General features: G+C 41.5%; 6 protein-coding genes, 1 long non-coding RNA gene and 1 other non-coding gene across 34 annotated transcripts; 5 read left to right on the top strand and 3 right to left on the bottom strand.

Moving 5' to 3' along the window:
• The first annotated feature begins 6048 nt into the window (after positions 1-6048).
• LOC117899722 (glutamate-gated chloride channel) lies at positions 6049-45096 on the top strand. 23 transcript variants are annotated; one of them, XM_034809946.1, is made up of 13 exons: positions 6049-6651; positions 27885-28073; positions 28977-29089; positions 32738-32808; positions 34723-34792; positions 34920-35156; positions 35232-35366; positions 38156-38308; positions 38525-38689; positions 39963-40068; positions 40918-41076; positions 42030-42146; positions 42380-45096. In XM_034809946.1, exons 2-13 carry the CDS (start codon positions 28012-28014, stop codon positions 42387-42389), a joined length of 1398 nt encoding a protein of 465 aa, XP_034665837.1. In that variant the 5' UTR covers positions 6049-6651; positions 27885-28011; the 3' UTR covers positions 42390-45096. The 23 variants fall into 23 exon arrangements, with proteins under 23 accessions (XP_034665837.1, XP_034665850.1, XP_034665845.1 ...); XM_034809959.1 differs by having other exon boundaries at positions 39963-40069; positions 40952-41076; positions 42042-42146; XM_034809954.1 differs by having other exon boundaries at positions 39963-40069; positions 40952-41076.
• A 545-nt stretch (positions 45097-45641) lies between these two features.
• On the bottom strand, positions 45642-47429 carry LOC117896377 (luciferin 4-monooxygenase-like). Its single transcript, XM_034804655.1, has 3 exons — positions 47271-47429; positions 46699-47216; positions 45642-46631 (listed from the first exon to the last, which is right to left on the bottom strand). The coding sequence occupies exons 1-3, from the start codon at positions 47412-47414 to the stop codon at positions 45674-45676; spliced, it is 1620 nt and encodes a 539-aa protein (XP_034660546.1). The 5' UTR covers positions 47415-47429; the 3' UTR covers positions 45642-45673.
• Positions 47430-54625: 7196 nt separating this feature from the next.
• On the top strand, positions 54626-56448 carry LOC117898287 (probable 4-coumarate--CoA ligase 3). The gene is made up of 2 exons (XM_034807543.1): positions 54626-55320; positions 55383-56448. Exons 1-2 carry the CDS (start codon positions 54647-54649, stop codon positions 56341-56343), a joined length of 1635 nt encoding a protein of 544 aa, XP_034663434.1. The 5' UTR covers positions 54626-54646; the 3' UTR covers positions 56344-56448.
• Positions 56449-57256: 808 nt separating this feature from the next.
• LOC117896627 (luciferin 4-monooxygenase-like) lies at positions 57257-71655 on the top strand. The gene is made up of 4 exons (XM_034805069.1): positions 57257-57439; positions 57494-58011; positions 58072-59054; positions 71641-71655. The coding sequence occupies exons 1-3, from the start codon at positions 57296-57298 to the stop codon at positions 59027-59029; spliced, it is 1620 nt and encodes a 539-aa protein (XP_034660960.1). The 5' UTR covers positions 57257-57295; the 3' UTR covers positions 59030-59054; positions 71641-71655.
• On the top strand, positions 59231-61373 carry LOC117896628 (4-coumarate--CoA ligase-like 7). Its single transcript, XM_034805070.1, has 4 exons — positions 59231-59596; positions 59652-60046; positions 60103-60219; positions 60280-61373. Exons 1-4 carry the CDS (start codon positions 59456-59458, stop codon positions 61244-61246), a joined length of 1620 nt encoding a protein of 539 aa, XP_034660961.1. The 5' UTR covers positions 59231-59455; the 3' UTR covers positions 61247-61373.
• Positions 69925-115435, bottom strand: LOC117896626 (rho GTPase-activating protein gacF). Of its 5 annotated transcripts, none has more exons than XM_034805063.1 (5): positions 114912-115435; positions 106263-107629; positions 76085-76188; positions 71806-73121; positions 69928-70136 (listed from the first exon to the last, which is right to left on the bottom strand). In XM_034805063.1, the coding sequence occupies exons 2-5, from the start codon at positions 107140-107142 to the stop codon at positions 70085-70087; spliced, it is 2352 nt and encodes a 783-aa protein (XP_034660954.1). In that variant the 5' UTR covers positions 107143-107629; positions 114912-115435; the 3' UTR covers positions 69928-70084. The 5 variants fall into 5 exon arrangements, with proteins under 5 accessions (XP_034660959.1, XP_034660954.1, XP_034660956.1 ...); XM_034805065.1 differs by having other exon boundaries at positions 69932-70136; positions 71806-73103; XM_034805066.1 differs by lacking the exon at positions 69928-70136 and adding an exon at positions 70399-71189.
• Positions 78508-78581, top strand: Trnat-agu. The gene has a single exon. It is a non-coding gene; the product is annotated as a tRNA-Thr (tRNA).
• On the bottom strand, positions 87528-93178 carry LOC117896629. Its single transcript, XR_004649037.1, has 3 exons — positions 93049-93178; positions 87745-87747; positions 87528-87539 (listed from the first exon to the last, which is right to left on the bottom strand). It is a non-coding gene; the product is annotated as an uncharacterized LOC117896629 (long non-coding RNA).
• Positions 115436-116662: the final 1227 nt, after the last annotated feature.

Raw genomic sequence — 116662 nt, 5'->3', positions numbered from 1 at the left:
GAGTCCTGTGGCTGTCAAAGACAGCGTAGCCGGAGCCTGGTCCGAAAAATTGACAACAATGGCGACAAGCAGCGTTTCGTAATAAGTAGTTTGCCTGTCGCCCCTGTCTATGTCTCCCTGTCCCCCTTTTGCCTCTTGTATTCTGTTTGGTTCGGTTCGGCAGCCATTAAATCAGCGGCAGGACATCGCCTGGCGGCAGGACATCGCCCAGCGCGCCTATTGCGGCACACAATATATCAAAGTTTATGTTGATTTGAGTGCCGCAGCAGCAGCAGCAGCAAAACTTCGAGCAGCATCCCAGCCTCTGCTCCTGCTCTAGCTCTGTGCGAAAAAAATAATAAAAAGGGACCACCGCATTGTCTCTTTTTATTGATTTATTTGGCCCGACTGGTCGTCCGCCCGGTCTCCGCTTTTTCCCCTGCTTTGCTTTTCGTTTCTTTTCTTTATTTGTGTGCTTATTTTTGATTAGATTTATTTATTTTTATTTGTGCTGAGCCTTCATCGCCGTCGTCGTCGATGAAATTTAATAATTCCACTTAATGCAATAATAATTTCGTCGCCTTTTGTCCTGAAGCACACACACAGGACACTCTCCCTCTCTCCCTGTCTCTCTTCTCTATCTGTATCTGTGGCCAGGGCATAATTTGTGCGAAATTTGTCAGATTGCTGCCACATCAGGCAGCGGCAGTGGCAGTGGCAGCGACGCCCTGCTTCTGTGTAGTAGGCTGAGTAATGCCAGAAGATGGTGTGGCAGAGGGAGTGGAGTGTGGGAGTCATTTGTAATATGTTTTATTTGACTTGTGGCAGCTGCTTCTTTCGGCTCTGCTAAGTAATTGAGGGACGCCCAGGCATCCCCAAAGGAGGCAAAGAGGCGGATAGCATGGGGGGTGGAGCGTGGGGCGTAGGCTTCAGTATAGGCGACTGCTGATTACAATTAGCTGAGAGGCTGGTTAATTGGCAGAAAATGAAAGGTAAACAGATGGATTCTAGCCATGGGGTTTTCCATAACAGCCACAGTTTGTAAGTACTCCCGAGAGAGTATCGATTGATGGATAGCTGAGAGAAGATAAAACATATTTTAGTGGCATTTTTTTGACTTTAAAGGCTGTCATTTTGTATGTACATCAATTTAATTTTGCCTGGGAGAGTTGCATACAACAGAGGAATATAATTTATTTTCCTACGTTATAATTTTTTTATTGTACTTTTTGTGGAGTTTTTAAGGTTAGCGGAGGCATTATATTTAATTTTTTTATGTATTTTAATTTTATTTTAATTTTGGTTTTTTTGGTAAATTTTGAAGAAGTTTCTGTGTGTACTCATCGGAAATGTATTTATAATTGAGAAAATCCATACAAATGCTATGTTTATTAATTAATTTTCAGCTAAAATAAGCGATTTCCTTCAATGTTTTAGCTGGTTTTATTCATTAAATATATATATTTTTTTTTCCTATCACCATGTTATATTTTATTATTATACTTATTTAATGTACTTTATTTGTATAGATTTCTATATAATTCCCATGTTTTCCCCCTTTTCCAACCTAATATTAATGCTCCATTCTGTGTCAAGTCAAATATAAATATTAATCAATCTACATTTAAAGTTAATTAAGAGAAAGCTCCACCTCTTTTCCCCGCCTTCCTGTCCATGCCTTCCCAGACTGCCTTCGGCTAAGAAACAATATTATCTACGTTTCAGCATTTCCCACACCTGTGGCAACTCTCTTTTAATTCATGTCAAACCTTAGTAGCAACAAGCAACGTACGCAACGCAACACAGCAGAAATAAAAGCAACAAAAAATGGACCAAAGAAAAACAAGGCAACAGAAATTCCAGCGGCCTCTTTTTGACATTTTGAGTGACATTATTTGTGTCAACAATAAAACACTCAACCAAAGCAGCAGCAAATCGAGACAGAGCAAGGCAGCCAGAGGGGCAAAGAGAGCGAGCCAGAGAGAGTGCGTAAATAGAGAGAGCGTCAAGCAAAAGTACTACAAAATGGATGGCAGCGAAAGAAAGTGAAAAGACGGGAAGGGAAAGGAAAGGACACGGGGTGGCTGGCAGGGCAAGACAATTTAAAATTCAATAAAACTTCAATCAGCGTTTAAAAAATGTATCTATGTGTCTCTGCCCCCAATCAGTGTGTGTGAGGGTGTGTATGTGTGGCAAGTGGCAAGTGTGGCAAGACAGCAGCCCAGCAATTTAAACAAATTGAAAGCAAGCGCAAATAAAAAACAGTTTGTTGCCACTTTTCACATCAATTACGCACTTGAGCCAAAATAGACGAAGGCAAAGAAACGACGCAGACCCAGAGACGAAGACATAGACGTAGACGAAGGCGAAAGGCGCGCGAGGGACAAAACCCAAGAAAGTCCCAAGGAAAAACCGAAGTCCTTGCCACGCCACCCCGCCGCCCGCACGTCAATTTCGCTCTTCGGCTGCTAGCTGGTGGCTGGTTGCTGCTTCTAGTACAAAAATAACACTTGAAACTAAACGCGCATTCAGGCAGCGGCTGTCGGCTGCGCTGCCCGCCGCTTGCCACACCCACTTGCCACCGACAGCAACAAATTTTCGCCTGCGTACACGGGGCGGATTTTTCCACGAGCTGAGGCTGCGACGGTTGCTGCTACTTCTACTGTTATTTTCCTATGCGCCAGCTGCTGTTCGTTGTCCTCTTTTCTATGCTTCTGCTGCTGTGGCTGCTGTTGCGGGGGCGACTCCTCCCTTTTACCACCTACCTATAGCCTCCACACCACTTTACACAATCATTTGAATATGTGTGTGTGTGTGTTTGCCTATGTTTTTTTTTACTTTTTGCAAAAAGCGAAAGTAAATGTTTGAAAATCGTAAGGAAGGAAAAATCAAGTAAGCATCGGGAAAGAAATCAACGAAAACATTGCAATGCATTGGACGGGAAATTTAGGGCCATTTATTTCCAAGCCGAATAGCATATGCTCTGAAAAGGGGAGGAAATATTGAAGTATTTTCTTCATTAAAAGCAAGGAGAAAAAAGGCCAACAAATAAAAAAATTTATACGAAAAAATAAAAAATCCTCCGAAAATAAATACCATGAAATAACAGAAACAAATATTTTGTATGCCAAAAAATACTAGAAACCCCAAATTTTATTTCTTTTGCCCGTTTCCCACCCATAAATATCTGCCTGAAATCTGCCTAAAATCTTCCTGAAATCTCACACTCACAGCCCTATCCAATCCATTGCCAATCTGCTCCCCAGAGTCCTCTTCAATGACATATTCCCCATACCCTGCCCGCTTTAGTATCCAAATGGAGAGCATTCTAAGAATAAGGCAAACAGTAGAGGAAAAAAATTAAACGGGAGCAGGGAATTGCTGGCAAGCTTTTTATTGCTCGTGATAACAAGCTGGGAGGCAGGCTGGTAGCAAGGTGGAATGGGGCAAGACCAGCAGGAGTGCTCTGTGGCTTGCTTAGAGAAAAGCCCAAGAACTGACGGCTCGCTCTGTGTCGTGTCTGGGGCAAGCGACCGAGCGAGCGAGAGAGCGGCTCGGCGGCGTAGCTGTTTGATGTTATTATAGATGACGATGACGATGATGGCAATGGCGATGACGACAGCCTGCCATGGGCGCACACACAAACACACACATATAGATTTCTATATATGTATATATACATTCAATGATGATCCCCGCCTACTCCACCTCATCCTCATCCTCCTCCTCCTTCTACTTTTCCTAGATCTACTGCCTTCGCTCTGCTGCCAATCAAAGTCGCCGCCGCGGCAAATGTCTTGTTCTTTGGCATGTTCTCAGGTTGTCAAGGCTGCCGCTTTTTGTTGCTGCTGCCTGACTGCCTGCCACTTGGCGCCTCAAGTACACGCGTGTGTGCTACAGCTAGCTGTAGCTGTATCTGTGTGTGTGTGTGTGTGTGTGTGTGTGACGGCCATTACTTTGTTGCCTAGGTGTTGCCGTCGCCATTGACAATGATTCCATCCAACTTAAAGCTGAATCAAGTGAATCTGTGAGCTCTGGAATTCAAGAACTTCTTTCTCTGACACGACACGACACGCCCAGACGCGGGAGTACCAGTGGAATTCCTTGAAACATTTCGTATTCATTGTTTCTGTTTTATTCGCTTCGTGAGAGAGACATTTGTCAAAATCCATGGGAATTACAGTTACAGTCGTTCCTGCGTACTATTTCCGCCGGAAGGGGCAAAATATGCTGTTTGTGCTGGACACCCAACCCCTTGCCAAAGGAGATGCTTTGTGGCAAGTGAATCAAGAACGAATCCCCAAAGAATGTTGACTCTTCTGCAGCTCTCTAAGCCATAACTCTAGCTGCAGCCAATAATAATTCTGTGAGTGAAATTTTCGACCCTCTACCTAATATTTGATTATTTTCTTGTTGAATACTGCGCACTTTTTTTGGTGCATATTTTTACGATTTTTTGTCAAGGGTATCTACAGCCTCGAATTATCTTTAGCCCAACAAGCAGGAGCCGCGCCTTCTTTTCTCCTGCATTTCACCTGCTTTTGCGTTTAGCGTAAGACTCTCCTCCTCCTGCCAGTCCTGCCAGTTATCCTGTGTGTTTCGTTGCTGCTGCTGCTCCTGGCGCCTAACAATATGCAATAATAACAATTTACATATTCATGAGACGCCCCGACCGACCGACAAGCAACAACAACAACAGCAGCAGCTCCAAGGGAATGGGAAGGGGGTGGCAGGTTGAGTAAGAGCTGGTCCAAGAGGTGGAGTTGGAGGTGGAGAGAGGAAGGATGAGGATGAATGTGACGGCAGTTTGCATAAAGAGCAGCAGCATCACAGCTTAAACAGAAGAATCAACAACGGAACAGGAGCGTATCCCCCACGCGGTCCACGTGGTCCATGGGTGGAGCAGGGTTACTGTTTGCAAGCCCACTACCATTATGGAAAACCCTTAGAAGTCACGGAGGCAGACCCTTGAACCCCCTTCCAAAAACCCTTTTAAACATCAATTGGAAGGTCTCTTGGAACGCCCTTTGGAACGAACTTTGGAACGCCCTTTGGAACGAGCATTGGAACGCAAACTGGCCCTTTGGAACATATGGAAACACCTTTGGAAAACCCTATGGAAACCCTTTGGCAAACCCTTTGAAAGACCCTTTGGAGTACCCTTTTGAAACCCAATTGGAACCACTTTTGCAGCAAACTCCTCCATTGTAGACCTCCTCCTGGAACTCATCTGTTAAATCTATTCGCGTACACCCCACTCACCATTTATAACCCATACCCATAACCCTCTCTTACTCACCCTCACCCAATTGACCCCCCGTAAACCCGAATCGGACAGCAGGAGCAGACATCAGCCAGCAGCCGTAGCCCTTTTGTTAAGCCGAGACGTAACTGTAGCTGGTTCCCAAATATTTATATTTATATATGGACCCCATTGCACCAACACCCCACACCCACCTACCTCTCTTCCTGCCTCATTTATTTATTTTTCATATTTTTATGATATTTATTTTCTGGGTCTGAGTATTTTTCATGCCCGAGTTTCTCTTATATTTTTGTTGTTGCTTTGTTTGCAGTCAGCGCCAATTTTTGCGCTTCGAATGATTTTGCCGAAGTGGATTTGCATTTGCTTTTGGGAGGGAGAAAGGGCAATGTACAGCGTCCCCCAGTTCGTGCCCCTTGCTGAATCCAACCCAAGGAGTGGAGCAGGGAGACACTAGGCTTAAAACAGTAGGGGCAGCATATTATTTTTAGTTAGTTTTTGGTATAAAATGGACCATGGACCATCCATGTACCAACTCTTGGACGCTGCTGGAATTCTTGTACCCAAAAAAAGGCCTACCACAAAAAAAATAAATCAAAACAAAGGGCCAGCGAACGCCAAACAGCAGCAGAAACAGCAGAAGAGAGCGCAAGAGAGCGACAGCAGCGGAATTTCAACAGCATCCACAACATCCACTCTCTCTTTTCTGCTGCTGATGCTTTTCCTCTCTCTCTCTCTCTGTCAGCGGAAAAACTTTTTAGAGACTTTCCCACAGCCACTGGGGCCACTGGCAGGCAGCGGCAGCATTCAGTCAGTCAGGTGCAGACAGTTGACGTGTTCGGTTGACCAAAGCGGAAGTGTGCATCGACTGTGTCGATATTTGTGACCAAAAAAGAACTGACAAACACACACGCGCACACACACACTTGCTCACAAGAGAGAGAGCGAGAGAGAAGAGCAGTGAGCAAGAGAGATAGAGTGAGACCGAGAGACAAACAAACAGCCGACATGAATGCCACATACAACAAAATCTGAGATACGTCGGTGGAAAATGTGAATTATAATTGCGCGAAATATAAAAAGGGGCAACAACAAAAATAGAGCAACAACAACAACAGCAATAGCAACAAAAAGACAGCGAACGACAATTGTCAATGCGCCGCGCCGCGTGTGTGTGTGAGTGTCCCGACGAGCCAGTGCCTGTGTGTGTGTGCGAGTGTGTGAGAGAGCGAGTGCTGGTGCCCTCCCCACCCCCTGCCAACCAGTGCCCGACAAAAGTGTGAGTGAGTGTCCGTGTCCACATATCAGCAGCAGAAGCAGCGACAGCAGCAGAGAAGCAGCGACAGAATCCCAGCAACGCGCAGCCAAGCAGCAGGAAAATCAGAAGTCAACGACGACGCCAGCAGAAGGTAGGGCCCACAAGACATTTTTCCGACGCTTTTCCAGCAGCAGCAGCAGCACAGCATAACAGCAGCAGCAGCCAGCCAGCAGCATAACTCACCACACCCTGATCCTGCAGGACCAGCAGCTGCGCAAAGAGAGAGAGAGAGAGAGCGTATAAAAGAGAGATTCAAGAGACGGAGATTGAGAGAGAGTCAGAGACTGGGAGGCAGTGGCAGAGGCAGAGATTACTGAGGCTGCTGCTGCTGCACGTGGAGTCTGTGAGAAAAGCCCACAATTTTGTTCCTTTCAGACATTTTAGTTCGCTTGTTATTGCCTTCAACCATTCCCCCACTACCTCCTTTAATCTTTTTGCTTTCATATTTTTACCACTCCTCGCCCTGCACAACAAACAACAAAAAATGAACTTTAGAAGTTTTGTTTTTTCTTGGAGGATGACGGGCGGAGGGGTCTACAATTATCGCTGATAATTTCCCGTAGCATACTTTTGCGAAGCCCTTGCTCCGTTTGGTTTAAATTGCTAGCATGTGTAGCAGTAGCTCACACCTCCATCCTTCCTAATCTCCCCTACCGCCACTGACCTTGGTCTAATTTGGTGGAAATTTCATTTGTGATTACCGGGGGCCATTAATTTTTTTTTTGGCTAGCGTTTCCCAAAGAGCGGAGAGCGGCAAAGAGAGAGAGAGAGCGACAGAGAGCGCAACACTTTTTTTGATGCCAATAAAAAATGTAGCACACTGTGTCACACATAGACTCACGCAGAGATTGACATGTGCATGTGTGTGTGTGTGTGCGTACGTGTAAATGACCGGAAACTGTGCTCAAGTGCTGCCTGCTGCCAGGCTCCTTCGAATGGCTCCCCCTCTCGCAATGGGGAACCCTACGAATCCCATTTTGGTGCTACTCTTGTCCTGCTTCTCCTTGCCTGCTTTTCTTAGCCTTCTTTCTTACTGCTGCTTTTCCCCCACATTTCCCCTTCGCTTGCCTCTTTTTCTAGCCCACTTTCTGGCTTTCTTTTTTGTTGCCATCTTTTCTTGTCCTGCAGGAAGCACTTCAATTGTCAAATTGTTCCTTGTTTATTGTTGCAATAGTTTTGTTGATGGACAGGTTTGCCTTTCAGCCTCCCAGACTCGCAGGAGACTACGACTCCATGTCCATTTTTTTGTTGCTTCCTCGTTTCGTTTCTTTTCTTTGCGTTTCGTGTCCTTTCTCCTTTCACTTGTTTTTAAAGTGATTTTCGCAGACGTAGTCACTTTTTATGGGCGTCGTCCTGTCCTATCTTTTGGCTGGTAGCTGCAAAACATTCTTCCTTCCCCTCCCCCACAGTCATCCCATCTAGCCATTCTTCCTCTCAATTTATACTCCCCTTTCTGCTCATTCCATGCCTCCTGCTCCTCCTCGTCTTCTGTTTCCACGAAGTAAAAGCCAAACAAAGCAAAGCAAAACAAAACAAAACAATCAACACGGAAGTATATTTCTTGTACCCACTGTGTTGTGCTATGCTGTGCTGTGTCCTCCCCTGTAGCTTCTCCTGCTCCTTCTCCAGCGTTGTCCTGTGTACAAATCAGCGTGGCCTAGTGCGCTGCTTGAGGTTGACGCGGGAGCCTTTTGTGAGGGAACGCGGCAAGGAGAAAAGGGTTTCTAGAGGATATACGCTGAAGAAGAGAGCCATAGAGGATGAACAAGTGAGCAGGGGAGCCAAGGAAGGAAAGTCGCATAGAGCAGGGTAGAAGGACCTCCCTGGAAGGATGTTGTACGAGCGAATACGGATGTAGGATGCGCCTGCGAATGTGATTTTTATGATGAGTGGCACAGCCTTTAGCTTCATCAGCGTTGACATTTAAATTTTGCTCTGCTTTCGCTGCTTCCTGTTTCTCCTCTCGGTTGTTGTTCTCTGACAAAAGGTGAATCCTTTTCCTTCAAAAGAAAGCTCAAGAGTCAGCGAGTTGTTGCAGTCGCAACTCAAAATATAATGCCACGTGGCACAAATCAAATTGAATTGCAATTCCAAGCCGGGAAGCCAGAAGGAAGCCCGGGAATTGAAAAATTGCAGTCAAAGGGGGGGTTAAATTGAATGCTGCCAGAACATTTCATAGATACACAGATGCTTTTGAGGCCAAAAAAAAAGAAGGCAATTATAGAGAACATAGACAGGCAGACAGTGGGAGGGAGAGAGAGATGCTTCGCGGTTGCCATAGACAATCCTCTAGTGGGCGAGGCAGAAAGGACTCTCAACTCAAGTCAACTCAACTCTGGGGCCAAAAGATTTTCAAAGGCTTTGGCAACATTTCTGTTGAACGATGACAAGTAGCGGCGGCAGTGGCATCAGTGGAAGAAAAGTTCTAGCAACGTTTTGCGCATATTAAACAAAAGTTGACGACAGCAGCAACAGACGTTGTGGATGGGGCAGCGGCTGTGCCACACAGTCGTCGTCCTCATTATTTATTTGATTGCCCGCACCGCACAGCCAATGCTCGAAATTGCCCCCTGGGAAAATCACACAACTGTGTGGGAGGCAGCAGAGTGGGTCGGTAAAAATCATAGAAACGCGGTAGACAGGGAGAAGTCCGTCCCGAGTCTGAGAAGAGGAGCCAGCAGTAGCAGAGAGATCTACTGCAGAGCAACCAGCGGCAGGGAGGGTCATGGACGAGCATCCACTCTATAGACAATCCACAAAATAAGTAGAGAAAAAAAACTCTGCAGTCCACTCGCATAAACGTAATTAATAAGGCAAATTAATGCCAAACAATAATACAAATTCATTTTCATGCCAAACAAACGAAACTAAATTACACACAAAGTGTGGCAGAGGCAAGGGAAAAGCCCCTGCTCCAGAGCAAGAGAACCCAAGCATCTATCGCTGCTCAACGAACCAACAATGGAGAATGAGATTCCCAGAGACCGGGAGAGACCGGCAGAGAACTCGTAGAATAAACATGAAAATTGAATGCTAATTTTCGGTTGGGTTTTGTAGCAACCGAAAACTTGAATACCCTCATGGGAACCATAGTTAGGGGCAGCATCGGCAAGCAGCCAAGCAATCCACCAAAGAAGCAACGAGATTTTCCAAAACGATTCTACTTTAATTGGGGCACTTGTTCCAAGCGCGGGGCAGAGTTGGGGAGTGTAAAGAATTTATGACAATTGTTCGGGGAGCGTTAAAACTCCTTAGAGTGAAATATATTTGAGCGAACTGCGAGGCCAGATACGAGGAAATTCTACGCATAGGAGGAATAGGTTCTAGCCTGAACATTTTCTGGGCTGAAAAATTGTTGATTTCGGAAGTTTCTTCATGCAGTTTACAATGAAATCTAGAGATTTCATTGGGATTTTTCATGAAATTCTAGACAAATTTCTTAAATTCTGTCTATTTTCTACGTAGTTTTGTATTCTTGGACATTTCCTAACAAGAACCATTCAAATAAATTATATTTTAACTTTATTTGCGATAAAATCACTCCGAATTGGCTGTATTCTTAGATTTTCCATCTCTAAACTATTCAGAACTTCGTTTATTCGTAGTTCCCCATGGTTAAACTATCCAGATTTCATTTCACTCCTTATTTCCCATCAAATCACTTTTATTTATTTTATCTGTTTTTCTTTTCCCATCGAAAACTATCCAAAACGCCATTGGGATTCCATTCCACAAAGTTGTGGCCCGATTAGAACCCTATTTCTGTATCATATGCATCGATATTTCCCGTAAAATCAATCAAATTAAGATACATTTTCGCATTCAAACTCCCACTAAGCCACAACTTTTTTCTTTTGCTCATCCGCAAACTCAATGATAAAGTACTCGTACCCTCCGCGGCCTTTTTGCGGCCACCTTTTCCACATGCCACCTGCCATCCATAGAGAGAGAGAGAGAGAGAGAGAGAGAGAGAGAGAGAGAGAGAGAAAAAGAACAACAATAAATGCCAGTTAATAAGTACAGGTCATACACAGCCACACACACAACAGTGGTTATAATTACACACACAGATACACACCACACACATGGCACACACCCGCATCGACAACAACTAAACAGTTCGTTGAGCAGAAAAACGAGGGAAATCTACTTAATCACGTTTAATTAAGGTGAGTTCATAAGTAGACATCCCACCACGCCCACGCCCATGCCATTCAGCTATTCCCCCTCCTCTGTATGTATGTGTGTTTTATATTTTTGCGAACTGCTTTTATTGCCTGACGAATGATACAAAAGAGGGACAGAGACGAAGAGTGGGAGAAGGGGGAGGAGGGGGATGAAGAAGCTCTATGGCACAGGTAATCACAGAACCAGAGATCCACAGTCTCATCCTCTGCTCAGCTATGCCGCACCCTCCGCCTGGCAATGTGCAACATAAATGCAAATTAGGGTTAAATGTTCATCAGAGTCTCGGGGCGTGTCTCTGTGTGGCAGTGTGTCTGATGCTGCTGCTGCTGCTACGACAGCAGAGGATTATAATAATAAGCAAGTGCTTAGCATAAATGGATTTATTGGCTGCACAACATTCATTCATCAGGAGTCAAACGTTCCTCCTACACAGGCACTCCAAAAGATGGATGATGGCAGGGCATGGCAATAGAGTGGGAGTCCTGTAACAGCAACAGGGAAATATGGATAGATAGTGAGAGACTAGGTGAAACCATAATCTTTGAAAGTAATATATATGTATATAGATGGAGAGCAGGAGCGGCCGCAATCAGCCTCGAGGTAACAGACTGTTAAAGGTGAGACACAGTCATGCAACCAACGACACAATTAACGGCCATTTCTAATGAAATTCAAACGCAAAGGTACATACAGAAAAGTACAAAGAGGCTTTAGAATTTGTTTCCTACTCATTTTCTCCTTTTCTTTCTTGCCGCGCATCTTTAAGATCAAAGATCTTCAAAGCAGCCACTTCTTTTGTGGGGGAAAGTTGGTGAGAGTCTCAGAGAGTGTGTTCTCTGTGTAGAGAAAGGACAAAACAACTGCCTTCAGTTTGATTTATGTACCCGTGGCACACGTAGTTGTCCTTCCAGTCAGTGAATCGCTGAGCTGCTGCGCTTCTTCTCCACTGAATCTCTATCGCATGCTCTCATTCTCCTCTGAATTTTCCATTCCTCCTGCATCACTGCTGTTGCTACCTTCTGCTGCGTCCTGCCCTGCCTGCCAAATCTCTGTGTCACACATTTGGTTAATTGAAAAAGCATCAAGGCCCTCATCATTAGCAAAAGCTTCGTGACTTATGCTCATGGTCCTACATCCTACGGGCCGCCCCTTCTCCTGCTGTCTGCTGCTGCTGTTGCCTGCTGCTGCTGCCTCCCTCCGTTTATGTAATCGATGCATGTCGAACAGCAGTAGCGAACGAGGGGGCCAAATGGCACCGGGTGGGGCGGGGCGGTGGCAGGGCTCCAACAAGTGAATGGCGTGTGTGACACGAGCTGAAAAACGAAACGAAATGGAACACAGCAAAGGGAGAAAAGAGTGAAAGAGTGGTGAAGGGAGGGGGGGAAGAGAAAGGAAAACTGTGTGCTCGTTGATTTAAATTTGTGAATGGTTGTTGCTGCTGCGGGGGGTTCATGCATTTGCATTTGCATATTGCACATACGCCACAACTGCCCCGCCCCCACGCGATTATCCATTCTTCTATGTTTTTTCTAATTAAGCTTTTGCCAAAAAAAAACAACAAAATACAAAAGCTCAGGCCGTGCTCCTGCCACAAGAAAGATAAGGCTGGGCATGAATTTAGTCCATAAATTGCAGGGTATTTGCCTTACCTTTTTTGGGATTTTTGGGATTTTTTTTCGGAGTTAGTGCGACGCTTGGGCTAAAAAGTACATAAATTTCAAATAAGTCACGTTTGCTGTATAGTTCTGGCCCCACGCACACAACACTCACTCACACTCAGTACATAGCGTCTGAAAATGTCTGCTTTGTTGTGGCGTCTGCGGCCAGCGGGTAAATAAAAGATAGACGCCACTGGCACGCCACGCCATGCCTATTACCAACCCCCAAAAAATAAAATGAAAATGAAAACTAAATTGTACAAAAATATTTGTTGCCTTGCCTCTTTTTTTAGCCATGACTATTCCCCTTTCTGCTTGTTTTTCAGCAACTTTTTTTGTATGTACAGGAGTTTTCATAGTTTCAGAATTATTTTCGTGGCTGATATTAGTCTGATGTTTGCTGGGGCGCAGATTTTTAAGCTGATTTTCAGATTATTATCAACACCCAAATATAACAGGCAAAGGCACGCAAAATAGTCGACAAAGCAAAATGGCAGCAGAGAAAATAGAGAAAAGGGGAAAGAAGAAACAAAAAACATCAAAAGGAAAAGCTAAAAAACATTTTTTATCCCAAAAATAAAATTCGTAGAAAAATATTTCTAACCTTTCCACGAAAAATGGCGACGCTCGTGTGGGGATCAATGAAAGGAATTTCCATCCGTTCAATACATGCAAGAAAAACCATTCCCAGTATTCCCTTTTCTAGTATTCCGTGCATGGGGATGTCCTTCCGGTCTCTGCGCTGTAATGTCACGTAAATAAATCCAGCAAATGGCTGACAAGCAGCAGTAGCAGCACCCACATACCCACACCCGCACCCACAAACACCCACCCATGCAACCCACAATCGTTATGGCCAGGGCCAACACCAAGTGACTGCTGATTTATTTGCCACATTTCTGTGTTCCCCCTGTCCCTGTTCCGTGTGCAAGGGGATCTAGTAGTTTTGAATACCCTTCAAGAGGTATGCTGGACATTGGTGTGGTGCTGGTTAAGCAAGAAAAGGAAGCAAAGAGAGAACCACAATCGACTTTACTCCACAGCCGAAATCGGCTATCAATTCTCAGAGAGTTCAGGTACTACACACAACATTTTGTGCTCATAAATGTAGACTTTTTTGTAAGGCAGGGGCAGAAAAAAGCCCCGCCATGAAGTTTGACAGCGTGTTTCTATGAATTAAGTAGTAATTAATTAAGCAGTAATTATTTCAGAATTTGCGAACCAAAGAATACCAGTTCCAGTAACTTTTTACATTCAAGGGTATCTAAATATCGTTGCTTTGTAGCTGCCTATTTTTTGTTGCATTTTTTACAGCTCAACCTCCCTCCCTCCCTCCCTCTCTGTTGTATCCTTCGTAATCCTCTGTATTCCGTATTCCCTCTGCACAAATATTATACACACTTTATGTGCATATTTTTATGCGGCATTCATTTCTCTCCATAGTTGTGTGGCATTTACTGCTGTTGTTTGCTCGTTTGCTATGGTCGCCATTTTTACGACTCGAATTTGTTGCCCCCCATCCCATCCCCTCATGCTGCCTGCTTGCCAGCCTGCTACTCCATGGAACTGAAACTTTAATTGAATAAGTTTTAAGCGGATTTTCCTAAGAGCGAGAGTCCACTCTCTCACTCTCTCTCTCTATCTCCCCCTAACCCTCGCGGTACCGTATGTGTAATTCCTAATTGAAATATGCAAAACTTGGGTGCAAAAGCAGCGATTTTTGCATAACAAATATGCTTCGAGAGCAGAACGCAGAGCAGAGAGAGAAACAGCAGAGGAGCAACAGCTGAAACACACAAAAGGTGTTGCAATTAGATTGCGGGGGCGGATTGGGCCAGAAGCGAGATTTGCATTTATAATGCGAATTAAACCGTAAATAAATTATGAGCTAGAGTGAGAGAGAGGGAGACAGCGATTGTACACCCCGGGCGATAGCTTAGCCTAATTGGGGCGGGCAGCGAAATGGTCCTGAAATCCAAGCGGAAATTCTCCTTAACAGTTTATCGTAAGGATTATAGTTTTGTCTTCTTTCTTTTAAAAGGTTCCTTTATGTTGCTTTGTGTTCAACGGGAGCATTCTTGGGAATTTATGAACACATCAAATATTTATAGGAAATCCCAGGGAATTTTCGTGTCAGAGAGTTTATTTTTGAGATAATTATAGCATATGAAGCAATAGGAATTCTATGAAAACCTCGGAGCATCTGGGGATCTGTTGTTGCTATTTATTGCATTTCTGCATTTATTTCTATATTGGATTAAGTGCAGTGAAAAAAAAAACTCGAAAATTCGATGGAAAATCGGAGCTGGCATGCCATTTCCCTGTTAAATTTCCCTCCCATTTTGTAGATACTTTTTTCCACTCTCTCTTCTCTTTTTGAGTCGCTGTTTCGCTGTCCACTTTAATTGCAATAAAAAATGGTCGAAATTGATAGTCCGAAAAGCCCTCCCGGGTTCGACGCTTATCAAATTGAATTTCCACAGATGGAAAACTGATTTTTGCCTGTCAAATTGGAGTCCAGTGAGCCGTTTGGAGTGTTCAATAATTCAGAAAGGGAAATGAATCGATATGGGTATATAAAATATATTTCCCCGTTTAATTTGCGTAACTTAAGGACTATGCACTGCACTGCCCCCTAAGGGACTCGCCCCAAAGGGTGGTGTGTGGTGCAACAGCCAGCGGCAAGCCACAAACGACTTCCATCAGAGAACGATGCCCCAAAGAGGAAGTCGAGCGACTTATTTTCCTCCTTCTTCTTGTTTTTTTGTTCAATTTTTCCTTTTGAACATTTTTACATAAAAATCAACTTTTCTGTGGGGCGTGGTGTGGTGTGGCACCTGATGTACGTGCCATACACACACACACACACACACACACGCATACACTTGCAGAGGAAACTCACGTTGAAATGTAATTTCATGGCACACAAGTTTTTAATTAAATTTCATGGCAGACGGGGAGGTACCACCAGCAGACCAGGAAGAGGAGCAGCAGCAGCATTCGGAGAAGCAGGAGATGCTGCAGGAGTAGCAACAGCAGCAGTAGGAGGAGTAGGCGAAGGTAGGAGAGGCTTCTGCAGCATGTGGCGTGGTGCATGGTGCCCGAAGGAGTGAGTCTCTCGTAGGCGAAGGCCTTTTAACATGCAATCAACAAACCACTCTGGCATGCATAGAGGCCACGAGAGAGCGAGCGAGCAGCCAACTCGTACTATACGATATATTTCGCATGCAAATACATGTAGAAATATGTATGTATATATATATTTTGTATATACATAATATACGCTTTCGTACAAATGCCACTGCCACAAAAACTGCAGCCTTAATGCGTTTTTCAAGTGGCAGCCATGCTGCAGAAGCGGAGCCAACAGCACCGCCACCACAGGGAAGAGGCAGGGGCAAGACGCAAGAGGCAGTAGCAGTAGCAGCTGCTGCTAGTGCTGCATTTGGGGGCATGTGGAAAGGGTTTCCAGAGGCAATCATCGTCACATAATTTTATTAAGCTCTTAGCCCGCTCTCAGGGCCCATCGGCAGACCATAAACGTAATGTCCGCAACGTTCGAGGTCCAAGGGTTCCTCGGTTCGTTTCGTTTCGGTTCTGGTTCCCCTTTCTGTGTTTCTGTGGTTCCTCTCTTTGCGGTGCCACATGCTGCCTGCCTGGCTGGATATTGGCCATCAAGGGTTTTCAAATAACTTTATAAAGATCCAGCTACCGTTGCCCTGCCATTGCCTGTCGCTGTCTGCTGTCTTCCTGTAAAACTGTTTATCCGGTTTTAATATTTCTCTATACATATATCAACGAAAGGGGGAAGGGGCATGTAGTGTAAGCGTTAAAGTGGCAGAACGATAAGAATCCATTTGGCAAATGGAAATGGTAGGTCGAAATAGTGGGTGGCAGGTTGTGTTATCTGTTTATCTGTGGAAGCAGCTGGTGTGAAAGCTATCTGGCAGATGCAGATCGTTGGCTGCATAGATAAAAGAATTTATGTTGATGGTTTGTGATAAAACTGAAAGCTACTCGTTATTATTTTAGTGGGAAGTTCTCTAATGATCTAAAGGTGGTAAAAACTCAAAGGTAAAAACTATTTTAAGGTAGATTACACGAGAAAGGGATAAAGAGGAAAAAAAAATTTACATAGAAATATATTTACAAAAGATAAAGACTAACCGAAATATATATGTACATATACATACATATGTACATGTGTAGATAAATCAGCAAATCGGTGAATAAATCTATAAATAAATTGATAGAGAAATAAATAAAAAGATTAAAAATTCAACCAGTAAGTAGATAGATAAATAAGAAAACACTTATTGTAATTGATGCACATTTAAATGGACTTTTGTAGAATAAATAAAGATATAGAAATATTTCTTTCCAATCTCTTCAGAATGTGATTCTCAACTCCGTCTCTCATACAAATCTTTCCCCAGAATCAAATTTCAAAACGAAACTCCATCCCCTATTTCCGCATCCTCTATCAAATCCTCACTTCTACCTTTTCTCAAGTTTTCCTCATAGCACTTACCTCCCTGTAAAGTTAATTCTGCTCCTTTCTATAGCTACTATGTACATATACACAACAGATATTTCATTAGCCCTCTGCATATTTGGCTAACAAATCAAACAAATATGAAAAACCAGACAAAAAATAAGAAAAATCCATTGTCACGGGGGGAGGTTTGCAGTAGCAGTGGCAGTGACAGTAGCCAGTAGATAGAAGATACTTTGACTTTGTTTATTGTCAAACAAGAGACAAGCGATGTGACCTCGGGGCCTTCTACTCGCCTCGCCTCTGTACCTCACAGCTACGCACACAGCCACGCACAGGCAAAACACACACACACACACACACACCATGAAGCGATGGCTAATGCAATTCGCTGCTGTCGCTGTTGCCCTTGTTGTTGTTGGCAATAGTTCTTCCGTCTATCCGCTCCGTCTATCTGCGGCATTACATTACACACATGTGGCATGTGTGGCAGCGTGGAGGCGTGACACTAAGGTTGGATGCGGGCGGAGGGGGGCGTGCAACAAGTTATGTGTCGCCGCAATTAGTTGTTTGGCCTTGCACCCCGCCCCCGCCCCGCTTCAGAAATTTCTTGGCACCAAAGCCAAAACCAAAAGCACCCAGACACCAGCCATCAGCCACCGACTGCGAGACGTTGCAAGTAGCGCGTAAGTGTATCTAACATCTGCGTGTATGTGTGTGTGTGTAAGTGTGTGCGTTATGCAATTGATGAGACTCATGGGTAAACACTCGAAACACTCAAACACTCGTCAAATTCAATGATATTTATAATACCAAAACCACAAACAAAAGCTCATTAGCGGATTCACACGGAGGTGCTTGCCAGTTTTCAGTTGCATTTTTCAATCAGTTATCTGGGGATAAAAATTCCACTTTATAATTATTCTAGAATTTATATTTTATGACCCTCAAATAAATGGCATTCAGCCATCGAATGAGACTTCAAAATTATATTTGATTAGTACGGAAATTACCTACTTTTATTGATGGAAAGGCAATATCGATCAACAATCGGTACAGATTTCAACTAATTTAGTTTCTAAAAAGTTAAAATTATAGAATTAAAGAAATAAACAAAGGATGTACCCTTCTTCGAATTTTGCAATGGTTCCTAATGGAGTTTTATAAATTATATATTCCCCATGGAATATTTGAAGTATTCCTCTTCGCATGGCATTTTGTCACTGATTTCAGCCGTCTTTTGACCATCGCATTGCATATTTTATATAATTTAAATGCGAAATTTCTGTGTCTGAATGTCTGGCCGAATAACTCGTTGAATATTTATAATGGCCCGACCTTCAAATGTCCCATATTTTAACCCTCCTCCTGCTCTCCTCTGGGCCTCTGTGCTCTTTTCATGTGAGAGAAATATTTGATTGCATGCATTATGTAAATACATACATAATAAATATTAAGAGCCAAATTGTTGGGTCAACGCTGACATTTTGTTTATACTCGTACCTAATGAAAATCTCTCAAATAGTTTTCACACATTTCTCTCTCTCTCTCTCTCTCTCTCTCTCTCTCTCTGCTGCCAGTGCTGCTGCTGCTGTTTCTACATCTCTCTCATTCTGGCTCTGCTATTGTCTCTCTCTCCCTTTAAGTGTTGCACAAATTTATGTGGCAATTATCAACACTCTCGCAGCAGAGACCGCATCATCCCATGCAAGAAAATATTCATTAAAATTCCTTTTGTTTGCCGAAAGATTTTTCAACTTTTGGTCATTGTTTGGTTGCGTTCTGTGTGTGGCTTATCTTGCCCCCAGGAGCCATGTGTCTTCAGTGTCGCTTTCGTGTGTCTCCTGTGTAAATTTAGAAATTTACGATTATTTAAAAATTCATTCATGCAATGGTAGGGCAGGAGGCAGTAGATAGTGTGTGTGTGGCATAAAATATGAATAAATTATCGTGTCCATTGTTTGGGACTTTGCACACGGAAAAGTAACCAAAAATTGGAGAAGGGCCAACGGAGCACGGAGTAGTAGAGAGCGGGGAGGGTCAGAATTGAGGAAGTTCTGTAAGACTTTTCTGGCCACAAGCAACACGGATAAGGACACACGGACACATGGGGCATTGTCTTAACTGGAACTCGAAACCCTGTAACCCTCTCTCCCGCTCTCTCTTCTCGGACTCTGGAACCCTCTTGAACATGCTGTTGACATGGCTTTTGTCATTTTCTGGTTATGGCCAAGCGGACAAAAGGAACGCAGGAACCCCCCCTCCAACCCCATCCCTATCCCCTTACCGCCTACCCGCTACCCTTTACCATTCCTCGTAAATTTTCTCCTTTTCTGCATAAACTTGTTTGCTACAGTTTTGCTATACTTTTGGCTACACTTTGTGCCATGTTTGTGTTGATTTTATATACAATTTTCACAAGATCAAACGAGAAATGTTTTTTAACATTTTGTATAGATTTTTAAACAAATTTTTCAGAAGATCAATTCAGATCAGAACAGATAATCTTCTAAAGAGAGAGAGAGAGAGAGAGAGAGAAGGAGAAATAGATTTAATTTTCTGTAGAGAAAACTGTTTTTAAAAATCCATAAAAAATGTTAAAAATGGAAATTTAAAAACATAAAATCGACACAAAACATTTTTGATAGCTTTTAAATGATCAACAAATATATTCAAATGGGGTTTTATTTAGTGCTCCACAGATTGAGCGCTATCCCAAGCCTATACACTCAAAGAAATTAATCCAAAAAAGTGACAGCTAAATGGTAAAGCAGCTGGAAAAAGCTGGATGACCAAAAATTATTGCCAAATAATATTGCCATTGAAACATATATTTCTAGTCATATTTACTGTAGTGTTGGCTCACTTGAATTTCAATTAAAATTGCAATAAATGAGGGAAACATAGAATCAGTTTGAGAGGCACGTATCGCGCATTACAATTTATGGATTATTTTCGAGAGATAATTCGAATATTTGTTAAATGAATTTAAATGAGCATTGATAGGACGCTTCTCTGATTTTCCTCTGATTTTGCTCCGCTGTTGAATTTCCTCTGCATTTAATGGCATTTCCTGCCGCCCACACCCTCCTGGGAGATTTTCCTCGCTCTCTGTGTCTCTCTCTCTCTCTCTCTGTGATGTATATTTTGTTCACTGGCTTATTTATTTTTCACTCTTTTAATTGACTTGAATGTTTGCAGAGTGGAGGTTTATGCCATTTCTGTAATTAATAACAGACCGGACGAACGGACGAATGAACGGGCGTACATACGTCCGAGGGATGGGATTGTGACTGCGGTGGGGGAGGGGGTAGGATCCACTTGAATGATTAATGAAGCTAAAAATGTCAACGATTTCCAGCTCTCCTTTTCTGCAGGTGGAAAAGCCACCCAGCCACCCAGCTGCTGCTGCTCATTTCAACTTTTATTTTTTTGTGCAAGTGAAAGTGTTTCCTTTTTGTGCCGAGGTGAAAGAGTCCTGTGGCAGGTCGCGAGTCCGTGCGGACATCAATTATTCATTAATCAAACACTAAATACATTTAAGTTGATATTCATTTCCCATGGCAATTAATTAGCCAAAGTAGCAGCACGGTTTTTTGATCGCCTACATAAATCTCTCCTGCTCTACCGCAAGAGGTTGCAACAAGCGCTTCGCTTCGCTTTCAATTTGCAACACAGTTAATGTTGCAACAAGCACAGAAAATAGCAGAACAAAAAAAATACAGAAAACTTTTCGCAGTAAAACAAGGAAAAAACCCCCGGAAAGCAATAAGCAGTCGAGGGGCTGCAGCAGCCATAAAAACCAAACAGTTTCCAGTTCCCCCACTTTTCAGTCTGTGAAAATGCAATCAAGTTGCAGCACCAACAGCAGCAGCTCAAATCGGTGGCGACACCCAAGAAGGAGCGCCCCAAGAGCGGCAACAAAAAGTGTCAATTGACAATGAAACCGAGAAGGCGAGTGGTGGGAGGCGGCATGACGGGAGCTTGCCATGGCAGGACATAAAATCCTTGGACCCCAAGTAAGTGAGTGAGGAGTCTCGGCTTTCGGTTAACGATTTGGCCATTTGGCCAAGCACTTTCCATCCGTCCACTGGATAGCGCCAGCACCAGCTATCCAGCAGATACTCCTCGTTCCGTATCTGTGCCCTAGCAGCAGCAGCAGCAGCAGTAGGATATACCCATTCGTAGCAGCAGGATACAGCTGGATGGATACAGCAGTATACTCGAGTGTATGCGCAATGCCAACTATTTTCGGGGCCACTTGAAACTTGAAGGAAACTTGAGGGCATCCTCCCCGCCCATTCCTTCGGGGATATTTGATGTAAAAGTTTTTGCGAGGCTCTGCTCCCATTGGAGCCCTCAATCTTCCAGGAGTTCCACTTAATTGAAATGTTTTCATTCCATCGGCCAATTCCTCCCGATTACTCATTCAATATCCACAGAATTAATTGAAAGTCGAGCAAGCAGGATGAGCATGAGAATGAGAGACTCATATGAGCGGTAACCAAAAGTTTGTGCCAACCAAAAAGATGATCAATGATTTAATGCAAGGAGCAGGGAGAGAAGCGAAAAGTTAAGAAGCTTTCATATCTACATGGAAATATACTTTTTGGAGAGCATCAAAAGTGTCAATATGTGGCGAAGTTTTGCGGTGGTGCAAAGTAGCAGAAAGAAAAGACGTCTTCCAAGAGGATAAGAGTCCGATTACCATATTTAGGTTTGCTTGGATTTTTAAAGTATTTTCTAGAGGGAAAACTCAGTCCAGTTTGTGCCTCAAGTTACTTGAAATTTGAAATATATCTCTGAAAAAATACTTTAAAAATTATTGAACTTTGCCGCAAAACATATGGAAAATAAATCCATATTTTCCTATAAATTCTGTAGTAAAAATGGTTCTAATATTAATCGTAATTTTCCTTAAATATTCAAAATGAATTGAATTAGTGGCGGATACTGTTGAAATAGCCAGAAAAGACTCCAAGAAGAGAAACATTTTTGTTTCTGCAAAATCTTAAATATATCTTTTTACAATTTACTGGACTGACATGCAACGTTTTGGGGGTGGGAGGGCGTGGCATGCCACTCTTACTAGCGGAATGGCGATCCGACAGTAAAATGCACTTTGACAGGCGAGCGGCTTAGCGTTTGCGCCATTTTTAGGCAATTATTTACTGTGGCACACAAACACACAGACAGGGACAGAGACACACACAGGCAGACAGCAGATGCAAACACAAACACAGCTACAAAGCAGAAGATGAGAGAAAGAGTGTCTGAGGGGCATGGGGCATGAGGGGCAGGAGCATGAAGGCAATGCGAAAGCCCTGAAAGCTTATCTTGACAGCCATTAAATGGCCGCAAAGCAGCGCATGTGAATATGTGATTTATGTGTATGCGAAAAAGTCTAACTGTTTGTGTCTGTATTTGTGTGTATGAGTTTAGTATCTGTGTGTGTGTGTTTATTTAGCATCTATCTGAGTATCTGTATCCATGTGTGGTGTGGCTTGCGTGCGTGTGCATTTTTAAGAGGGAATCAAACGGTGGACGTAGCATCAGCAGCGGCGCACGACTTCTAATCGCGCGCTTATCGCGTGTTGTCCTGACTACAGCCACGCCCACACATGCCCCAGTCCCACACACAAGCAAACACGTTCCCCTTTACCTCCCTACTCCCTGTGGCATGCCAGTGGTCTATCATTTTTATCGCCTTTAGGGGTCTACTATTTGGTTTATTGACCCATTCTGGCCAGGCACTAGGAGGCGGCCGGGGAGCGACCAGAGGTACAATTTGTTAACGGCCATAAATCCCATACCCTCTCCGCAGCAGCAACCAATTTTCATGCAAGTTAATTTCCAGTTTAAGTTCAGATTTTCCTTCCTATAAATAAATATCACGTATACGCCACCCTTTTGATAGATGATATTCCCTGCCCTCTTCCCCCCACCTAACCCTACTCCTTGGTGGCTAATAATAGAGCACACACTGCCCTTCTGCTAGAGATTCTTCTTTGGTGGCTGGTGGCTGCTGGCTGCTGGTGGCTGGCTGCTGCCTGCCTGCTCCTTCGGCTGCTTTCATTAATATTTTTGCCAGCACAAACAATGTATTGACATTTCAATTAATTATGAGCGCATGCGAGCAACAGAGACAGAACGCTAGACGGTTGGAGCAAAAGGCAGACGAAGAGGGTGGAAGGATAGAGTGTATTGGACGCGAGCCGTGACCTTTTGGTGCCTCTCCTCCTTCTGCTAGCTCTCAGAGAGATGGGAAAAGTTCAAGCTCTGACATTTGCGAGATGTGCAAAGAAAGTTGATGGGAAAATGAAATGAAAAGTTAGCAGGAAAGTACAAAAATGTTAGGGAGAAAGGGTTTTATGGTCTTAGAGGCATTTTAGTTAGTCCAAGTAAGAGCATGGAAACACTTTAGAGGTTGCAAGAGTGGTTTTAGAAACACTTCGGAGGCACTTCGAAAGGTTTTTGAAGAATTTTATTTGGGAGCAACATCTAAGAAATGTCACATCAGCCTACAAACTACTGAAATAACTCCAAAGTTTGATAGAAAATGCACGTAAATATTCAAATAATTTAAAGTGCTATTAAGTTGCTCCAATAAACTCCAAGAGCACCTCTCTCTCTCTCTCGCTGCTATGCAAACGCACTTTGACCTTTTGCAAACACACACCTTTCACGTGTATCTCTCTTTCTGTATCGCTGCCTGTCTGCTCGTTTCGTTCGCTTTTCTTTTTCCAATTTTGGCTTTTTCGCCGAAATGTCATCAAACCAACTCGGCAGCGACAGCGGCAACGGCGGCGGCGGGGCCATTGTGGTTGTCGTTTCCGGCTTGAACTGAATTCAATGTTTATCTGTGGAAACTGTCGCTCTCAGTCTCTCTGCTCTCTGCTCTGGGAAAATGTTAAAGTTTAGTCAAAAGTCTCCGTTGCTGCCACACCAACACGGAGGAGGTGAGAGCTTTATGCAAATCCTAGCACACACAGAAAGAGGTCCTAAACGCAAAATGCTACTAAGCCCACTTACTTACAATTTAGCAAAGAAAATAAAACCAAAGAGAGCGAGGGAGAGCATACACAGAGACAGAGAGAGAGAGAGAAATCATATTGCGAAAAACGAGAGTGTAAAATTCTTTATTTTTTGCATAGTACATGTCATAAGAACGAGAGGAACGGGGGGCCCGGGGGAACGTACCGAAACGAGGAGCAAAACGTAGCGTAGCGGACGAATAAAACAACAACAAGCAGCAACAAAAAAACTGAATCCCAGAGCTTTATGGCACGCACACAGCCATGCATACACAATACACAGACACACACTCGTCGTATAACACTTGACTTTATTCGCAAGTGCCTTAATAGTGTGCGTGTGCATGAATCTGTGTGTGTGTGTGTGAGTGTGGACTACTTTCTGGTTCTGTGCGGGCGTTCGGCACAAAATCCAATCAACATAACGAGCTACAAGCGCCGCTGAGCGCCCCGGCATAAAACGCAAAAAAATACATACATCAGTGTGTGTGTGTGTGTGTGTGAGTGAGTGTGTAGTGGTTGTGCGTGTGTGTGTTGGAAACACTGGAAGAAATTATGTTGCAAGGGGATAAAGGCCCCTTAAGCCCCACAAGCCCCTGAACCCCCACCAGTCCTGCCTGAATGGAATCCAAATCCCCCTTGAATAATCTTTTCAAAATTGTGATTGAAGGAACTTATGTCGGGGATTTTGGTATAACAAAAATATGAATATATGTGAAATAAATCTGATAGATTGGTGGCGCTCAGGATTCACAAATGGAACGGAATCCTTTCTGGAATGTAACTTTGAGCGAAATTTAAAAATATGCAAAATGGCCTGGACCTGTTGGATGCTGTTCGATCACTGTCTGAGCCAACATGTTCGATCATTACTGCTACTCTCACCCAGTGAGACTTTATCATTTATTCATTTCAATTATGGAATCTCTGCCAGAGATTCCTCCAACTCCAGTCATAATCAATCTTTAAATCGTTTTTTGCCACTGTTTCCCACGCCGTTCATTCAACTTTTGTGTCATGTGGCAGCAACAACAACAGCAGGCCAAATACCAAGGCGGCTAAAACGGCGGCTCAAAACCAGCGGCTGACTGACAGCAGTGCTGTTGTTTCTTGTTGTTGTTGCTTCTGTGTGTGGGGGGACACACATTGCCTAGCTGGGAAAAAGTGTGTCGACGAGACCACACCACACGCTCACGCACAAACAAATGAAATAAAAGTAAACCCATTTACACCACACACATATACATACACAAACACACACACATTTAAGCACACACTTTGAGCAAGGGGGAGTGGGGTAGGGGCATTTGGCGCCAACTGCTTTGGCAAGCTGAAAATGTGGGACATTTGGCAGTCGCATTCGCATTGTTAACTTTCTTTGACAGCGGGCCAAAAAAACAAAACACAAACAAACACACACAGAGAGCGCAACAAAAAAAAGGGACCTCCTAGGGTCCATGTCCTCTCTGCCAGTGCAATCGCTGGTTCTCCTTTTATTTTTCTGCTTATTATGACTCCCCCCCGCTGGGTCTTATGATTTTGATTGGGGTAAAAATAACACCATAATGCGTGTTTATTCTGCTTTGGCATCAAGTTGTACTCGAAGGATCGGTGAGAGCAAACTTCCCTTCCATATATCAGCGAACTTAAAGAGACCGATAGAGCATCACAAAAGCAGAAGCTTCGTGCTTCAAAACATCACTTAAATGCGGTTTTACCCAGCAGCAAGATCAGCCCAAGCAGAATTCCCATGTGAAATGCAGCAACAATTTTGCATAGTCTCCTTTCACCGTCACCTTCTCCCCTCGAGGCAGGCACGAATCTTGCATGGCAGAGCAAGGATTGTGCTTAGTTGCAGGTAGCCGTATAAAGTTTGACATTTGTTTGTATAACGCGCAGCGACTGATCTGAAAAATTATAAAAACAATATCTAGGCTTTCGAGACATGAACGAACTTCATGTCGGAACTTGCATGGGAGACGCAGAGAGGAATAGTAACCACAGACAAAAGATATTTGTCAGTATGTTTCTGTGTGTTCAAATCCATCATATTTTTGCCATAATTTTGTTCACACATTTCTTCAATGCCAAAAGCAATTTGCATGTAATCTCTCTGGTGACAAAGAGCATCACTTCACTTGCTTTGCTTTTCCCTCAACGCACCCCACAGATGGTGGGTGCATGGTGTGGCCTTACTTTTCTGGCCTTTTTCCTGCGGTGTATCTGTATCTGCAACTATGGCCACAACTGCAGCCAGTGGGGTGTCCGTGTATTTATGGGTTGCAAATTGAAGACACAGCAGTCGCAGTAGTAGCAGCAGCAACAGCAGCAAATTAACACAGCACGAACGAATCTCAATCGAATGGCTATGTCCAGCCTCCTGTTTGTAGCCTGTTGCCATTCCACCCTATTATGATGCCCATTGTGTATGTGTTGCATGCCCCTTTCAACAAATTGATTATTTGCATTGAGATCCTACAGCCTGCTGCCTACTGCCGCCTGCAACAACTATAAAGGCACTCGACTCGGTCATGGCCACGGCAGATGTTCGTTCGTTCTGCCTGTCTCGTCTGCCCGTCTCTCTGTCCGTCGCTCTCTCTCTCTCTCTCTGTCTTTCTATCTCTCTCTGAATATGCGTCAGAAATGGGCGTGGCAGCCACACGCACTTATCACCCATGCAACAGCAACAGCAGAGGCAGCAGCAGCAGGAGCCCATCGACCACTGGAGTGAAGAGAAAAATGCTTATAAAAGGATTAATTCGATTCCAATATACGCACAGACGCACACGGCACATCCCACATTCCCCATTCAACCACTACGAATATCTACCATTTTGCATTTCCACATTTTCCATTCGGTATTCAGGCTTTCCTCTCTTTTGGGGCAGGCATCTCTGGTCGACAGATATCAGCTGGGGATATTGCCAGTCATTGTGTGTGGCATTGTTTTAAATGCCCCCAAACCATAATGATTGTTGCACAAATGAAACGAACAGAAGAGAATCAGAATGACAGCGTAAGCAAAGAATGTCTGCGGGTGTGTGGGAGTATGCATTGAAAGAGTATTTCAAGAAGGATATAAGGAATGAATAGTGGATTCTATGCATAAGAGATACATCAACAAAATCGATCTACAGTTCTACTGATAAATAGTCTTATTTCTCCCTGTTTTTTCAGGCGAACAACTTTTCAGTCGTTAGCTCAAAACCAAACATCTCTGAAAGATACCTGAAATATCTTCTTAAGAATCGACAATTGTTAGAGCATTTCAACTTCATCTTTTGGGCCCGACACGACTTTAACTCCTTATTCCCCATGGTCTTTTGTGTGGATTGCGTTGGCTGAGTGGCGGATTGCAATTTTCATTTTTCATGCAACTTAATGGATGCACCGCTGCCTCCTGAAACAGATTAAAGCTTCATTTATTGGTGTGGCAAAACCTTTAAATTTTCCATTTTGGGAATCAGGAAGTGTCTGCCATAGCGCAGGATTAATTTAATTTATTGCCAACACGCGGAGACAGAGACGCACACAGCCACAGATAGAGACGCAGAGAGCTGCACATCTACAGATACAGATAGAGACAGGGAAGGAGGCTGCATACGACCGTTGCATAGATTGAATTGCATTTCAGGTGATGCCAGGGCACAGATTGGCCAAAATGGCATGTTAATTGGTCTAAATTTGATTTCCAATTTAATATCACACGCCGCACACACACACACACACACACACAAATGCCACACAACCCCATCCTGGGCCCAGGTCGCAGGATGGCAGTGTGCGAGGGTGCCATGGCCATGCATGGTGGCAAGGTGCAAGACTGAATCTGCGGCATAATCAAGGCGCAATCCGAGCGCTTGTTCGGTGCCGAAAATTATTCAATGAAGTACCGTATCGATAGAATTATCAAAGTAGTTAATATTTCTCCCTCCCTTTCGCATTTCAGAGGCCACACACATCAGCAGCAGGAGCAGGCTAAGGAGAAGGAGAAGGAGCAGAACGCTGCGATCCACACCCATATCCACGCAGCGAAGGACACACACAGCAGGAGAAAGACACACCGAGGCCTAGCCATGGGCAGTGGACACTATTTCTGGGCGATTTTTTACTTTGCCAGCCTCTGCAGTGCTTCACTGTAAGTACACAGTAGATACCTAACCATTCCACCTTCACACACACACACACACTCTCATATTAAGCCACCAGCATAAGCTTTTTCTTGATTTTTCTGCCTATGTATTATTACCGCTTTAATCATTTTTTGTGTTTGCCTAGCTGTGTCCTAGTACTACTTCGGCCTCGCCTTTCCGCAGCTGCACATCAGTCTGAGTCGGCTTACTGTAACTGCTAAAAGTAAACCACCAACCAACCAGCCGCTTCTTCATAATTTGTTGCCTACGCGTGGGTCTGTAGTATCAGCACTTAAGCGCCGGGCAAGTGGCTTTCCAAAATGGCAATTTACATACAATTGTCATTAATTTTTGTGGCGCACAGACACTGCAGAAGCAGAGCCCATGCCTCGCTTTCGAGGGGCAGTAAATACGATACATATATCGGTTAATGCCCCTCCTCCTCCTCCACTTAATGGCTGAAGTAGTCGTGTAGTTTATGCCTCTTTCATCCACTTTACTTTACAAAAACACAGAATACTACTCGTCCCCACGCCTTTTTCTCTCATTAAAATGTAATTAAATTTTCGTGTAATATTTTTGTCGGAGCATAAATTTTGGAATTATTTACGCTCAAGTCGAGGCCAGAGTCAGCAGAAAATACGCATCCTCTATGTGACTTTGGTTTCTTCTTCTGATAAGTGCGACAGTGTATAATAATCTCTCTCTTTCTAATGCAAAATAAAAAACACTCTGATTCCACCTCTAATTTGTACATAACAAAATCAAAAAAAAATATTTAAAAAAAACGATGCTGTATGAAGCTTTTTTTCCAAAAATATTCAACATAAATTTCAAGCTTTTGTCCAAAGAAAAATTTGCTTATAAAATTATACCGTTCGTACGTTATCCCCATATCCTGATTTCAGAGCAAATAATGCCAAAATAAATTTCCGAGAAAAGGAGAAAAAAGTCTTAGATCAAATTTTAGGTGCAGGCAAATACGACGCACGTATCCGACCATCCGGAATCAATGGCACAGGTGAGCATACCCTCTAATATAACACCAACTAATACTATTACTCTATTTGGAATACCCTTAAATTTGAGTTTTGTGTTTTTGTTTTTTTTTAAGCTTTTTTCCGTTTCAAGTGCTCTCAAAAATAAACACATGATATTTAGTGTTAGTTATAACGAAAATAACGAAAAATCGAATAGAAATTATAGCGATAATCTAAGTAACTAACTAACTAGGTTAGTTTATATTAAGCTGAGACTCAGTTCGCTCAGAGTTTAGTTAAGTTATAAATTCACTTTTTTGCAAGATGTTGTCGATAAACTCACAATTTAAACCCCAAACTTTATGCCAGATGGTCCCGCCATAGTCAGAATCAATCTATTCGTACGAAGTATTATGACGATTAGTGATATCAAAATGGTAAGTCCACTCACACATGGAGAACCCAACCCAGCAAGCAAAAAAAACTAGCAAGAAGCCAGTACTATCATTCGAAAACAGAATTCGATCAAAAAACATTGGATAGAGATTCGATAATCCTCCAACTTCCCCAAATCACACTCCTCTTTCACTGTCTTTATCTGTCTCTGTCTTTTACTCTGCCAAATCTCATCTAGAAATGCTCCTGCCTCACACAAACACACACCCACAATCACACCCACTCACACTCTTACATTTGTTTTTGTTATCTCTTTCTCCTCTATGCGTATAAATACATACATACATATATTCCCTACCAGCCCACATATTGAGTTTGATTTTTTTGCCACTTTTTTATGGCCGATTTTCTTGTACAAGTCTTTCTGTACCTTCCTGTATGTACGTTATCCTTTGCGTTCATGTTGTTCTGCTGGGCTCTAGAGACCCAGCAAATCAATCGTTTGTTTGTTTCCCAATTTTTAATTTAGTTCAATAACTACATTCAAGTGTTGGCCACTCGAGGTGGCTGCCTCCTCATATAGCAAGTGCAAATTGTGTCCTTCACGCTCATTTCTTTCCATATATTTTGTATGTGTTTTTTTCTCCCCCATTCACACAAACCATTTATTGGACATTTAAAATCGATTATCCTACCCGCCCCCTTGAATTACAAAACGATGCGCAACGTTTTTGCAAGAGTTCATTTTTTGCATTGCAGTTCGTTGTTTTTTTTGTTAATTTAATTACGAATAAAGTTGTTCCTGATTTCCAGTTCATTTTGTGTTGACTTTTGCCACAGCAGCAGCAACAGCAGTGACATCCAATGACATCATTAATAATGTAAAAGCATCATAAATATTTGCAAAACTAGCACAGACACTCACACTCCAACACACAAACACACACTCACTGAAATACATACATATAAATGACAAATATCCGAGTATATATTGTATATCTACGCTTAAAGCTCTATTCAACTATTAAGGCATATAAATTAGCAGTTTTTTTTTCCGATACACAAAACACGAATTTCCATTTGTATTTTTGCTAATTTCCACACACACCTAAACACCAGGCCACACCACCCCACCACCACCCCAGTTTGAGTCAAAACCCCCACTCCCCTCGAAGGTCACAAACCACCGCCACCACTCCATAAACAAGAAAAACAAAAGCAATTTTAGTCTTAGCTTAACTTAGCTTATACAGCAGAAAAGTACTCTTTACGCATAGCTTTAACTTCTTTGTATCTGTAGAATGTAAGAGAACAGAACAACAACACCAAAGAAAAGCCAAAGCAAAAGCGAAAAGAAAAAGAAAAGCCATAAAATAAAACTTTATTACAGTGGGAAGGCGGCCGCCTAAGGAAAAGTGTTGCCTGCGCTCGAATAAAGAATCTACAAAAAAGTGTTGCCTGCCTTTGGCCTGGGGCGCCTCAAATAAAATCTCGTTTTTCTCTTTTTGGTTCATTTTTTAAGTTTCTTGGGCGCAACAGCTGTTGCTTATAAAAACCATTTTTTCCAAACAACAAAAAAAAACGAATTTAAAAAAAAGTATTGTCCATATGTATCGTCTACCCCTCCAGATGGTCCCGCCGTTGTACGCGTCAACATATTCGTACGAAGTATATCGAAAATCGATGATGTGACTATGGTAAGTGCCCCCCACGCCGCGTCTAATCCTCCACCATTAAACTGCAAATCTTAGGACAGACCCTTTGACCTCCTCCTGTTCAACTCCACCTCCTTCGTCTCGTGAGATACGTGATAGGGTTCTTGTTGTCGTTGTTGTTCTTGTACTCCGCTCTATTTCTCTCTTAGGATAAAAAAAACAAAAGACACCACAGAAAAAAAATATCTAATATTATAATATATTCTATATTTATATCTACTTATAATACATATCAATGAACTATGTTTGACTATCGATGTGATTAATTGATTTTTCGTCCATTTGATGATTTCCTTTTTGTAAATTTTCGCCTTCAGTTCCTTTTACGAAAGTTTTTTTTAGCAAAATTCTCTCTCGCATTGGTTTTTGTTTCAATTTGCATTTTCTCAAATTAGAAAGTTCTCTTCCGTTTGCATTGGTAATTGAATTAGTTTTATTCTTCTTTTCTTCATTATACAGTTATACAACAAACAAAAATGTAAAAAATACAAAGCAAAACGAAAATGTCTTTTTGGATCTCTTTCCTGTACACATTTCTCGCTATCTCCTTCTGTCACTCACTAGCTGTCTATCTTTCTCTCTCAATCTATCTGTCTCTCTCTATCTATTACTATCTCTTTTAATTTTTAACAAAAAATAAAATAAAATAATCCCTAGATTAAAAATTAATTTCTACAGCTCTCTCTCTCTCTCTCTGTCTGTCTCTCTGTACAAAAAGCTCTATAAAAAATCGTAATGTTAATTGTTAATTATTAAATTAATATTGAATTAATCTTGTATCCAAATTGAACTCATCATTAAAATGCGATCTACAGATGTGCATTTATGTGGAGGATTAAATATTGCTATTTATTTTCTCGACGAAATTTACTTAATTTGATTTATCATTTTTTTGCTGATGTTCGTATGTACAAAATATTTAGTGGAACAATGGATATGAAAATGTGAAAATGTGTGTTCCTGTTTTTGTCGATGTGTGTGCTTTTGTGTATGTGTGTGTCGTCCCCCTAAACCCTCACTCTTTCCCCAAAGTAATCCAATGGAAAATAGTTGTTCCTTGTTTTTTGCGTTGGTTTCCCCCCACCCCTTAAAATCAGTACCGAAATTGAAAATGTATGTCTGGCATGCATTCTTCAAAGTGCAATGAACAACTATGCAAAAATTTCAACCATAAATAAAAAATAAAAGAATATAGAATGAATAAAAATCGAATCTAGAACTAAAAATCAAATTAGCAAGAAAACTAAAAATCCAGCAAAAAAAATACGACATAACATACAGAATATTCCATTTTTTTAAAATGAGATCCATGCAGACATTTTTCTTCTATTCGAATATTTTTGGTTTAGTATTCAATTAAATTTTTGTTAAAATTTTCAGATTTTCTTGTTGAGTTTTTTCTGTGTGTTTTCCTTTGATTTTCCATAACATTTCGTGCACACACATATGAAAATTCATCAAATAAATAGCTTGTAAGCCTTAAAAGTTAGTTTGTAAGTATAATTAAGATTCCAACTAAGTTCAGGTTCAGGATGGCAGATTGATTGATGATCGATGATTGATGATGAATTTTTGTAGCTAATTTGGCCACAATGGTGAAGGTGAACATGTTCCTGCGATCCATATCGAAGATTGATGATTACAAAATGGTGAGTCCGCCTCAAGGGATCGAGCACAACCACAACTACAACTACACAACCACAAAAACTACAAACAGCTACAAACTCACTCACACACACACAACCCCAAAAAGCCGCTTACTTTCTCTCACTTTCGCTGTCTGTCAATGTGTGTGCCGTGTGTGCGTGTGTGTGTGCTCGTAATACATACCGAAAATTTGCAATAATTTGTGGATGTCTATGAGTGGCAGCGCCTCTCTCCGAATGGAATATTTGTACATTTTTCGTAAACAGAAACTCAATTGTAAACTATATCTAATTATTGTATAAAATATACGTGTATATCTTTAATTGTACAAAATACGATTATGTATTTATGGTTTTCTTTTTTACGTTTCTTTCGACTCAGAGGCTCTCCTGCTTAAACGCTTTTGTGTCTCTCTCTCCAACCACCGCCACAAACGATGCCACATGCTAGAGATCGAACTCTGTCTATTAAATGCAAGCAAAATACCAGCGAAAGTACTTCTAAAAAAACCTACGTTTAAGTATTAGCTATAGTTTAAGCATAAATTTAAGTGAGAAACCAACCACCAACCACCACAGATACAGCCACCGCCATTCACCTTAAACCATCTTTGAAACCCACAAGAAAACCCCCCACGCTCTCTCATTTAATATAATTTTCCTTCGATTTCGGTTTCGGTTTCGTTTTCATTTAAATTTAAATTTTGACAAGAATATAGGGTTTCAAAACTGCTTTAATATACATAAATGAAAAACAGGTATTTACATGCAGAATTTTAACGGAAAATTGAGCCACAAATCCTTTCCACACAACCCAACAATCCTCTGCAGTTTTGCTCTGGAACAAAAAAGTGACAGCTGCCACACAAAACAAAGAGATCAGAAATACAGGAAAATTACATTTAAAAGAGCCCCATACCCCATTATATTTGTAATAATTATTATTTTTTACTCACGTAAAAATGTTTTCAGTCAAAATTTTTGATAGTTTTACGAGTGACAAACAACAACAGAAGTGGTAGTAGCTCTCATTATGGCCAACAAACAGTGTTTTTCCATACACTTTTATGTTTCAGAGTCCCAAGTTTTGAGTTACAAAAATGTTCCATCCTTTGATGTGTGGCATTTTCGACCACTTTTCGCATGAGTTTTAATTAGTTTTCTATTAAAATTCCTTAGGAATACTAAATAAAGTAATCAAAGATTTCATCGCATGAAAATTTAAATTTTAAGTTAGATTTTAAGCCATAAATAAAAATTAATCATATAATATTTAATATAATTTTTTTAAAGAATGATTTAGATATATTTAAATGTCTATGAATCTATGTTTAAGGCACCTTTGCTTTTGTCTTTTCACTCCGCTTGCCACCTCCTACTTTATGCTTGCTGTTTGCTCTTTTTTGCTTGACTTTTTGCCTGTGCAACACGTGGCATGCCCCGCATTTTGTTGCATTATGACATGTTTACTAGGCATTCAGACATGAAACAAAATGCTGAGGTCCTTAAAATCATATATATATACATATATATACACTATATAAAGGAGATATACATATATATATTTAATATACATGCCAAAAAAAACCCCCCAAAAATTTCGCCATGCCTTGCTCTTGCCTCTTTTCATATTCAAACCAAACAAAAAATAAAGAAAGAAATTGCATTCTTCGCTTAAAGATAAAGAAATCCCCAATCAAGTAAAATTAAATGAAATTGAAAACCTCCTCCACTCGAAACACATAGAAAATTCCCATTGAAAAATTTGCATTGTAGTTGAAAAATGAATTGAACCGAAAAATCTATCCATGAAAAGCAGCAGCCCCCCATTTGATTTCCGTTACTAATGAGAGTTTTTCTTCACCACCAACCAACCAACGACCACCCTTCGACTCGATTATCCTTGGAATTCTTCAGGAGTACAGTGTTCAGTTAACATTCCGAGAGCAATGGACGGATGAGCGTCTAAAGTTCGACGATATTCAGGGTAAGTCGGAAAAGAATACCAAAAAATCCCACAAAATAACAGAAAACGTAAATGAACCTTTTTCTTTAAAGTGTAAATCATTTTTCTTTAATACTATTTTTGTATTTTTGTATCCGATCTTTCAAAGGTCGGCTCAAATACCTCACACTGACGGAGGCGAACCGAGTTTGGATGCCGGATCTTTTCTTCTCAAACGAGAAGGAGGGACATTTTCACAACATAATCATGCCCAATGTGTATATACGCATATTTCCCAACGGTTCAGTTCTGTACAGTATACGTATCTCGCTGACATTGGCTTGTCCAATGAATCTCAAACTATATCCATTGGATAGACAGATATGTTCATTGAGAATGGCCAGTTGTAAGTGTTGAAACGATACAGTATCTAACGGGCCAACTAACACCTCTAACCACATTCATAACCCAACCCAAACAGATGGCTGGACCACAAATGATTTGGTGTTCCTTTGGAAGGAGGGTGACCCGGTGCAGGTCGTTAAGAATTTACACCTACCTCGCTTCACTTTGGAGAAGTTTCTGACTGATTACTGTAACAGTAAAACCAACACGGGTACGTCTCTGTTCCTCCACTCTCCTCTCTCCTTCCTTCTACCGCCTTCGAAACGTTTTCTTCGACTCTACTTCTACTTCTACTCGAATACTTCTTCTCTACTACTCGCCTATCTACTCGTATCTATCTTTTCCATAGCTTGTCTTTTTGTTGCATGCCTTTTAACCTTTTCAGTAAATGTTTCAAAATGTATAAACAGCCTCATAACCACTTCATAGCACACATTTCCATATCGTTTTGCTGCTGCTCTGCTCTCTGCTTTCGACAATCCCGAATCGAATCGAATCCCATAAGCAGCAAGTTTTTACGACTCACACAGGCACACACACACGTCCATTCTCCATAGTCGTAGTAGTCGTTCTACACTCGCATTTAGATACACTTGCAGGAACACAGATACGAGTACTCGAAGCAATATTTACCTTGCTACTTTTTATGAGCACATGCGCGCTTTTCCTCCTCCCCCGCTATAAATGTTTTTAACTATTCAGGAAGCACAGAAGGGCAGGAGAGTAAACGGATGAAATGTAAGAAGCAAAAATGTACGACAAAAGCCGTAAGGAAACTAAATTAATCGAGGAAATTGTCTGCAACGTTGTTTAAACTTTGCACAAAGAGACATCGAAGATGGTTCCCGATGATGATGATGATCCTAACGATGATGTGCAGGTACTACGAATGCATTGCAAACAACGAATGCAAAGAGATTCTTTTTTTGTACAAGTTCTGAGGTAAAACATCTGTGTGTGTGAGCAATAGAGTTCAAATGCAACGAGTAGAGGATGGATTCATTTGAGTTTGTTTACCCAAGTATTTTCAGTATTTATTTTAGGAAAAACTCTGCACCTGAAACGCCTCAAACGTTAGAGTAGCATTTAGAGGAAGTTTATTTTAGAAGTTCATACCAAATTAGTAGCCTGCCCTTCATTCCCATCATAACCCATCCGTGAAGAGTTATTTTTGAGGTAGTTAATAGAGAGCCTTGCATAAATCAGTCTTACAATGAGAAAGGACGTGTGAGACGCTTCTTACATGTCACAACTTTTATACCCGGTACTCTCTTAGTATATCTGTGTATATATATAGTATAGACATGGCTCAATCGACTCGGCTATTGATGCTGATCAAAATATATATACTTTATGGGGTCGGGAACGTTTCCTTCTATGCGTTACATAAAACCCTTATTCGCACAAATACAAAAGGTATTAATACACGCCTGGGTATATTGGTCTATGTGTTCATGCAGGGCTCTGGTCCAATGCAAAATAATCATCCCCATCATTCTAAATATCCAAGAAAGTGTCTTTAAGCTTTCTTCATACTAAAAAGAAGTTATTTATTATTTATTTATTATAAGTTATTTTCTATTCTCAAAGTTCGTGTTGGCATGAACAAGCCTGAATGTATCCTATTTTCTCCCTTATTTTAAGCTAAAAAAAAAACAATGACATACGTAGTATTCTTTAAGATATATTATATATAAGATATACTCGTACATTTATTAACATAGATGTTGCCAGTAGTGTTCTTTGCAATTTTAGAATTCTCTCTGTCTTTCTCTTTCTCTGTCGCATTGACAGTTACTTGCTCACATAAAGTTTTTTAATTCTATATCTTCTATGAGCGTTTTTTTGCGGAGTAAGAAATGTGTGAGAGCTCGTGTTAAGGTACGATTCGAATGCGCTTCTGCTGTAATCAGAGCGGGCGAGGCTGTTTCGTTTTATTGATGAGAAAGCCCAAACCGAAACAGAACCAAGGCAAAGCCAAAAGCCACAGTGCGAAATGTGCCAGATGTGCCAGGATGTGCAACGAAATATATTTGTTCTAGATAACCTCGAAAACCCAGAAACCCAGAACCACACACGCAGCCCAGCAAACGCTTGCAAGCATATCTGAAAAGGGAACACACACACAAAAAATAAACAGAGAGAAATTACAATCAACTAAAACTACGAATCACAATGAACAAAATTTCCCAAAAGTATCAAGGGAAAAATATGAGAATGTTTTCAAATAATAAAACACCTTTGTCTTGAAGAGTATGGAACGCATTTGCCAACAAATTAACGGAAATGAAGCATACAACAAAGGGGCTGGGGCAGTGCCCACTGGGGGCGTGCTACCGTGCTCGATGGGCGTGCCAGGAAGTGTAGAGAGAATGGAAATTCGAACATCGAACGTCGAAGACTTCATTTCCGTTAAGATTTTTGTTGTGCAAAAAAAAAACAAAAAGAAAAAAAACAGTCAGAAAATTTAAATTGCTGTTGGATCTACTTTTTGCCTATGATGCAATTTTTTCTTTTGATTTTATAATTTTCCACTCTCTGTGTGTCTCCCTACCAGCTTCTCGGTTTTTTCTGTAAATACAGTACCACACCACCACCACCACTGCTCCCGTACTCCCCACTCTGCCACTGCATTTTCTTTTTCCCCACTCCCTCCAACCATTTTCTGTACAGACAAAAAAACAAACGCAAAATTCTTCTATAATAAGTGTGTGATTTTTTTTGTTTGATTTCTTTCTCTTGGCAAAATTTGTTAGAAAGCAATACACAATTTTTATGTTTCTTCTCTCTCTCTGTCAAAATCTTTAATTATTGTAAAATATATTGGATATCCACTAACTAAACTATCTATCTGTCTGTGTGTGTACTATATGTGAAACCAAAAATGCGAATACGAATACGAAAACGAAAACGAAGCAAAAGAAAACCACTTTTTAAAAGACATCCTTCCCAATTAGATTTTGAGTTTGACACAGTTTTATATACCTTGTATACTCATAGGTGAATACAGTTGCCTCAAAGTCGATCTACTATTCAAGCGAGAATTCTCATATTACTTAATACAAATTTATATACCATGCTGTATGTTGGTCATTGTATCATGGGTATCATTTTGGCTGGATCAAGGCGCAGTGCCAGCGCGTGTGTCATTGGGTGAGTAAAAGAAAAACTCGAAAAAAGATTACCAGGATACTCTACAGTCGAAACGAATCGAATTAAATCCTGCCAACTGCATTGGGAATTATCGAGCAACCAACATGTTCGATCACTCTCTCTCTCTCTCTTTGATCTACAAAATATTCTCTTTTCTCTAATTTATGAAACTGTTTCGAGCATCCTTGCGATTAATTGAATTTCTCTTTCTGGCAGGTGTCACCACTCTTTTGACCATGGCAACACAAACATCGGGCATTAATGCATCACTGCCACCAGTATCCTATACGAAGGCGATTGACGTATGGACCGGCGTCTGTTTGACCTTCGTGTTCGGGGCATTGCTTGAGTTTGCCTTAGTGAACTATGCATCCCGTTCAGGTTCGAATAAAGCTAGTAATTGAGATTTGATATGCTTCTTAACAACCTTATAAATGTTAATTAATCGATGGTGTTTTTTCCTTTTTTTACTACTATTTTTGACTGTTGCTTTTTATTGTAACTCGAGTGAAATATGTAATACCAAATACCACTACTACTACCTATATAACATATACGCATAATGTGTATATGTATATGTCTGCCGTTAAGTGTAAATACAAGAACCAGTTACCAGTCACACAACCAACAACCTCTCTGTCTATCGATTGACTTGAAGAAAACACAGAACTCTGTGTGTGTTTTCGATTCTGTACTTGAAGCAAACAACACATCTCTGGCGCCTGAACTGACTATAAACGCCTCACACACTCACAAAACCAGTGGACCGCTTAACACACTAATACACTGCCTTCTCTTACACACTCAGGGCAGGAGCCGAACGACGCCCCTCTGCCCCACATATATGTCAATGTCTATATATAATCTTAAAATATCTGAACCAAAATGTTTAGTCGTAGAACTTTCGATATGTGTACTATTTTTCGTTTCACTTAATTTTCATCTGTTTGATATCTAACCACAACAAACTGATGTTCTACGTGTGAATCTATACTAATCCAAGCTTTCTGTTTTACTCTCTTACTTTCATTCCGCGCCCAAAAACCATACATCCATAAACCCACCCACCGACACATCAATCCTTATACAAAATACCCTATAACTATACCCTATGATCCATCCATCCACACGAAACATGTTCAAAAAAACCCACGAAATAAACGCGTTTGGAAAAAAAACAACCCGATGAATTTTGCTTTCTGTTCGGTTCTTCAATGTTGTATCACAAAAACAAAAACAATAAATGCTTGTAAATATAAATAAAAACGAAATACATTTTGTATAAACTATAAAAATAATGTGTGTGGTAAAATACGAAATTCATATAATTATTTTCTTAAATCTTTTCAAATTTCTTTGATGGAAACTTGTTACGAATCTTTAAACGTGTTATTCTTTCTGTATTGTGTGACTATCTCTCTCTGTCTTTCTCTTTCTGTCTGTCTCTGTCTCGCCTTAAAACACTCTAACTGTCGCTGTCTAACTGTACTTTGTGTGTGTGTGTGTATTAAAATGCATATAAAACTGTATAAAAAACACCATCGAAAATACCCGACACTCTTTTGTGGAACATATAAATTCTTGTAAACATCTGTCCATCACAACATGCAACATTATATATCCTACGATATGGTATATACGGATCGGGCCGCAGACATGCATAAGGAGAATATGAAAAAGAAGCGCCGAGATCTGGAGCAGGCCTCCCTGGACGCCGCTTCAGATCTGCTTGATACAGATAGCAATGCAACCTTCGCAATGGTACTTAACTCTTGATATACTATCTCTCTAAAAAATCATATTTCTATAACTACCAGAAACAAGTAGAACATTGTAAGAAATACAGAAAAATAACGGATGAGGCTAGAAAATATAGAAAACTACCAGAAAAACTTTAAACGATCGGAAGATAATAGATAGATAGAAATAATAGAAAGAATAAACTAAAAGCAAGAAATAGAGATAAGCAAATATAGAAAAAAACTAATAAAATTACAGAAAAAAAGATAAAAATAGCAGAAAATGTAAACAAGAATTATTGACACCGCATTGTCTGTTATTTTGGGTAGAAAAGCATCCATCCATGTCCGTTTTTTTAATATATAGGATACCAACGCCTAGGCGTCTATTAAGGAAGCCCCCTACTACGGGACTTATATTTCTCTCTGCTATCATTTGTTTTTTCCTTTCGAAACAACAAACATCAATACGTCGAATTGGCTTAAAACTCAAAACAAATTGTTATGATAAAACTATTAAAACAACTATTTTCTTTTATACTTGCCTCTTTCTTTATTACCACCACAAAAACAACAACAACCAAAAACTTTTTCCCAACGTGTACCACAACACAAATATACAACAACAACCAAACAAAATAAATGCAAAACCCATCCACCGTATCATCGCAAAACCACTACTCGACCGGGAATTGAATTGGAAATATTGCAATGAAAATGAAAATTAAATGAAATTTACGCACATGCCCTGCCCACCTGAAACACCACCACCACCCACTGAAACACCTGCCAACCTGCTCGAACCAACCAACCAACTCATCGAACCACCATCGTACCACCATCGTACCCCTCATTTGTTTCATGTCAAACGGCATCGCAATTTCAACGCGGTGTCGGCCAACAGAAACCGCTGGTGCGCCATCCCGGCGATCCTCTGGCCCTCGAGAAGCGTCTCCAGTGCGAGGTGCACATGCAGGCACCCAAGCGACCCAATTGCTGCAAGACTTGGCTATCGAAATTTCCCACAAGGTAACTGAGATACAAGGCACCGCCCCCTGCCCCTAAGCAATGGGGTAGTGGCGGGGTGCCTAGTAGATCTCTTGAAATATACTTTAGTTCTATCTGTGTGTTGTGCATATAGTAGTTGATGGATTTACTTTTTGATGTTGTGAACATGTGTACTACTACTATTCTCTATTATATTCTCTTTTCACTAACTCTTGTTGACTTTTTTGCTATCACATCAAACAAAAACAATCTCTCAAACAGTCTCTCTCTCATTGATTCCGACTCTCCTGTGAAAAAAAACACCCGAAAAATCTGCCGCTTGCTTGCCGTTTGTTAAAAACAACTTCAGTTTTTTGCTCGCTGATCATTTATGTTGCCAAAATTAAAAGAAGAAAAAAAACAAGTGAAGTAAAAAAAAAGTTTGTAAAAACAAAAAAAGGATTTTACGAATACAAAAAATAACAAAAGTTTGAAATTTGACATACAAATTATTTTTTTAAATTTAAACTAAAAAATGGTATTATTTTTTTATTACTAAAAAGTGAAAATTGTATTGCTTTTGTGCCTTTTGAAATAATTTCTTGTGTGTGATTTGTTTGTTTTGAAAATCAATCAATCGAATGTTGTGTTGTAGATACAACCCCCCTTTCCATCCCGACCCACAACCCCCTCCCAACCCCTCTGTAGATACCACCCCTCACCACACCCCTTGCACTTATAATTTTCCAGCACGTCACACGCGCCCCACCTCGCCGCCTCACAAACATTTTTAAAACAAACAAATTATTTTGCCAAAAGACACAAATTTTGAAATGAGAAATGAAAATTTGAAACTGAAAAATTTGGAAACAAAAAACCAAGAAAAAATACCGAAAAACCGAAAAAAAAGTAATCACAAATCAAATCAAAAAGCCAATCTTTAGATGATCAATTAATATATATTTTCTTCGTACTTGTTGAATATTTATCCAAAGACAATGTTCTAGATCGAAGAGAATCGATGTAATATCACGGATCACCTTCCCGCTGGTCTTTGCCCTCTTCAACTTGGTCTACTGGAGCACATATCTCTTCAGGGAGGAGGAGGATGAGTAAATGCCGTTGCCAATACTTAAATTTAATACTTAAAAAAAACCTATAAGCTTAAAAAAATGAACAGCAAATGTAACCGAACACACATGGGAAAGGATTGTACTAACCTATTCTTTCAATTCTTTTTCCATTCTTTCCACAAACTTTTGGTTCCCATTTGGATTCATTTTCATGCTCTTTTTGTGTTGCGTTTTGTGTTTTCCAAATGATTTGTTGAACCTCAAATAAAAAGGACCTTCTAAGGACCGCGAACGGCTATGTAGAATCCAAAACAAGAGAGAGAGAGAGAACGAGGGGCGCATTCCCCCAAAGTACAGAAACAGAACAGAGTTATAGGCAAGGCTTCAAGGCACTTCCATTAAAGATTAAAATGATAATTCGAATGACGTTGGAATGATGATTATTTAAAATTAATTCTTAAGCTCAATTGATGATCCAAAAGTGTGACTGCATAGTAGTTAATGTTATTAATAATAATAGAAAAAACAACACACAAACACGACACACACCTACACAACAATTGTTTGAGTTAGACTAGTTCAAAATAAATTTAAAAACAAAAAACAAATTAAACAATGACACAATTGATTTGTACTTAAAAACAAAATTTGATAAGTTTAGCCCTAAATCGTAAATCCAAGGATCAGAGGTCGAACCATCGACCATCTTTTGTACATACGAATGAATACGAATAAGTTTTAAGCGAAACAACCAAAACAACCAAAACAAATCTCTAGTTTAAAAACAAATTCGAATTGTATAAAGAGCATTGTGTAGATATTTACTAAGTTTAGTCGATAAACCCGAAGCGGAAGCTAAACGAACAACTCTAGGTAAAAAATCCAATAAAATTATATGTTCATTCATCGAAAAGAAGATATCGAATAAAACAATCGTACGAAGAAAATCCTCTGCAAAGCACACAATGAAAAAAGTATAACCAAGAAGTATGTTTATTTTAAGGCCAAACTAAGAGAAAATGGTTCATATGGTGGGTATTTTTGCATCCTTTTTCATAGAACTCCTAGAACTATACTTTGAAGCCTGCTTTCGAGTTTTGAGCATTTGTTAAAGTAGTTTTACAATATTTAATACTATGAAAAATATTATGGGAGTACTCGTTATCCTGAATTCTAATTTGATTTAAACACTAGCCTTTTATTACATTTTCCCTTCTGTATTCTGGGTCCCAGCGGCTCCTTTTAGCTATAGTTTACTTCCCCGTTTTCCTTAAGTAGAGTTACTAATAAAAATAAATAACAACTAAAACCAATTAAACAGACAATACAAATACGTAATCGAATATCGAATCGGTTCGATAACCGATATATAGAGCCACCACCATATAGAGAGTTCTTTGCCAATAATCCAAAAAATTAAACCAAATTTTTTTGGTTATTTAAGTGCCTTTTTTCATACGAATAAAACACTTCCAAGACATCCCCCCTCGCCCCTTTTGATGCACTAACAGCTTTAACTTTTAGCCAAAAAATACTAACAAAAGTACTAACTGAATTCTACATAGCAACAATAACAACAACCAAAACAAAAAAACCAGTTAGACACATAAAATATTTCAACTAAAATCGAATTTTTTTGTAATTTTTGTAGTTCTTATGAATATTTGTTATTTTTTAAGCTCGTTTTGTCTTTTACTTTATTCCTAAGTTCTTTGGAAATGCTTTTCGATCACTTTGAACTTTTGCTTTTAATATCATTTCGATAAATAAAAGGTAAGAAGAGAAATTAGAAAATTACTAAGGAAAACCAAAAATGAAAATCAAAAATTAAAAACTTATGCTAATATTTAAAAAAACACTACACAGAAAAGGGCACCCATGCATAATAATTGTTGTCATTCAAAATCATAGGCATACACAAAACTTAAATGTAAAAGAAAATTCTAAATAAACTGATAGATCGATAAATATCGATCGGCGATCTTTTTCGGTAAATCGATAACAAATTGATAGATAAACATTCATGTTGTAAAAGTTGTGCCAAAAAACATTAGTCGAAAGAATATCGAACACGAAGCGCTATTAACGATTAACGATAAAATGATGAACGATGACTATAGCGATAACGATTACAATATGGCGATATTTGTAATGTAAATGAAAAGCTATAGCAAGCTAGCGAAGAAGATCAATAAACGATAACTAAAGCGATAGTTGGTAATGTAAATGAAAAAGCTATTGAACATACAGGGTTTTTAAATGTGAGCATATAAATGTTGAAGCAAGAAATAGGCAGAAGGAGAAGAATAGCAGAAAATACTAGAAGAAGAACACGACAAAAAACACACAATGTTATCGATAATATATCGATCGAAATAAGCAAGAAGAACAATTAGGCATTTATTTATAGCGGGGGTTCCATGAATTGAGGGGCATATAAAGGTACTTTGGTTGTGTGCTGCTTTCAGTTTAGTCGATTCTTCGGATTTTGTCAATTATCATTTATTTCTATAGGCAAATTGTTCAGCAGCATGGCAGTCCAATCGATAGCACAGATTGTAAATACGATAGACACATGAGACAACTTTAGACTTGGAAGTTTTGAGCATTAGGTGGTGTAACAAAAATGGGAATTAACAGACAGAAGAAATGTTTAGATGATAAGATTAATGTATGGTTTTAGATCTTAAGGAAAAAGGCATTAACAATACTAAAAGAAAGAAGAAAAACTACCACTGAAGGCAACTCATTCACACACCAATCGACACTACCCAACACTCCTGTTCCTGTACACAAAATGTTTAATCTTTGCAACACTAAAATCGAAAACGAATCTAATCTCTGCACAAGAACCCAAGCGAAAAACATTAGATAAAGATCATGACACATATCTTCCAGCAAAGAATTTCTCGGCCGAAGTTCTCTAACAATCAAAAGACAGAAAAAAAGATATTGTATCTAAAGAAGAAATGTAAATAACTACAAACAACAAAAAACACCAATCAGAAGCAGAAGAAAAAATCACCTTACTTTATAGAGCTATAAGTGGACGAAAGCGCACAGTACACACTCACAGCCAAAATTATAGCAACAAATTGTATAAGAAAAACTACACCAAGAAAACTCATACACACAAATGTAGTCTTAAGATCGGAAAACATGAATTTTGCTCTAGCGCATAACCAAGGAAAATCCAGGTAACTAGTTACAACCAAATCGTAGGAAAAGTCAGTGGGAGAAAAAGTTAAACAGTAAACCGAAAAAGTAAAGCAAATCAAACCAAAGCAAAGGCCTGGCGAATGAAATCAGTAGAATAATTATACAAAAAACAACCAAAAATAGTTGAAAATAATTGTTGTCGACCCGAAAAGAAACGCAAAAGAAAATAAAAAATGCAAAATAAAACCGAAAAGAAAAGCCAAAAAATTGTGTAAAACCCCCCCAAAAGAATAAAAGATGTTTGTGAAATGTTTATAAATAAAAAAGAAAACAAAAGAAATATGAAAGAAAAATTCAACAATGAGTTTTCTTTTGAGTAAAAAGTAAAAACCATAAAATTTCCCCATCTATTGCCTTCCTTTGATATTCAAAAAGTACTCTTTGGTGGCTATTCGATTAGTTTTGCCATTGGGACTGCGCTTCAGTTCCTCCATGATGATTGCCCCGCCATTCAACTGCTTGTACTTGACTTCCGTATGATCTCTCACGTAATCCACAATGTCCTGGGCTTTCAGTTCTTTTCCCTGCCTCTTGACGACAGCAGCGACGGCCTCATCTCCATTAACTTGGTCCCAGACACCAAAAACACAAACCTCAGCAACTTCTGGCATCTCAGAGATGATCGTTTCGATATCATTCGGATAGTACATCATTCCCAGATACTTTAGCATGTCCTTTTTCCGTTCCACAATATACAGGAAGCCATCATAATCCATGTAACCGAGGTCTCCAGTGTGGAACCACAACTGAGGGTCGCGAATCTTTCGAGTCTCCTGCTGATTTCCATAGTATCCTGCCCAATGCTGGCCGTTGCGGATGCACACCTCTCCGAGCTCATCGGGATCCAGAGATTCTCCCTCTTCAGAGACTATCTTAGCCTTCAAGCCACTGAGCAGCCTACCCACAGAGTTGGGCTTCTCATCAAAATGAACGTTCATGGTGGCCATGGCCCCTAATTCCGTCAATCCATACATGAAAATGAGACCATCTCTGCTCAGGCGACTTCTAATGAGCTTCTGCGTCTCTACTGAAGCGCGACCACCTCCAAATAAGAAATACCTGATGCTCGAGAAGTCTGTGGACTCGAACTCCGGACAATTTACCATCATAGCCATGTGGGAGGGCGCCTGCAGTGTCCATGTGATCTTGCGGTCCTCTATGAGCCGCAACAAGTACACAGGATCGTAAACATTATCTGTGATAATTCTTGTAGTGCTATAGACTCCCGATGTAATGGTTGTCAAGACACCAGAAATCCAGTCGAGGCTGCTGTAGGTATACTGAACATCCGAGGTAGTTAGGGAACTGCAGATGAACGAAGGGATTGATAGATAGATAGATATCTGAGAGATTGCATCTAAATGCTACTCACTGGCAGCCGGCGAGTATTTTTCGACTGTTTGTTAGAGTCACCGCCTTGGGGGTGCCTGTGGTGCCCGAGGAACAGAGTATTGCCAGAGTCTGATCGATGCCCTGCTCCAGTCGCACGGGCAGAAAGTTATCCTCGATGGGGGATGAGAGTATCTGCTGGATGGGAGTCGATCCTCCCTCTGGATGGTTCCGCATCGTAGCGATCTCCACATTCTCCAGGTGCTGAGTGGCTTCTCTCACTTTCTCGTACTCATCTCCGTCGCAAAAGATGATCCGTGGCCGTGTGATGGAGAAAAGCTTCTCGATGGTACCCCGATCGTAGGCGATGTTCAGGGAGTGGAAAGCGATGCCATTGAAGAAGCAGCCATAAGCGACGGCAGGGATGTGGGTGGTATTCCTGGCTATAATCCCCACTATATCCGACTGGAGTAGACCCCTCGATCGCATATACGAGGCTACATGCATCGCATTCGAGTGGAGCTCTTCGCGGGTGAGGATTGTCTCCTCAGTGGTGGATATCTGGAAGGCACAAATGTATGTATCCCTTGATGTTGGATGGATATCGAAACTTACTTGAGCAATCAGCTTTGGATGCCTGCGCATTTCATGGAAAATAATCTCCCCAATGGATAGGTTCGGCGCAAAGTATTCTTTGATTTCATCGCCACTCCAAATCTTTAGATCTTTATCGTACGAAGTTGCTGGTACGTAAAGCATTTCGTGCACTTTTCTTGACTTTCAATCTTTTCAAACTGTTCCTAATTTCCGAGTGCCCTCGTTCTTATATACCAAAATAATAGCAAAAACAAAAGATATTCTAATAAAGATTGCAATTTTGTGAAATGGAAGATAAGATGACGGTCCAAAGTCAAGGCTTCTTCTCTTCTTTCACCATTTCTGTTTGCAAAGTTAACATCACACCCAAATATTCTGGGTATGGAAAATTTGAAGATAAATCCGAGTTAATACACATAAAAACAAGTCAGGGGCTCATTTGCAATTGCTTATCATAAGAATAACACTTCGTTACATGTCAGATAGTCAAATTTTCTGCTGTATCATTTCATACGTAACTGCACCATGGGTCTAGATATCTTTCTTGTGGGAGAATGACGGTCCAATCTCTGCCGTTGAAACGCTCTGAGTGTTATCTATAAAATTACGATGCTTCGAAAGGTCAAATTGGAAAGGTCAGAACTCTTGTAAGCATATAAAGCTTTTGATTTTTTTATACCCGGTACTCGAAGAGTAACGAGAAGGGACGTGTGAGACGCTTCTTACGCGTCACAACTTTTATACCCGGCACTCAGTACTACATCTGCACTTTAGCGGTTATTTGTCAAATTTTACATTTTTTCTTCATCTGTCATCTACATCAACAACACTGCTCACGCCAACACGCTCCTTTAGCTCGCCACCCTCCCCTATAGACACACACTGCAGAGTTTAGGCAGAGGCAGCGGCAGCGGCAGAGGCAGAGGCAGCGGCAGAGATGTGTCAGGGGCAGAGGCCATAAACAGCGCGAAACAGAGTGTGAATGCTGCGGGACGGGGTGGGTTTGGCCACTGAAAATTAATTTCTCCATTGTGGCTATAATAATGATCCAATCGGATCCCATTTTGGTGATCTGATAGATATGGTCATACCCTACGGAATGGCGTTTTTGTTAAGGAGGCGGGGCTCATTTTTGAAATACACTTATAACAGTGTGAGCATACAGAAGGCTGGATGCAACATTTAGTGGCTCTAGCTTTTATGGTCTCTGAGATCAAGGCGCTCAACAATACGGACGGACGGACGGACAGACAGACATGGTTCAATCGACGCGGCTATTGATGCTGATCAAGAATATGTATACTTTATGGGATCGGAAACGTGTCCTTCGTTACATATGTATATCCACTTTGTGCACAAATACAAAATACCCTATTCACTCTTCGAGTACCGGGTATAAAAATTATGCAAGGAGAGAAAAACTGCCTTTGCGTGCACCCACACTCACTTATCGAGAGGTGCAAGTGTAAGGAGAATTGTTTTTGCCATAGGGTACGGCAATAAACAAAACAAAAATAAGTAAAGGAAAAAAATGATCGTCACTGAGAAAAATATACGAGCATTTGCGAAAACAAAGTATAAACTGTAAAGCAAACATAAAACATCAATTTTCACTTGCCTTTTACATTCTTCTTTTCCTCATTGCGCTTCTTCTTTTCGCATGTGCCGTGAAGCACTTATTGTCCTCTTTACACACATGCATACGTAACCCGCGCGACGATACGACGAAACGAACGAAACGAAATAAATGTAACGGGATCGAGCGAGAGATTCTAATAAGAGCACAGATTTTGGGCACATTAATTTAGGGTGAGGCATTGGGACGGATGTTCGTACGCACACACTCAACGAGAGAGAGTCAGACTTGCACGAATTGGGTTGCCTCACCCCCTATTAGGGGACACTTGAAATGAGAGCGCTGACACTCGCTCTTCTCTTTGCTTTTTGCGCCTCTTCTTTTTTCTTGCGCTTTTATATGACTGCACGGTAAAGGGAGGGGACAACTTCACGCCTTTTTTGGCACATTTTCACACACACACATTGCAAGCCCTTGGTGCAAATTTAGAACATTTTAGCTCTTTGTACGCATGTATGTACATACATTTGTTCGAAAAAAAAAAAACATTTAACACTTCACTTTCACATATTGCCGCATATTTCCAACGCCGATCTGCTTTTAGCCTTGTTGTGCTCCTCCGCAATTGATCTCGCATTTTTTGCCCATTAAATGCTCAACCATTTCACCATATTTCACTAACACACACTTCACTTTCACATATTTCACAATTGATCTCGCATTTTTGTCCACAAAATGTTCAAACATTTCACCATATTTCACTGCACTTCACTAACACACACTTCACTTTCACATATTGTCGTAGATTTCGCATATGATCTCGCATTTTTTGTCCACAAAATGTTCAACCATTGCACCACATTTTATTTCACTTCACTAACACACACTTCACTTTCACATATTGCCGCATATTTCCATCGACGATCTGCTTCTAGCCTCGCTGCTGTGCTCCTCCGCAAATGATCTTGATTTTTTATTGATTTCACTAACACACACTTGTTGTTGTACACTGCACAAACTGCACGATACTTTTTCCCGTTTAGTTTCCCGAATTTTCCCTTAATTTCCCGATTTTACCCGATTTTTTCGATTTTTCGCGGACCGAATCCGTACCGGACCGAACGCGCTGACAAATTTTTAACTACTGAGTGGGGATGAGGAAGCTGCAAAAAAAGTAAACTGCGTAGGTGTTGGTGGCTTGGGCCGCGCTCCCCTACTCTCAAATCTAATGCACATACATTGTGACGTGCACTTGGGCCTACTGCTCTCTGGGTTTTTGAGCTAGCCGACCAGACCAGATCAGTGTAGGGTGAATCTACGTTTTTGCATGGGATTTGCGCTCTCTTTACATTTAGCTAATGAGGAAGTGAAGAGGAGAAAGAATAAGAAAACATTGAGAGCGAGAGAGCAAAGTAACGGCGAAAGATTGCGAGACTGAGCTGTCGTTCTTTTTGCCTTGTATGAGTGAATAGGAGATACACTTGGATTCTTGGTGTTGGTGGATTATGAGTCGCTCTCCTACTTTTGACTCGGAAATTGTAAAGGGAGTTACATTTAAGATTTGTTATACAGAAACCATCATAATGCGCTGTTTCTTCTTTTTGCAAATCGAATGCACATTTATTGTATAGAGCAGTTTGACCTTCCGTCTCTGGAATTTGGTGCAAGCCGAAACTCTCTTTGCTTTTGACTAATTGTCAGTAAAAAGGGGAGAGAAGAAGAAGATGCGCTGCTAGAGTGCAGGCTTGAATCAAAATGAAATAAATCGTCCCGGAAAAGATTTCTTTCACGTGATCTCGTTCGGAAAATGCTTAGAAAAAATGTGGAAATTTTGAATAGAGTTACATTTAAGATTTGTTATACAGAAGCCATCATAATGCGCCGTTTCTTCGTTTTTGGTTGTTTCTGGTTTTCGTGTGAGAGCGAAAGAGCATAGTAACGGCGAAACAATGCGAGACTGAACTCTGGCGTTCTTCTTGCCTTGTATGAGTGAATAGGAAAGACAATTGGATTCTTGGTGTTGGTGGCTTTTGGCTCGCTCTCCTACTTTTGACTCGGAAATTGTAAAGGGAGTTACATTTAAGATTTGTTATACAGAAACCATCATAATGCGCCGTTTCTTCTTTTTGCTTTTCTCTGGTTTTCGTGTGAGAGTGAGATAGCAAAGTAACTGTAAAAACAACACAAGACTGAGCTCTCTCGTACTTCTTTCCTTATATGAGTGAATAGGAAAGACAATTGGATTCTTGGTGTTGGTGGATTATGACTCGCTCTCCTACTTGCAAATCGGATGTACATTTATTGTGTCTAGCACTTTGATTATCGGTCTCTGGAATTGTCAGTAAAAAGGGGGGTGATGAAGAAGATGCGCTGCTGGGTTTAGCTACTGCAAATTAATCATTCTGGCTATAATAATGGTCCAATCGGATCCCAATTGGTGATCTGATAGATATGGTCATTCCCTACGGAATGGCGTTTTTAGTTTTCTGCTATCTTCAAAATTGTCGATTTGGGAGGTTTCCGCCCTTTGCGGAGGCGGAAGGGGCGTGGCTCATTTTGAAATACACTGGTTTCAGTGTGAGCATACAGCAGTCTGGAGCCAAAATTTGGTGGCTCTAGCTCTTATAGTCTCTGAGAACTAGCCGACAAACAAGACGGACAGACGGACAGACGGACGGACGGACAGACAGACATGGCTCAATCGACTCGGCTATTGATGCTGATCAAGAATATATATACTTTATGGGGTCGGAAACGTTTCCTTCTGTGCGTTACATACATTCACTTTGTGCACAAATACAATATACCCTATTTACTCTTCGAGTACCGGGTATAAAAAGGGTATATTGTATTTGTGGGGAGAAGATTTAACACACAGAAGGAAGCGTTTCCGACCCCACAAAGTACAGTGGGGAGCAATGATGAGTACATGTTCACATTAACTGACTTTCGTCGCCCATAACTTCTAAACGCATAATGCAAACGTAACCAATTTTTTTGTAGATATCAATCACTTTATCCTTAACAAAAAGGCAATACCAGAAAAATACAAATGTGAAGCTTTTAAATAGCGAAAAATAAAAAACTAAAAAAAGTCGCATGTACTCATTTATGCACTTTTCGTTGTTTTCACTTATTTAATATTTCAAAATTTTCTAATCGACAATATGCCTGCAGATTTGATGTTAAATATTTTTTTGGTTATATTCTAGTAATACTAACATCAAATTAAGACATTTCTCATAATAATCGAAGCAGATTTCATGAATTTATTAAATAGTGCCTATGTTGTACCTGAGACAGAAGAAACAATATCCAGAAAATTTAAATATTATTGTGTAGCTTACTGAAAATGGCTATACGACAGCTAATACTGCTGAAAAACATGGCATTAGTCAATCGGTGGTGATCAGAGTGGAAAAGACGCGAAATTTTGTCCCGAAACAGCAAAGCCAAGGTCGCCCTAAGGCGCTAGCAGGCCCAAAAGCCGCACTTATAATGTCGCAATTTAGTAACAAGGACTTTCTTAGGCCCAAAGAGGTTCTTTTCGCATAATACTATCAATTTTGGTCTAGATAGCCAAGTATGGCCATCGTACCAACACCTGAAACATACTTACACCATTTTACATCTACCGGCATGTATCATGGTTTGCTTGATATGATGTCCTTAAAGCCTTTTTTCGGACTTACGCTAACACTACTGCCACCCATATGATTATTTGGACTCATCAGACCTGATAACACGTTTTCAATCATCCGTGGTCAAATTTTTATGCTAATTTGAAAATTTCGGGTTTGCTTTACCATTATTTACCTACCACGCGAAAAGTACCGGTAGATATAAAATGGTGTAAGAATGTTTCAGGTGGTGGTACGATGGCCATACTTAGCCATCTAGAACAACATTGATAGTATTATGCGAAAAGAACCTCTTTGGGCCTCAGAAAGTCCTTGTTACTAAATTGCGACATTATAAGTGCGGCTTTTGGGCCTGCTAGCGCCTTAGGGCGACCTTGGCTTTGCTGTTTCGGGACAAAATTTCGCGTCTTTTCCACTCTGATCACCACCGATTGACTAATGCCATGTTTTTCAGCAGTATTAGCTGTCGTATAGCCATTTTCAGTAAGCTACACAATAATATTTAAATTTTCTGGATATTGTTTCTTCTGTCTCAGGTACAACATAGGCACTATTTAATAAATTCATGAAATCTGCTTCGATTATTATGAGAAATGTCTTAATTTGATGTTAGTATTACTAGAATATAACCAAAAAAATATTTAACATCAAATCTGCAGGCATATTGTCGATTAGAAAATTTTGAAATATTAAATAAGTGAAAACAACGAAAAGTGCATAAATGAGTACATGCGACTTTTTTTAGTTTTTTATTTTTCGCTATTTAAAAGCTTCACATTTGTATTTTTCTGGTATTGCCTTTTTGTTAAGGATAAAGTGATTGATATCTACAAAAAAATTGGTTACGTTTGCATTATGCGTTTAGAAGTTATGGGCGACGAAAGTCAGTTAATGTGAACATGTACTCATCATTGCTCCCCACTGTATATATATTCAATAGCCGAGTCGATATGTCTGTCTGTCCGTCCGTCTGTCCGCCTGTCCGTCTTTATGAGCGCCTAGCACTCAGAGACCCTAAGAGATAGGGCAACCAAGTTTTGCATCCAGACTTCTGAATGGGGGGTCGAGTGGGGTCGGAAAGGCTTCCTTCTGTGTGTTACATGCACAAATACAATATACCCTATTTACTCTTCGAGTACCGGTTATAAAAATTTTGTTTCGTTTGGAAGTTTTTTTTGCCACAAAAAGTGGTCAAATTCCCCATAGTGGCCTGTTTTAATGTCATATTCTAAGCTCTATGATGACTAATTGTCGAAATATTTGTAAAATGGATACCCAACAACGACTAACAAGGTAGGACCATTCCTAAAGCGAAGCAAGTAGAAATGCAATCTTAAAAATTTCCTTTTTTAAGCTGCAAGCTTTTTAAAAATTTAATACCCTCTTTGATGCCCTGTAAAATGTGGCCACCGATTGAACATGTTGTGCAGCATTAAAATGTTGCGAATTTCGTGAATGAGAGGATGCAGATGCGAAAATGTTGCGTGGCGCCATGTGCCACTACAGAAAAGTGCTAGGTGGCGAAGAGTTCCAAATAAAACAGTTGATGGCGGTGCGTCGAATTTGTGAATTTCAGCTTCCATTTATTGCCGCCTTATAGTGGCGCCATGTTCCACTACAGAAAAGCGCTAGGTGGCGAAGAGTTCCAAAATAAAACAGTAGATGGCGGTGATATTCAGTCATTGAGTCATAGTGGCAATGAACTAAAAATGATTGAGAAGTAGAGAAACATTATAACGTTAATTGACTGAAATGAGTAGATGAAAAAGGCTGGATAAAATTATAATAAATTTTCACACAATACTCCACCAAAATATTTCCCAAAATAAACCGGAAAATACCCAATATTTCATTGGATTTACTCAAACATAATGTGACCCAGAAACACACCTAATTATACCTTTTAAACCCTCCTAAAACGGCTTTTAATTCAATAAACGCCTAAACTGAACCATTACACAACTTTGAATGAATAATCGTCTGATCGTTGGATGCTGCTGACAGAGAAAAAGGTACATCTCGTGTCAAGCGAAAGCGTTTTGTCGTCGAAATATATCCGGACACTTTAACTGCTGCTAAATTGCCGACTAATTTCGATTCCATTTCCAATTTTGCAATCTTTTGCGTGACCTTTAAATAGGAGCCGCCACCAGAGACCAGCCGGCAGTTGCATCAAAATGTTGAATCCAAACGGCAGCAGTAATCCTACCACGAAGTACGATGACAAGGAACACATATGGAGCGGGGCACGGCAGCAGGGATTCTACAATGAAGGTTTGACCATTGGACAGATCATCTTTCGGCAGCTGCAGCGAGAGCCCCAAAGAATATTCCAGATCTCACACACGGATAATACGCGGCTCACGCGCTGGCAGATGCTGGAGCATGCCTCCAAAATGGGGGCCTATTTGAGGGAACAAAAGTTCACAAAGGAAACGGATATTGTGGGTCTGATGGCAAGGAATACGACACATGTGGCAGCTGTGGCCTATGGCTGCCTCTTCAATGGTACACCCTTTCATGCCGTGAATCCGAATCTCGAGGAGAAGACCATCAGGGATCTGTACAACATCACCAAGCCCCGCATCCTGTGCTGCGACAGTCAGGACTATCAGAAGATCAAGGATATAGCTGGAACATTGGGTGCCACAGTTCTCATAGTAAATGGAAAGGTTCCCCATGTCTCGAGCATCCCAGAGATACTTAAAACGGCTTTAAATGGCAACTATGAGCCTTCAGAGTTTCCTGGTGGCATCAATCGCACCATGGCCATCCTTTGTTCTTCGGGCACCACAGGAACCCCTAAGGCGGTGACCATTTCCAACAGTCGCAAACTCTTCGAGTGCCACAGGTACACCCCACAAGTGACAAATACTCTCAAAGTACTCGGTTTAAAGATTATTTTTCGTATAGCTACCTGTCGCCCAATGATGTGCAGTATGCTCCTAGTACCCTGGACTGGCTGACGGGACTGATTTCACTCGTCACGGCTGGGGTTTATGGCACAGTCCGTCTGATATCCAGTGAAATGTTTAGCCCCGCGCACTTTTTGGAGATCTGTGAACAGAATGAAATGTCGTGGACCATTATGGCCAATTCTCATGTCGCCATGTTGGCCAATTGCCCACAAACCAATCCCCAGAAGCTGAGAAGCCTGCAGCACTTACTTTTCGCTGGCGGCCACTGTCTTGTGGCGACTCTCAAGAAAATGCAATCCTTCCTGCATGGCCAGGGTATCCTGAGAAATGCCTATGGCCTAACGGAGTTGGGCGCCCTCGTTTCCTACAACTACGACACGCAATCAAAGCCCGAATCGGTGGGTCGTTTGATGGCCAACATCCGCGTGAGGATTGTCGATGCCGCTGGGCAAAATCTGGCGGTTAAAGGCGTGGGAGAGATTCTGTTGCATAATGGACAGCCGTGGAGTGGATATTTTGGCAATCCCAAGGCCACGGCGGAGATGCAGGACTCCGCAGGATGGTTCCACACGGGCGACATTGGCTACTTTGATGAAGATAACTATCTGCACATTGTGGAGCGCAAAAAGGACATGCTAAAGTATCTGGGAATGATGTACTATCCGCATGAGATCGAGGAAGTGATCGCCCAAATGCCCGATGTCTCCGAGGTCTGTGTGTTTGGCCTGTGGCGCGAACAGGAGGGCGATGCGGCAGCTGCCTCTGTGGTCCTTCGTCCCAGCAGCCAAGTCCAAGCCTTTGAGGTGGAGATTTTTGTGCGGGAGCACATCTCCGTGCCCTTCAAGCACCTCCATGGTGGGGTGCAAATCGTGCAGCAGCTGGCCAAGAGTGCCAATGGAAAGGTCAATCGTCAGGCGGTCAAAGCGGACTACATAAAGCGGTTCACCTCCACTTAGACGTCCCCGCAGATTCATACCACAGTTACGCAGATATAGTTTCACTTTTCAAAAGATACAGATACAAAATGTAATCAGCGAGCTAGCACTTTGCACTCTCACAAGATACTGTCTTACTCACGTACATAGATACTATCTAAGCTATTCCATTGTAAAATCTAGCTGACACACGAATAAAGATACACGAAACGAAGTTCACAGTTACCAATGGAAAATGGAAAATGCCAATGGAAAAATATGTTTTCATCTAAAAGGAAATACAAATAAAATAAAGTAAATATTGAATCTTTGCGATGCCCATAGATATCCAAATATCATTTAGATACGCATCAACCAGTAGCTACAAGAAGAGATACTTTTTACAGAAAAAAGATTTTCTAGAAGAAAATATCTATTGAAAATATAATTGTTTGAAATGTATGTGAAAATATCAAGAACTTTTGTGTATTTTCTATGTTATTTTTGTGCATTTGTAACTGTAATCTAATCAGCACTCTGCCTCTATTTCGCCTGACCTATAATTTTCGAATCGATGATTGAAGTTCATTTTCCAATTGGCACGCGATGAAAACGCAAACAAAAGAGAATTTCCCGTCGAGTCATGCAGGCAGCCGGCAGCCTCCACAGACGATGATGATGATGATCTAACATGCAATAGCCAATGGCCACCCCCTGACCCTGCCCCACACATCTAGATCTGCTCGTGGAAAAAGTGTCACCAGTCATTGTAATCTCAATATGGTGTGTGTGTGTTCTAATCAAAATTAAATAGAAGTGTACACGTGAGTGTAAAAGTAAATGTAAATTGCAATTGTAAGTGTAAGTGGCCATAAACTTATCTAAAAACAACAAACAATGCTAGTGCGGATCTCTATAAAAACGCAACTGCAGTCGCCAATTGCCATTAGTCGAGTACCCGAGCTCAAGAGCAATACAAAAATCATTGGAGGCAATGCCTTATGTACCCGCAAATTCCTACGATGGAGACCTTAAGATCTGGAGTGGATCCGAGATCAAAGAGTACTTTGCCCCGAATCTATCTATTGGGGAAATTATCTTCCACGAGATGCGGAGACATCCAAAGCTGATTGCTCAAGTGAGTTTCTATATCCATCTAACATCAAGGGAGAGATACAATTTTATCTTTCAGATATCCACCACTGAGGAGACAATCCTCACCCGCGAAGAGCTCCACTCGAATGCGATGCATGTAGCCTCGTATATGCGATCGAGGGGTCTACTCCAGTCGGATATAGTGGGGATTATAGCCAGGAATACCACCCACATTCCTGCCGTCGCTTATGGCTGCTTCTTCAATGGCATCGCTTTCCACTCCCTGAACATCGCCTACGATCGGGGTACCATCGAGAAGCTTTTCTCCATCACACGGCCACGGATCATCTTCTGCGACGGAGATGAGTACGAGAAAGTGAGAGAAGCCACTCAGCACCTGGAGAATGTGGAGATCGCTACGATGCGGAACCATCCAGAGGGAGGATCGACTCCCATCCAGCAGATACTCTCATCCCCCATCGAGGATAACTTTCTGCCCGTGCGACTGGAGCAGGGCGTCGATCAGACTCTGGCAATACTCTGTTCGTCGGGCACCACAGGCACCCCCAAGGCAGTGACCATTACCAACAGTCGACAGATTCTAGCCGAGTGCTAGTAGGTAGATCTAGATCTCGAAAAGTATCTGTATCTAATCTTTTAGTCTATTATTTGCAGCTCCCTGACCACCTCGGATATTCAGTATACCCACAGCACCCTAGACTGGATCACTGGACTCTTGACAACCATCACATCGGGAGTCTTCAGCACTACCAGGATTATTGCAGATAATGTCTTCCATCCTGTCTACATGATGCGCTTGATTGAGGAATACAAAATCACATGGCTCATGCAGGCACCCTCCCACATGGCCATGATGGCCAATTCTGAGGAATTCGAGTCCGCAGACTTCTCGAGCATCAGGTTTTACCTATTTGGTGGAGGTCGCGCTTCCGTGGAGACGCAGCATCTCATTAGAAGTCGTCTGAGCAGCGACTGCCTCCATTTTGCCTACGGATTCACGGAATTGGGGGCCATGGCTACCATGAACCATCATTTTGACGAGAAGCCTAACTCGGTGGGTCGCCTGGTTGGTGGAATTAAGGCAAAGATAATCTGTGAAGAGGGAGAATCCCAAGGTCCTGATGAGGTGGGTGAGGTGTGCATCCGCAACGGCCAGCATTGGGCAGGATACTATGGAAATCCCGAGGAAAGCCACAAGATTCGGGACTCTCAAATGTGGTTCCACACTGGGGACATTGGCTACATGGATGATGATGGATTCCTGTACATTGTGGAACGGAAAAAGGACATGCTAAAGTACCAGAACATCATGTACTATCCGAATGATGTCGAAAAGATCATCTCTGAGATGCCAGACGTCGCCGAGGTCTGTGTCTTTGGCGTCTGGGATCAAATCAATGGAGATGAGGCAGCCGCCGCTGTCGTCAAGAGGCAGGGGAGTGATCTGAAAGCTCAGGACATTGTGGATTATGTGAGAGATCACACGGATGCCAAGTACAAGCAATTAAATGGAGGGGCTATTATCATGGAGGAACTGAAGCGCAGTCCCAACGGCAAAACGAATCGGATGGCCACCAAGGCGTATTTTTTGGAAGTTAAGGATCGAAATTGAGTAATTGAAGCAAGCAACAAGGAATCGGTTAAAGTATTAGTCAGAAAATACCAGAATAAATATTAGACAGCATATACCCCAATGGTCAATGGTTTAATTTCCTCTCCCTCTCTGTATGTATGTATATTCACCTCAGTCTGAGCTTTGGCAACTCTCTCACTCTCTCTCTCTCTCAACTAAGTGACGTAGCAAACCGCTCTGAAATCGCAAAACCGCAAATCGTAATCGAAAACGGTTATGGCGCGATAAAGCGTGATAAGATATGAAATGTAAGGCGCTGGACAGCAGCAGAGCACACGCACCTGCAGGGAAACCTCTTGCCAGTTGCTGTGGAACGTGCGAGGCGTTTGGACCCCGCCGTAGACATCGCATCCGACATTTCGGAGAGAGCAGAGCGCTTATCAGCGGACTGACGGACCATTTATTATGGAGCGCTCGAGTACACAATTCGATAAATATACCAAAATATGGAGTGGACCGAGGCCGCAAAGCTTTTTCGATGCAGATTGTTCGATTGGTAAAATATTGTTTGCATTTATGCGAAATCATCCATCGAATTTGTGTCAGGTAAATGCTGCCCGCTCTTTCTCTAGAACCCCGCCCATTAATATTCCTTCCACAGATCTCCGATACAGAAGGCACAGCCTTGACCAATGGAGAGGCCATCACCTTTGCCATTCGGATTGCTCAACAACTGAAAGCCCTGGGCCTCAAGCAGGATGATGTGGTGGGTGTGGCAGCCACAAATACCACATATCTAATGCCAGTGGTGCTGGGCTGTCTTCTGAACGGCACACCCTTCCATGCCGTGAGTCCGTGGCACGACGAGGACACCCTCAAGCACTTGTTCTCCATAACGCGACCTAGGATCATATTTTGTGATGGTCTCGTGTATCCTCGCATCAGCATCATTTCTAGGATGTTCAAGAGTCATGTTTACACCCTCAAAGAGCATCGTTTGGGCATCCCTAGAGTGGAGGATCTGCTGGAACCCACCAAGGCAGAGCTGTATTATGTGTAAGTAAGCCATTTCCCTTTTTTTGTTTCATAGATAAAATATTTTTTTACTGCAGTCCCGAACCTCTGCTCTTGGGTGGTGATCAAACGGTAGCCATTCTGTGCACTTCGGGCACGACAGGTCTACCCAAGGCCGTGACTATAACCAATGCCGCTTGTCTATTTGATTTTGGGTAAGATCTCTTGCTATTTTCTGATAAAATCCCTCCCTAATCTCACTCTCTTTTCTGTAGCTTCGTCACGGGCCAGGATGTTCTGTTATCCTTCAGCACAATCGACTGGTCCGCTGGCATGTTTCAGATGCTCTTCAGCGCCTGCCATGGCTCCACGCGCATCATCACGGATCGTGCCTACACTCCCGAATATCTCCTGCAGTTGGTGGAAAAGTACAAGGTCACGCTCCTAACGTTGGTGCCACAGCAGGTGGCATCTCTTATTAAAGCCCCAACGCTGAGCAAACAGAGACTCGCGACCATTCGTTTCATCAGCATTGGCGGCGGCAATTGCTATGTGGCGAATGTCCTAAAGATGCAGGAATATCTCCTGAATGGACAGATATCTTATGGCTATGCCCTCACAGAAACTGGGGGCGTTTCGGCCAATATGGGAGTGGCAAAGCCGTCATCTGTGGGCAGAATTGTGCCAGGAGTGAGGGTGAAAATACTGGACGATGCTGGCCGCAGTTTGGGCCATGGCGAAACGGGTGAGATCCTTCTGCACAATGGAAAGCAATGGAATGGCTACTATGGCAACCCCAACGAGACAAAGCGCATGCAGGACTATCAGGGCTGGTTCCATACCGGGGACATGGGCTACTTTGACGATGAGAACTACCTGCATATTGTGGAGCGTAAGAACGAAATGCTGCGCTTCCATGGGGCCCAGTACTGCCCCCACGAGCTGGAGCAAGTGATTGCCGAACTGCCTGACGTGATCGAAGCCTGTGTCTTTGGCCTTTGGAACGATGTGGATGGCGATCCAGCGGCCGCTGCTGTCGTAAAGATCCCTGGCAGTCGCTTGAGCGAAATGGACATTGTGGAGTATGTCGCAAAGCGGCTGGTCGTCACCCACAAACAGCTTCATTGTGGCGTCTTTTTCCTCACGGAACTGCCAAAGACGGGCAGTGGAAAGGTCCTGCGGCAGCAGGCACGCGACCAGGCTCTCGGAAAAAAGTGGTCCGACTACGGCAATGGCCACTAAATCCATTCAAATAGTTTTAGAGCTTATTATAGACTTACAATATGACTCACACAGTCAGTATTCAATTCCATGCGCGGGCAAAAGATACAACCAAATAAATTCCAAACAAAAAAAAGAAAGAAACATTTTTGATATCATTTTTTTTGTGGGTTCGTTGGCGGCTTATCTGTTGATGATTAGAGGCAGCCAGGTGCGATTGTTGCGGTCCGATTGAATGATTGAACGAAGGGTGCAAAGTAATTCAAGGGAACAGCACACATGTTAGAGGTCAAGATAAGAGGGAAAATGTTGTAAGAAAAATATATAAGGGAATGCCAATTAAGATTATAAATGTATTGAGTAACAAAAAGTAATGAAAGTCCATGCTCTAAGCGGTATTTTTATGGGGTTTATTCTTAAGGGATTATTGATTTTTAAGAGGATTAATGAGAGAATTGTATATGCCCCCACAAAATATCGACACTCTAGACTCTAGAGTTATTATCAGCTATTGCAATTAAACCAAATAAGTCATTATCTAAGAAGTGAAAGTGCGATAAGAAATGATAATGACATATGAAAGAAATAAAGAGGAATTCATCAAATGTAGAGCTGTGTTTGATCGGACTATGGAGTCTATCAAATATATGCATATAATTCGGTAAATTTTATATATGTGCATACATATGTATGTACAGAAGTATGTACATATATGCAGTGGTGAGCACTGGTGAGTACATTTTCACAATGACTGACTTTCGTCGCCCATAAATTCTAAACTTATAGATATCAATCACCAAAAAAACTCGCATGTACTCAATTTTGCACTTTTCGTTATTTGCACTTATTTTGCATTTATAAATTTTCTAAATCCATAATAAATCACCAAAAATAAATAAACAAATAATTAACCGAAATAGAAAACATATTTAATTTCATATAATATCGAATATTTAAAATAAAAAGTTTTCCCATTGATTTCCAAATGAATATTTTTAAAAAACGGTTTAATAGAATACAAACAATATATACATACATACATACATATGTATATGAAAAATATTAAGCTACATATTTAATATATTATAGTTATTTTAAAGTGTTTTGTATTAAGATTAAATATGACCGTATTAAAAAATCCATTTTAATACAATTATATTTTAATCAAAGTGAATTCTATTTAATTTGACTATGTTTGTATATAAAAATCGCATTTTAAATTCAAATATGATTGTGGTTATTTTCACTATGGCTTTTTTCAATCAGTGTACGCTGTACCTCACCATTTATATTATTCAATTTATTTTGCTTCATGTCTTTTATGTTTCAGACTTTTTTCGAAACCATTTTTAAAGTCTTTTTCTTTTGGTTTCAACCCATTGATTAATTGGCGATTTTAAAGATATTCAGCTAATATACAGCTTAATGAAATTTTAACGATTTGTATCATACTTGACAGCAGTCGAGACCAAACACAAATTGAGATTACCCAAACACTCTTTGAGCGTCATTGACGTTTGTCTCAAACACTTTAATAGCCATTGGACACAAAAACTTATTTCCAGCCATTGATTTTGCATCACAAACACTTTGAGCGCCATTGAGATTACCTCAAAACACTTTGAGAGCCATTGATAGGAAACACTTTTTGATTGTCCAGCCGTTAAATGAGTAAACAAGCCAAATGATCTGCCGGCAGGCGCCGGCTTAGCCCGTGAGCGGAAGCTTTGGGGAAATTGGAGAGAAATTTTTAGCGGAAAGCTTTAAACATCATGTATTTGAGCGAATTTAGTGAATTGTAAGGGGAAATTATGAGTTGAGCTTTTGCTGCTGCTACCGAAAGTTTGTCAGCACAGTTGGAGAGTAACTTCATTTGAGGGTTTTTCTGTTCGGTCTCCACTTTAATCATTAACTAGTGACGAAAATAAACAATTCGAGAGATACAAATGAATTCAAAGTGCCTCACGTTTGTTGTATCCCATAATCTCCCATTGAAAGACAACATTTTGGCAGATTTAAAGACTTACCTAAACAGACATACAGCTGAAGGAACGCATGTTCGGACCCTCGCAAAGGGAAGTGCTTTCTTAATGGAAGCCAACCCTTTTTCCTTTTATCCCAAATAACATTATTATGTTGATTGACAGGCGGCCAAGAAGCAGCCGCTGTACGTGATATTGTCAGCATTGCAATTGGATACGTTTTGCCCCCACAAAATTCACCATGCACCAGGCACCATGCACCATAAGTGACATGTCTGAGTCATGGATCGATGGGTGCAACATGCTCGAAATAAATGTGCAACAATTAAGCGGCCACTCAGAAAGGGGAAAGAGTATTAATTTGGTCTCAGGGATCAGTGATAATGATCGCGGTCCCCTCCCCTCCTCTGGGGTTGATTGACAGTTGAGTGCAGAGAGATCATTGGCTCCTTCTGCTGCTGCTGTTTCATGTCTGAAAGTATTTTCAATGTCAAGTTCAATGAAATTCGATATTTTTGTACAAATAAATACATTTTCTTGTGCATCTGGCGAATGATCATGTCTCTGGGCTGTAAAAAGTAAGAGCTCCCTCCGCTGCTCAGAAACCTGCTTCGAACTGGCATCCAGGAAGTGCCCAGCCCAGGCAGCGCCAATTGGCATTAGACGCGTTCTGGCAGCTACTCAAAGCCGCCTGGCGCCTCATCCGATCTGCGACTGCGTTTCAAATTGTCATGCAAATACCAATTATCATTTGTCAGTAAACGGCCACTAATTATAATCTGTGTGGTGTGGTGTGCCCACGCTTTTTTATGCGATTTTGTAGAATGATTTCTGATTTTGCTGATCAGATCTCAGATCCAATCTCTCGCTGATTAATTCATTAGCCACTGTCGACCAGTTTGTCATGTTACATGGCATTGCTGGCACTCCAATCAGTCTCCGTCTCTGCTCGTGAGATATGTAATTGGCATTACTTAATCGTGTAAAAAATATTGCACTCCACAGAGAAAGATTTATAATAGTGGCAACTAATTTACGTCTCGCTGAAGGACTGTTTAAATGCGATTAAAATTTGCATATGTCAAAGCAAATCATTTGTTCTTTCTTCCACAACGAATAACTGTTTTAATGGACAACTGATTACTTATTGAGTACTCTGTCAGTGGTAGAATAATACTCCAATACCCTTGCCCCTACTAACACCGCATTATCTCATCTGTAACCTTGTGTTATGAAGCAGAAAATCACTGTAAAATTCCCTGTGCCCTTCTCGGTAGCGACTGAAGGGCTGGCTGTAGCTGCACTGAGGTAGGAGGAGCGGGATGGTGAGGAAGGGAGCTGCTTCGTCTAAAGGAGGGGCGGTGAAGTACACAATTTATGGCGCTTAAATTGCAGTCATGCGCATGAGGCGGCTATGGCTAACAAGATCATATCCTCCCTATTCCAGATCCCTTTACAGACACTCCTCCTTCCCTGTTTAACCCCATCGATTGGTATTGAGAATGGATCGTGCGACCGCGGCTTAGAGCGGATGTTTGGTGTCAAAACACAAGCGACTTCGATGCATTTTCTATGGAATTCTATGCTGGACCTGTGAGGGATCCTGGGTCCCCTGTAATTTATGTGCAGCGTTAAACAAGAGAGCAACGCGCGACGCGTACGATTGGGGGATCGATTGGGGATCGTGCGGGGCCATAAAAACACTACAACTTGTGTTCGGTTCGGTTCTGTTGTGTTGTGTTTTGTATGTTGGGTGCCTTTATCAATTTGTGTTCGAAAGTTTTTGCCTTCTAAGCACGAAGCAGCGGGCAGCGGGCAGCAGGCAGCGCAGGAGATCATAAAAGTTGCAGCCTCTGCTACAGGCCACTGGAAAAGTGGGGAAAATTTACATAATTACTGCCTGGCGGGTGCTTTGTGGAGATTGCCGCCGCAACCGCCCGAACGTGTCAAAATGAAAAGTGTTGCATGATTAGCGAGTAAATTATGCCGCCGAGGCATAAATCTAGTCGGTGAAGATAATCAAATAAAATGTGGCGATTAATAAAAAGATGAAGATGCAACCCATGGAGAGCAGGCGGAGTCAACAGGGTCCGTGGACTAGTTGGAGTCGACTCCTTTTGGCCGCAGATCTGCTCTCCATCGACTGGCGCCTGGAGCGTGCGAATTTCTCGTTTTGCCGCCCCATTGTGGGAGGTGTGAAGAATGGTTAGACGGTGGGCAGGGGAAGGAGCGAAGAGAGAACTCTGGCAACATGTTGCCCCTTGGCTGGCGGTCGGACATGACACATTGTTGTTCGCATGAAGCATAACTTGGTCAACAAGGCAGCGAAGCGATCTCCAGAGAGATGATGCCACAAGTTGATGATGCAGATGATGAAGCCTGCGGCTAGATGTAGCAGATGAGAGCAGAACCGGCTGCTGAAACGAACACTGAAAGAAATGGTAGGGATTGAAGAATTTTAGATGGGTTTCGATTATGGGAATTTTATTTCTCCACTAATTTAAGGAGTTTTCCTGCTAGTTAATTCTTGGCTTGTAGTTTCCCACTTTTCTTCGCAGTGTCAAACATATTTCCGAGATTGCAGCAATAGATACGATTCCTTAACACCATCCTGGTCTTGGGGGCCTCAAAGTTGCTGTCGCTGATGTTGTTAAGAGCATAGTGTTGTTAGCCAAGGCTCAGCTCGGCTCGGCTCAGCTCCGACCGGGCAACGTCTTTGACTTATTTTACACTTGTTTCCTTTTTCTTTTTACCGGTGGTTTCGTATTACCGTTCTTACAGCAGCAGCCGAAGAGCGAGACCCGGTCAAGGTCTCATCTGCCCCAAAGTGTCTCTTTAGCCAATTCCCATTGAGGCCGAGCATTTCATTGAGCAACCAGTCTGTGGCTTGGCATTCCACAGACAGAGTGGACTCTACACTGGCATTGCCATTGCATTTCCTGTCGCATGCGCCATATAAATTAGTTTTCCATGTTCACTTGTCACTTGTATCGGAGCAGACCAGACCAGAACCCGACCAGCTCTTGTGAACCCGTTTGTTGGCCTCCGGTCATTGCGGGTGTCCATTCCACTTAGAATCGAAATCTCTTATCACTAGACGACTCTTAGGAGTCGTCGCCATAGTCGTGGACGTTGCCGCCGCTTGCAGAATTTGCAATCAATTTTGGCCAAGAAGGCAACTAATTGCTTTTACATTTTATTTATTTATAGGGGCTCTACCACACGCACCAACGGCACCACGAGACCCCGAGCCCCATTGATAGCTGCTTTTGGCCTTGAGTTTAGCCGCCCCTCCCCCTGCTATAATGATTACGCTAATCAGAGCAACTAGTTAGCTAAATGTCCAACTAATTCCAATGGGTAAAAAGTGCGCTACCCTCAAACACTTTTACTTGCTTATAGCCAGGGCCATAAATTAGGTTTTCCTTCAGAGAATTTCCCTGGAAAATTATGGAAATTAACGGAGTGACAAATAATTTTTTTGGATTGGTGGAAACTCTCTTCTTATCAGGGCCCAAACATTGCCTTCCCCCGACTTTCCATTCGAATTGCTTTTGCTGCCGTTGTCGGATGCTTCCGTAGCGGCTATCACGCACAAGGTCACCGGTTCGAAACCGGGCGGGAAGAAGCCTGAATAATTTTTTTTCTTTTTCAATGTCAATCCTTCATTTACTTACATTTACATTCATTTTTAATATCATTTTAATGAGCCTCATTTTATGATCATTTCAGGAGTGTGCTCTGCTGGTATTTATAAACATTTCGATATTTAACTGTTTTACGACTTGCATGTCAGAATCACAAAGCATGACTCCCTGCGGGACTCCCTGTTATTTTTATGGCATTTATTTTTGTGGGCCCACCCAAAGAGGTGAAGGCTGAGTGGAAATAGAAAGTGCTTCCATATATCGAAAAAAGTGCCCTTAAATTTCACTCGGAGAAGTCAAGCAAAATAAAAGCTTCTTGTGAAAGCTTTTTCTTCGCACGAAAATAGGCACAAATAGTTGCAAAAGCTCAGAGCGCTCGCTTAGCATGTGAGAGGTAAGGAGATCGATGCCCCGCATCACCAGGATATATTTTTTTTCTCCTTTTCTGGCATGGAACTTCTTTTTTCCTTAATTTTCTCCTCATAAGTAATGAGTTTTAGCTAGTCGCATACATATGTATATCATATTATACTCAAAGTCCGCCGTCTGCCATTTTGATTGACACGCTCTCCCATCGTTCGCGACATTTGGTGTCCAATTATTTAGTAAATAGAATATCATGCCGGTTACAACTCCATTTCACACGCTTTTCCCAAGTGACTCTCCGATGCCCAGCCAGTTATGCAATCGAGTTTTGGCTCTGGTTTTCTGTAGCTACATGTAGCTCTTTAGCTCTTGTCTCTCCATTTCCATTTCCCGGCTGTGCAGACATTGCAGCTAATCCAATTAGGTATCATTCATCATGTTCACGCAATGCAGGCCATGAACTAGAAATGCAACTGAAACCCATCCCCGGGACGAGACGGGACGGGACGGACACCCAGGCCTAGGCAGCGGGTGGATCAGATGGGAAGCCAGAGATTCTGCAGCAAGAACGGGAACGAGAAAGTTTTGACATTTCCGTCATGTTTCGGATGATTGAAATCTGTTTAATTAAATTTAAGTTTGGAATGCGTTAATTTTCTGTAAGTTCTTTATGCTTTGGAACTTTTTTTCAATGATATTTGATATATGTATGTAAATGCCTGATTCCTTAGATAATCCCCTGATCTGGCGCCACTCGTGACTTTTTGTCTCCATATGCATCTGGTCATTTCGAATATTCATTAATAATAAAACTATCTAATCTTTGGCATTGGCATTGGCATTGAATGGCAAATGCCTGCAACTGAATGGATTGGGTTGGGTGTGCGGCAGCAGCTGGTGGGATACCCACACGATTGGATGCGATTGTGGATCGGCATGAATCAGAGGTATAATGCGGTGTGTATTCTCCATACGTCACGTAGACCTGTGGGGCTGCAAGTTCCCCAAAACCCGAATGACATTTTGTGCGAAATAAAAACCAAGGCGGGTATAAAATTGTTCATATTTTTGTAAATACATATGTACATATGTATGTATATATGTAAGTATGTATGGTACATATGTAAGTATGTATGTACATACATATGTACATTCTGTTTTTTTTTAATTGTACATCTACATCACTTCTCTCGAAATTTTTAAATACATTTGTAACAGTTTGATATCACATGATATTTACACACATTTTGGTGACTCTAGCTCTTACAGTCTCTTATATCCAGACGCTCATCAAGACGGACGGACAGATGGACAAACTATTGATGCTGATCAAGAATTTTTATACTTTATGCGATCGAAAACGTTTTCTTCTGTGCGTAACGCACAACGACCACAAATACAATATACCCTATTAACTCTTCTAGTACCGGGTATATCAAAATCAAATAAACAGCAAAGCGTGTTGACTGTGCTGCATACGTAGGCGAAAAATTGAGGATGTGATGAGGTAGTCGCATTGGGAATACCCTAAAAGGATGCAGAAGAGCTATTACTAGTTGCATATCAACCTCTCTCAACACCCTCTTCTACTATTGTTTAATGTTTTAATCCATTTAATGTCGCATGGGATTTACTGAACTCATTCTCGATTGCATGGCAGATTATAGCAGCGAATTACCCGACTAATGACGAAAGATAGACAACCACGAAAGACCTACCTTTCGATGTATGCATGTGTGTGTCTGTGTGTGTGTGGTGTGAGTGCCGGCGCCAACCGGTGCTACTCTCTCATGAATCGAGTGAACTCTCCTTATCAACCGAAGCAATTGCTCGCAATTAAACAGGTAGACGACGAAGAGGAGAGCGAGCACGAAATGGTTTGACAATGATGAGAGCGAGTTGGGTGACGTGTGGGAGAGCGCGCGACGTCATCGGCCATCTCTTTTATGCTTACGCCAGCTTTATGATCGTTTCGTTTTTATGTTGCCAAGAGAGCTTTTCGTTTGGGTTTCGTTTTCACTTTTATTCTTTTTCGGCTGCTGTGTGTGAAGTGTTCGGCTGGGTAAAGGGGAGTGGCGTGTTTGGGTGGCTTATGGGGAGGGAGCCTCGTGTTTCGTCTATTCATGCGAAAAATCAACCAGAACCAGGCAGCGTATGAATGAATATGAAATGTGGGAAGAAATGAGGCGAACGGCAGCCAGCAATTTCGCCATTTCAAGGCCTACGTGACTTGTCTCACACACATGGAAATTGGCTGCGGCTGCGACTGCGGTTCTGGCAGACAGTCAGACGGACGGTCTCGTCTCTGGGTGCAGAGTCCCCGTTATTTGAGCGTAAACTAGCTCAATTCGCATTTATTATTTAATCGTCTCTCTGGGATCTCTCTCACCCTCTAGCTCTCTTTCTGGCCACATGATCTGTGCGATTCTGGCACGTGCTGACCGTGCTGGGTATTACGACAGAGAAAAAGGTCTTTGACTGTTGTCAGCTGATTCCAACAAGACAGAGAGGGAGTAAGAGAGGGAGGCAGTGAGTCGACGCGCTAGCTGTTATCTCGTTTCCACCTGTTTGACAGCATAATGATGACAATCGGAACAAAACGGTAATTTAGGGAAATTTCCAGTGGCTCCATAAAATCAAAGATAAGGTATTTTTTTCGAATATATTGAGTTTATTTACATCAGCGCTTTTTTCAGTTTTCTCTTCACTTACGATAGTTGCACCTCTCTCTTTTCAGTCTTAAAATATAAATACGAAAAATATTAAACACTATTTTTGTGTAGTTGTATCTGGTAGAGCTCTTATGCTTAAAGATCAGGAACTTTAGCTTTTTTGTGTGGTGGATCCGTCATCTCGCTCCCCCTTCATAACATTCGTCTTTGCAGGACCATCAGCGGCAGGAACAGCAGACAGAGGCTGTAAAGTTTATATAGAATATTTTAGTGGAAATTATGGGGGGATCAAGGACTTAAGATACATACATATGTCGAAAACCATGCCAAAATAAATAAATAAATGAGTGAACTGTGATAAATTTCGTATAAATTTATTTTAACGTGCAAAATGCCATGCAGAAAAAAAGGGAATAAAATGCTACTCCTCTTACCACTCTTCAAGCTACATATAATAAAAAAAAATTCTCCCGATATTTTTTTGATATTAATATATTTTTAATTTTATTTTATTTTGTTTAGTTATCTTTTTTGCATTGCTTTGCTTTCTCATGCTCTTTTCTCGTTCTACTCACTTAGATGGAAACGTATAACAAAGATCTGTTAGTGCTAAGGAAACTTAATCTAGTAGTCTATAAATAAATAGTATTTGCAAATAAATAAATAACTCAATTATACAGAGAACTACGGACTATAATTTCGCGCTTATCTCTGGCCGATCGATCGATTCGAAAATAAATATAAATTACATACATATTAGTTAGTTTGTTCTGCTTAAAATGTTTATAAATAAAAATACATTTCATGTGATTTGTGAGTTTTTCTGTTTAATCGTTTTTCTCTTACTAAAACTTAAGGTATAAAACCGTGTGTGTTTCTATGTACAAGAAGGTTCTCCTCAATATATTCGAAATGTTCTGCGCTTCGATAACATCGATTACAAACGATTAAAATGGTTTTAAGGCGCACTCTTTGCAATTTATCGTTGTGGCCAATGTGGTCGTATTTTTGAGTATTTTTTCGTCGTTCTTCAAGAGACTCAAGTTTTTCAATAGACATTTTTTTATTAGAACTAGTGTTATGGCCTGCGATTATACATATGTGTGTACATATGCAATACATATCTGTTCTGTGTGGTTGTCGGATTGGCGTCAAATTTGAATCATACATTTCGATGGTAATTCTAATCCAATGTTTTGGGACGTTCTTATAAAATACTCGAGACTCCGTCGTAATACATTTTGATATTCATCATGTGTGTGTGTCTGGGGATCATCGCTGGGGGGACAATGGTCCGCTGCATCAAAAATACTTTAGTGAACCACAGATCTTGGGTGGATATATGATATATCATACACATATGATGGATGGTAAAAGGGTAGGTGTGCGGTGTGATGATTATGATGACGATGATAGTGTTGTGATTGGAAACTTGCAAATTAGAATATCGTTCGCATACTCTTGGTGACAACTTTGTACACTGCATTTTTCTATAATTTTTGTCTCACTTTTTTGTGGGAAATTCCTTCCACACTTTGTACTTTTTTTAATATTAATATTTCCTTCCTTTTGCCAAACCAAAAAATAATAGTTTTCAATTTTCCAACATAAACGGATACCAAAAATATGATTTTAATGAAAACAAAAACCAAAGAAATAAATAAAAATTTTGTTTTAAATAAAAAATTTAAAAATTGTTTGTTGCAAATAGTACAAAATGTGAGAGACAATAACTCAAAATTAATGCCAATTAGAAAAAAATAGTTTAAAGGTTTGTAATAAAATTTAGAAAATTTTTAGTTTTAAATTTTAAGAAAAGTTTGTTTTTAGTTCCAATTTTTAGGTGTATAATAAATGTGAGAGTTAGGGGTAGAAAGAAGTCAAAAATTTTGATTGTGGAAGGGGAAACTCACAAATCGTAGTACAGCGAATCATCGCTGGCTGCGGCGGCGCTGCCACTGCGCGCATGCGCCTCGGATGTGGCGTCCTCGTAGCTGGCATCTTCCAGGGATCCCTCGTCCTCGTCGAGCTCCTCCTCCATGCTGCTCATGCGGACATTTCGTTCCACGCGATCGCTGGTTTCGCTCAGCGCCATTGACGGCAGCGGCGAGCTGCTCTCCCAGTGGATGTCCGAGGGAGTAACCAGGCTGGTGGCCATCGTCGTGGTGGTGCTGGGACGTTGCTTGCGCTGCTTGCCACTATTCAATGCTGCGCCCCTGGCCTGCTGCTTCTTGGCACTCATCGCACGCTGCTTGCCGCCCTTTGGCGGCTTCTTTTTGCCGCCCGCTGCCTGGCCATTGGACGTGCGTGGCCGCTGATGGACGGCCTTGGGCTGGGGCAGGGACAAGGATGCTTCAGCTCCACTCTTTTTTGCACCATTCTTCTTGCCACAGTTGGGTGGCGGACCACCCTCTGCCGCCGCCTTGTCCCGCAGCTCCTTGCAACGCTGGGCCTTGGGACCGCGCTTTCTCAGAGCTCCAGCGCCAGCGCCAGCACCGCCCGCGGGTCGCTTTTGGCAATTGTGAAGCTCCTCGCTTTCGTGGAGTTTGCATTTGCGCAGTTTCTTCTTTTTGCTCTGCTTCGGATGCAGATGCGCAGGAGGAGGATGCAAGGGACTACTGCTATTGATATTGCTACTGCTACTACTATTGCTAGTACTATTACTAGTGCTAGTACTAATGCTACTGCTAATATGGCCGCTCTCGCTTTGACTACTGTTACTAATACTAATCAGGCTGCCGGCACTAGCCGCAGGCACAGGAACTGTAATGCTACTTCCATTATTACCAGCAGTAGTAGCAGCACTCGCACTGCTTCCACTGCCACTCGTGCTACTTCCATTACTGCTACTGCCACTACTACTACTACACTCTGGTGGCTTCTTAAAGTTTGCCGCATCAATCAGTTCAATCAGCGGCTTGCCAGTATCACAGAGTTGCCGTACGCCATGCTTGATGCGATTTGCCCCAAAATTCTTGGCTATCAACTGCTCCACACGTTCCTGCGGCACCGTCTCCGTGATGGCATTCGTGTAGGTGGTCAGCTTCCCCAAAGAACGGCTGGCCGGAATCTGTGTCCGGCGCGGCTCGCCATGCCGATTCAGGGCCAAATAGTAAACCCTGCGGGGATTCGAGTTGTAGGTGGAGGAGTACGTGTTGTAGTTCTGCAGGCCCATGTTCTCGTTGAAGACACAGTCGTCGGTAAAGTCTTTCTGCAACAAATCGGAGAGCTATCATTAAATGATTTGGCTACAATAATTATGGAGTACAATTAAGGAAAGAACCAAAGCCAGGCAAAACCTAAAAACTAAAAAGGAGTCTTGTAAAAGTAATTGAGAGATATATCTAAATATATTGATCGAAAAATGACGGTAAGATATCGAAAACGATCGAAAAATTGTCAAAACGGGTTTGAAAACTATCAAAAAGTATCAATGGAAATCGAAAGGTGATCGAAATTGATCGAAAGGACCAAAAAGTGCTCAAAAAAGATCGGAAAGTTATCTTTCATGGTTCTTGGACTCTCCTTAGCCTAAACTCCTTGGGCTTCTGCAGAAGCCATGTTCACTAAATGGAACCATTTTTAAACCCTTTTGGGTTTCCTGACTCCAAATGAAAGGCCACTTCAAAGCAACGCATTCACGGGAATCATTACTCAAACGAAACCCATTATTTGAATCACCACAAAAGTTGTCCCTGGCGGCGGTGTGTATTCTCTTCTTTTGTCTATCGGAATGTGGAATCACTGAGATAAATGCGCTCATTATCACAGGATGTGCTCCCTATCGGTGTTGGCCATCCAGATAGCCATCGATAGCCTGGCCTCAGACCATAAACATTTCTACTTTATGAATGCAACATGACAGCCAGCGCCGGCACACAAAGGATAACAACAACAAAACAGCAGTCGAAAAAAACGAATAGAATATTCCAAATCCAACAAAGAAGGAGTGAAATTTTCACATTCCGTTTTAGGTAGAAATGTAAATTTCAAGACCAAAAGGGAAAGGATGGCCTTTGGAGATGTGCCGACGACTGGCAGACGGGCAGAAGATCAAATTCAATTAACAACATTGAATTAATTCGCTTGTCAGGCAATTAAAATTGTTTCGTAAATAAAATGGCAAACAAAGGGGCGAGAAAGGTACCAGCAAAATGTCGCTGCTTAAATTTAGAAATTAATCAGCCAAGAGTCAAGAGCGAGACGCGATCCAATCCGATATGAAATGAGGCATCAAATGAGGCGAACAGGAGAGCAGACCCCAAAGATTGAGAGACAAAATGTTGACGCCATCAACAAACGTTTTTGAGTTGTGTTTTCCTTTTTGAGTTTGAGTTTGGGTTGGAGGTTGAGGTCGTGCCGCGACGAGACACATTTTTGTGACATATGTGACAACATTGTCGGGGCAGGCTGCCCCAAGACTCACTCCTCTTTCACTATTTCTTTGTGTGGCACAGCACAGTCTTTTATGTTATTTCCTAGCATTTCGATTTATTTTTAGTTTTTAATGTCTTGCAAGTGACAATTTTTGCAGACACCAAAGGGAAAAGGAAATGAAGTTGTACTTTGATAAAGAAAAAAGACACACAAAAAGAGGAGAAAAGTCGAAAAGATATCCGGAGAGCCATTAGCTCTAAGACACCTCTCTATTGGCGCCAGGGCCAAGGGTCTTTCTCTCTCTTTAGATTAAAAATACACAGAAAAAACACCTACAAGCGGAACCTCTTAGAGCATCATCAGCGCCGCGTGACTCGTTCCAAAAAGGTCGTGAGATATCGCCACTAAACAGGACAATAAGCATGATAATGATGCAACATATTCATTGGTCACCGATGGGCAACCCATTAATTGGACTCCACAGAAAACAGAAAAAACCCTAACAGCGTGTGGTCTGCCCGGAGAACAAATTATGCAAATTAATAAGCCAAAACTGTATTTATATGAACAACATTTTAATTGGTGACTCAGTCGGGGCTCGGATGGATGAGGGGTCTGAGAATTTATGAATTGGCAAACCATTCGGAGGGGTGGGGACTTCAATTAGCTGGCAAATCACCTGCCAAAAGTCACAAGATTGTGGCCCAAAATATTTTAAGTATTATTACAAAATGTTGTCACGAGCTCGTCGCAAATCCATTTGCCAGAGTGAATTCTGTATTAATAGAAATATAGGAAAGGAAAGAAAAGAAAGAGACTTAGTCTCGAGAGTAAATCACAACCAAAAGTTGTAATAAAAAAGTGTAAATTATTTGTCTGTCTGTATGTGTTTCGCTGGCGCAGGCCGGACGCTGGGGTCGCCAAAATAAACAATGAGAGCCGCCGCCGCCCACTTGACCAACTTTCGAAGATATGCTAGCGGGGCGGGCGCCTTCAAAGGGCTGCACCGCCGACGCTGGTGAAGCGCATCAATCAACACCCCAGCAGAACACCACAAAGTATCTTACAGATACAAAACGAATGCGCCTACTCTGCGTTTCGGCTGACAGAATTGGCACAGTCGCTGCTATTTCGAATGCGAAAAAGGTCAAAGTGCCATGCGACATCGACAGCGGAAAGCAATGAAAGAAATTCAAACCGAAAAACCAGAAAAACCAAATACTAAAAACACTAAAAACTAATGTTGACCGAAATGCAATCATTGTTGCCTGGCGCCAGACCAAAAAAAGGCATCGATGTTCAGTCGAGAGCGTCACAGCGGGATAAAGTGTCACATTAATTGTGGCCAGGCAGAAAGGACCCTCCAAAAGGACGACCGATATCACTTGGCACTTGGAAAGAAAGGTTCTCCTTGCCACTCTGCTCTCCGCTCTGTTGCTCCTGATCGTGTTGCTTTGTTTTTGTTCACATTTAATTTTTTATTTATTGACTGGCAAAGAGGGCGAGATCTTGCTTTCTTTTGTGCGTTTTTGTCTCGGGGTTGGCCTCAATCTTTTAAAAGTTGCTTTGTTGTGTTATTTTTTGGGTAGGGGGGAAATAGAGGAGAGTATAGAGTAAAATATAGAGCTATCTCTAAAGGAGCGTATAATTGTAGTTTCAAAAATAATTGCAGCTCATTGAAGTTCAGTGAAGGGATGTCCATATTTATACCTCCCTCTGAATCACTGATTTAGCTCTCTAACAGTTGGTATCAGTTATTTCAGGAATATATGTACATATATCGTATTAGGTTGGTGTAATGTTTAGCTTACTTACCGAGCCATAGACAGAGCCACAGGCATCCATGCACAGGTACAGGCATGTGGCCACACTCTGCAGCTTAATGCGTCCCACATCCACAGTGGAGCGCTGGAGAATCGCTGCAAATAAAGACAGGCAGAGAAAGTCTCAGATTAATTAATTATCAATCACAGTCTGACCCACAAAAAGCAGAGTGTCAGGATGTCAGTTTCCCCAAAGGGCCCAACACACCCAGCGAGTTGTTAATTGCATGTCGCCCCAAACACCTGGAAGAGTTGTCGGAACCAGAAAAGACTTAAAAGTTCGCCTTAAAAACATACAACAAAAATGTAATATAAACCATTTTAAGAAGTTCCAGCTGCGATACACTTAATCATAGATTCCACATTTGTCAACCCAATCGAAAGATGCCCAGAAAGTGGACATAAATTATGTAAAGATCATTTCTTCGGGTTAATTGAAATTGCCGCCTTGCACTTGAAGTCTTGCAATCATATGAAAAAATACACACAGGCAGGCAGGCAGACATACACCGAAAAAATTCAAGTTCAACATGTTTTAAGGTCAAACCACTTGTGTGGTCGGCTGGTCGGTCCCCCAGCAGCAGCCATGGAGGACCGCCTGCCTCTTTGTCAGTTGGCACTGTGGCTGTGGCGGCCTGACGGCCAAAGTGTGTCAGCACTTGTGTAGCTCTTGCAGCTCTTTTGTGCTGTTTTGGAGTGTGTTCGGTCGTTCAATGAACTTTATGCACTTTGTGTGCATAATAAACATCAATTTATAAATATCGCAGCTTGTTACGGGAGCAATATCCATAGAAAATGGGAAATCTTAGCCAGCTGCTGGCTTCAAAAGCGGCAAAAGAATTTCCCGAGGTTCATAATAAAAATTATTATTAGAGATTCTGGATACCCCGCAGAAATCCCGGAACACACATAATCGAACATCTAACGCGGACGAAGGGCTCCAATTCAAGTGGAGTGGCCACTTGAGTGAGGAAAATATGGAAAAATTGTTTATGGAGAGGAAACAATTTTTGGGATGCGATCATGATATGATATGATATGATGATGGGAATGCATTTATTAACCAGCTAAAATGTACATACACAATATATTTTAATGACAGTTTTAGAAGTACTGTATCATAAAAGATGAAAGTGCTATTTATAGAAATATGTATGCTTATGTATGTATTTATGTACATATGTACATACATATACATACACATTTATGTGTGTATGTATATATGTATTTGCAACTCTTTGAATCAAACGTTTTTTCTCATTGAACTCTTTAAGTGATGCAATGCCCAGGAATTATCTCATTTCTCCCTCTCTCTTTTTCCCCAGAGTTCACTTTTGTGTGGAAACTGTGCCAGGGAGATAAACAGACAGACGCTATGGCGGCGCAGGCAAATATCATAAAATACTGCTGTCAATAGGCCCATGCAATTTATGGCCCATATGGGTATACCGTATACCACTACCGTATCTGCAACTGCAACTGCAACTCCCCGGCCACAAACAGTAAAAGGCATGCGTTTTTATTTACACGCCCCTTTCCCTTAGCTTTCACACTCGGAACATCACTCTTCCTCTTGGGCCAGAATTTCTCCACATTTCTCTCCAATGCCTGTTCTTTTACAATACGGAAATTGTAAAGTTAGCAAAAACAACAACAACAAAGAAGACTATGTTCCCGTTGTTCCCTTCCTCTTCATTTCGTTCCGTTCCCGTTTATACGATAGATTTATAATTTCCCTCCCTACCAAAAGAAATTCCCATTGACATGAGTAATTGTTCCCGTTTGTACGTTTGTCCGTACATACATATGAACCGGCGTAGAGCTTCCCCGTCTCCCACCATCATTCTTCGCGTCTAGATATCTCTTCTATGCACGCTAGGAAATTCTCTATAACTCATATTACCCTCTGGCCAATAGGGTATCAACAAAAAAATAGACGTACTAAACAAATGACATGCTAAGCGCGTCAGTTCATTTGTTAAAAACAAAGGGGTGGAGGCGTTGGTGGAGCAGGGGCGGCAGCCCGACCAGTGACAGCCTTTCACTTTGGTGGAGCTGTCGCTGTTGCTGCTGTCCGTCCCCCAGCCCCGAATGCCCCCCGTAATAACCATGTGGTGTTGCATTTCACTTGCTTCGTGCTGGTCGTGGGATGCGCTGCGACTCTTTTCGACTCATTTAAAAAACGATTTGTTTTACTCGAGTTAACAAAACGTAATTTTTTTCTTTTTTATCTTTTGAGATACATATCAGCGACAACTTTTGGCGTATTAAATTGTTTCAAAAAAGAATTACTTATATTTATTCTTGTGGGAAACATTTCCATTGAGTCTGAGAGAACAGAAAAAGCAAAGAGAGTGGTTGTCTGTGTGTGCGCTCTCAGCATAACATAGAACTTTGGCGTAAATGTTCGCATGTGGCGCCGTGGCTTAGTTGGTTAAAGCGCCTGTCTAGTAAACAGGAGATCGTGAGTTCGAATCTCGCCGGGGCCTATGCCTGAGAAGGGCATTGTATTTATTTTTTCTTTTTTTTTCTATTTCTGTATTGTATTGGTATTTTGGATAAGGTTTCCTATAATTATAGGAAAACAGTTGTTGATTTTCATTAGATATTTGCGATGAAGGAAATAAGTGTATTTGCCATTAAGCTCGTATAATTTTCACCTAACAGTCATATAAGTGCTTCCCATTTGCTCAGGCCATTATTATCCGACTCGTACAATAACGTAAGGTGTGAAATACATGCATAATGATAATCAAATGATCTTTTATTGATCAATCAATGTGTCGAGTGGCAGTTCAATCAAATGCGGACTGCAGTTCATTGAACCAACCAATGGGAAATCCAAAGTACGACCAATAAACGAGCACTTCGGATCGTATATAAATTCCTGGCACGCTTCTGAGCTGCTTTAAATTACCCACATATTAAGCACGTAGTCCGCTTCGAAGTAGGCGAGAGAGAGGGAAAAAGACCCCGCTGTCCAAATGAATGTCACGCTCTGACAATAATTAAAATGTCAAAAAATATGCCTGTCAAAGATTCAAAGTTTTTGGAGAGGTGCTCGATTGAGTTATGTGCCACGGATGGATGGCTCGTTCCTATGCCATGTGGTATGGGGTTCCTTTGATAACTGTTAAAGGAGTGAGGGATGGAGGGACTTACATATTCTTATAAATGCAAATGAGACCTTAATTTTTATCCAATTTATGTACCGGGCCAAAAGACTGACAACGAAAAGGAATAAAATATAATCGGTATATCCATAAATGTATATGAAAAGCATTTTTATTATATTTTTAATTATGCTTACAAGCTTAACAAAAAAAAGTGTGACGTTTTGGCATGACAGTTTATGAAAATTTACGATCACTTTTGTCGTTATTTAACATAATACTCGGGAATGCTATGCATACAGCCCATAAAAAAGATATCTCTGGGAACATCTCTTTTCTCTCGATCCCTCTTGCAAGATATTTTATGCTTTTGTTCGGACTCTCAGCCACTACTGTGCCACGCCGTCTTTTGTGGTGTATGTTTTTCTCTTTGTGGCCTTTGTGGTCTCTAATTTATGGTCGTGGGCAGCGTATTTTGACAATTTGATTTGAATTAGAGTGCGAGCATATCAATCAATTGTGGAGCCCAAAACAGAGACTCAGCATATGTCCCCCAGAGATTGCTGAAGAGTTAACAGTCAGTCAGTCAGTCGTCAGTCTATTAAAGGCCAATTAGTAGCCAATTTATTGAGTTGTCATTTGGAGGCTATAAATCTTGAGGCCTTCCTGCAGCCTTCTGCGTGGCAATAAATCAAACCGTGGGCGGTGCTACGATACGATAAGCAGATCTATTTAGCATTTGCAGGTTCCTCTTCCTCGAAATTTTTCTTATTTAATCAAAGCTACTTATGTAAATGTTTGTGAAAGCCGCCACCGAGGGCAGCACTTCTCACCCTAAATTTGTGTGTGGCAACAGCATTTTCATGGTTCGTTGGAGAAATTGCAATTTCGATCCAGGTATTCGCATCTCATACTAACACCCTTTCAAACACTCAAACACAATCACAATCTGTGAGTGTGGCAAAATTCAATTCACAGTTGGCTAAACCTCGCACCCTCTTCCGCTCTCGCTCTCTCCATTGTATCTTTATATGTATGTGTGTTTTTTTTTGGGCAATCGAAATGCATTTTATTCGAGGGGGGTTGACAACGGATATCCTGCAACCGAAAACCTTATTGGCCAATTTCCGATAAAAGCATAATGCGAAAATGCGCAAATAAATAAATTACAAACGTCTTGACAGCTGATGAGATTTTTCTGTGTCTGCCCCGAGGGGTTGTTTACCCCTAACAAAAAAAGAACGCCCACAAGCTAAGGGATTTCCCACATCGTTGCATTTGGCTTATAATAATGGAAAATATTGTCATATCTGCTAAATGAAATCTGTGTGGATGAGTGCCTGAAAATTCCAACATGCCACACGTGTGTGGATGTGGATGGATATTCTGTGGCTTTCTCTCGACAGACAAATGGAATGGTCCTATCTATGCTACCGTTTCCCAGACAGGGGATATCTCCACTCTAAGATCTCTCACTGCGGACCCAATTCATTAATGAAAAATGAATCGGCTTATTGGGAATGCCTTCATTTGATTAAATTAGACTAATAATGTGTAAAGTATGGGCAGTGGCCCATTCGAGTGGCCCACCAAAGCAGCAGACCAAGTCAAAAGCCGATTAGCCGTTGAAACTTTTTCCAGTGAAAGTTTATGGCCTTAAAATAAAACGAAATCAAATTCTTACAAATTAATACAAGGCTAAGAAAAACAGGCACACAAATGTAAAATTGTAAAACAAACAAATGATGGGGGAAAAATGTTGAAAATTATGTTTGAAAATGTCCAAAATTATGTTTTGAAGAAAAAAACGAGAAACTGATGTTAAGAAAGATGTTAAAAACTGTAAAACGCTTTGTGAATTTATAATAGAAACCGCAGCCACGCCTCCACAGCAGCAGCATCAGCAGTGACAGGCCAATTTTGGGTGGAGATTCCCGCAGTGAGATGTTGCCCCTTTCCCACACACGCCGCCCTCCTTCTTTAACCTGTGTGCAGCGCTCTTTTCTCCAAGTGTTTTCCGCATTTTCTTAGCTGGTTGTTGCGGCTTTTTCTTGTCCACTAAACAACCAGTTGGAGTGGAAATGAAATATGTAGATGAGTCTTTAATTAATTTGAGACACGACAAGACAAGTGGCGTCGTCTGTGGCTGCGTCTGCGACAGCGTCTCTTATGCCGCATGCTGCATGCCGCTTGCCGCATGCCTCCTGCCGTTTTAGCTTTTACCCTACTCCAGCAAATGCCATACTGCCATGCATCTAGCCAGAATCGAAACAACAACAGGTCTTTATAAAAAGTGGGGCTTTTGCCTATGAGTTGTGGCAGAGATACAGATACCCGGCGCTTTGGCAGGTGTTGAGTCATTTTGGTTGACTTGCCATTAGAGTTTCCATTGATCATTGATGGGAGATAGGGGAGATCGAATCTTAAAATTATTGATCAGTGGATAAGTCATAAATACGACAGGGATATGGACAAATGGAGAGTTTACGGGGATCTTGCTTGTTCATTGAAGATCATCTGCTATCCTCGATCCAAAGAGCTTCCTTCTGATCTTCTAGTTTTTAGAATCGTTCGCTCTCAAAGCTCCACTTCCCTAATGATATCCTTCCAACCATCCAACACTTCCTGAAATTCTGCCATTAAACAGATCTCACCAAAGACCTTATAGACTGCCATACCCCCTCCATTTCATGGTCACACACTCTCAAAGAGAGACCCTCCAGCATGCAACGTGGCACGTACTAGTATCTGTTTATGCCTTAGATCTCTGACCTCTGTGCCAAATATTTGCCTGCGACATTAAGTCGATCATAAATTTTAGACGACTAAAGCTCGCCTGCTGATTGCATTTGCAATTTTTTCTGTGCCACAAGCAGAGTGGGAAAAAATTGTCAACATTGTCGCCAAGAGAGATACAGATAAGGGCTATGCACTCCCATAGAGAGAAGATACTCCCCCCCAACAGAGAGACAAGCGACTGCCATTGTTCTGCGTTAATCAACGGCAGTGTTTTGCAGAATTCTAACACACATCTTAGCCCCAGAATAATCAACAAATATTTTGTGCAAATCAATTAGCCATAAATATTCCGCGTGTGTAATTTATGGCCAAAACTCTTAATTACAGTCATGAACAACTAAGGAGTAAAAATGACTACAAGACTTAAACTGTTATAAAGTGTAAATATATTATTTGTTGCTCTGTCAAAGCCCCTCGCCGGTTGTCAAAATGTTAACCGTTGGGCCCCAAAGACCGCAAGATCCCAGGCCCCCTGGCAGCCCCCCAATGTTGCTCTGCCTGTCAACGACTTTGACTCTGGTTAGACGGCATTTTTTTGCCTGGCTACGACAAAAAAAGAAATAAAAAACAGAAGTCCATAAAACATTTTTAGCATGTGCAGACTGGCGGCATTTAAAATGACTTTGAGAGGCGACAGATGCGGGCTAGGAATGGACTGGGAATGATGATCTTGTGGTGTAGTGTCAATGGTTTCTAGTTTTTATTATGTTCGATAGAGGGAGAGAGAGAGCAGTTTCGTGTCTCCTAATAGCTCCCTAGCGAAAAAGTTTACTTCTCCTCAGCGAGGCATGACCAAATAAATTAAGCGCCCCGCAGTCAAAGTTCAAAAGACATTTGTGGTGGGACGCTGGCTGGAGGGGCATTGGTTTTGTGACGCCTCGTTGACATACATATTATGCATTTACCCGAAAATATATTTACGGAAATTATCGGAATCTGGAGCGTAACAAATGTGTATGTGTGGCGGCCACAGCCAAACTGTCGCCCTGTCAACATCCGAACACAAAAAAGGCAAAGGGATAGGGAAAGAATGGGCAAAGGGACAGATTGCCACAGTGACATTTGGGGTATTTTTAGCTCTTGTCAAGCAAAAGACACTCCAAAGAGACATTTGGCATGGGAAATAGAACATTTCAATTAGTTAATCAAATGAACAACTTGAAATGGTAGCCAGAAAGGGAGAGGCAGCTCCCTCCCGATAAGACATATTTTAGCAACCATCTTCATGTCGCTCCACGTGTGCCGCTGCACCTGGTAGCTTTTTCTGCAGCCTGGAAGAGCGCCAATGTAATGCTTTCTCAAATGTTGATACATTGGCGGTGATCCAGATAGCACACGTGCAATGGTATGTGCACTATCGCGCCACGAAAGTGTAATACCACATGCGCGACGCGCCGCCAGTGCCCGCCTATCTATCAGATATGTAAATGTATCTGTATCTGTAGCTGTGGCTGTTGCTGTTGTAGCTGTGTTGTGTGGGGCGTAAATAGTGCAGAGTGCGCTTAGTGGCATTTGCAATTAATTCACAGTAAACAGCAAATGTTGCAAATAAATTAGCAGCAACAAAAGCAACAACAGCCATGCGAGTACGAGTCTCAGTATCTGCAAAAAGCAAAATCGCGACTGAGCCGAACAGCGCCGCATAAAATGCAATTGAAGCCGCCAGTGCAGTGCAGACGACAGATCTACTTTGCTTATCGCCTGCCTAACATCGACAGGCGTTTCGTTACAGTTTTTTGTGGCTGTACCCTATGAAAGTAAGGGTAATGTGATGTTTATAAGGGGTTTGTGGGGTGCAAAAGAGAGAAGGAAATCAAAAGGAGATAATAAGTTATTTATTGTAGCTTTGGGTACTGGAGATGTTTTAGCCTTTAATGGGATAATTAGGAAGGTATTCTAAGTGGATTTTTATAGCTTATAGCAATCATTTGAGTATTTTGAGCACTCACAGTTGAAGTTTAAATTGAATATAATCTAATTTGAATGCATTCTACCTGACTACCAAAAGTTAATGTAACTAGAACCCTATTTCATTTATACTTTGAGCAGCGTCAATTCAATTCTTGTATAAATTCATATATTCAATTCAAATTTACCATTTACTTGCAAAAATGCAAGCTTAAAGATACTTTTACTCCTCTTATCAAGTCCTCATCCTGTTTAACTTCCCCACAAACCTCTACCTCATTAAAAAGTTCCCAAAAAGTGTATGTAACCTTTCGATCTGTGCATCTTTCTGTGGGGGAAGCACCTATGTAGACAGCACACACACACAAACGAAACACCATGCGAAAAAACGTCATAATTATCGGGGAGAGTGAGTAACTGAACGAGTGGCACTCAAACGCTACAGCTACGAGCTACATATACAAATACAGCTAAGGCAACAGAAACAGCTACAGCTTTGGGCCCCTAGTCACTTATACAGATACATTTGGCTGCCCCACACAATGCAAAATATATTGACTTAGGTCAGTGGCTCATTGAACGCAAATGCAAATTGTTGTTGCTGTTGCCCCTCAGTAATTCGCACTTCACACCCTGACTGACGTATGTACGTGGGGATGTGGCTGGATGGATGTGTGTATCTGCAAGATACAAAACTGCAAGTAGCTGGCAAATGTGATAAACAGACCTGACGCCAGACGCTGTCAGACTGGGTGCCTGTTGCCTCTTGAGCAGTTAAATTTTTAACTCAAACAGCGGAAAATGTTACCTCATCCGTGGCATAAGTTATAGACCAGATCCATATATCAGACAATCTCAAGGCTGTCTATTCGTAGAACGAAGAAGAAGTATCTTTTGAATGAAGAAAATATTGAGTTACTCCATGAGCCCCAGAACCCCAATAACTATCGGATTACGGCATACAAAATACAGAAATTATTGACCACTCGGCACTTAATTTTTATTGTCCATGTCAATCTTCATGAGAAATTATTCTGGGAAAAATCAAAAACACACACAAAATTTAAACTGCGCTTAAATGTTCATTAATTAGATAATCATCGAAAGGGAATATTATTACTGAGTTGAGTTGGAAAATGTCTTAAATCTAAATAGAGACATTGTGTCAGACGAATGTTTTACAAGTCATTAAAAGAACCATCAATAAAAATATATGTATGTATGTATAAGTGTGTATAAATGTTTGAAGAGTGAAAGTGATGCTCTAGTTCCACTCATAGCTATACATAGCTATTCCACAGATACAAATCCAAAAGCTACTCCTTGGCTTATGCTTGCTACATTTTATTGTCGCTTGCCAGGCGATCATTCGATCAGCAAATGCATTAAACGCCTCTCTAACGTATCAAACAACACTGAGAAAATCTTTATGATGTGTTAAACTATTTAAAGATATTTGAATATTTTTTGGACTCTGTTTTTGAGCCGTCAAAGTCGCACCATAAAATATTCCTAGCTTCATTCATTATTTGCCTTGACTGCTGGTTGCCCAAGTGTTTTCTTTTTTTCGGCCAAAGCTGTTCAATTTCTGTAATTATAGACACAAATTGCATTGTTGTCAGACACATCCAGTTTTGCCGTTTAGCTGTGTGAATGGACCACCTGCACAGGCGACAGGCAGCAGGCAGCAGCACGCGACTTCAGCCGCCTAGTTTGACAGGAACAGAGAGCAACAGAGCCACAGAGACAAGAGACAAGAGACAAGAGAGCCGCAGACACAGCCTTTTGTTCGAACGTTTAACAATGTCTGGCACACTGCCAGAGCCCGCCTCTGTTCGAACATTTGTCATAGCCAACTTCAGCACTTCGGTTTGGCACTTCAGCAATGCAGAGATGCAGATCTACAGATATTCAGATACAGATACAGGCCACTCTACCCACAGATACGTTACTCCGCTGCTGCTCCGCCACAATCCACGTTTATCGATAGACAATGTAATTGTGATTTATGCAAATTGTTATGGTCGACACTTTTTTCTCGTTGGACCAGCAGCCAATTGGCGGCTCAGCGACTTTCTTCTTTCTTTTCTTGTGGGTGAAAGAAGATTTTTCGTTGGTTTTTGTTATGCTTGGCTCTGTGGATAGTTGCCTCTGTTTATTGACTTGGCATTCGAGGAACACACACGAACAACTCCCCAAAAAACAAGAAAACTATTCGATTGTTTTCATTGCTATTAATATTTTCTTAGAAACCAAAAAAAAAGATCGTTGCACCCCCCACAAGCAAAGGCACGGGCACGGACAGGCATTAATCACGGCATAGGAAAACGCAGAAAAATGTTGCTGGAAAATCTAGAAAATGCGAAAAACAAACCAAAACCCGTGGCTGGGGTTAATAACCCCATTTTCCCCCCATTGATGTGTTTGGCTGAGATGATTCCTTCAATGATATTGAATGAACCAGATGAAGATCTTGGCTCTCTCTCCTTTTGGCTAAGTGGGCTATAAAGTGGTTGAGTATCCAGCCATCTACCCAATCTGCCTGTCTGGTATTTGTATCTTTACGCTGTCTTATCTCATCTAACCACTTTCCTGGTGTGTGCCGTGCCCCAAAGTGTGGCAAATGCAATGTTTTGGGTGCTAGTTTATGCGTGCTCTGATTTCATGTTCATGTGTGAATTGCAACGTTAAACGAGCCAACTGAAAGACGTGGCTACAAGGCTACCAGTTTTTGAGAAGCTAAAAATTCCATTCGAAATGTGATCTTTAAATCACAAAAATCATTCAAAGAGCAACTCGAAGATGCACTCTCTCGCTTTAGTCTATTTATTTTGTGTAATTTTCTTTGTACATCTGCTGCTGCTGCTGCTGTTGCAACAATGTTGCCTAATAGAACACTTTTTCTACACCTGAGAGATGCCTGCGCCTGCCCCAAAACAATGCCATAATTTGCGCTAGACTTTGTAGGCCATGACTTCAGACAGTTTTTCTGTTTGTTTGCGCTGGCAGCAACAGATAAAGATATAGATACAGCTACCATATAGAGATGGACTAAAGCATTGCATAAATCAGAGAATTGAAATGCGTAAATAATGCAATGGATTAACATGAAACAAAAGGCGCTACGTACCAAAGAAGCATTACAAATTATGAGTGGTAGTGGCAATCCCTCAGATACGTTACAAACTGCGAGTGTCTTGAAGTCTGCGGCTACTGTGCGACAGTTTTCCCTCTGTTCGGATCTGTTCTGCTCTGTCCCACACTCGAGTGCATTTTATGGGGACGCTCATTAATTTTATGGCTTTTCATTTGACGGAACTGTAGGCGGAAACTGCCGTACAGCACTCGAGAGATAAGCACCCCAAGAGAGCGTGGATCCCACACACACAGCAGACTACTCTTTGCGCGCTTGTTAGCAGATCTCTGCTTTTGATTGATTGAAGGAGAGAGGTTTCCCAGCCAGCAAAATGCTTTCTGTTCACGCACTTGCCCCAATGACCGCGTTCATGCATCGATCACATAACTCTTTTGGGCAATGCCAGGCGAATCATTGCGTTGCCATTGCCAAAACACGTACCACAATCAGCTAATTGGATGAGCTGCGGAGTAGTACCTCCTCCTCCTGCCCTGCTCGAAGTGTTGCTTTCATTAGCATGCAAAAGCAGATCGTTTTGCCGGATCCCAAGCCCAAAGATCTGATTCAGATTCCGATGCCGAGTCAGTTTCACAGGCTCTCCTCTTAATGGTGGCTACGTGTCTTGGTGCTGACTGGCCCTGCTCTTTGTGTAATTAATGTGATCCGCCCGACGACCTTAACTGTTCGTTTGTCCACTGCCTGATTAAAAAGTGTTGAGAAACAAGTTGTACTCGTAAATGCCATGACAAATGAAACGGAAAACGCGCAAAACAGACAGCCACCAAAAGCAGCACAGCACAGGTAAAGGATGCACTGGGAGAAAATTTAACAACAAACACTGGAGTTCCTGATGCTGCAGACTATCTTGCACTATTAAAAAATATTTTTGAGAACTGCATGAGGCAGAAATGTTCAGAAAATATTCAAAAATCTATCATTAAAGAACGGAAAGAATGATTTTTAAAGGAAGTGAAATATAAATAAATTACAGAACTGTTTTAAATTACAGATCCTAGGTTTCTAGAGCAAGGTTTTGTTTTTTTATAAGCTCCAAATCAAATCCATTCAAAAATATGTTTACCTTCCAAAGTTTTCTTCCGAAGGATTTCCTTAAAAGATCAACATTATTTCTCATAAAAAAATCTCAAAACATCAAAAAAATTTACAAAATATCTTAAACTTATATTTCATATTTTGGCTGTATTTCAGCACTCCGATTTTTCTCAGAGTGCACTCGCAGGAGCATCCTGAAACTGAAACTGAAATCGCTCTCTGGTGGTATTTTGTCATTTTAATGGTTGGCTTTCCTGCCCCCGCTTGTGGCCTGTTTGGATTTGCCTCTTTGCTTGAGATTTTGAGTCTAATTAAGGCGAACATGTGCCAAGATCAATGTCGGCGGCGCCACACTGGCGTGCGTATGCCACAGAAAATCCGTATAAAACGTCTGATAAAACCAATAATACTTATGCTCTGGACTGGCACTGCTACCGAAAATTAATTTATGCCTTCTTCGACTCGATCTTGTTGTTGTTGTGGGTTTTAGTGGCTTTAATTGCAATTTCGCAGATCAGAGCTGACAAATTGCTCGACGAGTAATGGAATTTTGCATGCGATTTATGAGGGAAAAACATGCAAAAAAAAAAAATCTACATTGAATGGCATTGAACTTTTGTGAGAAAGAGAGAGAGAAAGAGAGAGATATCCCCACAGCCCAAGCCTTTCTTGTTGCCACGCCCCCATAGGCACACTCCCCATTAGGCACGTTCTATATCTTCATGCAAATGAGGAGCAGGAGGAAGAGAGTGTGGGCCTAGGCCTGCTGCTCTTGTGAGTCGTGAGGGAGTCATATCCTCCTCCCAAGTAATGTCAACGATTTGCATGCAAATTGCATGAGGAAGTTGCACACACAAACACACACACACAACGCTAACAAGGCCATTAAACTTGGCCTAGGAATAGCAGGAACAGAAGAGGGGAATGGCAATCCCTGAGCAGCAGTCAAAGTGCAAAAATGTGGCCTGGCAAACGCCCACAGATTACTCAAGCTCACGCCTTGGCAGAAGTCTCTCCTCCTCGTACAATTCAATTCAAAAAGGTCCTACCGGGGTCGTCTTCTCGCGCGTCTCTCGCTAATGAAGTTGAGGCCCAGAACTAGGCCCAAACCCTGTCTAAATTTAGCCAAGACTTCGACTTCGACTGGCTGCCTGCCACCTACGATAAATCAAAGTTAATCAGATCTAGTTTCGATTGGGTTTCGAGACGTTCGAGCAGGCTCCGCCATACCCATTCCCCATTCGGTTGCCATTTAAATTAGCTGCCGGGTAATTTATCGCATTGTTGGCTCTTTGCAGGTCTCGTTTAGCGTTTAGCGCCAGGATGCCCGACAAAACAACAACAGCCGGCCCAGACACAAAGGCCCTGTGGGTACTCCGTCTCGGACTCCAAACTCCATCCCCGTTGCGCTTCGGTGGCTCTAGAGTTGTGGCTCAAACTGAATGGCTACCAGCTTGAAGCCTAGTCTGCCGATAATTACGCATATTTTGTTGCCTGTTTTGATTTTTACGTTTTATTTGCCGCCGTTTCAAGCGACAGACAGACGGGTAAGGGTATGATCGGAAGGAGCAAATATTAGCTATGGAGAGGAGTTTGTGGGCCTTTTGGCTGCACTTATGAACAGGTTCTCTGTGGCATTGTCACATTTTTTAGATGATTTTGAGACATTTTTGGGTCTGTTTTACTTCTGCTGCATTCTGCGTCAATTTTATTGATTCATTTCTACAGCAACACTCCCCCTAATTCCTTGTACCCCATTTAGCCATTCAGACCCATTAAATCAATTAATTCCCCATTTAATCCAGCTAATTATAGTTTGCTTGTTATTCTTGACCTCTATCATTGATAGTTTACACAAAGTTTTCCACGGGTTTTAGTTCTCCTTAGGAAAATAATCGATCGAAGGGCATGAAAACTTCGGCGCAGCAATAAAAATAATACAAAAAGGAAAGGAAAGAGTCTACGCGAAGAAGTTTTTATTATATTACGAGGGAGATACTCCATTTAGCATTTAGCATATGAGGAGGAGGAGACCGCAGCATTGTGTCTGGTGTGAGAAGGAATGAGATGGAGAGTTGGCAGGAGCTTGAAGATCTCTGGGAGATCGCTTGGCTTTTTAGTAGCTGTTAAATGGCACGGTCACAGTCGGTGGTCCAATCGATGCTTGTCCTCCCCTTCTGATCTGCTCCCCTTTCCCGCTTTTAACACCCATCTAGAGTCCGATCTGGTACTGGTTGTGGCATCTCTCTCTCTCTCTCTGTGAAACCAAAATGGGTTTCAATTTACACACTTGTCGCCTATACAGCGGACGCGAATCGCTGTCATCGCCTCAACTAAGGCGCTTATTTATTTGCAGAAAAGCAAAAAGAAGTTTCATACGCAAACGCTCAGCGGGTATCGCATTGCAAAGAACAGACAGACAGACATATCGCAATTATAAATCAGTTCAAGTCCAAGCGACAGAGCAGAGACCCTGACATTAAGCAAATGAAACCTTTTGAGCTTTGTTTGGCTTTGGCTTTGGCTTTGTCTTTGTCAAGTGGTGGCCTGTCCCCAGTCTTCCTCGCTCTCTCCTGCATGTGCTGTCTGCCTGTCCGCCTGTCCGCCTGTCAATCCTTGTCCAACCAACGTTCGCTTTTCCACGCTCCCTGTGGCACCTTTGTTTGCATAAATGCCACACAGACTCCGCCTGACTGCTGATTGCAACATTTCTGAATGATAGATCAGATCTTCATCTGCCTCTGCCTCTGCCTCTCCATATCTTTGTGTTTGCTTAATAACTCAACAGCTAATCAGTGAACAAGCAACATGTTGCATGCCGCAATTAATGTATCTTTCTGTACCAATTATGCTGTCTGTCTGTGGCATCTTTTGCTCAGGGTGGGGTCTGTGTTTGTGCATCTAATGGATACAAATGTGGGAAAAATGCTCAGAAAATGCACACAAAAAGCTTACAGCACTTCGCACTGGTGGCAGAAATGTAAGCCATAAGAAGAAGCTGCAGAAATTCTCCCAACCCAAAGTAAACCCCTTTAAAAATTGTATTCCCCAGCCCAAAGTCCAACGGAAGTCAAAAACTTTTAGTACTGCCGATAAGGTGCGATCAATAACCGATAAGCGTGGTGCGAATATACCATAGACACCATCTTCGTACATATATTTATAGCCAGAGTAGCCTGATAGGACCAGTTCTGGCTCGTCTGCGCAAAAATAAAAACGAAAAATAAAAGGAAAACTATTAATCAACATAATTGATGGCAATTGGTGCATGCAGCACTCGTTCCTGTGTGTTTGTATGTGTTTGTGTGTCGTCGTCTTCGTGTTGTAACAAAACGCTTATCGGCCATAGCTGAATCTAACACTATTAGTCAATGGATCGCCATCGCAACATCCCATCCCATCACTGGATCCATCGACCCACCAGCAGCTGCCTATCATCAATTTATCGAGGTACAGTCCCTGCAGAACTTCACAACTTCACAACTGCATTCTTGTCTCTCTCTTACTCTTCATCTATCTATCTCTCCCCACTGATTTATGAATTTGACCGCCGCAGAGTCCACAGTTAATGACCCTGCAAACTTTTTCTTACTTCTTTACTTAAAAATACAATTCTCAATATTTTTGCATAAATCGCGTTCAATAAATAGCTATTGTCTCTCTCTCTCTCGCTGCGCTGCCAGTAAGTTAGTAAGGCATCAGATCACTGGGAGAAAATTGAAATCAATTCCCGATACAGACTCCTAACACACAGACCAAAGTGGCGGGCAGAGGCAGGCATTTTGATTGGCTGAACGATTGACATCGCGGAGTGACAGAGTGACCTAGTGTGGGGTCTGCTCATAAGGGCAAAAGAAAACTCCAAGATCAATAGCTATTCAATTGAAAAATATGCAGGAAATGACAGAGAGAGACTAGGGAAAAACTGGCAGCAAAAAATGCTAAAAAGTCGCTGTAAAAACGATGAAAACAGCTTAAAAGACCGCTGCCAAAACGCTGCCAAAAACGCGGCTAAAAATGCTCATGAAAACGCGGCTAAAACCGTTTTGGTTTGCTTTATTTTAAATCTATAAATTTGTCAACACTCTTAACAATATCTCTAGCCACAGTATACATACCTTGACTTGCCGTGAATCCCATTCCCATCATCATTCTGGCAGCATAAACCGCGCGCGCGTTTAAAAACGCCTGCAAGTCGCTGCTTCTTTGGTGTGGTTTTTTTTGCTCGCTATTTAGTCTACCGATTAGTGTCAATTTCTGCAGAGCATAACTTAAGGTACACAACTACATATGCACACATGTAGTCATTGTTATGGCTGGTATGGTACGAGTACTCCACTCGGCTTTCTCGCGCACTCTTTTGTGTGTCGGCGTGTTTATTCAATTAGCATATATACCGCGTACCATATAGCATATCAGGTGGGGCGGGGATATCAGAGGAGTATCCACTGGGTATGCATTGGGTACGAACGAATCTGCAGACTACGAACGGATGACATGGACATAATTGCCGGCTATTTATCATGGACAACTTGGAGATGAAGTCGCAGTCAGCAGTCAGCAGTCGCCTTCGACCGCTGACAACTCAATGAGTTCAGAGGAGCTGGATTTAACACACCTAGACCACGTAGCGCAGAGAGATACCATTCGAAGGAACACCTGCCCCGCTGTGGCAACAATTCCATGTTCCATTAGCCATTCCCCCCCAGACAGAGTTTAAAATGCAGACAAAGTAATTGCAGAGCTGCAGCTCTCGCTCCGGCTGATTAAAATGGATTTATAAATTATGCAGCGGTGCGATTAAAATCGCCTGAATAGTCGCGTCGGCGGCGGCGCTAACAAAGCTGCAGCCACAGGCTCGAGACTCGAGATATGCGACTCTCCACTCGATCGGTTGGTAGAGCCTTCAGGGTCGGGGTCTGGCTCTGGCTCTGGCTCTGGCCTTACGTGGCCCGCAGTTTTGGCTAATAGAAAGATTTATCACCCCGTCGGCGACTTGCAGGCCATGGCAGGGCAGGGCCAGACGACGCGACTCGCGCCCGCGATTTCCAGCTCAGCGATAAAAATCGCCTCCTTGCTGCCTGCCTTCTGCCTCCTTCCTGTCGCGTTACGATTTCAATTTTCATTTTCATTTGCACGTCGACGTCAATTCCTTGGCCCTCAGGCATTATTTATGCCACTTTCTGGTGCTCTGCGGTGTGTTCTGTGAGTGTATCTTCGCTTTTCCTTTTAATTTATGGCATTTAAATTGCAATTTCTTGTACAGAGGCTGGAAGGGGCTCCAGAAGATTCCTCTTTTTCGCGCATTTTGCACATTTTCACACCTTTGGAAATTGTAACGCTTTTTGGCCTCTACTCAAAGTGTTTTTTCTATTAGCGGGTTCTCAATGGCTAAAACGACTGGATCTGAGTTGAGATGAGACCTGGCCCACAGCCCACATAGCGTGTGCCGTGTTGTCCGTTTGCCTCTGTGGCAGTTGTCTCTATTTTATTTCCACTTTTTCCTTTTGATTTGTGTGCTGGAAGAAATCACTTTTCATGGGAAACACACACACACACAAAGTAACGGTGCACCGCGTGATATATCTCTCTGGCAGATTCCGATTCCCCGCTGATCTGACAGATTATATGGAGCAGATGTCTTTAACTTAACCAAAGTGTGAAAATGGAATCCAATTTGTTGGTTCATTGCCTGATGAGCAGAGAGAGTGGAACTTGATGAACTTGATCTTCGATTGGATTGGGGTTTTTCGGGGGCAAAAGAGGGGTGTTCTCGATTAGGATAGTTGGAAAATGTTTGAGCGGAGCTAAAATTTGAATTTTAAAATTATTACGGAGAGTCTTTAGGATTTTCAACTATTTCTTCTCTAATTAGGATCATGAAAGTTCAAGAATTTGCAGGATAGGTCAAGCAAGTACTGACTTTTATTTTTCCTGCAAGTATTTAGGAATGAAAAAACACAATGTCCTGTCTTTATACATCGATTTTTCTTCCTTGGAGGCTTTTTAAATGGTTTTACATTCCCCTCAACACGTCGCAAATAAACATTTACCCATAACAAAATTAACTGCCATAATTTGCACAACATTTCCACTAAAAACACACTAAAATCCCACTAAAATTAAGCAAAATTCAAATAAGGAAATGCTTCAAATAAAGGTACAGACCGAGGGGCAAACAAACTTCAAACAACACGACACTCGCCTGCTGGGGGCACACCTGTCTGCCCACTAAAAAGAAAGTAATTGATTAAATAAATTCAATGATCGGTTTAGGCAACCACCCAGCAACGAACCGTCCCGCTCCGCCCCCGTCTGATAGTCATATCAATTAGTGTTTAGAGACCGCCCAGCTCTTTGAGCATTGGGCCAATCCGTGAGCATTTATCTTCATTAGACGACGCGCAAGATACAAATCAATCTACCAGATCGCAATGCACAGACACAGTAAGAGAGAGAGAGAGAGTGGTGAGAGGGGGGAGAGAGGGGAGACTATGTAAATATCGACAGCTTTGCTGATGTAATGCCTGCGATAGGCAATGACCAACCATTGAGTGTGGAAAGCCGCCGCCTGTCCAGTGTCCACTGTCCATGTGCCACTGCCACTGACTGGCCTGGCCCGGCCCCAACATGCAACATGCTCTCCGGGGCTGATAAGCAAATCAACAGGTTGAACAGGCGCCACATCAACACACTGGACAAACGGGTAGCCCGGACAACGGGCAACGGACATCGGAGGAGCATCTCGGGCAGCTCGCTCAATCTCAATCAGAAATAAAATTGTATCTAAAATGAATGGAAAAGCGGGCAAGCATGACAGCGGTGTGGTGTGTGGTGTGCGGGGTTTTGGCATTTGGGCATTCGAATTGAATCTAATCAAAGCACCGTTCGATTCCACAGATCACTATCTGCACAGCCTGTCCAGCAAGAGAGAATTTCAAAGCAATTAAAAGGCAGGCCCAAAAAGAGGGGAAAACATCAGCTGATTGATGCTGGAGCTTTCAGCACGCCGCAGAGTAGCAGCTTCCCCTATGGTGAACTGATCTACAGATCTCTACAGTTCGGTGTACAATCTACAATCTGCAATCATCTGTGTGTGTCTGCCTCAATCGACACCCATGGCGCTCGGACGGAGCTACCAAATAGTTTTTAATACTTTAACTGATCTTCTGCCCGTAAGTACATCAATTTACCCTGTGCGTATTACAAAAGAGCTGCGGCAGCTGGCAGCCACCCACGGCTAAAGGAACTATGCAGCGCTCTGTAGCTACAAAATACACCGAATAAATATACACACAAATAAAAGACTATTTCGAGTGCTTAGGACTGCGATTATGAAAGCCAAAAGGGGAAAGATGCTGCTCCAGTAATGCGGGTGGCTCGTGTGGCTCGTGCTAATGTCAAGCAGCGTTGAGTGCTGCTGCTATGCTCCTCTGCAATGCTGCATGAATGGTGATTAAGTGCACTGGATTATGGGTTACAGCAGTGCCGTGCCACTTAAGGGGATAACTCACACAAAAGAAGCTCTTACTTGTAATGATTTCATTTCTATAATTCACTTAATCAGTGGCTTCTTGAAGGGAATTTGTTTGGTTTTTCTTTTAGAGAGAGTGCTGGAGATGGCTGAAGATCGCTGTAAATCCCTTTAGATATGAAAAGATCATCCAAAGAGTGTGAACATCAGCATTAAGGAATCGAAATTGTTAACTTATATCTGGGATAAACCAAAAAACGATCGGAAGACAATAAATTAAGGTGATCAGCGCACTAGGATCACAAATTAGCTGTAACAGTGATCATGAGATCATCAAAAGATGCTTTAGAAAGTGCTCTATTAACGATTTTCCAGGTAGGGATCATCAATGAAATAATTGATCAATGATCTTTGATACAGCTGCTGATCTCATAAGTTCATGATAATTTTTGGTAATGAATATTACCTTTAACGGTCATCAGTGATCATTAGAAATATTATTTTCGCTAGTTAGTGAGTGAATTTTTCTTATACTATTCAATATTGACTTCTTGATTAGTGATCTTCACGATCAAAGATCTATAGCTTCTTAATGCATCCCAAAAAAACACAGCCAGGTTGATGGCAATCTCACTTTGATCTTGCTATTGCATTCCCCTCAGCACCAAAAATCACTTTCCCCTTGAGCTCTAAGGGCCTTTGACAGATCACCTCAGATCACATTCTTTTGAGACTTCCAATCTATTAGCAGTTCTCCCACTTCTCCTGCGATCGCTGCTAATTTGGCACACGGCAACGACAACATTTTGAATCCGAATCCCGCGAGAGGGCGGGGCCATAGAGGCATTTCCCATAGATCACAAGTGTCTCGGGGTCTCGGGTCTCTCATCTGTCTGTCTTGCTGGCTGTCCGTCTGCGTGGGAGTCGTGTGCGGTAGTCGGATAAACTGTCACAGCGACTGTCAGAGAGATATTGCAAAGGTAATTAGCATATAGCACCCCAACAATACAAACCAAACCAAAACGAAACGAAACGAACTCCACTTGGCATTTGTCAACAATCTGTCAAAAATAAAATGCAACAATGCTCGGCCACAGTGGCCGCAGTGGCAGGGCAGGAGGAGGCGACTGAGGCATGGCCATAAATTTAATGTCTATGACCAGAATTATGCAATTTTTATTAAGCCCCCGATATGTGATATCTTCCATTCATGCACAAACAGTCAGTCGGTGGAGTGGTCACGATTTTTGGGTGGGCGACTTGATTTTTTTTCGTATTACTTTACATTGTAGAATGCTAATGGAAACTGTCCGGCTGTCTGTCCGTCCGTGTCCAGCATCTGAATTATCATTCATAAATGCACAGCCTCACGGGTAGTTTCATTCTCTCTGATAAATGGGTCAATCAGTGCAGGCACCAAAGCAAATAATGAAGTAATCGAGACAAGGAGAAAGACTAAAAAGAAGAACAAGTTCCCCAACAGGGAAAAAGTCAACGCAAAAAACTGTTGAACAAGTTAACAAGTTGCATGCCCCTTGGGGCGCTTTGAAGAGCACTTTCAATTGAACGTTTAAAATTTATTGTCGTCCCCTGCTGCTGCTGCTGCTGTCCCCTGCCCCAGCACAAAGTGGGTGGTCTTTTTCCCCACTCTTTTTTTTTATGAAAGTCTTTCGAGTCGTCCAATTTGTGGGTCACTGGGTAAGCAGCAGAGCCTCATTATGCAATTGCATTAAAATTGGCCATAAAAATCAAGGCAGCCAGCAGGCTGAGTATCTCCATGGCTGCTGATCTTCCGTGTATTCGTCTGTGTGTAAATAATACAGATCTGGGAAAGATCTCTGGCTCAGCTCCTCCCGTGGGCAATTAGCAAGCTCGTTTGCGAATCCCATGAGGCGTTGCTTCCTTCTATTGACCAAAAAGAAATGCCATTGAAAACAAACAGATGAGGCAGAAAAGAGTCTTCCATCGCAGACTTGGTTGGTTCTTTTAGCACTTTTAGTGGCGCTCATAAAATTGAGCTGCCAAGGAAACATTTTTGTGTGGCATGTCTGGCTCTGTCTGCCGCCCGCATCTTTTGTGAAAAGTGTTTGATCTTCGACGAAAAAGTGCTCTCATAAAGAGCTTTGAGTTGGCCATAAGCACCCGCTCATCATCATCATCATCACCGCCATCATTTGAATGTGTTAATTAGTATCACAATCTGTGGCCGCCAAAGACGCGGCGAGATGTTCTGCATGTTCGTAGAGATATGCGGAAGAAAAATTATGGGCAAATATTGCATGGAATTTGTGGTGCATTGAAAGAGGTTCTTTGGAAATGGGCAGTAAATTGGGGAGAAGAGAGATTAGGACGGGCAGGCTATAGGAGAGATGTAAGGGGTAGGATACCACAATTATCAACCTACAGAACTCCCACTTAGTGAGCTCCTATATAAAGCAACATTTTCAGGATTCAGGAGAGTATAAATCAATAACCAATAAAGGCAAGTAGCTACGCGGTATATTCCATTCCAAACACTCCTCTGCATTTGCTCAAACCTATTTTTTTCAGCTCATAACACGCCTTGCCATGTGAGGGCTCCATTCAGTTCAATCAGAAAGCCATTCAGACTTCCTCATTGCGCAGAACATCATCCAAGCTTCAGGTCCAACTACAGCGAGGAAAGGAATGCCATGGCTGGATAATCCCGTCATAGATACTAATTGAAACTCATTGTTCGGTTGCGGGAGAGGGGCTGGGGTAGGGAAGCTGTGGCTCATCAATTGGAACGCTCCTCGGCGGTGGAGAGCCGCAGCCAAACAATTGACACTTTTCCAATTGCACCTTCGACGCTGGCTGGCTGGCTGGCTGGCTGTCTGGCACCCGCACACCTTGCAACCCATGGGCAACCCGTGGCAATCCATGGGCAACCCGTTGGCGTCAATTAGTTTAAATAAAGCAGCAGGCAGGAGCGAACAGCAGAGCCGCAAACGAGTCAATGGCCCAGCCGCTCAAACAGACAGACACATGCCCCGTGTCCCGTGCCCGTGTCTCCACCCTCGATGGCACTGTTAGAATTTTTTGTATACACTGCATAACATCGGCACGCACTGGGACTACTCCGCTACTCTCTTCCCAGTCCTCCCTGCTCTGCTCTCCATGTTGTGTGTGTCATCACCTCAATTGGGTTCACTTCCTACTTGTAAGACACAAGGCGGCACCGCCAGCGGCACACTGCTACTGCCACTGCCACCGGCACCGGCACCGCCACGAAATGTATCTGCAAGATATCGTTGCAGCCATTAGTCGTGCGTCCATCGTACTGTGCTTGCTCCTCGCTTTTCACTTTTTCCAACGGAAGTCATTTTTAGAGTTAAATCTATTTTACACCAAAAAGACGAAACAAAACCCCCGCTCTTCGCTCTCTTTTATCTATGGAAATTGCACACGCACTTAACCCAAGCGGGTTGCCAGTAGCCACAGATACAAGTATGTGAAGTTGTCCCCGCCCCCCCGCTCTAAAATTGTTTATGGCCATCGATAGTCGTGCATATTAAGGAGCGAGCGTGACAGAGAGAGAGAGAGAGAGAGAAAGAGAAACCCACGCTTGTGGCATGCAAAAACTGTGTGCGAGATTAGCCCGGCAATTTGTCGATGACTCTGTAAACTTGAGCTATTAAGTGCGAACAGGCCATACAATATATATACGAGGTACACATATACAATATATTACAGATCGGGCAAGGAGTATGCAATCCAAGGAGAGCCATAAGAGAGCTCTCATGGGAGAGCCATGTCGCGGCTTTCGTTTCAAACCGGATTCATAATGCCACTCCGGTACGTCGCTTGCTAATTGAAATACTTTGCTCTCTCCTCTCTCTCTCTCTTTTTTTTGTGTATTTTGTATGCATGTGGCACTGTTTGCTGCCTGCCTCTTGCTGGTTGTGGGATCTGCTGTAATACTATGATCATTAATATGTCATTTACAAGTCCACAAATTGTTGCTAATAAATTGTTTGCGACTTGCGCGCGCGCACACACAGAAACAGAGGCAGAGAAAAAAATAATTCCTTGAGACTCTCGTCAAAACTCACTTTTAAGACTTTGATTGCTACCAAAATGTGCTTAAATATCTATCTACAGAGGGGGAGGCAGAGATAGTTTTTGGAGTTTGTGCAGCTCTGGGGTTATAATGTTTGAAGTGGAGTATTTTTCAGGTAACTTTGGGCAGTGCAAGTTTGGAAACTTAATCATCAGTTTGCCCATCAAAGAACTTTTTTGTGGTTTACCTCATTTGTACATCACATTCACTTTCAATCATAATCTGTCGGCACTTGTAGCTGTGAAAGAGCACAACTACAGAAAGAGAACAAATAAACTTTTCGGACTGGAATAAACAAACATTTCGATTTAAGCAATCATAAATATGCCTAGGGAAAGAGAGAAACTCTTGGATAAAGAATCAATACTTAAGTTTATTCCTTGTTTTAAAGGACCTTACAAATATTTAAGGATCGTCTTTGTAGTCTCTTTTGGAACGAGACTGCCCAGTCCATGAGGTCTTCCCAGAGAGCTCTCTCTCCGCTGATTTCATCTATAATCTCACATGAAACGTTTTGCTTCAAAAGCTATTCCATCTCCCATCGAAGTTCACTCAAAAATGCCCATACCTTCTCCAGCGTTGGTTCACCTGCTCTGCTCCCCACCCACAGACTCTCTTATCAATTGGCTATCGCTGCCGCCTGCTGCCTCTGCTGCTCTTATTCGTCTTTTTTTCTTGAGATTTACGATTGTCCGAGCAATTGGCAATTACAGTGCAATTAATTTATAATCCCCCCAGCAACGAGGCACAGAAGGAGAGAGAGAGAGAGGCCAGACCTACTTTTTGTGGAGTAGGTGACACAGTTTTAGAGACCCAACAAACAACAGAGATAACAAACTACGATATGATATTTATGATTGTGTCTGGCACATTGGATGGGGGAAATCTATGGTGTAGGCCTAAGCCTAAGCCCGAAGGTGTTTGTGAAATAACCAGAGGACACAAATCTACGAATTGTAATGTGAATTAATCACTTGATTTGCACGAAATCCGGTTGGAATTACCATTGGGGAAAAATCGTGTAAAAATCGCCAACGCAAAATGCAAAGTGCATTAATAAATTGATCCAGTTTTTCAGTTGTTTTCGAATGTTTTGGCACTTGTTTTGGACTGCCTCCCGCTCCCTTACCGACTCTGCTGTAGGCCTTCTATTCAAACTCTTCCAATTTCCATGGTAACCCAAATTTTTTGTAGGTTTCCCTTCTGTCTCTTCTACGAGCATGAGAGACGCGTGTCTGGGGGCCCCACAAAGAGCAAGAGCGAGTGAGAGATTTACGACTCAAATGACCATGAACGTGTCGGTATGGACTGTCTATAGAGCATTGATATATATATTCTCGTACGGACTGGCAGATATCTGGTAAAAATATCACGCCGTCATGCGAACCCCCCACATTTCGAAACGACCAAAACCCAAAAGCAAACGAAACGAAACCAAACGAAGAAAACACTCACAAAAAATGGGAGTAAATGATGTGTGTAAAGTGGCATTGTCGGCATGTCCGACTGTGTAAAGAAAGTCTGTGTTTGCCATTTGGATCTTTGATGGATTTATTTGTTAGGGAATAGTTGGAAGCGTCGTGAAAAGTCTGTATCCAAAAGAAAAATGGATGATCTTTTGGTGTTTTTTTTGTAATGCTGGAATAAGTCTTCAGGAAAGGCCTACAAGTCTGTGAAATTCTTATGGAATTCATACCATTCAGTTCCACATTTTAACCACATCAACCCATTTTACATTTCGTTTAAAATCATTAAAGCTTCCCTCTCATATTCCGCATACGCCCCGTATCTCGACCAACCTGCATTATTTTTATTTTTATTGTAAAACTCCTAAGTTACATGTCTCATTCCAGTCGGTGGCCATTTGGTTGATTATTTTTCTGTGCCACTGGGCAACGTTCCATTTTTGTTGTTGTTGCTGCCCCGAACCGCGATCGCCGTCTTTTTGGGTGAAAATGAATTGCTTGTAAAAATGATTGTAAAACAACGCCAATAACCACAGCAGCAGGAACGACAGCCACGGCAGAGATTGTGGCAGAGATCTGCGTGCAAAATGTCATTAATCATTATAATTTATATAGGAGGGCCGAGATCATAAACCATCCACTTCGGGGGCCGTTTACCAAAACGTTTTCTTTTCTTTTTTTTTACGCATTTTACGCATAATTCAACATTTTTCTTGTCAATGTTGCTGGTTGGATCAATAATGAATGTGGCAAGTAAGCGAATTTGTACTAAATATGTGTCTAATACCTGGCCTAGACCTTTTTATATAACAGGAGGGAGAGAGCCTGAAGCACACAGAAGCACATTTAAATACAGTTCATTGCCACCTGTCTAAAAATAACAAAACAAAACTCTTGGCTGCCGGAAAAGTGTCTCTTACCCACGCCAAAAGTAGGAAAGAAAAAAAAAGAAAACTATGCGGCAAATCCATTTGACATATTGCGTTCCTTCGTCTCTCTGCCATAATCTGCGGGCCACTCTCCATGTTTTCTGCGCTCTCTAGAGATCTATTCCTATGCGTAGCATAATCTTATCTAAAACAAAACACTTTCGCAGGTCTCCGTCAGCATAAATCACCCAGAACCAACACCACCAATGGCCACAAAGCAGCACCACTTCTGGTACTACTGCTGGTGGTGCCACACCAGACCCATACCAGTCCTGCCATTTATCTGACTGATGATGAGCCCCACCTCGCTGACAATAGCCCGTCAAGTGTTGTCTTCTTAGTGTCTCTCTTGCTGTCTGTCGTCTGTCCGACACGCCACCCACACACCAGAACTCACACGGACACGGAAGTTACCCCATGAAAATGTTGTACATGTGCTCCAAAATATGGTAAACTTTTAGATGGAGCAGAGTCTGTTGGCATTGTAAAGAAGTTTGATTCGGGGAAAGAGAGATTTGCTTTTTGCAATGCTTAAGTGCAGAAACAGATAGTAAGAATGCGGGGATAAGATAGCATTTGGTGAAGATATAAAAGACATAATCTATAAACATGAGCTGCTCAGAGTGCCAAATGAGTCAGAATATATGTGGAATATTTAGTTAAAGAAGATCAATAAAAATTACACGAAACAAGTAGGCGCGTCATGCAGCAGCACTCTTCGGTTGTTTGGGAGAAAGAATCTCCTTAATTTCTCCCTGGGCTTGACTTTTGTCTTTGCGTTGCAATGAGTTTGCAATCCTTCCTTGGAAGAACGTACCCCACCTATATTACCTCTTTGCTCTTTCCCCACTTCCACTTTCCTCACTCATTTTCGTAGAGTATCACAATAGTCCCTCTAGTCTGCCACAACCATTTCCTCCTGCGCTGAAAGATTTCTACAATAAATTTGTTTGCCGCCGCCGTCTAGCCACAAGAAAGGCAGCAACAGAGGCAGCCTCCTTGTACCATGAAAACTGTTTGTATCTGTATCTGTTGCTGTATTTGTATCTCTATCTGTGACGTAGCTAGAGCATGAAAATGTTTGTGTAAAATTAATTTATTGTATTATGTGAGAATAGTGATATAATAGACTTCTCCGCTGAGGAATTAAACATGTTGAAATTTCCGTTTTATGCGATCTCCCACTCGGGAGACTATATTAATCATGATCTCCTGGGATTATCATTGATGCAATTTGCTGAATCAATTTACAGGCATTTTGGGCTAAGAAAAACCCATTAAAAAGGGCGCCTTTTGATGTGAAAGAATAGTTCTTTGGATGCCGCTTTCCTTTACCAACCCGAAGACAACTTTTGACATTAAATATTTGGAAAAACAATTTAGTCACAGCCTCTGCATTGATTATGAATTGTAATGTTTAAGATCTAGTATTTAAATAGCCAATTAACACGCTGAACCCTCGCGTCACAGACAGTGACAGTGAAAGTAAATGCCAGACCCAGAGCCAGAGCCAGTCCCGACTTGCATCTTGTATTTGCTGGCCAAATACTTCGAGTCTCTCTTTGGTCTCTGAGCCACTTCATCAACGTGCCACGACGTGCCGTAAATTAAGTTATCAAAAAAGTCTGTCGGAAGCTTTTAGCATCTTCCAAGCTTCACTTTTGGACTTCACTCAACTTCACACCTCTCTGGCATCCAATGGCATCCCATGGCATCGCACCACGCACTAAATCAGTCGCATAATTGGTGCCCCGTCCCCTGCCCATGTCCGCCCGTGTCTGCCTGCCCGCCGGTAGATGAACGTGGAGTACGAGTACTCTCCTCCATATATCATCATGAAAATATGCACGCCCCATGCCAAGGGATCGGGTTTCGGGGGTCTCCTTGCCACTCCAACACCGTTAGCCGCTTCAGCAATTTTTGTGGCAACCGCAACTGGAGTTGAGCCTCTGCACTGTCTGAGACCTCTCCGACTTTTGGAGGTCAACTGGTTGATGAGGCTGTGCCACATGGATTCTGCTTGAAGATCGCAAGATGAAGCTGTGGCTTCCACAAGCAAGCCTTGAAGTTGGTTCAAAAAGAGAGGATCATGGAGCTAAAGAGGAGGCTTGGATATGACTAAAGATGAGGCTCAAAGAGGAGCTAAAGAAAGTACTAAAGAAGGAGCTAAATATGGCGCTAAAGTTGAGCATAAATTGTGGCTCAAAGTGGTGCTGAAAAAGAGCCCTCAAAGTGGAGCCAAAGTTGAGCCCCAAAGTGCTGCTGACATCTAAAGTTGACGGCATGAAAAATGCATTTATTTCGGTCATTTTTAGGCAGTTTAAACAACTATATTTTGACAGCCAGTTGTCGCTGTATGCTAGCTGCTTTAACAGCCTTTTCAACTTGCCAAAAAAAAGTACACAAAAAAATCCAACATTTACTTGAATTTTATCCCCTCATTGCCCAACAATTTCCTCATAGAAATCCCAAAACATTTCCCACCAAAAATCTTTCATCACACTTTCGCTTTTATCATGATCATCCCATCATAATTCTTGTGAGGTGCCATATCAGCAGCAATCTCTCTTCTATCAAGGCCATAGCCCAAATAGAAAAAAGAACTTTATTATATTATGGCCCACTCCAGAGCAGAAGCTTTGAGAGGCATGAGCGTGATTTTGTTGCACTTTGTACAATTTAGAGGCCATAAAGCCCTCACTTAGCCACTAATAAACACAAATGGCTCGGGCCTTTGGCTTTGCCTCCGAATTTTCGGTGGCTTGTGAAAGTGGTTTGCCCGAAAAAATAATCGAGAGAATCTCGAATGCAACCAGTGCAGGTGGAAGAGGCCTTATAAAAAAGCTCTTTTATAGAGTAATTTCAATCTTATCGCACTTTAGTCGCATTATCGCGTGGCACATCTAGACAAAAATCAAATTAACACCTGAAACTCGAAGCTCAGGAGATACTCCTGGTGTCGGGACGGAGTAAAACAAAATCCGGATACAATCTATGCGGCAATCTCTCTCTTTGGCCTCCGCCTCCTGATGTCTCAATGTTGTACAACAAGTTTTGGTTTTGGTTTTGGTTTTTTGTTTTTGTTTTCTTTTGTGGCTACTTATCAGAGATTGCAAATTGGCCCACATAAAAAAAGTCAATGAAAATGCAGCCGTAAATTAATTCGCTTACAAAAAGTTATGCAAATCGTCGGCGTTGATCATGATCACAATCACAATTAAGAGGGGGAAGGAGACCTCTACATACACTTCTTTGTGTCTGAGTCATTCGGGTATGTATTTTCTCAGAGAGAGGGAGAGAGGCAGAGGCAGCGACTGGTAGAACTGAGAACTGAGGTAATCAGGCCGAGCGGTTCATTAAAGCAAAAGATTTATGCCCTTAGCCCGCTCCACACAAAAAAGAATTTATATGCCAAATAATACAACGATCGCTCCTCCATTCGTATATCCTATGGTTTGGCTCTCTATAGTCCAAAGTATTGCCAAATCAAGTGTCTAACTTAATGATCCTCAACATAAACAGAGGCACCAAAAAAAACTAGAATATCTAGCATTTGTGGCAGGTCATCTGGGGATTAGGCGGGTATATAAGACTACAGCGTGAGGGATGTAACAGCCGGGAGAAGGTGTTTGTGGTGAGAGTGCTATAAGGTTGCTGATATTTAAGCATATTTAGGTGCCTTGGAGTCGTGCATTAAAAATGGATTTTAGCCAGTCACAAATATTTTTCTATGGAATGTCATATCAAACATATCAAACAAAAGCACCCAACATATTTTAGCAATCACTATGATTTCTACTTTAAAAATCCACCTCTATCATGGTCATCTTTTGGTCTTAATCTTCAGCTCTCTAGCATTCATTCTTTCATCTTCAGATTTCTTTTGGCAGATTTTTTGGGTGCGTGTTACGCAGAGGCCTCTATACAGCATTTTATGAGAACTTTCAACTTGTGGGCGCTACAACTATACAATCAATACATACATACAAACATACATACACACATACATACATATATACTACATGTACATATATCTTTGGACGACTGCGTGGGCGTGTATTATTTCTAATATTCGAAATATTTCATAGGAGAGTAATGCCATAAGACATTAGTTTATTTGCTTGTTTATTTAGTCCACAAAAAATAAAAATAAAAAAGTGGCAGCTAAGTGAGTAATCAGCGCACACTTGAAAGATATTATTGGTACTCACTGTATTCACTCTGTTCATCCTGTGTGCCATTGACAGTGCCGTCGCGCAGCAGCTGGAGTATGCGATTTTTGATGTACAACTGAATCTTGCGTGAAGTCCATGCAAGATGCGATTGTGGCACAGTGGAGCGTTCATTGCGATCCAAATTGTTGATGGGACTATTGTTACCGTTACTGTTACTGTTACTGTTACTGCTATTTATGTTTAGGTTATTTCTAGAGTTATTCAGTCTTTTCGATTTCGAACCAATGAAATTATTATTATCAGCCGTTGATGGGGACTGTTGGGATTTCTGCTGTTGCTGCAGACGGTGATGCTGCTCCGGATGATGATGTTTCCTCTGCTGATGTCTGATGCTTCTTTCGGTGCGTGAAAGCACCGCCAAATGTTCGCTGGCACTTGCTGCCGCAGAGATGACAAAACCCAGCCCAGGCTGCTCCAGCTGCTGATCATCATCATCGTCCTGCTGCTTTTGCTCCTGCTCATAGGATTGTGATGTGGACTCTAGTTCTCCTTCTGTTGTTGTTGTTGTTGTTGTTTCTTCTGTTGTTTGTATGGCAGTTGTTTGCATGTTTAAACTCTGATTAAATTCAGCATTAATACTTTGATTTGTTGTTTGATTTGTTTGATTTACACTCACTAATTGACTACGACTATGATCACTTTTTAGATAATTACTATTACTAAACCGAGTACTATTTGAATGGCTGTTGTTCGTATTTTTCGTGTTGTTTGTGTTGTTGTTTATTTGTTGGTTCGATATCGTTGTTATAGACATTGGCATTGCAAATACCAAACAGCCCTGCCAGGCAATGAGACACGAAAGGAGGGCGCCCAGCAGCGCCAGGGCCCTCCAGTCCAAGCGCAGGTTTATTCGCATCAAAGATCACAACTTGAGGGAATTTCACAAGAGTTTTCGCTCCCCGCTCTGCTCTCTGCCCTTCTCCGCTCAATGTTTATATGAAATTTGTTCACCTCGCTCCTCCCCTCTCTCTCGCTCTCTCTGCGTGGTTGTTTATAGTTTGTTGTTTGGGCGCCACGCCCTTGAAACATAAGAAACGTACGTACGCCCCTTTGCTTTTAAAAAAATCTCTTTTTTTTCCGTTTTCCTGGCTGCCTTTTTACTTTCGTTTTGGTTTCGTTGTTTTTTATGTTTTTTTTCGTAGAGTTTATTTTGGAGTCGAGTCGCGTCTCTCTCTCTTCTGTTTTGAATGATTTTTTCAATTGGAACTTAGGTTATCATATCGTGAACGCGTTTAACACTTTTCAATTGCGGATCTTCATCTTCGTCTTCCCCGCTGATAATGCATCTTATCATCTTCAACGACTTTCGTGTCATGTCAGAAGCAATACACATCGCTTCCTGCCTGCAAAAAGAGAACACAAAAAAAGAGATACATTATCGATTGAGATACAAATTAATTAGAGGTCACAAAATGTTGGCTCGGGATACGCAGCCACCGCGTAACTTAAGCCCAAAATTGGGTAAATAAATTCTAAGACAATTTTTGACATTTTAATTAATAGCTCTAAAAAAGACCTACAGAGAGGAGTGTGGTGTGGAACTGGCACAATTTATTTTAGCTCAGAGATACAATTGTATCTCATCAAGAAGTTACATAAAGTGGAAACGTCGCTGCTGCTGCCCAAAGGGAGCAGTTACGCAAAAGCAGAAAAAAGAAAACACTTTCCCCCCCGCCACCAAACGAGAGGGAAAACTCGCACGATTGTCGACAGGCAGATTGTTTAAAAATAAAATTTCGCCAAAGCAACAAATACAATTCGCAGTCGGCAGCGACACAAAACTGTGTCGAATTTGAAAATAATCACGCACTAACTGCAGCCAAAAGAAGCGGCAGAGGACCGCATTTGTATCTGTATCTATAAGATACTAAGGCGGCACTGCGGGACGAAGACTGAGTGACGTTTGCCACTGCACTTAGACTCCCAGCGTCTGTGGCTGTGGCTGCTGCCTGCCTTTTTGGCACGTGTTCAGCAAACCTACGCAGCAGCGGCATGCCACAGCTTCATTTTCTATGCAGCATTTAAGTGCAAAAAGCGACAAAAAAAACAACAAACAAATGCAGGGACAACAAATCAGACACCACTCATAAGAGAAAATGTTAATTGCTTTCGTGTCCTTTCTGTCGGCGCAGTTATGCAATGGCCCTACAGCCAGAGACAGCCAAAGTTACAGATGCATAAATACATGTACATTTTAGGCGTTTTAAAACGCTCACAGAACGCGCCAAATTGTTGGCAGCATTTAGAGACGTAAAAAGGGCATAAAAACAGTGCCATAAATCTGAGAATTTAAATAAATTTGTAATATAAAAATCTGCAAAATATTCTGCCAGTTTGTCAGCAAAAGAAAGGCTTCCCTTTCACCCAGATATATGATTATATATATAAAAGATATATGCATGGGGCTTGGCACACATTTTGGCCGGTTCTCAAGACATTGTTTATGCCAGGAGAACCAGCAGCAGCAGCAGCAGAATTTATGTTAAATTCGGTTAAGGCAAAAGGGCAGGGGCAGGCCACAGCCACCACATCCAACAGCAGCGACAGCAGAGCATTAAAAACACAAAAAAAAAGAGACTCCCAAAAAGAAGAAGATACCTACATATGTATAAAAATAAACCCAAAGATGGAAATAAGCCAAAATCCCTAGATAGGCGCATAAAAATCACACCTTTGGGTGGCAGCCTACAAATTTATTTTTAGGTTTTACGACTCCCGTCTGCCCACCCCAACGGATCGGATCGCTTCCATCTGTCGCACAAATTATGATGAGCGTAAAAAAAATTAATAACGAAAAGCTGTGTGTTTAGGACCGCATAATATGTACAGCAGATCCATAATTACAGTTATTGATGGATGAGAAAGCGAAAGTCAAGAGACGACTCCACCTGGGGGTACGTACTCTTCGAGTAATAATAGATGGTTTCAGCGTTTAACACTTCCAGGGGAGGCAAGATAATTTGACTAGCGACTTGATTGCATATCCGTTATAAAACTGGATATTCACTTAACCCATTTTTAAGTGGCAAACACTGACTGGCTATCAAATTAATGTCCAAATCACCCAATTATAAAAAATCCGCGATATTCAAAGCCAGAGAGAATAAGCTGAATAATGAATGGGCCGGAGAAGTGTGGCGGCATCTTTGGTCCGTGAATGAATTAATTTTATAATAAAAATGTGTGCCACAGTGGGTTAAGAATAGAATTCAAGCAGAGAGCTACTGTGGAGATGCATCAAATTTTTCTATAATTTGTTTAAATATTTAAATGAAAACATAAATTTGAATGTGATTTTCCAATACTTTCCATTCTTATATTTCAAAATTTTCCTTCCCCTAATTTCGACCACTTTACACCTGCATCCATCCCACTGTTTGCTCTGCGCGGCATTCCATTTGATAAATGAAACGAAATCATCTTTTGTCGCTCTGCGCGAACAGCTTGACAACAAGTCACCCAAAAATCATGAAACCACACCGCAAAACCTAAACATAAATTCAAATTAGCAGTGGTACAAGTATCTCTATCTGTGGCGCAGACAACGCCAGCTTAAAAGGGGGAAGGTAGAGACAGGGAAGGCATGCCGACTAGTCATTGAACTGCTGCCCGACAAACTGATTAGCAAATTTCGTTATGTTTTTTCTTCTTTCGGATGTTTGGGTGTTTTGTTTTTGTTTTTCAGTGCCAAATTTATGCGTTTGACAGTCACAGACAGATGGGTTAGCTACTTTTTGAATGTGTATCTCTCTTTTGGGAAAGTATCTATGGGTTGGGATGGTGGCGATAAATCTAAGCCTGGGGGCTGCGCAACTTAATTAGTTCACGTCAACCGCTTGCTTGCCTTTTTTACATCAAACAAACAACAAAAAACAAAAGCGGGAAACACGCTCAACGGACATTTATTACATTGCTTGAAAAATGTTAATTTTTATGTGATTTTTATTTAAGCTTTTATTCGTTTTCTTTCATTTTTTGTTTGCATATGCAAATGTGCCTTTACGCAGCTTGAAACTAATTTATTATAACAGTTGAGCTAAAATTGTTGATAGACTAATAAAATAAATATGCTATGGCACATTAGCATAAATACTAGATATACCTACTATTTTGATAACAATCGCAAATTAAATGTAAACCAGTTTGCGTTTATTTTGTTTCGAAAGTGAAGGTTTTTTAATATATTTCATTTTTTTGCTTAAAATTCGTATTGTTTATTTCATTTTGATCAAATCTAATGCGTTTTAGTTGCAGATGATTTATTCTTATTTTTGTGGAAGTTTAAGCCCAGGCAAAACCGTTTGCTAAAAGTTGATCAGTCTCAGAAGTAGAAGACCACAAATTCCCAGACATTCGATGGGTTGATTTCTGTGGTTACTCTGCCATAAACCTTACAAAATTGTGTTGTAACAATAGCTACACCATATGTGGTAATACGAAAAATATTTCAATGCCAAGCAGAAAGCGAAAAGCTGTAGATACAAATGATATTTCGACCTATCTATAGCGGAAGATACATTTTGGATGACGTTCTTTTTTCGGCTTGTTGACACTTGTCACAAGATTGAACGAGAATAAATATACTTGTTTTCGGGCTGTAGGAAAAATACTCTATGGGAATACTCTCAGCCAAAGATTGATGTGCGGTGGCAGTGCACTGACAACTGGCTTATGGCCCATAGATGAATGTATCTCTACCAAGAGTACGGTTACGAGTATATCTGCGAAACTGAGAGCATTATGCATCCCCCTACCCTGAGCGGTATTTTCCCCTACTTCACGACGACTCACGTGTTTACAAAACAATTAATTTTCTTTAGAAAAACAAAGAGCTCTGTGCGTATGCGTGGAGAATGAAAAAAGATACCGAAACATAACTCAAACAAGCTGCAGAACGAAACGCAACGAATGCACTAATCGATGGTGCACTTCATTTTGTATGGAAAACAACGCATAAGATACTTGAGGAGAAGCAAGGGGGAAGGCAGGGAAAGCACTGCCGCGGGGCAGGAACAAAGAGGGGCAGAGGCGCTTTTGTGTAATCGATTTGAACCGGAAGCAATTGGATTGCAGCCACAGCCACAACCACGGTAGCAGCTAAAGAAATCCACTCAAGATGCAGCTATTTTAAATATTTAGTGCACGAGACAGACACACACACAAACAGACACACACATATACACACAGCTACACTGATGAGAAAGACATTCAATCACATGCGATGCGAGGTGGATGCTAAACAACAAAGCAAATATCGGTCGCTTGAGATATTGACAAAAAATCAAACAAAAAAACAAGAAAATGTATTTCGAAGATACAAGCGATTTGCACGCAACAATCAAGCAGAGAACATGAATCGATCGCTGGCAGAGTCCGAGTATCTTTGTCTATTGATAGATACAAGAACGATTCAATGATTTCTCTCGATGATGAATCAACATTTAAAGGGTGCACAACAAAAAATTGAAAAGGTAGCTTTAAAGGCTATAGAAATATTAAAAAATGTTCCTTAAAATATGTTTAAAAATTTCAGAAGAAAATACATAAAAATTACAGCGGAAAATGTCTACTAAAAAAGTTCAAAAAATGTCTCGAGCTTGCCATCTTTAATTCTCTAGAACATCGTTATCTAAGCCTCTAAAAATCTGTCTAAAATATACTCCAAGCCACTGGCAAAATTATCTGTAGGTGGACTATTTTCATACATTTATTACTGGCAAATACATCTCAAGAAAACATAAAAAACCACAACATAAAACCATCAGTAAGAGTATCCGCTTTCAAGTTCCATAACACATGAATGTTTATCTCTATCTGTTCTCGAATGTATCTCATGTATCTCAGGCCATTAGCACACTCATCCCCCACCCACATACACAACTCGCACACATTTATTGCAGTCTAATTAAAAGTCACGCACTTTACGTGCGAAAATTAAAATAAAAAAGATTTAAAAAAAGACTAAGAGAGGGAAAAAAAGACAAACCAAAAATTCAAAGACAACGCGTCGTATTAGTAATGTGACAGCAGAGACTCTAAAAAGCAACAAAAACTACAACAGCAATTGCGTCTAGGATATTTTTAAATTGCGTCAAACAACAGCAACACCAAAAAGAAGCAGCCAAAACAACAACAAACCTAAAGAAAATAAGCGACTATTTTCTCTTTTTTTCTTTCTTTTTTTGGTTTTGTTTTAGGTTTGTTTTTTTTTAACCTGAGGGGTGTACCTAAAACTGTGGCCATATGTGTATGTGCGTGTGTGTGTATATGTATCTGCACCATAGTATGTTGTCGCCTCAAAATGTATGCCGCACATTATGTGGTCTAGTGTTCACGCTTCATTAAAACAAACGCTGCATTTTTTTACCGAGTTTTCCCGCATTTTTCTGTTTTTCCATTGTGTTTTTTCTTAGTTTTTCTCATTTTTTTCCTCTTTTCTTTTAACTTTAGTTTTTTCTTTTACTTTTCGCTACACATTCCATGCCGCCTTTTGGCCAAAACTATTTACGCACTGGCCATAAAATTAAATGATTATTTTGTATTTTTTTTTGTTTTACCTGCGATAAGCCTTTATCTACCGACTTATGATCGTTGTATATTTTAAACTTTGCCTTGCCTCAACAGAAACCATCAATCAAGCACCCAATTTGAGGGGCGAGTAAATGTGTCACAAAGGCCAAGCGAAATGTTACCCAACAAACGCACCAACCATCCGTCCAGCCAGAACTAAATGCTGAATGGAACTGCGTCTACGAATGCTGAGTCCGAGTATATTTGATGATGATTGGCCAGGGCTTTATGGCAGCAACTCAAATCAAGCGGCAAACACGCCAGTCTCTCGGGACAGATTCTCATTTTATGGCCCAAAAATGAATTTAATTTCAATTTCAATTAATTTGAAACAGTTCCCAAACACAACTTATTAAATATTCTCTCCTCTACTCTACTCTCGTTTTTGTTGTGCGAGGCAGCACAAAATTATTTATGGGCTAGATTTTATGGTTCGACTTTTCACTTAGTCGATCACCCATTGACGTAGTCCGAATAATTTGTGGGCTAAACTAAAACATTTAATCACTCACTTGCCTTCCTATTTTTTTTCTCTTTTTTTGTGTGCCCTTGGTGGAAGTTTTTTTGTTTTACGCTAATGAAAGTGTGTCGCTGGGGAAATGGTTAAAGGGCAGGCGTACTGCAATACGTCAGGCATTCCAAATATTAGAATAAATATCAGACTCAAACATTCATATATTCCTAATAAATCATTAAAGAATTAAAAAGCACACAAAATTTGATCGAAATAAATTACCAAAAAAAATCTCAAAATATATTCCTCAGCGTTAATAGCTTCTATAAATAATCCACTCTGAACTTATTTAAGAACTCGATGAAGGCGACTCATTAATTAACTAGGATATCACCTGCTCTTGCCCCACAATTCATTCATTTTTATAGAACATTTTCCTCCACGCCCCTACCCGCCCCACAATACTTTTTCTGCTGTCAAAACTATGATCCCGGCATGTGATTAGCAGTTGTTGAACCCAACGCACACACATGCGTGCCTCAACGCAAATTCGCAGACACACAGATACACACAGAGACAGCTTAGATAATGGCACTCAGTGTTAGATAACAGTCAACGCCCGGCAGGCAGGCGACCAATTTATAGGACAAAAAACTGCACGCGCACAGAAAACCAAAAACAACAACAAAAAGGCAAGAAAGGGAAAAAAAGTGAAATAAAAGTTTGCCAAATGAGATTAAAAGCGCCTGCGTGCGTTTGCAGATACAGAGGCACAGATACGCACCGCGAAAGATACACCAGATACTGCCATCTGCTATAAATAATTTATATAAATTTGCAGGTTTTATTGAAGAGGAGAGGTGTGTGACCCTAAGGTCGTTTTTTTACACACAAATATTTTTCTGTTTTTGTTTGTTATTTTTCGAAAAAAACTAAGTTTATTTTGCTTAATCTGCAGTCGGAGAAAAACTACTTAGTCGCAGTCACTTGATAAATTAAATTTAATTTGTTTATTGCTAGAGTGCATTCGGATTAAGTTATCCGAGATACCGGACGTCTCTTCAAAAGGTGTTGAAATATAATCAAAAAATCTGAAAAATATGAAGCTAATTCGTGCCAATTAGCAGCCGGCTAATAGAAAAATTTGTTTTTCTGCCAATTTCCTCTTTCGGGGCCGGCCATTTGTTTGTTGGTTTTTGCTGATTTTTGAGATGGACTTGATTCATATTTGCATAAGTCATTATTTAATTACTTTCCCCTGGCAGGCGGATGGTTCATTTATAATTTAAATACACTTATTACTCGGCGAGATGCCAAATCCACACAAAAATTATTTCAATTTGTATTAAGCAGAAGAAAAGTCAAGGAACTTGCACTATTTATGGTATACGCAAACATTTTTTCTAAAAAGATATAGAAATATGTATGGTGTACCCCCCAATGAATATTAATTATTTTTTAAAATTAAAACGGCACTGAGAACTCAAAAGTCATTGGTTCAACAAATATGTAAAATATTTGGCAATATTTCTACAAATATTTCCAAACATTTTTCTAGCAAAAAAAAAAATCAAACTTATGTAACATTTATTTTTACGCACCTTTTTTATGTTTATTTCGCTTAAGTTTTTTGTTGTTGTTGTGTGAGTTTTACGATGCTTTATTTTTAACGCGTTGGGTTGTTGGTTTTTCTTGCACTTTGCACACTTTAAACAATTTGCAAGAACTTATTTATTGCAGCAACAATTCAAAATTTTCTTGCAATCTTTCAATTTTCTCATTTTTGAAACAGACACAACACTCCGATATTTTTTCAATATTTTCTATTGGCTTTTACTCCAAATGGAGCATTTGTTTCCTTCATCCGTTTCGATAGCTTCGCGGACAGTACACAATTTTCACAAAATGCGAGAAAACCGGAAGAAGACGCGAAAACGCGAACACGCTGCGATGGATGGTTGCGTAGATCGATCGATGGATAATGAAAATGCTCCGCAAATATTCGAAAATGTTTGCTGCGGATAATATATTCGGGCGGACTTCGAGTGCTACTGCGACTGCGGAACCCTCCGCTTTTGGTATTTTTGTTGCCGCTTCGGCCGGCGCTAGTCAGAGACTGAATCCAACCGTATTTATTCCACAGTACATTGATTGTGCTGCTGCTGCTGCTTGCCTGCCGCTGTCTGCTGCTGCCTGCTGCCCGTGGTGAGTTTGGTGAGTTCATCATGTTCATGTTTTGACTTGGTTAAACTGCTGCTGCGAGACGGGCACACAAAATAGTGGTGGTGTGTGTTGAAGTCCTCTTTCTAGTTTATAGGAAGTACATAGTTGTGGGTGGATGTACGAAATTAAGGACCAACGAGATTTCATTGATGCGTCTAGATTTTAATGCGAATCAGAAACAGATAACAAATGTATTTGGCTATGCGCAAAAGTGTTAGAATGGGGTTTTGGGGTTTTTTGAGGACAGTGTATGGTCATTGGTTTATGGGATTTTTCGAATTTTTGTGTGCATAAGATGATTACGATGAAAAGGGGCTACTAAAAGTGATTCATTTTTCTGAATAACAGACAACGGCACCACCTTAAAACCAATCGTTTATTGGTCTTAATCCTAAACTAAAATTGTCCAGCAGGAATAAATGTCATTCCGTAGCTTTCACGATACTAATTTGATACCATACGATAGCCATACCGAAAAAGAACGTGTAATTATCGTATAACCCTTATTAAACCATTCAAAAACTTTCCGAACTTACTCCCAAACTCATTAAAAAACATCTAAAACATAAAACTAACCAGCAGCCATATAAAACCCTTCCAAAACCCTCATATTCTCCTCCTAAACCTCTAATTCAGTAACCATCCAGAATCCAAGCTAAAACCATACCTGGAACTCCCATAGTAGCACTCCAGCCATCCCCTGTTACCAAGCGAATCATTTGGCTGAACCAACGGATCCCCCTGTCACGTGCCATTTCCCGCTGACAATATGAGTGTGAGCTGTGATTGCAGTCGTCACTTGTGTGCTCGTGTGTGTGTGTGTGTGCTGTAGGGGGGTTGGGTGTTCCGTTCGTTTGCTTGACTTTGGGTCTGAATTGGGTTTGCTACCTGCTTGCCGTTCGTTGGCGTTTGTGCTTTTTGGCGCGTAGACCTCTCTCTCTCCAACGGTGCTACGTTCGAGTATTTCGCCAGCAAACGACGATTTGCACGATTTCTCAGCCTAACGAACAGCACAGCCCAAAGTGCAGCGCCGCACAAAAACAGAACGACAAAAGAGGCAACCCGAAAGCAAAGAGCTGCATTGTTTATGTACTGCGGGGAAATCGCTAATGAGTCAGGTTCCACTTCT

Source organism: Drosophila subobscura, chromosome O, assembly GCF_008121235.1.
Source record: "Drosophila subobscura isolate 14011-0131.10 chromosome O, UCBerk_Dsub_1.0, whole genome shotgun sequence".
NCBI lineage: Eukaryota > Metazoa > Arthropoda > Insecta > Diptera > Drosophilidae > Drosophila > Drosophila subobscura.
The sequence above is the reverse complement of the archived record's forward strand: the minus strand, read 5'-3'. Positions and strand labels throughout refer to the sequence as shown.

What these genes read in the sequence shown, in the direction of transcription:
- LOC117899722 (XM_034809940.1), top strand. Translation starts at nt 28,012, where the DNA reads ATGGGCAGTGGACACTATTTCTGGGCGATTTTTTACTTTGCCAGCCTC. An exon ending in AGCCTCTGCAGTGCTTCACT is followed by an intron (nt 28,074 to 28,976) that starts GTAAGTACACAG and finishes TCCTGATTTCAG; the next exon opens with AGCAAATAATGCCAAAATAA. An exon ending in CTATCGAAATTTCCCACAAG is followed by an intron (nt 41,077 to 42,029) that starts GTAACTGAGATA and finishes ATTTATCCAAAG; the next exon opens with ACAATGTTCTAGATCGAAGA.
- LOC117896377 (XM_034804655.1), bottom strand. Translation starts at nt 47,414, where the DNA reads ATGCTTTACGTACCAGCAACTTCGTACGATAAAGATCTAAAGATTTGG. An exon ending in ATCCAAAGCTGATTGCTCAA is followed by an intron (nt 47,217 to 47,270) that starts GTAAGTTTCGAT and finishes TGTGCCTTCCAG; the next exon opens with ATATCCACCACTGAGGAGAC. An exon ending in AAAATACTCGCCGGCTGCCA is followed by an intron (nt 46,632 to 46,698) that starts GTGAGTAGCATT and finishes GTTCATCTGCAG; the next exon opens with TTCCCTAACTACCTCGGATG.
- LOC117898287 (XM_034807543.1), top strand. Translation starts at nt 54,647, where the DNA reads ATGTTGAATCCAAACGGCAGCAGTAATCCTACCACGAAGTACGATGAC. An exon ending in AAACTCTTCGAGTGCCACAG is followed by an intron (nt 55,321 to 55,382) that starts GTACACCCCACA and finishes TTTTTCGTATAG; the next exon opens with CTACCTGTCGCCCAATGATG.
- LOC117896627 (XM_034805069.1), top strand. Translation starts at nt 57,296, where the DNA reads ATGCCTTATGTACCCGCAAATTCCTACGATGGAGACCTTAAGATCTGG. An exon ending in ATCCAAAGCTGATTGCTCAA is followed by an intron (nt 57,440 to 57,493) that starts GTGAGTTTCTAT and finishes TTTATCTTTCAG; the next exon opens with ATATCCACCACTGAGGAGAC. An exon ending in CAGATTCTAGCCGAGTGCTA is followed by an intron (nt 58,012 to 58,071) that starts GTAGGTAGATCT and finishes TATTATTTGCAG; the next exon opens with CTCCCTGACCACCTCGGATA.
- LOC117896628 (XM_034805070.1), top strand. Translation starts at nt 59,456, where the DNA reads ATGGAGCGCTCGAGTACACAATTCGATAAATATACCAAAATATGGAGT. An exon ending in AAGGCAGAGCTGTATTATGT is followed by an intron (nt 60,047 to 60,102) that starts GTAAGTAAGCCA and finishes TTTTTACTGCAG; the next exon opens with TCCCGAACCTCTGCTCTTGG. An exon ending in GCTTGTCTATTTGATTTTGG is followed by an intron (nt 60,220 to 60,279) that starts GTAAGATCTCTT and finishes TCTTTTCTGTAG; the next exon opens with CTTCGTCACGGGCCAGGATG.
- LOC117896626 (XM_034805063.1), bottom strand. Translation starts at nt 107,142, where the DNA reads ATGCGAATAAACCTGCGCTTGGACTGGAGGGCCCTGGCGCTGCTGGGC. An exon ending in GGATGAACAGAGTGAATACA is followed by an intron (nt 76,189 to 106,262) that starts GTGAGTACCAAT and finishes CTTTATTTGCAG; the next exon opens with CGATTCTCCAGCGCTCCACT. An exon ending in GATTCGCTGTACTACGATTT is followed by an intron (nt 70,137 to 71,805) that starts GTGAGTTTCCCC and finishes TAAACTTTACAG; the next exon opens with CCTCTGTCTGCTGTTCCTGC.